The 128,334-nt window shown below is 46.0% G+C and overlaps 4 protein-coding genes and 1 long non-coding RNA gene across 15 annotated transcripts; 3 read left to right on the top strand and 2 right to left on the bottom strand.

The window, feature by feature from the left end:
• Window positions 1–12,234: 12,234 nt before the first annotated feature.
• Window positions 12,235–13,095, bottom strand: LOC308627006. Its single transcript, XR_014017337.1, has 3 exons — window positions 12,908–13,095; window positions 12,433–12,510; window positions 12,235–12,335 (listed from the first exon to the last, which is right to left on the bottom strand). It is a non-coding gene; the product is annotated as an uncharacterized lncRNA (long non-coding RNA).
• Window positions 13,096–13,220: 125 nt separating this feature from the next.
• SAR1A (secretion associated Ras related GTPase 1A) lies at window positions 13,221–28,203 on the top strand. Of its 7 annotated transcripts, none has more exons than XM_081252565.1 (9): window positions 13,221–13,331; window positions 13,729–13,789; window positions 16,785–16,927; window positions 17,168–17,237; window positions 17,372–17,491; window positions 18,127–18,192; window positions 21,229–21,332; window positions 24,442–24,573; window positions 25,785–28,203. In XM_081252565.1, the coding sequence occupies exons 4-9, from the start codon at window positions 17,180–17,182 to the stop codon at window positions 25,899–25,901; spliced, it is 597 nt and encodes a 198-aa protein (XP_081108691.1). In that variant the 5' UTR covers window positions 13,221–13,331; window positions 13,729–13,789; window positions 16,785–16,927; window positions 17,168–17,179; the 3' UTR covers window positions 25,902–28,203. The 7 variants fall into 7 exon arrangements, with proteins under 7 accessions (XP_081108691.1, XP_081108690.1, XP_081108693.1 ...); XM_081252568.1 differs by lacking the exon at window positions 13,729–13,789 and adding an exon at window positions 13,574–13,668 and having other exon boundaries at window positions 13,223–13,331; XM_081252564.1 differs by lacking the exon at window positions 16,785–16,927 and having other exon boundaries at window positions 17,164–17,237.
• A 2,641-nt stretch (window positions 28,204–30,844) lies between these two features.
• On the top strand, window positions 30,845–38,362 carry TYSND1 (trypsin like peroxisomal matrix peptidase 1). Of its 2 annotated transcripts, XM_081224271.1 has the most exons (4): window positions 30,845–32,112; window positions 33,840–33,970; window positions 35,010–35,192; window positions 37,436–38,362. In XM_081224271.1, exons 1-4 carry the CDS (start codon window positions 30,941–30,943, stop codon window positions 37,651–37,653), a joined length of 1,704 nt encoding a protein of 567 aa, XP_081080397.1. In that variant the 5' UTR covers window positions 30,845–30,940; the 3' UTR covers window positions 37,654–38,362. The 2 variants fall into 2 exon arrangements, with proteins under 2 accessions (XP_081080397.1, XP_081080398.1); XM_081224272.1 differs by lacking the exon at window positions 35,010–35,192.
• Window positions 38,363–43,414: 5,052 nt separating this feature from the next.
• Window positions 43,415–59,877, top strand: AIFM2 (AIF family member 2; the record flags this gene model as incomplete). Of its 4 annotated transcripts, none has more annotated exons than XM_081241547.1 (9): window positions 43,415–43,544; window positions 50,256–50,449; window positions 50,807–50,922; window positions 52,215–52,334; window positions 53,034–53,126; window positions 54,667–54,775; window positions 55,851–56,003; window positions 57,205–57,405; window positions 57,695–59,441. In XM_081241547.1, the coding sequence occupies exons 2-9, from the start codon at window positions 50,272–50,274 to the stop codon at window positions 57,844–57,846; spliced, it is 1,122 nt and encodes a 373-aa protein (XP_081097673.1). In that variant the 5' UTR covers window positions 43,415–43,544; window positions 50,256–50,271. The 4 variants fall into 4 exon arrangements, with proteins under 4 accessions (XP_081097673.1, XP_081097670.1, XP_081097671.1 ...); XM_081241544.1 differs by having other exon boundaries at window positions 43,459–43,544; window positions 50,259–50,449; XM_081241545.1 differs by lacking the exon at window positions 57,695–59,441 and adding an exon at window positions 59,786–59,877 and having other exon boundaries at window positions 43,460–43,544.
• Window positions 59,432–113,800, bottom strand: MACROH2A2 (macroH2A.2 histone). Its single transcript, XM_081241587.1, has 9 exons — window positions 113,492–113,800; window positions 94,150–94,381; window positions 83,319–83,425; window positions 81,626–81,823; window positions 80,463–80,573; window positions 78,947–79,051; window positions 69,712–69,796; window positions 62,225–62,399; window positions 59,432–60,235 (listed from the first exon to the last, which is right to left on the bottom strand). Exons 2-9 carry the CDS (start codon window positions 94,319–94,321, stop codon window positions 60,070–60,072), a joined length of 1,119 nt encoding a protein of 372 aa, XP_081097713.1. The 5' UTR covers window positions 94,322–94,381; window positions 113,492–113,800; the 3' UTR covers window positions 59,432–60,069.
• Window positions 113,801–128,334: the final 14,534 nt, after the last annotated feature.

Consider the following 128,334-nt stretch of genomic DNA (forward strand, 5'->3'; position numbering starts at 1 on the left):
ACCAGAGGGACCCCCATTCCCTATGGGAGAGGTGGAGGAATGAGCCTATCTGGACTGCCTTCTGTTGCTAGGTTAGGGTTTGGGAAGGACTCTTCTCCTCCTCCTGGTGGTGGTAGGATGCATGTGCCCTGTCACTGCTGTTCTCTGGTCCTGGGGGCCCAAACCAGCTTGCCTTCTTAGCACCTTTCAGAGTTCTTGGTTGTGTCTTGTCATCTCCAGGGTTCATAGCTGTGCTTAGCAGGAGAAGTAGAGAAAAACAGGTCTATGCCTTGTCTGGTCCAGGACCAGAAACATCAGCATTCAGATTTTAGTAATATTTCTCTTATTCCTTTTATAAATTCTGTTTTTAAATGCTGCCCCAGTCATTGTAATATATGATTTCTGAAGTGATTTGTTAGGATAAGAAATGTGTTTTCTAATGAAAGACTGTACAAAGTGGGGGACTTCACAAGTATTGGTCCAATAAATAGGAATCATCCGCCCAAATTTATGGAAAGCAAAGGGGATAGAACACTAGTCAGAAGAAATGTCAGCAATAGTTCTCCTGTATGAGATCCTCTGTAGAAAGCTTCCGCTCCTCTGTTCAGGTAAGAAATGTAAAATACTCTTGTATTCACTTGCTAGGCAACCATAACCAAGTACCACAAACTGGATGGGCTAAACAAGAGAAATGTATTGCCTCAGTGTTCTGGAAGCTAGAAGTCTGAGATCCAGGTATCAGCAGGCCCATCCCATGCTCCCTCTGAAGGCTATTGGGAAGGATCTGTTCCAGGCCTCTCCCTGCTTTTGATAGTTCCTGGCTTGTGGCAGCATAACCCTAATGTACACAAGGTGTTCTCCCTGTGTGCTTGTTTCCAAATTTCCCCTTATAAGGACATCAGGGGAAAGAATTCCCTGGGGTCCAGTGGTTAGGACTGTGCTTTCACTGCCATGGGCCTGGATTCAATCCCTAGTCTGGGAACCACAGGCTGTGTGGCACGGCCAAAAAGAAAAAAATATGAACATCAGTCAGGGCTTCCCTGGTAGTGCAGTGGTTAAGGATCCACCTGCCAATGCAGGGGACACGTGTTCGAGCCCTGGTCCGAGAAGATCCCACATGCCACGGAGCAACTGAGCCCGTGCACCACAACTACTGAGCCTGTGCTCTAGAGCCCACGAGCCACAACTACTGAGTGCACGTGCTGCAACTACTGAAGCCCGCGCACCTAGAGCCTGTGCTCCGCAACAAGAAGCCCACTCACTGCAACAGAGTAGCCCCCGCTCGCCACAGCTAGAGAAAGCCCGTGCACAGCAATGAAGACCCAACGCAGCCAAACATTTTAAAAAATAAAATAAATAAATAAATAAAGTATACGACACAATGGTTCTTCCCATAAAAAAAAAAGATACGTGCACCCCAGTGTTCACTGCAGCAGTATTTATAATAGCCAAGATATGGAAGCAACCTAAATGTCCATTGACAGAGAAATGGATAAAGAAGATGTGGTACATTTATACAATGGAATATTACTCAGCCATAAAAAAACAATGAAATAATGCCATTTGCTGCAACATGGATGGACCTACAGATTATCATACTAAGTGAAGTAAGTCAGACAGAAAGACAAACATCATATGTTATCACTTATATGTGGAATCTAAAAAAATGATACAAATGAACTTATTTACAAAACAGAAACAGACTCACAGACTTGGAAAACAAACTTATGGTTACCAAAGGGGAAAGGTGGAGGGGAGGGATAAATTAGGGGTTTGGGATTAACATATACACACTATTATATATAAAACAGATAATCAACAATGACCTACTGTACAGCACAGGAAACTCTACTCAGTATTCTGTAATAACCTATATGGGAAAATAATCTGGAAAAGAATGGATATATGTATAAGTGAATCACTTTGCTGTACACCTGAAAGTAACACAACATTGTAAATCAACTACACTCCAGTATAAAATAAAAATTAAATTAAAAAAATTTTTAAATGTAATCTCAGCAACACTGCACGATCAATACAATTTTTCAGGTAAGGGAATCTGAAGCATTGGCCCAGTTGTAGAAAGGGTCCGAATGAGAACTCCAATTAGAAATTCAAAATTCATTTTCACCATCCCTGAGCCCAGGCCTGCATGTGCTGCAACTGTAATGGCAATTATGTCCTATCTAATCAGCATATTTGGTACGCAAGGGCTTATATTGTGCTTTTGCACAGAATGTTCTTTACATTTAGAACAGCTGCCCTTACTGCTTTCTGGGAGTCTAGGCCAAAGGGAATTTGCCTTTACACTGACAAGAATGCTGTGCGAATTGCTTCATGATAGCAAGTATTTACTGAAGAGTTATTGAGTCGATTGCCACAGAGTTTATTGCTCCCTCTGTCTCTCTTTGGGATCTTTCCCTTAGTTATTACAAAATCTTTAACAGAAAATATTTGCCAGAAATAAGATTAAGCAATGAACACCACAAGGGTATGTGGCAATCTGAATTTTTTAAAAAGCCTGAGCAATTTGGCAATCTCTATCAAAATTTTAAATTTGTCTTTATACTTTGAGTCAGCAATTCTGCTCTAAGAATTCATTCTAGTTAACTAAGAATAGTCAACCGGGCACACAGCCTATGGCAGCTTTGTTAAGTATAGCAAAACCTGGAAAAATATCTAGCAGTCCAGTTGAGGAATGGCTAAATATTCGTACATGTAGCAGTCAATGAAGTCACTGCATGGGCTGATAAGGAAAAGATGTTCAAAATACCTAAGTGAAAAGAGAAAAAGTTGTAGTACTCTATAGCTGCCAGCTATGGCCTGTGGGCCAAATCCAGCCTGCCAGAGGTTTGGTAAAAACACTTTATTGGAACACAGTCACACCCGTTCATTTATGAATTGCTGTGACTGCCTTCCAGCTACAATGAAGAGAGAATTTAGTAGTTGGGATAGAGACCACATGACCTGCAAAGTCAAAAATATTTACTATTTGACCCTTTACCAAAACCATTTGCCAATCCCTGCTCTATCCTATGACCCTATTTGTGTTTTTACAAAGGGAGCACTGTGGGGAAAGAGACACATTAATGGATATGCTTGTATGGGTATAGACAATTTCTGGGGACAAACAAAAATAAACCACAGCCAACAATGGTTATCTCAGGGAGTGGGAATGAGTTACGTGCGGAAGAAGTCAGGCCCATGGGGTTTCCTTCCACTTTGTAAGCTTCTATGCTCTTTTTTTTTTTTTTTTTTTTTAATTTGTTTTTCTTTTTGGTTGTGTTGGGTCTTCGCTGCTGTGTGCGGGCTTTCTCTAGTTGAGGCGAGCGGGGGCTACTCTTTGCTGCAGTGCCCAGGCTTCTCATTGCGGTGGCTTCTCTTGTTGTGAAGCGTGGGCTCTAGGCGCGAGGGCTTCAGTAGTTGTGGCACACAGGCTCAGTGGTTGTGGCTCGCGGGCTGTAGAGTGCAGGCTCAGTAGTTGTGGCGCACGGGCTTAGTTGCTCCGTGGCATGTGGGATCTTCCCGGACCAGGGCCCGAACCCATGTCCCCTGCATTGGCAGGTGGATTCTTAACCACTGTGCCACCAGGGAAGCCTGTAAGTTTCTATGCTCTTTGAATTGTTTTTCTAAAATCATGTATAAAATTTTAAATTTTTTTTAAGAAAATCAAATGAAGTAGGAGAAGGACACCAGTGGACAGTGCTCAGCACAGCTAGTGGCAGGGGGCTTCTCTCTCTCTCTCTCTCTCTATATATATATATATATGTATACATATGTGTATATATGTTATATATATATCATATATATGTTATATATATATACATATATATGTAACATGATATATACAATATATATACTTATATATGGATATACACATGTGTATATATATTATATATACTTTAGACATACAGAATAAGGACTGGGAGGGACTGAGCCCTGGAATCTACTTTTTAACCAGTTCCCCAGGTGATTCTAACATCGCCTATGTTTGAAACCACTGCCCTAGTCGTAAATTTCAGAGATCAGGAAAAATTTCTCATGGGGTTGTAGTTATGATCAGCATGAGATAACCCAGCAGACATCTATCACAGCAACAGCAGCAAATGATAGTACCTCCCATTTGTGCACACTTCCTAAGTGTCAGGCCCTGTGCTATAGGCTCTGTGTGCTTCATCTCGTGGGCATCCTTGTCCTGTTCCTCATCTTAGAGGAAATGCTTTCAGCTTTTCACCATTGAGTTTAATGCTGGCTGTAAGTTTATCATATATGGCCTTTATTATGTTCAGATAAACCTACAGATGTTGGCCGTAGGTTTATCATATATGGCCTTTATTATCATATATGGCCTTTATTATGTTCACTGTATACCGACTTTGTTGAGAATTTTTATCATAAATGGATGTTGAATTTTGTCAAAAGCTTTTTCTGCATCTATTGAGACAATCATATGATTTTCATTCTGTAATTTGTTACTGTGATGCATCACACTGACTGATTTGTGGATGTTGAACCATCTTGCATCCCAGGGATAAATCCCACTTGATCATGGTGTATGATCCTTTTAATGTATTGTTGATTTAATGTATTTTATTTGCTTTTAAAATTACACAAAATTTTTAAAATTAATTTTTTTGGAGTATAATTGCTTTACAATGTTGTGTTAGTTTCTACCATACAGCAAAATGAATCAGCTATACATATATATATATATATATCCCCTCTTTTTTGGATTTCCTTCCCATTTAGGTCACCACAGTACATTAAGTAGAGTTCCCTGTGCTATACAGTATGGTCTCATTAGTTATCTATTTTATACATAGTATCAATAGTGTATATGTGTCAGCCCTAATCTCCCAATTCCTTCCATTCCCTCTTCCCCCTTGGTATCCATACATTTGTTCTCTACATCTCTGTCTCTATTTCTGCTTTGCAAATAAGATTATATATACCATTTTCTAGATTCCACATATATGCGTTATTATACGATATTTGTTTTTCTCTTTCTGACTTACTTCACTCTGTATGACACTCTCTAGATCCATCCACATCTCTGCAAATGACCCAATTTCGTTCCTTTTTATGGCTGACTAATATTCCATTGTTATATGTACCACATCTTTATTGATTCCTCTGTTGCTGGACATTTAGGTTGCCTCCATGTCCTGGTTATTGTAAATAATGCTGCTATGAACATTGGGGTGTGTGTGTCTTTTTGAATTATGGCTTTCTCTGGGTATATGCCCACTAGTGGGATTGCTGGGTCATATGGTAGTTCTATTTTTAGTTTTTTAAGGAACCTCTATACTGTTTTCCACAGTGGCTGTATCAATTTACATTCCCACCAACAGTGCATGAGGAGAAAATATTTGCAAACGAAGCAACTGACAAAGGATTAATCTCCAAAATATGCAAGCAGCTCAATATAAAAAAAAATAACCCAATGAAACAATGGGTGGAAGACTTAAATAGACATTTCTCCAAAGAAGATACACAAACTTTAATATGTTAAAAATTCAAAAATTACAGATAAAGTCCTCCTTGCTTGCTGTCAATCCTACTCCCTTCTTAGAGACTAACCACTATTAGTTCGGTATGAATCTTTCTTGATTTTTCTCTATGCTTTTACACACATTTATCTGAATATAAATATACAATTTAGTATTTTTTAAGTATGTATGGGATCATAGTTATATACATTTTGAAATTTCATGTTTTTATAGATGCTACCTAATTCTTTTAAACTGGTGTAAAGATAATACAGATGTATTGTTGAACACATATTCTTAATCCACTCCATGAGACATGTTCCTGAAATCTAATGTGTTGTAGGTAGCTGGGATGCTGATTACAAGTTGGAGAATAGAAGGGGGCCAGGCAAGAAAGGTAGGCAAGGATCAGATAATGAAAGGCCTTGCTAAGGAGACCCTGGACTTTAAGAGGCCCTCGAGAGGCACCAACAGTTTTTAAAACTGGAAAGAACTATTATCTTATTTCCGTAATGGGTACAGAAGTATTCAAGGAATCCTGGTGATCTGCAATGCTGTTTGATAATATCTACCCCTCCCCACCATACCCTTCTCATTAGGAAATATCCAAGCATATTTACTGAATGCATGACTCCTCTATAAATACTGGAATGGTCATGGTGTGATATGCCATTTGAACATGTTCCACAAGCATTTGCTGGGTGGCCCTATAGGAGGCAGTGGAGGGGAGTACAAAGGGGTGTAGTGGCTTCCAAAGCAGGGTCCAGGGCTCTCTGGATGTGCTAGAGCGCCCTCCAGTGGGGCCATTAAAAATCTAGGAGATGATTTCCAAGTACCACTGGACTGCAAGACTCATGAGGGCAGGGACCCTATCTCTTCTGTTCCCCTCTGTATTATAAGCACCTAGCATATGTCCTCACATATAGCATGTACTTCATAAATATTGAATGAATTAATCTAAAAAATACAAATTCTTTCATTGCTTCCTAAAGGGAAATAAATATGTAGCAAAATATCACTATAACTGGGTATTCACAAACTAAAATGTATATTTTTGGACTTCCCTGAGAACTCTAATTCAATATTCAAAATAGTCAAAAATTTTGTAAAGCTTCCACATTCAGGCTTCTTTTCTTTTCCTTTTTTGCACGTATGGAGGGGGTTGGAATTTCTGCAATGTAAGGAAAGAATCTTTATTTTGTTGCATCCTTAATGCTTCTTGGGGACCTAGACCAATGTTTTTAAATTAAGAACTATTATTAATTATTCTACTAATATTAAGGGAGTATGTTGTGGGTGCTGGGTTAACCCTGTAATATGAATAGATACAAGAGTAGCTGCTAAACCTGTGCCTCCAAAGCCAGAGCCCAAGCCTGAAAAGACCCCTGTAAAGAATGGAGAGTAGGGACCCAAAGAGAAAAGTGGAGGGACTTCCCTGGCGGCACAGTGGCTAAGACTCCATGCTCCCAATGCAGGGGGTCCGGGTTCAATCCCTGGTCAGGAAACTAGATCCCATATGCATGCTGCAACTGAAGATCCCGCGTGCCACAATGAAGATCCCACACGCGGCAATGAAGATCCTGCGTGCTGCAACTAAGACCTGGCGCACCCAAATAAATAAATAAATAAATAAATACTTTTTTTAAAAAGAGAGAGAGAAAGGGGGAAAAGTCGATGTTGGCAAGGATGAGAATAACCCTGCAGAAAATGGAAATGCCAAAACACACCAGGCATAGAAAGATGAAGGTGCTGGAGGTGCCAAGTGAAACCAAAAACTTTTGTTGTTTTTTAAAAAATTTTTTTAAATATTTATTTTTATTTATTTGGCTGCATCAGGTCTTAGTTGCAACACTCGGGATCTTTGTTGTGGCACACGGGCTCTTTTGTTGTGGTGTGCGGGCTCAGTAGTGGCGGCACGTGGGCTTAGTTGCCCCGCAGCATGTGGGATCTTAGTTCCCTGACCAGGGATGGAACCCGTGTCCCCTGCATTGGAAGGCAGATTCTTAACCACTGGACCGCCAGGGAAGTCCCCTGTTTTGTTTTGTTTTGTTTTGTTTTTTGCAGTACACGGTGGCCTCTCCCGTTGCGGAGCACAGGCTCCGGACACGCAGGCTCAGCGGCCATGGCTCATGGGCCCAGACGCTCCGCGGCATGTGGGATCTTCCCGGACCAGTCCTCTGCATCGGCAGGCGGACTCTCAACCACTGTGCCACCAGGGAAGCCCCCCTGTTTTTTTTTAATTGTCGTAAAATACACATAACATAAATTTACCATCTTAACCATTTTTAAGTGTACTGTATAGTTTAGTAGTGTTAAGTACATTCACAATGTTGTGCAACAGATCTCCAAAATTCTTTTCATCTTGCAGAACTGAAACTTTATAACCATTAAACAATTCCCCATTTCCGCCCCCTCCCAGGCCATGGCAAGCACCATTCTGCTTTCTGTCTCTAGGAAGTTGAGAACTCTAGGTACCTAGAATAAGTGGAATCATATAGTATTTGTCTTTTTCTGACTGGCTTATTTCACTTAGCATGTCCCCCAAGCTCATTCATGTTGTAGAATGTATCAGAATTTCCTTCCTTTTTAAGGCTGGATAATATCCATTGTATGTATATATCACATTTTGTTTATCCGTTTATCCATTGATGGACACATGGGTTGCTTCCACCTCTTGGCTGTTGTGAACATTGCTGCTGTGAACATCAGTATACAAATATCCCTTTGAGACCCTGTTTTCAATTCTGTGGGTTATATACCCAGAAGTAGAATTGCTGGATCATATGATAATTCTATTTCCTATTTTTGAGCAACCCCCGTATTGATTTCCGTAGAGGCTGCACCATTTTACATTCCCACCAACAGTGCACAAACTAGGAAACATACAATTAGTTTAAGAAGAATTAAGGTTTTTTCCTAATTGCACTCCAGATTACGTCAAAGGGAAAACACTTAGAAATCTTAAGACTTTTACCTCTTCAAATTTTAGATGGATTGCTTTTCAGAATGATTTTTCTAATCAACATTTTATGAAATCCTCTAGCTGATAAAAGGCTAGACATTTACATTCTTCTCAAGAATTGAATGAATTTTTATGTATTAACACAGATGGTATTCCAGTTTTTACCATGCTCAATGCAGCAAGGGATCATTAATTTTCAGCATCCATGCCCTTTCGGCTCCCTGGTCTCTCCTCTCCTTCACAGCCACATTTCTAATGGCACTGGCCAGGGTCACTGCCCCCTTTCCTCCTCTCACGGTCTCTCCTTAGGTCACTCCAGTCCAGCATCCATCCCCATTACTCCCCTGAAACTGCATGGGGGTCCCCATGGCCCCCATGTTGACAATTCCAATAGGTGGTTAATTTTATGGGTCAACTTGACAGGAATAAAAAACACCCAGATAGCTGGTGACACATTATTTCTGGGTGTGTCTTGTGTTTCTGGAAGAGGTTAGCATTTGCTTCAGTACATTGAGTAAAGAGATGTGCCCCTCACCAACGTCGACGGGCATCATCCAATCCATTGAAGGCCCAAATGGAACAAAAAAACACAAAGGAAGGGCAAATTCTCTCTCTTCTTGAGCTGGGACATCCACCTTCCTGCCTTTGGACATCAGAGTTCCTTGCTCTAGGAGCTTCAGACTCCAAGACTTACACCACCAGCCCCCTGATTCTCAGGCCTTCAGAGTCAGACTGAACTATTCCACCAACTTTTTTGGCTCTTTAGCTTGCAGATCGAAGCTTGTTGGACTTCTCGGCCTCCATCACTGAGTGAGCCAATTCCTTCATGTATCTCCTCTTATACAAATCTATGTATCCTATTGGTTCTCTTTCTCTGGAGAACCTAACACAGTTGCTTTTCAGTCTCCATTTCAGTTTCTGAGTGCCTGTCAACCTAATGTTGAGCATGCATAGGGGGAAAAGAATAGAGTGGGGAGAATAATTACATAAAACTCCTCTGCTTAAACCCTCCATCTCCAGATCACTCACAAGAAAGTCTAAAGTCCTCACAGTGGCCTACAAGGCTCTAAACATTTGCCCCTGTTGGGAGACAATTCTCTATGAATCTCTTATATTTCTGCACTTCTTGGAGCAGAGGTCCTGGAGGCCTTTATTTCAACTATCTTTTCAAGGATGTTTATATAAAGAACAGCTTTGGAAGAGACTCTCCATCTGAGGCAGGGGATAGTTTTGTCTGCTGTCCAGTGTAATACTGTCTCCATCTGGGTCAAAAGTCAGCCAGGTTTGCCTGCAGTCCATTATGAAAGACTGGGGTTCCCTAAGCTCTGGGTTCTTCAGCTGTGATGCAAATCCACTCTATGGGCAGCATCCGCCCAGGCTGCTCTGCATCACCCCAGAGGACTTGTCGGGGGGGCAAGTACAAAATACACAAACATTAAGCTCATGCTTTGCTTGAGGTAATAAAGTCCTCTGTCTCTGCCCCAGGAATCTCGTGTTTGCCAGTGTCCATGGAAGTGTGCCTGGCTAACTCATTAGGTAAAATCTCAGAACCTTCCCAATTCTTAACCACCTACCCCACACCTTTCTCACCTCACCTCCTGCTACTACTTCCCTTTTCACTCTGCCTGGCTATGCTGGCCTCCCAGCTGCTCCTGGAAGCTGCCATGAACACTCCTCCTTGAGGCCTCTGCACATGCTGTGCTGTCAGCCTGGAACATTTTACCCCCAGATGTCCTTCAGGTCCTGTCCAAATGGCACCTTGGTGGGGCCTTCCTTGACTACTCTCTACAACAGCCTCGCCACCAATAAACAGGTCGACTTTTGCCAACCTGATGGGTGAAAATGGTATCTCAGTGAGTTTTAAATTTATTAACTTTTGTTAGTTTCTGTATCTATTATATTTGTATTATGAGTTTATTATGATTAAGAGGCATGTGTATTTCCTTTCCTGATAAACGTCTGATTCCTTGTCTATTTTTTTAACAAGTCTTTTTCAATTTTTCACTTGCCTATGATGTGATTACACATATTTTTTCTCGTCATCTGTCTTGAGTTTATGGTGTCATCACTATTGCTGTTTTGCCATATAAAATATTTTTATTTTTCTGTGGTTAAATTTATCAATCTTTTCTTTTATGGCTTCTGGATTTTCAATCATAGCCAGAAAGGCCTTCTCTATTCCAGGATTATAAGGAATTCATCCATGCTTTTTTTCTATTTTTCTAGTACTTTTATGGTGTCATTTTTAAACATATATATCTTTGAATCATTTGGAACTTACTTGATGTGGCATGTGACTTATAAATTCAACTTTTAGGTTTTCTTGACAACCCAACTGTCCCAACCCTTTTATTATTTATTTATTTTAAGCACATAATTGAAACACTTCTTGAAAACGTACTCTGAAAAAATTGCTTACGTGCACGACAATGCCTCTTTCACCCATTTTAGAGGTGGGTACACTGTGGTTTGGGGCATTTGTCAACTTGACCGAGGCTGCCCAGCTGGTACGTGAAGTTTGCAGCTCTCCTGAGAATCTGCCTGTGTGCCCCCTCCTTCCTCCCGAGTCCCCCAAGTCATCCTTGTCGTTTGGAAGCCTCTTACCTTACAGCCAGGCTTCTAACAAGGCCCGGTAGTCCAACGCATTAACTTGAACCATTAACTTGCACCGGGGCCAACTTGTGCCTCCAGGTGTGCACACCGGGGTTCCAAGCCCTCTGGACATAGTTCCCCTGGTTTAGTCAAAGCTGGTGAGAGGCCTCAGAACATAGCCCAACCCCTTTCAAATGTGTCTGGGCGGGATTCACACTCAATGCTGAAGACCCACAGGATGAAAGGAGGGGGAAGGTGGTGAGCTCGCCTATCCAGCCCCCTCTGAGTATTGCTGGAGTTGCCAGGTGCCATTTTATCTTTTTAAAATTTTATTGTTTAAAATTAACTTTGGGGGACTTCCCCGATGGTCCAGTGGGTAAGACTCGTTGCTTCCGATGCAGGGGGCGCAGCTTCGATCCCTGGCTGGGGAACTAAGATCCCACATGCCACGCAGTGTGGGCAAAAAATAAAAAAATAGGGCTTCCCTGGTGGCGCAGTGGTAGAGAGTCCGCCTGCCGATGCAGGGGACACGGGTTCGTGCCCCGGTCCGGGAAGATCCCACGTGCCGCGGAGCAGCTGGGCCCGTGAGCCATGGCCACTGAGCCTGCGCGTCCGGAGCCTGTGCTCCGCAATGGGAGAGGCCACAACAGTGAGAGGCCCGCGTACCGCAAAAAAAATAATAATAAATAAATAAATAAATAAATAAATAAAATTAACTTCTATTGGAATATAGTTGATTTACAATGCTGTGTTAGTTTCTGCTGTACAGCAAAGTGAATCCGTTATAAATATACACGTATCCTCTCTTTTTTAGATTCTATTCCCATATAGGTCATTACAGAGTATTGAGTAGAGTTCCCTGTGCTATACAGTAGGTCCATATTAGTTATCTATTTTATATATAGTAGTGTGTATATGTCAATCCCAATCTCCCAGTTTATCCCTCCCCCTACCCAGGTGCCACTTAATTTTATTTCTGCATGTATTTGAGTTTATATCTGTACTTCGTTCCATTGGTTTGTATGCCTTTTCGTGCACTGGTACCAAACTGTTTTAATTACTGAGGATCTATAATGTTTTAATATCTGATAGTGCTAGATCCCTCTCATTGTTCTTCGTCAGTGCCTGTTTTCTGACTATTCTTGTTTATTTTTCCATTTGAATTTTAGGAACAAACAGGGTAGTTTAAAAAACACACACATAACACTCCCCTTTCACTTTGTCAACTGAACTTATGTCTTTATTGGTCATTCAAGTGGGGCAAAGGAAATACCCTTTTAAAACTCAAGTAAACGGGGTGTTTGTCTCGTAACCTGTCAGAGGAAACAAATTGTAATAAAAACACACACATAATAATTAATCCTATTAGTTCTCTTATAGGAATCATGTTAAATTTGTAATTTTACTTACAGAAAATTGAGATCTTTATGATAGAGTCTTCCCATCCAAAAGCATCATTCATCTTTCCATTTGACTCAGCTTTCTTATCTGTAAAATCGGAGTAATAATACCAATCTCATAGGGCTGTCCTCAGAATTAAATGAGAAAATGCAGGTGAAGGAACCAATGATTTGGTTTGGAAGTGAGTTGCCACTTCCTAGGATATGAACTCGGGCTTGGTTACCACAGTATTCTGAACTTCGGTTCTCATTTGTAAACTGGGGATAACAACAGTATCTGCTTCACAGGGCCGTAATGAAAGGGTCAAATGAAATGAGGCCTGCAAAGTACTCAGTGCACTGGAACATAAGTACTCAATGAATATTAGCTGTTCTTCTAGAAAACAGGCTATCCCAGGGAACTGCGATTTAACGCAGAAGCTCGCTGGGATCCATCTTAGGTCGAGGGCTCTGAGGTCAACTCTTCCTTCCGAGAACCTACCTACCTGCCGGTCGCCACTTCTGATTTTCCCCCAGCGTCTGGGAACGCACTCGGTCGGATTTGAAGCCGTCTAGGTCCCCCGCGAGACTCCAGGATGACGCCCCCACCCTCCGGGCCTTGGCGCTGCCACGTCTCGCGGGTCCCGCACTCCCTACGGGAGGAGGCGGGGCCAAATCGGGCCCGCCCCCGAGAGCCTTCGTCTCGCTTGAGGCCCGCCCCTCCGCGGTCCCCGTCGCTGGTAGGGTGGCACCGGGTGTCAGAGCGCCGTGACGCTGCGAAGGGGCGGGGGCGAGCACGCGCCCGGAAGTCCCGGGGGAGGGGGTGTTACGTATATCCGGCGAGTAGGTGGCGGTCCTGGGTGCTTCTGGGCTCTACGCTCTGAGGGAGGGTCTAAGCCGCCTGCCGCCGCCGGAGGAACCCCTTAGGCCGTGAGTCGGGGGCCGCGGCGAAGGAGGGAGCCGGGGCCGGAGGGGCGGGGGTGGCCGGCGGAGAGGGTCGGGGCGGAGGCCGGCGCAGGCGGGATTGTGGGGGGGAAGTGACACGCAGGCGGTTCTGTGGGGCCGCGGGACTCGTTCTGGGCGGGGACGGGCCGGCTTGGCCGGGTCTGCTCGGTCCCCTGCCGGCCTCTCAGGTATCGGGTCCATCAGCATTCCGCTCGGGGGTCTTGCAGCTGCTGAGCAGGATAACAGTTTTCCTGTCGGTACCGTGCACTCTGGTTTACGAATCGGCTTCACATCCCCTGTCTCGGATGAGCTTCAGCCCTCGGTGAGGTGGATTGAAGTCCTTGATGATTATCCTTTTTTTTTTTTTTTTTTTTTTTTACAGATTCGGGGACTAAGGCTCGTTGAGGCACAGTGAATTGCCCAAGGCCCCGCAGATAGCAAGTGTAAGCGTTCGAACCAGATCTCCTGGCTCCTAGTCCAGGGCTCTCCCCACCCCCCCCTTCAGCTGTGTGTTATCATCTGCTGCTGTCCTGGGTCGAACCCCGTGTTTTCTTCTTCCACTTCCCCCTTTTTCCCCTCTCTCTTCAGTGCATGGAAAAAAATCTCTTAGTATTCTCCCTTGTTCTCGTCTTTTCTCCTTTACCGCGATGCATCTGCTTAGGCTTTGACAGGGGGCTTTAGAGTTTTGAAATGGGGCTGACCTTTGGCGTTTACCCTGCAGCCAAGCAGAGTTTCTTAGCTAAAAGCCAGCGGCTTGCTACCCCCAGATCTGTCTGAAACAGTGTCTTCAAGTTGCTCTGAGCATGAATAAGAAGTAATGAATATGTATAAGAAGTGATGCATAGATTTTTTACTGGTTAATTGTCAGTCTAGTGCTCCTCCTTTTTATTTATTTGAGTCAGTCAGTCCTGAAATTTTCAAATGTTAGTTTTAGGTACGTTGGCAGTGCTTTTGTTGGTAGTTAGAGCACTTAGATTGTAGTCTAATTTGCCATAAGGTGCCATAAGGTGGTAAAGTGGATCAAGGATAGAAAAGGAATAAAATGCTAGTTATTAATATATAGTTCAGAAGCTGTGATGAGTTGTAAGGAAGAAAACAGCAGGTTGTCATCTGTGTAGTTGGTGGTTTAAGGAAGCTTTATGTTTTTTTAAAGCAGTTTTGTGATTTGCGTTGGAATTTTATGTGATATTAACAGGAAGAGCTTTGGCTTTGGCATTAAAAGAGGAGGGTTTAAGTCCTGGCATTGTTACTTTTTCAGCTGAGCAGTCTTGGTTAAGCTAGCTAATCTAGGACCATCAGCGTCCTCATCTTGTTAAATGAGGCTAAGGATTCCTACCTCATAGGGTTGGTGTGAGGCTGAAATGAGATATATGTGCAGGCACTGTATAAACTGAAAAACTACTCACGAGGGGGTACAAAGCCTAAGATCTCAAGGATGGAGGAGCCATCAGACACATTTCCTTAACTTTGGGTAACAATACAATGCAACTCTTTGGGTCCAGTAAGGGGTTTTATTATTTTTTAACATCACCTGAAGAGTTTCTTCAAGTACTTTCCGTAGATCATTTTGGAGGGAAGAATTATGGGGCTTTTAAAGCAGGGATGTCAAGGGAAAGTAAATTGGAAAGTCAAAGTAGTTCAGTTAACCATGAAAAGTTCCCTAAAATGGGCTTTTCCCCTTGTCACCTTGGGAGAATTTATCTAGTTGGGAATACTTCTAAAATGATGTAGTAAAACTTTACAAACTGTCGAGAAAGTAATGACTGCAAACCAGTGTAGTATAAATGAATATATAAGTGTTGGGTTTTAAAGCCGTAATCATTGGGAGTGACCTTAATGAGAGGTGCTCTCTAAAGGTGAGCCCTGCTTCTCCAAGTAGTAGACGGAGAAAATAGGGAAGGATGACTGGTTTGGTGGGATTGCAGAGGAGAGGCACATTGTTCTTTTACTTAACCTACAGTGGAAACTTAAGCACAGGAACTTTGTAAGTATATTTAAGTCATTGGACTTCTTAAAGCAGAGACAAAGTTTCCGGACAAAACTATTATTTAACATACTAAATTTGGGTTTTCTGCCAAAATATATTTTGATGTTACTGAAGAGGGGAAAAAAACCTTATTTAGTATCCTTTTTTTTTTGGCCACACTGCACGGCATGCAGAATTTCCCTGAACAGGGATTGAACCCGTGCCCCTGCAGTAGAAGTATGGAGTCTTAACCACTGGACCACCGGGAAAGTCCTAGGATCTTTCTATAAAAGCTTTTTCCTTCAGTCTCCACCCCACCCAAATTCCCAAGCTTCATTTGGCCCTTCTATGGTAAGAGCCATAGAATATAAGCACTACAGCAGTCCCTAAAGTTTACCTGTCAGGCCACAGGCCTGATTATTAAAAAAACGCAGTAATTGGATGAAAAAGAAAATTAACACATACTGTCTCCATTTTTCAATTTCTTCTTAATCTAGCATTCTTTGAATGAAGAATATAGGTGGGTTTTTGTGGCTAACCCTTATACAGTAGACTTCTGTTTACGTTTTTTGGGTTTTTTTTGCGTTACGCGGGCCTCTCACTGCTGTGGCCTCTCCCGTTGCGGAGCACAGGCTCCGAACGCGCAGGCTCAGCGGCTGTGGCTCACGGGCCCAGCCGCTCCGCGGCATGTGGGATCTTCCCGGACCGGGGCATGAACCCGTGTCCCCTGCATCGGCAGGCGGACTCTCAACCACTGCGCCACCAGGGAAGCCCTGTTTACTTTTTTTAAAAAACAAAACTTCAGCAAATTTGTTTGATAGCAGTTGGCCACCTTGTGTTCAGGTGTTCTTGCTGATGGAGAGGAGTGAAAATGGGGGATCATTCTTTTTTCTGCACCAAATCTGAGATACTGAGGCAGAAGTTCAGCGTGATCAGGACATGCTGACTCTGAGAAACCTTAACACCCACCATTGGCTCTAGATCCTACCCTCTTAACATTCAGAGGTCCTCTTGCTTATTCCCCAGTGTATGTAGACCTTTTAGGAGCTTCGGGTCATCTTCTGTTTTGTCTAGGCTTATGGGAAACAGTAGAAAAAGTGGTGTTAATATCAGTATTGAGGTATGTAGTTGGCTAGGAACCTACTTCTATGCCCTGAATGAGTATTCTTTTTTTAAGAAAGTCCATATTTGTAAAATGGGTTAGGTAGGTCTTGACTATTCACATTATGATCAGATTCTCTTATCTCTTCATGGTTCTCCATTATAGTGATATCATCTTTTTTTAAGTTGAGATACATATTATAAGAGGGGTTAAACAAATATTAAGAAGAGATAACATTGGTAAATGGAACAGTGCAAATTGTGCCAGCCAGTAGGATTTTGGTGACCTTGTTTTTTAGAGTTGTTTGCAAGGATGGGTTAATATGCTTTTCATTCAGGTTAATATGCCTTTATTCTTATTTTCTACTTAGTGCATCAGTGTGACATTTTGTTCCAGATTATTGATGGGGCTGATTTCCTAGAAGTTTTGCTAACTGGTAGACAGCAGTGGTGTATCTAGGGAATGCGAATGAGCAGCTGCCTGGAGGAGTGAATCACACAGCAAAAGAGGAAAGTATCTTTAACTCCTAGTCTTCTGAGTATCATAGATTGAAAACTTCGAAAACCAGAAGTTTGTGCAGATCTGAGGACCCCAGAGACTTCCCTCCAGAGTGCACAATCCTTTGTTTTCTTATGCCCCAAAACATGGGACTGTAAACATGCATCAGGGCCAGCGAATGAGAGTTAACTTCTCCAGAAATATACTAGCATTCAGAAAGCTAATGTTTGCTGCTTTCCTATTTTATACAGGTAGTAAGCATTAATAATGTCTTTCATCTTTGAGTGGCTCTACAATGGCTTCAGCAGTGTGCTCCAGTTCCTAGGTAAAGCCATTTCCTTGAAATATATCATAGGTTTCAAACTATGTGTATTTCCTGTAACCATTTAAATGTTGATACCAGTAGGCTTTGGTGTGTAGAGAGCAAATTATGTTAACTTTTTTTTTTTTTCTTTTTAGGACTCTACAAGAAATCTGGAAAACTTGTATTCTTGGGTTTGGACAATGCAGGCAAAACCACTCTTCTACACATGCTCAAAGATGACAGATTGGGCCAACATGTTCCAACATTGCATCCGAGTAGGTTTGAAAATACCCGGTGACCTTTTGATATTTGAGGGTCAGTGTCAGGGCTCTAGGATGAATCCCAAGTTGATACAGTTCTGTTATTAACTGAAGCCCCAAAAGACAGCTTACTTGAAAAAAACTCTATAGGACACACTCAGGTCAAATACCCATAAATGTAAACCTCTGGAACTTTGCCACTATCTGTTCTCACTAGTCCAGCAATGGGATACATCTCCCATATCTACTTCTAAGGAGCAGCAAACACCTTGGAGGAAAAGAGACTTGACTTTTTAGAATTATTTAAGAGTGTGTTCACCCTTGTATCCTTTTTTTTTTTTTTTGCGGTACACGGGCCTCTCACTGTTGTGGCCTCTCCCGTTGCGGAGCACAGGCTCTGGACACGCAGGCCCAGCGGCCATGGCTCATGGGCCCAACTGCTCTGCGGCATGTGGGATCTTCCCAGGCCGGGGCACGAACCCGTGTCCCCTGCATTGGCAGGCGGACTCTCAACCACTGCGCCACCAGGGAAGCCCTCCTTTTCTTTACATAGTGAAAGCTTCATTAGGTTTTGCATTTGTATTGGATTAGAGTACTGGTAGTTGGGCCTTGTTGGATGGAGAAGTTTATTTCCTTCCTTTATTTTTCAGCATCAGAAGAGCTGACAATTGCTGGAATGACTTTTACAACTTTTGATCTTGGTGGGCATGAGCAAGGTAAGAGATGATTCAGTGGAAGGGGTGGTTGACTTCTGGTTCATTTTGTTCTCCTTCTTTTTTAAAGCAGGGTGTCATATATACCTTTTAAATTGCTTGAGATCTTACTTAATGATATTGTATTATTCAATTATTTTTAAGTAATTTCAAATTTGCCAAAAGTTGCATAAATAGTACAGAGAACTCCCCTCCTTTATAACTTTTGCCCAAATTTATTAGTCTCCCTCTCTGTGTAATACATGTTAATATTTATTTTTCTTGACCCTTTTGTGAGTTCATCATCTTCTTTTACTCCTTAAATACTTTAATGCATGTTTCCTAATAACAAGAATATTCCCTTACATAATCATAATAATTATCAGACCCAGGAAGCTTTATTTGTCTACTCTATAGTGTATATTCCCTTTTTTTGTCATTTGTTCTAATAATCTCCTTTATACCATTTTTCCTTTTATGCAAGATCCATTACAATATCACATATTGAATTTAATCATGTCTTTCTTGTATCCATTATTCAATGGAGTTAAAGTATGTAGGAAATTAAGTTATTTGTAAGTAATTTTAAATTTGTCAAAAGTTGCAAAAATAATACAGTGACTGTTTGTGACCACCGTGATCTGAATTGATTTTTTTGTATACTCTCCCCATTTGGGACAGTTGGTGGAACATTTTCTTCTGCCTTCTTGCTCTCCATTTGGTTCCCAGTTCTTGTCAGGTGTTTTGGAGATATGCAGAATGGGGCATCTTTATCCGATCAATGCCCACTTTACATTTGGCAAGACTCTAGGCTTAGGAGTAAAACATTGAAGATGTGGGAATAAATATTCTGGGAAGGTAGACGAAAGAACCTATTGAGATTCTGTCAGGTTTACTCATTTGTTATTAAATTGAGTTGAGATGTTTCCTTTTGGAGCATTATGTTATTAGGTTGAATCTAATACAGTTTTTTTTAAAGTATAGTTTAAAAAAATAGAATATTGGTAATTGTAATTGTAAAGTCATATAATTTTAGCTAGAAGGCTGAGAAGAGATCCAAATAATTTTATAGTCAGTGATTTCATTAACATATAATTACATTTATTTTATTCATTTATTATTTACATCCTACAAAATCATTTATGTAGTATGAGCACCATCACATAAAATACCTATACAGAGGAAAGATTGAAAGAAAGTATGCAGAAACATTAGCAGTGGCTGTGTATTGATGGAGGATTATAGATTATCTTGTTTCCTTTTTTTCTGTAATGAGCTTGTATTATTTCCACTTGGGTAGGGATGGGTGTATGGTCTCTTTTCTGCTTCTTTCAAAAGTATTTGTAACTGCTTACAAATTTAACTTCAGAGATAACGCGGTTATAAGCTGAACTGAGACCATCTGGAGAATGCAGAAGGAGTAGGTGTTTTTAGACACCTGCACGGGGAATTGTGTATTATTTGGTGTGATAAATTTAGCTTTCAGGTTTTGATAGAGAAAGGAAATGCGTTTATGTACAGATGGTCCCCAACTTAATGATGGTTCAACTTAAGATTTTTTTACTTTATCGTGATGCAAAAGTGATACGTATTCAGTAGAAACTGTACTTCAGATTTTGAATTTTGATCTTTTCCCAGGCTAGCCACGTATGGTATTGTACCATACATAGTCTCTCATCATGCTGGGCAGCTCCCAGTCAGCCATGTGATCCTGAGGGTAAACAACTGATAAACTTACAACCATTCTGCACCAATGCAACCATTCTCTTTTCCACTTTCAGTACAATGTTCAATAAATTACATGAGAGATTCAACACATTATAAAATAGGTTTTGTGTTAGATGATTTTGCCCAACCATAGGCTGATATAAGTGTTCTGAGCACTTTTAAGGTAGGCTGGGCTAAGCTCTGTTCGGTAGGTGTATTAAATGCATTTTTGACTTATGAGATTTTCAATTTACAATCTATTTATCGGGACATAACCCCCATTGTTAGTCAAGAAAAATCTGTACATAGTTTTGTTTTGTTTGAGGAAAATTTACTTAACAGAAACACTTTTTCATGATAACCTAGCCACCATTTTACACAAATTACTAAAATTCTGTACATTTGGAGGTTTCCTTTTTTTTTTTTTTTTGGTATAACTTAAAAATTTTAACTTATGCAAGTAGTCCAGGCTCAATGTCACAAATTCAGTATACAATCAGTATCCAACTATGGGAGGTAAAAGTGAAATTCCCCGACCTCCCCTTCCCAGTCCCACTCTTCAGAGGTAACCATTGTTAAATGTTTGATGATTTTAGACACCTAGAGATGCTTCTTTAATCATCCCATTGAAAGGACCAGAAACGAATGGCTTAGAAATTATAATACAATTAAAGCATTACTTCCCAGACCATTATCACTTCATGTCATAAACAAAAAAACAAAATTTATAGGGCACACTGGGTTAAATAAGGAAACTGAGGTAATTGGCCTGGGAACTTCAACCACCTGTCAAGCCTAGTCTCCCTATGGGCTGTGTGGATGAATGTGTCAGTACGCTTACACATTGGTTACTTAGGAACACATTGGTTACTTGGGACGAAAGTTATATTGAAAAGTAATTTGCATCCTGATACTTTAACTCAGAGGTTGCAAACTAAAATGGCTCCAGGGGTGAGGTAGGTCATTTAAGTGAGTGAAATTGGGAGTAAGTAGGGAGTGGTGGTAACTTTTTCAGACTGAAGAACTGAGACCTCATCTAAAGGGGTAGCCACCACTCAGTTCCAGCTGATTATTTTCCATCCAGCATGTGGATAGATATGCCAGATGTTGCACTTTTTCAGAAAGTCAGGCAGAAAACCCTGATTTTCAGATTTTAAAAAATCAGATTCAGTTCATGGACCATCATTTTATATCCTCTGTTCTGACTTAATACTGGCTAGGACTTGGAGAATCTATACAGAGTCTAATGCTATTGAAACCTGGCCAGGATTTGTCTACTTTATAGACCATTAGGTTATTCATTTTCAGTATATATGTTTTTAAATTGATGCAGCTGCAAACTTTGTCTTTTAGCCCGTCGAGTTTGGAAAAATTATCTCCCCGCAATTAATGGGATTGTCTTTCTGGTGGACTGTGCAGATCATCCTCGACTCATGGAATCCAAAGTTGAGCTTAATGTATGTTTATATTTTTTTCCTTTCTTGGCCTCTGTTTAAGAAATACAGCTCAGTAGTGCTAATACTTAATCATTCCAGTTAACATTTGGTAAAAGTCCTAGTTACAGGAAGAAAGTGTTTTAAAATCTTAAGACATTGCTTTTTGATGTTCTGAGGAAACTTGGCTTGAACACGAGTAAATTAACTTTGCTTATATCTATCATAGGGTGACTCTGTGCAGTTTGCTCAGGACATTCCTCAGTTAATGCCTGTTTTCCCAGCATAATTAATGTCTTTACCTTTCACATACCACATATGTTCACTGTTTATGAAGTGCTGGCATAGTGAAACTTTAAAGGAGATATTAGTGTTCTTTGTGTTTTTGAATCTGTGTTCTCAGGTTGTGCCTGCCCACTCTTGCACTGAGTGACTTGTCAGACCTTAATAGTCTGTTCTGTCTTCAGTTTCAGTCACGTGCAGTGTTTGATACTAACTAGGACTCACCTCAAGTTTTTTCCTTTCTCAACATTGCATTTTCTTGGCTTGATAATTTCTGTAATGTTGCCTTAGTAATGCCTACTGTGTTACCCTGTGCCTCTTCTTTCTCTTTGATTTACAACTCTCTCTCTGCATTTTTGTTCCTGGCAATTTGAACCTCTCAGGTTTAAGTATGTTTGTTGAATCTGAAGCTCTAGTCTCATGGAGAATCACCTACAGGGCAGTCCTTCCCTTACTTTACCCCTTGGCACTGTCATTCTCTCTCTAAATTCCCCTTTACATTCTTGGTTTTGGTGCTTTCTCTCTGGCTGATACTTGTCAGACTCTTTCACAAGTATCTGTTACCCTGCTTAGCCCTTAAATCTTGGTGCTTTCCCAGGCTGGTCCAGGCTTCTCCCATTCCTTCATCTGCAACCCACATGCCAGCGACCCCCAAATGGATTTCTCTTGTTTAAACCTCTCTTGTGCTCCAGCCTCATACATAATGCTACTTATTAGAAACTCTGCCTACCATTTCTGTTCTCCCAGAATGGAACTGTTCATTTTCCCTCATCTACGTGGACATGCAGTGAATTACTGTAGATTCTACCACCACCCTGCCATATACTGTAATGCTGGAAGGAACTTACTCAGACTTGTCTTTGCCCTACTTAATATTCTTGAATAGATCTCTTACCACTTTGGGGATAAAATCCACAGATCTTTTGCTTAGCACATAAGATCTTTCATGATCTTTCCTCATTTATTTCTTCAGCTTTACTCTCTATTGCCTACCTTGAACTACATTCCAAACATAGATAACAACTTGTTCTCCCTTGCATATGCAGAAGTAACTGTCTCTGCCTGGTTTTCTCACCTGACCCTTACCCGCTTTTGCTGGTAAATTTCTAAATGTCCTTTTAAGAGATTTCAGAGTTCAGGTATGACTGCTTCTGGGAAGCCTTCTCTGACCTCTCAGACTGTTAAACTCTCCATCTTATCAGTGTCTGTTGTCTTTGCTGATTTTCTTTTAGGTCTCTCCCATCGGACTGTGAACTTAGATGGTAGGGACCTTGGCTTATTTCTTTGTGAAACCCCTGTACCTAGTAAAGCCTCGGGCACATAATACGCACTTTGTTAGTATTTAATGAATGAATGACATTTTTACTCTGATTTTGTATAACATTTCCTGGAACTTGAGATGTTCAAAGTAGGTTTCTCTTCAACTCTGCTCTTCTTTCCTAGCTTTTCCTGTCAGTGAAATAGATTCCCAGGCTTGAAATCTCTGCGAGCTTCGACTCCTGTGTTGTCTGTCTTATCATTTAGATATCAGTCTCTTCACTTCTTTCTCCAGAATGCCTGCTGCACTATTCATTACATGCTGCTAGCTTAGGCTAGATCATCCTCCCTTACCTGAGCACCACCAGGTAGATACTATTTGCAAATTCATTGTACTAAAAGTGTAGATTCTATCTAATAATTTCTGGATTTGGGGTCTTTGGGATCTATCGTAGCTGACTTCTCAAACTGGCACTATAATGCTCGTCATCCCTTCCCAACCCATTTACTCTGTCAACACCTGTCACCATAAATGCTTAATCCAGCCAGGTGATACTCCATGTGGCTTCCTGAATTCTTTTCCTGCCATAAAGCCATTGCTTATATTCTTCCTTTGGATTCTGCCTCTCCACACCCTGCCCCTCCTTCAGAGTTCAGTTTAGTTTCCACATCTTTGCTAAGACTTTCCTCAAGCCCACATTGCCATTTTATTTTCCTGAACGTCTTTTAGTATTTATATTCTCTTCCTATTCATTGAGACACTTAATCATCCACTTGCCTTGCTTGCTGACAGATGAATATAGAGTGAGGATTTCTTGAGCCAGGGATATGTCTTACCTTTCCTTTTTTTTTTTTTAATTTTATTTATTTATTTATGGTCGTGTTGGATCTTCGTTTCTGTGCAAGGGCTTTCTCTAGTTGCGGCAAGCGGGGGCCACTCTTCATCGCGGTGCGTGGGCCTCTCACTATCGCGGCCTCTCTTGTTGTGGAGCCCAGGCTCCAGACGCGCAGGCTCAGTAGTTGTGGCTCACAGACCCAGTTGCTCCGCGGCATGTGGCATCTTCCCAGACCAGGGCTCGAACCCGTGTCCCCTGCCTTGGCAGGCAGATTCTCAACCACTGCGCCACCAGGGAAGCCCCTTACCTTTCCTTTTGTCTTCCTCTCAGTGTCGGAGATAGTGCTTTGCACACATGGGACATCTAGTGGATATCTGGGGACTCCGGTAGTCATCTTTGAGGCTCTGTAGCCAGAGCTTTGTTCTTCTAGGACAGTGCTCAGGGGAGAGCTGAGGATGGCCTGTGGCTGAGTGATTTAGCTCAGAGTTAAGGTTGGGCAGTTTTGCTGCCTTGCAAGTAGACACAGCTTTACATTATAATTGTTTTGAAGCTGTTAGGGGATTTCTAACTAACGTCAAGGTAATTTTTAGGGGCTATAATGTCAAGATTAACTTTTAGTTAATCACTCAGGTATAAATATGGTCAGATTTTCACTTTACATTTGATACCTTATAGACAAGTGAAAGTCAAAGTTGTTTTCATTATTTGGTGGGCTTTTATAGATTCCTCTCTCAACTCATTTTTTATCTTGTCTTTAGGCTTTAATGACTGATGAAACAATATCCAACGTGCCAATCCTTATCTTGGGTAACAAAATTGACAGAACAGATGCAATCAGTGAAGAAAAACTCCGTGAGATATTTGGGCTTTATGGACAGACCACAGGAAAGGCAAGAGAAAAATCTTCAGGGGACATATTATAAAGGAAATTCACAGCTTGTGAAACATTCATGTTGTGCTATCTAGATTTTACTTGTCTTTCAAAAGTAACTGGGCTTAGTATTTGTTTAACTAGAGGTGATTTGTAGACTCTCTGAAGCCAGGAGCGTGTTCTTTTTTTAACTGTTTTCTAATGAGAGTTTCCTCGGGTATATAAGGATGAAGGAAATGGTAGAAAAAGCAAACTTGTCATTTTAAGAATTTTCTGACTGTCTTTCAAATCCAGTTCTGAGAAATCAATTTTGAAAGCCTCCTTAGCCAGAAATTTTTTTCCACTGGAAATTTCAGGTTATGAAGAGTGATCATTTATATCACTTTCCAAGCATTGAAATCAGAGCACTGGATTATCCTCAGTGCTCCTTGCTGAAAGAGGTAGGACTGTTACCCCTATTTTGAAGATGAGGAAACTCTTGAGAGTTATTGGCTCAGGTCTATACAGCAAGTCAGTGATGATATCAGGAATAGAACCCAAGTCTTCCAGGTCAGTAGGTTATGCTGTTTCCAGTAGGAAGCAGAACCTTGTGGCAGAAAAGTATGCTTCGGAGAGAAAAATCTAGATCAGCCATAATTACAGGAATCCTGGTCTTCTGAGCTTGGGGTTTTGGCATATTTAATTTTTAAAAATGTCCTTTTTTGGGATCTTTAACTTCCTGACTTTTTTGCATGGCTCCTTAGTCTTGCCTCTTCCTGGTTATCTAGTTCTTTCTAGAAATGCTTCCTTTAATTAATTAAGTTTTCCCTCTTACACGCACATGAATTTTTAATTTTCTTAATGTAACCTGTCATTAGTGTATATTTCTGAATGCTTGTGTTAATGAGAATGTCCTTATTTCTAAGAAGTCCTGGACTTCTTTTGTCCATGAAAGAGCCTCCTGGTTCTGTGGGTCCCAGTGGCCTTTTTCTTGGTTTGCTGCCATAGCTTTCCAGATGCATGTTGGTGTGTTCAAAGCAAAGGCTCTTCACAATGAGAGGGAGAACCTGGTAAGAGGACTGGGCTGCTTATCTGTCCTGAAAGCACGAACCCCAATGGCCTTGACCACATTTCTATAATTAATCCCTACTCAGATTTGCTTTTGAGGGACAGAGTGATTTTTGTTGTCACCCTTTCAAGCTTTTCCACATGGAGACGCTAATGGACCTTTCTTGATTTTGCCTCCCCTAGGGAAATGTGACCCTGAAGGAGCTGAATGCCCGCCCCATGGAAGTGTTCATGTGCAGTGTGCTCAAGAGGCAAGGCTATGGCGAGGGCTTCCGTTGGCTCTCCCAGTATATTGACTGATGTTTGGACAGTGAAAATAAAAGAGTTTTACTTCTCTGGACTGATCCTATTCACAGCTTCCTCATGAACTTTTCTAATAGAACAAGGAAAGCTCTCCGACCATGTCTGGCGTTGAGAAGCCAAGAGTCTCTGTCAGCTCTCTCATCGCCCAGTGGTGACATGTGCTCTTCTCCACACTGTTGGGAGGTAACGCTGCCCCACGTGCTGGTGCAGGTCAGCACCCCGGGACTTGGAAGCGGCAGGATTTGCCGGGTAGAGCTGTGTGCCATCATGGAGCACCTGGAAAGAAAAACACGTCTCACCACTGTGGTTGATTTCAAAAGAAAGTGATTCTATTTTTTAAAGAAAGTGTTATTAGTGTAATTGGTGACCCTCCTAATAATTTCTTGAGTTCACAATTTACTTGGTCCAGAGTTTGCTTTTTTTTTTTTTAACTAGTGAATGGCATTTAGATACTTCATAAAATTATGCACAGATACACGTTGGAGGCCAGAGCTCAGTCAAATGAACAGCAGGCTGGTGAGAGAGGCTCCCATCTCACTAACTGCCTTGTAGCAGGTGGCACCACCTTGTGCACAGAGTACTAGGAAAGGGCAGAACCCCGGCCTTGCAGTTGAGGCCAGTTCCCACAGTCTCGGGCTACCATCATTCCTCATCCCAGCATGCATAGCAGATTGTTCACTGTGGAGGAGTTAATTGTAGAGTGGGTTATTGTTATTATTTTTACTCATAAAGTTACAAATTTCAGCCAGTCTTTACTTTTATGTAGTTGTGAAACTTCATTTCCCTCTGTAGCACCTTTTTCATTTTCAGTTGTAAAAAGTGACTTTTGCCTCATGAAAGACTTGAGAACACATCCCTTGTTGTCACACACTGCAGGTGTGTCTCAGCCATTTTTTCAGATTCTAGGGGAAATTTTTCTGAATAGGAGAGTCACACAGGATGAAGTTAACAGCTTAAGGGCTCTTAATTCTGTGAGTTGAGAACTTGAAAATCTGGTATTGTAGCATTTGTTTGAATCTAGGAAAGATTCATTCATTGGGCTTTAAAATTTCCACTTGCAGAATTTGGTTTCTTTATTGGACTCTTCATGAGCTCTATTTTTTTTTATTGGTTATCAACTTATTTTTGACGTTAAAGGTTAACATCTGTAGCTTTTCCAGATTTTTTGGGGTGGGGTGGGGGGTGTTAGGAAATGGCCTTTCTCCAGTCCAGAAATAATCTGGGGAAACTCTAAGCCAAGAACTTTGTGTTGAGCTGTTCTTTTGGGCCAGCATCACTTGTCAGTAAGCACCTGGTATAAAAGCCTCAGTAGCCCCAGTAGTGTGATGAGGATTATTTTTATAGCATTCCATTTTCCTAATGCCACCTGTGAAATTGGATTTTCATGATCTTAACCAATATTTTACCCTTGTAGTAAAGGATGAAGGGATAGGAGATGGTCTTCATGTGGGAGGATATCTTCATTCATTTTTCCTTTAATGAAAGATAAGAGGTATTTTCCTCAAAACTGAAAATTGTAATTCCGAGGCGTATTTGCAGAGGCCTGAACTAAATTCAGTGGATTGTTGCTTCTAATGTGAGGGTGGGGAAGGTGTGGATAATGTATTCCTGGGGTGAGAGTATCGTTCTTTAGTTGGATTCCCCATTGTTAGTCTTCAGTACTCACCTGTTGGGAAAGCATACTTTTTCACTGCTAGGTACCAAATGCAGAGGCTCAGTGAAGTATAAAGCTGGGAAGAGCATGCCTTTCATTTATTAGCAAGCATAGCTGGTTTGGAAAGCGGCTAAAGCCTTAAGTGAACAAATCTAGCTAACAGTGAATGAACTAGGTAGTTAACTTGCATACTTTTAATTTTCTTTGGCTAAAGGTAACCCATACTTCTCTCTCCAGAGATACGAGAGGTATGATTGCTTCAGTGTTTTCTGGTTTTTGTTTTTGTTTTTTAATATTTGTCCCTAATCACTTTTTAGCAAGCTAGAAAACTGTGGATTCTACACAGGGCATCTCTTTGTGAAGGTGGTTTATTTTGGCCACTGGAGAAAGAGCCGGGATTGAAAAATCAAGTGGCAGCAGTCTATTTCTTGCCCCACAGAAATAATATACAGGAAAGAAGCCGCTGTGAGGAACTTGGCTCCTGACAGTTAGGTCAGAGCTTTGTACTCGAACTCCCATGAATTGAGACTTTTCATTCTGTTTTATCAGAGTGCATATATGTCCTATTTCAGGAAAAGTAAAACAGTCATTTACAAAAGAAAGTCAATCTGTATCCGAAGCGTTTTAATAAAAAGTTAAAACAAATTTGGTATCTTGCACCTTTTTTTGGCATTGGTTTGTTCTGTGTGTGAACACAGCATGACATTTGTTGTGGGGAGGTGCAAAAGTTCTTCCATACTTATGGGAAGAAATATTTACAACGGGTGTGAGAGACAAACTTTGCTACGGGGGGGCGTGGGGTATGGGTGGAAAGGCCAGGCCAATTTACACATTCCACTGGAAATAATAAATTTAGTACCATTTGAGAGCCTTGGAACATGCAGTGGTCCCAGGATTGGTGGTCATTTATGCAACAGGAAGGACATGGCAGACTTTTGAACAAAATCTCCTATTAACATGCTAGCAAGGACTGGGTCCAGTTTAGCTGTGTTTCATCATTTGATACAAAATTGGAGAGAATCTGGTTGAATGCTACATTTGACAAAATAGAAGTAATGAAACCTGTGCTTGTGCATTTACTAGGCTTGTAGGAAGCTTTGCTTTTAAAAAACCCAAATGAGGTTCTAAAACTAAAGTACTGGAATAAAATAGAATGGGAAGCAAAATGCACCAGGTTCTTTTTGACTGAGTATTAAATTACTGGAGGCATCGAGATTGAAACTAATACAGTGGAATGATGCCATGGGTTTTACGCTTATATGGGTTGGTTTTGTGTCATTTGAGTCAGAGCGGAATATGAAAATTAAAGGCTGAGTCAATGAGCCCAGCCCTAGGGTGTCTCACCTTGGCTGTTGACTGTGACTTGGGACTCCACTGTGATGTGCCATAAACAGAAAAACATGCAAACAGTTCATGCGGGAGGCTTTGGCGTCATTAAGGGAGAATCACTGGACTCCAGAGAGAAAGAAGCAATTGCCAGGAAGTTGGATAGTTAATAGGTTTTACTGCGATCAAGCCATCTTCTATGTCACAGAACCAAAAGAAGACAGTACCTGCTATAGGAAGACTGCTGATTTCAGTCCTGCCTCATGCTATAATGGATCATCATTTCCCTTTCTCAAACAGGTTTGTGTCACTGGGAGCACTGAGCATTACCCTGTGTTGTGCTTGGGATACACCAAGCAGTGTTAGTTTATTCAAAATTTTGAGGCAGAAAGGTTATGTAATTTAAGTAGTAATTGAATATTTTCATTAATGCTGACATAAATATGTATTAAAATAATCTTATTAAAATTACTTTAGTTGACATTGTGATAGACCTTCATAAAATGTCTAGCTTGTGGTGACTGCTTCAGGGATATCCTGCAGCCCCCCAAAACATACTTGTTCGTGTTCCTCTGTCCTCAGGGTGACTTCATTGGAAAAGTAAGGATGTTTTATGTCAGGGTAGAGCAGGGATGGCAAACTACAGCTCGTGGTCCAGATCTGGACTGCTGCCTGTTTCTGTATGGCCTGTGAGAAAAATTTTAAAAAAGAATGAAATTTTGTGACATGCCACAATTATATAAAATTCAAATTTCAGGGCCCATAAGTAAAATTTTATTGGAACACAGCCACCCCATTTCTTTAGCTTTTGCATGCTACAACAGCAGAGCTGAGTATTTAAGACAAAGAAGGTATGGCCCACAAAACCTCAGCTATTTATTTACACTCTGGCCCTTTACAGAAAAAGTGACCCCTGATCTAGATAAATCCTGGGTGATGGTTATAAATCATTTTATGAAATGTGCATAATGCAAACTATAGGGTTGTGTAATTTAAAACTTTGACTTCAGCTACTGTTTATCATAGTTTTAAAAGGCAATTTTTGGAACAAATCCAGTTTCCATGAGATATGTAGGGTGTGGCTTTGGCATCAGAAGACCGGAGGTGTAATCTTACAAGCTCCATTATCCCCCCCTAGTGGATTACTGTACGGTTTACTTACAAAGTTTCAAAATACTGAACAGCTTCTTTTTTATTATTAGTTAATTAATTAATTATTGGCTGTGTTGGGTCTTTGTTGCTGCACGCGGGCTTTCTTTAGTTGCTGCGAGCGGGGGCTACCCTTCGTTGCGGTGCGCGGGCTTCTCTTTGCGGTGGCTTCTCTTGTTGCACGGGCTCTAGGCGAGCGGGCTGAGTAGTTGTGGCACGTGGGCTGAGGAGTTGTGGCTCGCAGGCTCCAGAGCGCAGACTCCGTAGTTGTGGCGCACAGGCATAGTTGCTCCGCGGCATGTGGGATCTTCGCGGACCAGAGCTCGAACCCGTGTCCCCTGCATTGGCAGGCAGATTCTTAACCTCTGCGACACCAGGGAAGTCCCCTGAACGGCTTCTGTGCCCGTCTTATCCCAGGGATCAGAGGTCGGATGTCTCCTACACCTGGGCAGATACTGACAGGTCCTGTCAAGGCCTGGGCAAGTCTAGCCACCTCAGGGCGCATTTCTGTTCCCTTTCCTGCAGCTCAGCGAACAGAGACGAGACTAGGCTCCGAGGGACCAGCACGCCCCTATCTCCCAGTAAAGCCACATTCCTGTCACTCTCCCGGGGCTCGCCCTCCCGTCCCGCTTCGCCCTCAACGTCGCACAGGCGACCTGAACCATCTAGGGCGCGGAAAGGCGGGATCAGCCCCAGCAGCCAATCAGGGCTCGGCCCCTAGCCCAGCCAATCGGGCCGGGCCAGTTGGGGCTTAGCCAATCCGGCCGGAAGAGGAAGACCTGGGATAGTGCCTGCGCTTCTCGCTGCCAGCCTTGGGTGGCGCTACGTGGGGTCAGCTGGTGCCGGTCGCGGTCCTTGCTCGCTCGCTTGTTCCCCGGGAAGCCCCTGGTGTGCCGTCCCCGAGGCCATGGGGCGGCAGTGGGGGCCAGCCATGAGGGCGGCCGAGCAGGCGGGCTGCGTGGTGAGCGCCACCCGGGCCGGGCAGCCCGAGGCGGGCTCGTGGAGCTGCAGCGGGGTGATCCTGAGCCGCCGCCTGGGCCTGGTGCTGTGCCACGGGGGCATCTTCACCCCCTTCCTGAGGGCCGGCAGCGGGGCGCTAACCGCGGCCGGCGCCGCCTTCCTGACCGGCGACAGTTGCGGCGACGACCTGCGCCTGCACGTGCAGTGGGGCCCAACGGCCGCGAGTCCGGCAGGCCGCGCGGAGCGGGGCCGCCCGGCGCTGTGCACGCCCCAGTGCGCCGGCCTGGAGCCCGGCCCGCCCGCCCGGTTCTGCGGGCGGCCGCTGCAGCCCCCCCGCCCCGCCGAGCTGCTGCTGCTGTTGAGCTGCCCGGCCTTCCGGGGCCACTTTGCGCGCCTCTTCGGCGGCGAGGCGGCCAAGCAGTGGAGCTTCGCGAGCGCCGCACCGGACGACGAGGTGTCGGAGGAGGAGGAGGAAGACCAGCTGAGAGCGCTGGGCTGGTTCGCTCTGCTGCGCGTGCGGCCGGACCCGGAGAAGGAGGCGGAGGCGGAGGAGCGCGGGCCGGTATTGGCCGTGGCGCCTCTCGGGGCTGTGCCCAAGGGTGAGCCGCTGCTGGCCTGCGGCTCCCCGTTCGGGGCCTTCTGCCCCGACATCTTTCTCAACACGCTCAGCTGCGGCGTGCTCAGCAACTCGGCCGGCCCTCTGCTTCTCACCGACGCGCGCTGCCTGCCAGGCACCGAGGGCGGCGGCGTGTTCGAGGCGCGGCCCGCGGGGGCGCTGGTGGCGCTGGTGGCGGCGCCCCTCTGCTGGAAGGCCCGCGAGTGGGTGGGCCTCACGCTGCTTTGCGCCGCCGCCCCTCTCCTCTGCGCCGCCCGAGCTGCCCTCTGCCGCCTGCACCCCGGCGCCGCCGCCCTGGCCGCCTTCCTACCGCATGAGATCGGTGCCCCGGGGGGCCTGCCCCTCCGAGACCCCGGCCCCCCCTGGGCAGCTGCGGCCGTGCTGGTGGAGTGCGGTTCCGTTTGGGGCTCCGGAGTGGCCGTGGCACCCCGCCTCGTGGTGACCTGCCGGCATGTGGCCCCTCGGGAGGCGGCCAAGGTCCTGGTGCGCTCCACCACCCCCAAGTAAGGCCCACAGGGTTGCCCCCACTCCACTCCCTCACCAGCTGTCATATCTGGATCCCAGGTCTGAGATCATAATCCTGAGGATTATGGAGGCCTTCTGGTCTCACGCTCATGCTTGGTGGTGCAGTGTGGATAGAGACCTGGGACCCTCCCCTCATCCTTGGCACCCAGAACCCCAGAGTAGGGGGTTCTGGACCTCCTGGCAAGGGGTGAATGGGGCTTGGGCAAGATGACAAGCAACTCTGGGGAACTGTGGGGTGGTCCAGCATCCCTGGCTAGGTATCTTTGAGTTCCCCCTCCCAGTCTGAATTCCTTCTGGGCAACTTCTCTGTCTCAGCCTTGCACCCACACACCAGAGGCCCTTGAACAGAGTCTTCCTAACCCTGCCCACTTTCCCCTGAATGCCGTAGTGAAGCCCCAGGGGCCCAGGATGCTACCCTCCTGGGTTAGGAGAGGAGCCTGTTACTCTTACTTGATGTATCTCTTAGATCTTAACCAGAACTTCCCTTCTGGATCAAAATGAACAGATACGCGGTTCCACCTAATTACAGTGTGGGAGTGGGGGCCAGGCAAATATATTTTGAACAATCATTGAGTGCTCTTGGCAGCCAGGTTGGGACTTGAGACAGTCATTTGTTCCCTCTCAGCTGGGAGAGCACTCTTACCCTCCTTTACTTTCACTTGCTGTAACAGTGGAGACAGCAGCCTTGGCTTCCTGGCTTGGTTTTCTAATACACGTTCTGGTTCTTCTGTAGTCCCAGGTGCTTGACTTAGGCCAAAGCAAACACTATATAGCACCTTGGTGTTAATGCCTGTTGTTCTGTACCTGGCTCAGCCTCTCAGCCCAGACCTTTCCAAATGCCTCTGTTGAACTCCTGAGGTTAACCCAGCCCGGCTTTGCCATAGAGTCCCCTCTGGCAGCCACCTGGGCAGCCATGACTTCATAGGGAAGACTGATGATGAGAATTTTCCTCTGTGTGTGGTCCCCAATTCCTCACCCCTCCACCTACCCGCACATACTCTTGGTCCTAGGGAACCCAACAGGTCTGCTGGAAGCTACCCCAGCAGAGTGTGTAGTAGGAAGCCCCTGTGTAATCTTGGGCCATTTGCTGAATCTGTCTAAGCTGCCTTCCCATGATATGTAAGGTCTTGGAACAGCCTGCCACGTAGTAAGAGCTATAGAAGTGCTGGCATGTATGTAAACAGGTACCCAGAGGGATGAAATCGTATCATGTCTGCCCCCCCACCTGACAGGATTGTTGGTATCAAATGAGGCAGTAAAGGAAAATGCTGAGGATGTGTGCCCTGGCTCCTGCCGCTAACTGTGTGACCTTGAGAAATTACTCAACCTCTCTGGGCCTCAAATGCACCATCCAAAATGGAGATAATACCAGTGCCTAGTTCATAGGGCAGCTGTGAGGACTAAAGGAAATCATGTCCGTAAAACATTAACGCCCGGCCTGGCCCACAGTGCCCCCTAGGTGTCAGGTGTTTGTGATGACGGTGAGGCACAGGAAGCTTTACACAGAAGTACCCTGCAGTTGGTAGAGCATGTTTGGAAGTTCCACTGTGGATGTGCCCAGAGTTGCATGCTGGTATGTTTCAGGGCTGACAGCAAATCTTTTGAGTCCCAAGTTCATGACTTTTACTGTCACTCATTATTTTGCTTCCTCCCCATGCTGAATGTTCGGAAAGCTAGCCTGTCATTTTGTTTCCCTTGTTCCCAGGAGCGCTGTAATCTGGGGACATGTGGTATTTGCCACCCAGGAGACATCTCCCTATGATATAGCAGTGGTGAGCCTGGAGGAGGACCTAGATGGTGTCCCGGTACCTGTGCCCGCTGAGCATTTCCATGAAGGTAAAGGACAGAGGGGTTCTCTGGTCTGGGGTGGACCTCAGGAAGGAAAGTCAGTGTTGGGCGCTCTAACCCTGCAGATCAGGGGCCAGTCCCTCAGGTCAGCTCCCTTCCCCACCCCTGCTGGAGTAATGAGTCAGGCTGGCACCTTGTTACATTCCTGGTTACAGTGCTTTAGCCGGAGTTGCTCTTGGAGGCCTCCCTGCTCATGCCCAGCATGCCCAAGGTCCTGGGGGGCATGTGGAATTCCCAGCGAAGGGTAAGGCATGCCTTTTTCCTGAGGCCCCACAGCAGTGTAGTGTGTTGAGCCTTGGGGTCTCCTTATAACACTGCAGGCTGGTCTGAGAGGTGTGTACTTTTGAGGCTCCAATGGCATGATTTGAGTAAAAGGCTTTGTGACGCTGCCACAGAAGTACCAGAGGTCTCGCTTTGTGGATGTCATATGCTATAACGTAATAAGAAGGATTACAAGCTCTGCGTTGGCATCTTCTGCCACGTATTAGCCCCGTGTCCTTAGGCAACTTAGTGAACTCTGCCTCAGTTTCCACATCTGTAAAATGGGGATAATGCTCCCTACTCCTGGGCCTTGTGAGGAGTGGGTGAGATATTGTCTGTGAAGCACTTGGTGAAGGAAGGTGGTGCCCACTTTGTAGTCATCATCACCATTTTAGTTTTACCAAGAGACTTCTTAGTCTCAGGAGGTGGGTGTTAATTTCACAAACATTTATTAAGCCCCTGGCTAGGTGCTGGGAATCCTAAAAAGTGACTACCCAGTCCAGCAGGGGAACGAGGGCTGGAGAACAGCCTGATGCTGAAGAGGAGTGGTTGAGCAGAAACAGTGCTGGGAGCTCAGTGGAGGTCCTGGCCTGTTCCTGTGGGGTGCCTGGGGAAAGTTCTCATGGAGGCAAGAGTATCTGAGCAGAAACTCAAAGGGCAGAGAGCGTTTGGAAATTTGGAGAGTCCAGGGAGGGGGTTGGGGAGTGTGTGAGTCCTGCCAGACAGAGGAGGCTCCCCAGCTTAACCCTTCTTCCCTCCCTGGCAGGCGAGGCTGTCAGTGTGGTGGGCTTCGGTGTCTTTGGCCAGGCCTGCGGGCCCTCGGTGACCTCAGGCATCCTGTCAGCTGTGGTGCAGGTGGATGACACACCAGTGATGCTTCAGACCACGTGTGCTGTGCATGGTGGCTCCAGTGGGGGACCTCTCTTCACCTGCTCCGGGGACCTCCTGGGTAACCAGCTCCTTGGTCCTCTCCCAGCCTTCCCCTTGCCAGAGCCTCAGTCCCATCCTGGGAGTGCTTGGTTTCCGGCCCTGGGAGCCACCCTCTGTCTGGAAAGATGGTGGGCCTTATGCGCAGAGGTAGTTAGCCAAGGTTTTCAGGCTCTTGTGCTTCTGAGGGTGGAGAGGGACAGATGCTGAGCTTGGAGGGAAGAGATCTGAGTTCTGGTCGCTTCTCTGCCACTGAGCCACTGCACAACCTTGGGTAAGTAAGTCACTTAATGTCATTTGATCTGTGAGACTCAGGAGTTGGATTAATCCAAGGGTCACAAACTCAAAAGCCTACAGAGGCTGGGCTGGTAAAGTGAATGAATGAGTGAGTGAGTGAGTGAAGACAGCAGTGAGTGGAGAGCAAGGGGGAACTGGGGTGAACACCACTCAGCTCTAGCACATTGTTGCCTCATTACAAAGATATGCGGGCCTAACGCTGGCCGACGTTCCAATTTTTTACAAGAAGCTGTGAACCTTTTTTTTTTTCAGAATTCCTAACCAACCACACCCCCGTGAGAAACGAATTTACCAGCTAGAGAACAGTGTTTGAACATGTACAGTTCTCTTTATCTTTAGCCTTAAAGTGTCCAGTCAAAACACTCTTTTCCAAAGTTTCTTAGATTAGCTCCTTCCCCTTCCCCTTCAGTATAGTTATGCGATTCATTTGAAATACAGTTAGGTACATTTGTCCTAGTCTGCATTCCATTTTTCTCCCATATACTGGTTGACCTTTTAAAAGATATATACAGATAAGTGGACACATAAATAAATATAGATGTATGTATGCATGGCTTAGTGTGTGTGTGTGTATATATATATGTGACTCCTAGCTCAGTCTTCTGAGAGGGGCTAGAAGCAGTGGCATCCATTTGTAATCAGCACAGCTAGAGTTCAGATCTTGGTTTCTAAGAGTCATTCTCTAGGGCTGTCTTGTGGTGCTGGAAAGGAGGGAGGGGTAACAACAACAGCAGCAGCAAAATGATGGGCACGTCAAATGTTGAAAGAACCAGGAGCTGACGTGAAGGAGCTCCCACTGGAACAACTTGAGCAGCAAAACAAATAGTAGTAGTTTTGGTTTTCAGAAGAAATCCCATTAATGAATGTAGAAGAAATGAGGGAAATAGAAAATCACTATTAGGACACCCCAGTAGGAACTGCTGCCGACAGGATCCATCGATGGATGCCAAAATCAGTAGGCAAAAGTTTAAGTAGAAACAAGATAAATGCATAATCCTAAAATATTTCGTACTTACCAAGGGGGTAATAGTAAGTCTACAGCGGAGGAACCTGGCAGATACCACCCAAGTAATGAAGGTTAACATCGCAAACAGTGCTTATAGTCAGCACACATTTCCTGATAGCATGCACTGAAAAGGACACATTGCTTCTATGGTTTTCTCCTCAGTAATGTATAACCTCAATCTTCTCATGAGAAAACATCAGGTAAACCCACATTGAGGGACATTCTACAGAATAACTGACCTGTACTCTTCAAAGTGTCAAGGCCATGAAAGATAAGGAGAGACTGTGGAAGTGACCCAGATGGGAGGAGACCTAGGAGACATGACGACTAAATGCCATGTGGGATCCTGGATCAGAAAAAGAGCATTAGTGCAAACACTGGTACATCCAAGTGAGTTCTGTACTTTAGTTAATAGCATTTCACCCAGGTTAATTTCTTGGTGTTGATGAATGCTGTATGAATGCTGTAAGGAAAAGCTGGGTGAAGGGTATACAGGAATTCTGTACTATTTTGGCAAGACTTCTGTTAAGTCTAAAATTGTCTCCAGAAAATTCATACACATGCACTGAGCAGGCCAAACAAAAGTTTTGTGTGGGTCTGATTCATTTATTCAGTCACTCAGCTAGTATTTGTTGAGGTCGTCCTCTGCCAGGCACTGTTCCAGGTACTGGGGAGACTGCATGGACAGAACGCAGCAGTCCTGCCCTCATGGAGCTGAAAGATAACAGAAGTTGGAGAGAGGGATAACAAAATTGAAGTGAAACATGGGCTATTAGATACTGATAGTGCTGGGGAGAAAGTAAAGCCAGGAAGGAGGACTGAGGCATGAGGAGCCCGTGTCCATGAATGAAGCCTGGTGCCTGTCCCTACGAGGGGGCTTCAGGCAAGTCTAGGGCCTCCAGGTTGGAGGTGAGCCTCCCTCCCCTATCCCCTGGCTCACGCCCTCTTTGGCTCCTGAACAGGCATCGTCGCCAGCAACACCCGGGACAATAACACGGGGGCCACCTACCCCCACCTGAACTTCAGCATTCCCATCACGGTGCTCCAGCCGGCCCTGCAGCGGTACAGCCAGGCAGGCGACCTGGGCGGCCTCCGCCAGCTGGACCACGCCCCTGAGCCAGTGAGGGTGGTGTGGCGGCTGCAGCGACCCCTGGCAGAGGCCCCGCGGAGCAAGCTCTGAAGCTGTGGCACCCCTCTGGAGAGAAGAGCAACCATCTGATGCCATGGGGAGTGCTGAGGCTGGTGGCCTGAGGACCCTGACATGGCACACCCCAGCCAGGCTGCATCCCCATCACCACCCACCTTGCTCAGCTCTGGAGTCTGGACCAAACTTCTCTTTAGCCCCCACGGATCTCTTACCTGGCAGCCCGTTTTGGGGTGCTTTCTCGAGCCGCCACCTCTCTCTGCCCCCGACACTAGGCTCAGCTCTTTTCCCTTCTGGAGAGCTGAGCCTAGTGTCGCCACCTCTCCCTGCCCCCGACACTAGGCTCAGTTCTTTTCCCTTCTGGGGAGCCCAGTACAACCGTACAACAGACAGATCTGGTCCTGACAGACAGATGTTGGCTAGAAGGTAGGCCCAGCCACGGTCCCCTGTCTCCTGACGGTCACTGGCCGCCTGCAGCGGCGGCTTCCCTGGGGCCTGGGCTCCTCTCTGCTCTCGGTCAGAATGGGGTTGATAGCACTGGGGCTTCCTCAGAAAACCTCAGCAGAGAGGCCCTGCTCTGAAGACCAGAGGCGGAAGGGAAAGAGCATCTTCCTGTTCTGCTGGACCAGCGGTGGCGTCCCCGAAAGCCAGGACTCCCGGCTCTTCATATGTCGGGTGCCCTGACCTACAGGGGCACGCTGACACAGTGCCTTAATTTTCCGGCCCGTAAAGTGGCTCTCAGGGGTCGGGGGTGGGGACGTGGGGGGAGGGGTAGAATGTGTCTGGCTGGGGTTTGAGAATAAACAGGATCTACGAGGGACAGGACCTACTTCTATATATCAGCTTCTTTTTTTTCCTTCTTTGTTTTGAGAGTTGAACGGGGAATAGGAAAGCACCAGGCACAGAAATATACCTTTCCGTCCTGCTTTCTCAGGGGAGTTTGATCTCACGGGACACTCTTGCGCCAGACTAGTCCTGGTAGCTGGTCGCGGTGCCAGCTAGCACTGGGTGGGGCTTGCAGATCCCACATGGTGGCCTTGGCCTGGCAGCAACTGTTTACAGGCTGCCCGGATGGACCCAGGCCTGTGCCAGGTCCTGGGATGGATGGGAGTTGGGGAGTTCAAAGGTGAATGAGGCCAAGGCAGGCCCTAGGAGCTAAGACCAACCCTGGGAGTCGGGAACATGCACTGTGTGCCCAAGGCCCTGTCTGTGCAGGCCGTCAAGAAATGATTGTTAAATCACTGACAGGTTGAATGCCATTGGGGAATGACTGGGGCAGAGGGGGCTAATCTAAGCAGAGAGAATTGCTGTGAGTACTTTGTTTCTAACATCTGTTTGCTGAGCACCAACTCTGGGCAACCACAGAACACCCCTGAGACAGTTGTTCTCCTCTGTGTGGATTAGGAATGGGGCCGGAGGGCAAAGTTAACTTGAGAGAAATCCTATAGTAAATTTATGGAGGCGGGGAGGGAGAGCCGAGTTCTGACTTGGCTGCAAGTGGGAAGGGGAGGATTTATTCCAGCATGTGTGGGTACCAAGGAGCTCAGGCTATTCTGGGGAGACTGGTGTGTCACCCCATTAGTGGAATGAGCAGGGCGTGTCTGTCCTGTTCAGGTGGGAGACCATGTCCAGGGGCCCAGAGCAGGGAGGGTCAGGCAAGGATTCATGCAGCTGAACCCTGAGGGGAGAGTAGGTGTTTACCAGATGGAAACAGGAAACAGGGAGGGTGTCCAGATTGAGGGCAGTGGGAGCTGGGACAAGGAAGTGTGAAACTACATGTGTGTCTGGCCATGCTAAGTGGAGAAGAGATTGGAATGGAGGCTGGGGAACCAGTGACAATGGCCCTGGTGATGGGGAAGATGGCCAAAGCAGGCCTGGTGGGCATAGAGATCAAGCATGACACAGGAGGTGGACCTGACTGGATGTGGGGCAATGCAGAGAGAGAGAAGGGTCAAATGGTGCTGGGTCTCTAGCCAGGATAGTGATGAGTGTCTGACAAGTTTAGGGACGAGATGTTTCCTTGGGTGTCTGTGGGATCTCAAGTAGAGAGGCACAGCAGGCTGTTAAGTGGGTGAGTTAGGATAACGCAATAAAAGGTCTCCTCTCCCCCATCTCAGTGGCTTAGGACAATAGAAGTTTGTTTATTGCTCATGTAAAGTCCAAAGTCATGCACCTGACCAGGAAGGGGGGGGGAGGGTAGCTCCCATGCTGTTCTGGTTGAAGGACTGAGCTCCTTCCTTCTTGCGGCTCTATCACTGGGTCTGGGACCTCAGATCCTCTGCCAGGTCTTCTGTACCTGGATAGTGGATGGGGAAAGAGAGAGAGGAGAAGATAGTCCTGCTTCTTTTTTAAAAAAATGATTTTATTTTGAAGCAGTTTTAAACTTACAGAAAAGTAGCAAGAATCCCCACACACCCTTCCCCCAGACACCCCATAGCATTTGTGCCATATGCCCCAGAGATGTTCTTTGTAACAAAGAGACCTCATTTGGGATCATGAGTTCTACCCACTTGCCAAGGCTCTCTCCCCTTTGACTTGGAGCAGCTCCTAAGGCTTTCCTTGAGTTTGATGCCCTTGACCTTCCTGCAGAAAACAGGGCAGTCATTTTGCAGAATGTGCCTTAGCTTGGGTTTGTCCACACTTCCTCATGATTAGATTTGGGATACACATCTTTGGGATATAACATTAGTGATGTTGTCTTATCATCGTGTTCTACTGGGTGGCGCATGATCTTTATTTGTCCAATTATAGATGATAACCTTGATCATTTGAGTAAGACGGTGCCTGCTAGGTTTCTCCACTGTAAAGTTCCTTTTTTTCTTTGTAATTAATAAGTATTTGTGTGGCAATATTTGGAGACTATGTAACTATCCCTATCCCACTTTCGTCTACTATGCTTATCACCCACTGATGTCCCTTGGCTGAATAACTTTAATGTTTGCCCAATGGAAATTTTTATTTTCATTTTTCCTCCTACATTTATTCACTGGCTTTCTGTTGTAAGTAAAAGCTTTCCCTCCTCTCTGTTTAATTATATCTGTGTGGAATCATGGATTCATAGTTTATTCAATGGACTATAATCTATTGTTTCCATTATTTTGATGCTCCAATTGTCCATATTGGCCAGTGAGAGCTCCTTCATACTAGCTTCTGTGTTCTTTTGACATCTCCCCATCATTCTTTGAGCACTTCCTTCAAACCAAATGTTTTAGACTTACTTTGTACTTTCCCTGGAATCAGCTACTTCTCTAGTGTCCTCTTTACTAGAGAACGGTATTTAGAAGCAAAGATCTAGGTACTAGGTGTGCTTCTTACTCTGAGGTGTTGCTGCTCCCAGGCCCTCTCGGTAGACAGACCTTACATCTATATTTATTTCTATCTCTATATGTTGCAAGCCATGCCATGCGTTAACACTGATAGTTCCAATTTGATACCACAAGTTCAATACCACAAGTTTCATTCCAGCTCTCCCCTTTTCATATTGGCACCTCCCTCCTGTCAGTGAGAAACACGGCTACATTATCCTCAATATATTAACTTGTTTGCTCCATCCCTTGCATGTGGCTAGTCTTCTGACCCCATCAGGCTGCCCCTGCCACTCTGCTCTGATGCTGCTCTTATACGGATCACCATTACTGCTCCGCACAAGCCTGCCTCATGATTTTTTTGACTTCATTAGGAAGAGGGAAGAAAGCCACCCTTGCTTCTTAACTGCTTCAGCCCAGAAGTGACACATATAACTCCTGCTCATGTTCCTTCCGTGAGAATTTGGCCCTGGCCAGAAGCGAGGTGGGGTGGGGGGAGATGGGCAACATAGTCCCCGGCAGGGCAGATGCTCCTCAGCAGGACCCCTATGCCATAGAAGGGGAGAATGACCTTTGTGGAGAGCTGGCTGGCTGTGCCAAGCTGGGTCTTGTTTTAGTGCTGCTTTAAGAACAAAAACTCACTCGTATTACCAAAATCAAAGTAGGTTTAGTGTTCAGACCCTCCTGCACAGGTGCCAGAAAGCTCCTTGGCCTGGGGAAGCTCTGGGGGCCACTAGGTGTGAATGATGACTCAGCATCCCTCTCTGCTTTATTCCCTCTCTTCTGGCCTCCTGGGCGCTCAGAGTCTCTCCTTCCTCGTAAGTGCAGTTTGGCCTTTCTGGCCCTTCTCTCCATGACCTTTTATCTCTAGATCTCCTTGTCACATGCCCCATTATCAGATTTCTTCACTAAATGCTCAAAGAGAGCAAATACCTGCTTGAGCCTATCATCTTCTCATGCCGTGCAACATCTGGGGCCGCTGTGAGAGGAAGTGCAGTGAATGGCCTGGGGCCACTGGTGTTTAAGGGACAGAGGCAGAGCCGGAGCCTGCAAGGGGGCTGAGAAGAGACAAGCAGAGGCACAGGAAGAAAACCAGGGAGGCTAAGACCTAGGTGAGCAGGGCAGACACCAGAATCTGTTTTCCTCTCTTCTTTGTGGCCATACACTAGACTGCATCTCCTGGCCACCCTCACGGTCAGGTGTGTCCGTGAGTTCCAAAGGGCAGAAGGGAGGTGTGCCACTTCCAGGCCTGGCCTATAAGAACTCTACTTGGCCTTCTGTGCACCCTACCCCCTGCCCCTGGTGGGAGTGGAGGCATCCCTTAAAAGAGACCTTGGGGGCTTCCCTGGTGGCACAGTGGTTGAGAGTCTGCCTGCCGATGCAGGGGACACAGATTCGTGCCCCGGTCCGGGAAGATCCCACATGCTGCGGAGCGGCTAGGCCCGTGAGCCATGGCCACTGAGCCTGCGCGTCCGGAGCCTGTGCTCCGCAACGGGAGAGGCCACAACAGAGGCCCACGTACAGCTAAAAAAAAAAAAAAAAAAAGATCTCGTTGAATCTTTTCTACAGTGATTCGGGTAGGTGCTAATATTTGCATTAAATAGGTGAAGATGGATTATCTGTCACCAAATTGGCTTGATCCTACCTCCAGGTTGTAGCTTGCATCAGTACATTTCTTGACAGATCCGAGTGCTTTCTTCTTCTCCCTGGACTCCCTCCTGCCCAGTTTACCCAATTTCAGGCAGCCCTCCCATTCCCCTGTCTTTTCACCCTCCAACATAACTCAGACCTCACTCTTCAGCTTAAAACCCATCAGTGGCATCCCGTTGCCCTTGGGATCACACGGGCAGTCTTTACCAGGACCTGGAGGCTTGTGCCACCCTGCCACGCTGAGGCACTCTGTCCCCGACCACTTCTGCAATGCCCCTGCTCTCAGCTATTTATCCTGCCTTGGTCTTTGCACACCCAGAGCATACTTATTTTCCCTCTGCCCAGGACTAACTTCTCATCCTTGGAGAGAGGCCTTGGCACCCTTCTTTTGCCCCCCGGTCTTTCTTACTGCAATTAGTGATACATATGTTTTATTGTTGTTTAGTATTTTTCCCTAGACTGTTACCTGGAGGAAAGCAGAAACCATGCCTGCATTGTTCTACATTTTACAACCCCTCACTCCCACCCGGCGCGCCCAGCACAATGCCAGGCGTGGAGTAGGTGCTCAACTGGGTTTGCATTTTTGTTTATATGTGTGAAGGCAGGAGGCTAGTGATCCGTCCGAGATCTCACAGTCAGTGCCGGGGCCCGCGCTCTAAAGGCTGGAAAGGCGTCCGGACCGAACTTTGAGCAGAGTCCGAGGGGCCGGGGCAGCGCGGGCGGCCTCGACAGTAGCGGTCGAGTGCTCACGATTGGGGCGATTGGCTTCCCGGGCCGGCGGCGCGGGCGGGCCGGAGGCTGCAGTTCTGGGGGGGGCCGCCGGGGGCATAGCCGAGGCTGGAGGGCAGACGCGCCGAGGCTGGAGGGCAGACGCGCCGAGTCACGCCGGCAAGGGAGGGGCCTCGGCCCCGGCGGCGACCACGGGAGCTGCTGGCCGGAGCGGGAGCCGGAACGGCGGGAGGCCGCCCGCAGGTGAGGGGCGCGTCGGGCGAGCTCTGCGGGACTTCTGCGCCTGCAGGGCCCCATGAAGCCCGAACAGCGTCCGGGGCCGGGGAGGAGAGGGCGGTCGTCTAGGACAGTCAGTAGTCCCGAACCTTTTTGGCACGAGGGACCGGTTTCGTGGAAAACAACTTTTCCACGGACGCCGTGGGGGTGTGTGTGGGTGGGAGGAGAACGGTTCAGGCGGTAATGCGAGAGATAGGGGGGAGGCAGAGCGGCAGATGAAGCTTCGCTCGCTCGCTCGCCCGCCGCTCACCTCCTGCTGTGCGGCCCGGTTCCTAACAGGCCGAGGACTGGTATCGGTCCGCGCCCCGGGGGTTGGGAACCCCCGGTCTAGGATGAGGAGCTCAGGCCTGCAGCAACCCAGGCCCCCCAAAATTCAACGGGGAGCTTTGCTCCCAGTGAGGACGGAGCAAACTCGCCTCCTCCGCGTCCGCTCCCCCCGCCCCCGCAAATCCCTGCTAAGTCTTCCCAAGTAAGACAGGCACCGCCCCCCGTCACCACCCCCTCCCCCAATCCCGGGAGGGCTCCGAGGGTCGCCGCTGGGCGGTGGAAGCTGCTGCGGGGCGGACGGAAGCCCGTGTCATAGGCAGGAGGAAAGCCTCAGTGTCCAGGAGGAAAATGCCCGGGGTTACCCAGTGCCCATAGGCTCCAGGATGAACTGGGAGGTCCTGCTTCTCCACGGAGCCCCAGCTTCCGCGGGGGCACTAAGGCCAGAGGTGACCCAACTAACTATGATGGGGCGGGAGGTTGGGGGGAAGCCCAGGACTCCTGATCCACCGGGAGCTGCTTTTAGTGCCTGATGTTGGGTGCTTTTCTTTCAACAGCACCCACTAAACACACCCTGCCTTTCCCCTCTGATTAGACTCCCTTTGACCCTTGGTTGTACCGTGAGGGTGGGGAGGGGAGAGGTGCTTAGGAGCTGATGGTCCCATCGGAGGACAGGCACAGGGCAGAGAGTCAGACATAGTTTGTGAAGGGGCTTCCAGGTGTCCCGGCTCTGCACCTTGTGTTCAAATGCCAACATGCAAAATATGTAAATATATAAATTATCAAGGAGTCCTGCTTGGGTGTGTGTATGTGCCCCAAGCTTTCACAGCCCTCCAAGGGAGACCGTGTGTAACCCTGCATCTGGAGGGTCCATTTCACAGGAGAAGACTGAGGCCCAGCTGGGCGGGGCCTTGCTCAGGACTACCCAACAGTTAAGGAGGAGCTGGGTAGAGGGGGTGTGCTCCAGGGCCAGCCTGATCTTTGTGTCTAGTGGTGAAAGAGGAAGCCAGGGTCCAGGCACAGATCATGGGGATGTTAAGGGAACCACAAAGTGACTGGCTCCCAGGAGGCTGTACAAGTTGCGTGGCCTAGGCTTCAGCACTGGAGCCTGTATGACACCTGCATGAACCTGTCTGCCCAGAAGTGCCCTCTCCTGAGGGCATGAAGGGACAGCCCTCTTCAGACTTTGAGCCTCTTTCAGAAATTGGTCTTTTTGGGTTTTGTTCACCATGTGTTCCCTGGGGGGCTGGCCATGGAGTGCCCACTCTCAGCCTGATCCCTGGGGTCCAGTGAGGGAGGCTGCCCACCCCTCTGCCTTCGCCGGGTTGGAGAGATATATTCATGGTGCTTCAAGTCACACTGTAGGCCCTCTCATCCAGGATGGCCACTCTGGAAACAGCTGTGGAAATCTACCTTGGGGGTAACTGGTGAGCACTCAAAAGCTGGGTGTTTTATTTGTAATCTCTATGAAACAATTCTGGGACGACATCTTTGCTTTGATCAGAGCCCACACGGTTCCACTGTGTGTCTTCAGAGGCATGACCTCCCCACAGCTTTGGCCTAAATATAACTTCCTTGTTTTTCAGTAGGTTCCTAAAAGCCCTTTGTCTGTATTATTAGAGAAGAATCCACCTGGGATCAGGCTGTGTGTCCTTGGCAGAAAAAACAGGATTTACTGAGAAAATTTGAGTGTAGACCATATTGTGTGTGTTGGGGGAGGGGCAAAGGCAAAATTACTTAGGAGTTGCTGCACAGTTAGGAATTGTTTTCTTGGACCTGCTTTTTTTTTTTTTTAAATAAATTTATTTATTTTATTTATTTATTTTTGGCTGCATTGTATCTTTGTTGCTGCGTGCAGGCTTCCTCTAGTTGTGGCAAGTGGGGGCTACTCTTCGCAGCAGTGCGCAGGCTTCTCACTGCGGTGGCTTCTCTTGTTGTGGAGCACGGGCTCTAGGCGCACGGGCTTCAGTAGTTGTGGTACGCCGGCTCAGTAGTTGTGGCTCGTGGGCTGTAGAGCACAGGCTCAGTACTTGTGGCACACGGGCTTAGTTGATCCGTGGCATGGGGGATCTTCTGGGACCAGGGCTCAAACCCGTGTCCCCTGCATTGGCAGGCGGATTCTTAACCACTGCACCACCAGGGAAGTCCCCTTGGACCTGCTTTTATGCTAACGTTCCTGCATCTGGGAAGATTCAGTTAAGATTCTCTGTGATCATTCTCTTGCCTTGATGGTCAGTAAAATCAGATGGTAGGTTTGCAGTTCCTCAAAAAGTAAAATCTAGAGTTACCATAGGACCCAGCAATTTCACTCCCAGGTACAAACTTAAGAGAATTTTTTGTTCACACAAAAAGTTATACACAGATATTCATAGCAGCCTTATTCATATTAGCCAAAAGGTGGAAACAACCCAAATGTCCATCAGCTGACAAATGGATAAACAAAATGTGGTATCTCCATACAATGGAATATTACTCAGCCATAAAAAGGAATGAAATACCGTTACAAGTTACAGCTTGAATGAATCTTGAAAATACTGCGCTAAGTGAAAGAAGCCAGACACAAAAGGTATGGAATAGGCAAATCTATAGCGACAGAAAGATTAGTGGTTGTCAGGGCCTGGAGGGGGGAGGGAATGAGGAGTGAATGCTAATGGATGTGGAGTCTTTTTGGGGAGGGGGCGATGAAAATGTTCTGGTGTTAGGTTGTGGTGATGGTTGCACAACTTTATGAATGTGCTAGAAATCACTGAGTTGTACACTCTGAGATAGAGAATTTTATAATATATGAAAAAATATCTCAATTAAAAGCATTAGATTGTAGGAAGCCAGGTCTGTCTTTAAAGCTTTATTATTTCACTTAAAAACATTCAAACAGTAAAAAAAAAAGGGGGGGGAAAAATCTCAAAGAAGAAAGTAAAAACATCATCTGGCAACCACTCTTAGCATTTTGGTTTAGAGTGCAGATCTGGTCAGACTGTTGAGGATTGAACTGGGACAAGTTACTGAAATTCTTTCCAAAATGAGGAGGAAACCCCACCTATTCAATGCAAAGACATTGATAAAAGTGCAGTGGATGCTCACTGCTGTCATCATTACTTGTATGTGTGTATATGTAGCTAGGTGCCTGGGTCTGATGGCCCACAATGGAGATTAGGCTCTACATGACTTTCTATTATCTGACTTTTTGATGGACAAGCTTTTTTTTTTTTCCTAAGACTTTATGTTTTTAGAGTAGTCTTAGGTTCACAGCAGAATTGAGTGGAAGGCACAGAAATTTCCTATATGCCTCCTGCCCTGACACATGCATAGCCTCTTCCATTATCGACATCACTCACCAGAGTGGTCTGTTTGTTACTGAACCTACATTGACATAATCACCCACAGACCATAGCTTACATTACGTTTCACTCTTGGTCTTGTACAGTCTGTGGGTGTGGATGGATCGTGGACAAACTTTTCATGTAAAAAATCTTCCACTGTAAAATTGAATGTCTCCAGAATATTCCATTGTATGGGTGTGTAATAGTGTATCTTCTAATCTCCCATTGGTGGAGGTTTCCATTGATTGATGGAGTCGCCCACTGATTGAGGCTGTTTGCCCAGCACTGCTGCTACATTAGAACATATAATTCAGCATCATCAGTTGCACGCTTGCTTTTTGAGCACCTGCTGGGTGTGTGGCTAGGAGTGCTGGTCCATGGCTTAAGCCAATGATTTAGGTGTGTGGTGAAGTAGGTCATGGCCGAGCAGAGGGGAGTCTAGCTGTCCTCGGGTCCAGGTGAGAATTGGCATTGGAAGAGCCAAGGGAGAGGCGGGTGACCAAGAGTGTTGGGCAAGGGAGGCTGCCGAGGAGAAAGGGTGGAATGGGCTGGAGCGCCACCAGGCCCCCGTTCCCCAAGTGGGTGTATCAGAGGTCAGTGGAGGAGAGAGAAGAACAGATTCCAGGAGAGGCCTCAGGCGGCTTGTGGTGTAAAAGCGCCTCCCCTCCCTGGCCCAGCTGTGGCAGCCCCTCTTGGGCCTGGGTGTGCCCTCAGGCCCCAGACTCTGCACCGGAACTCTAAAGAATCAATTCACCTTTACTGAGGGCTGTGCCTACTTGGGTGAGGCCAGGGTTTGTCCTTTGGGGAAGCCAGTTAATGATCCTGGGGGGCTGAGGGAGCAAGGGTTCAACTCCTTTGGCTAACCCACTGCCCATCAGGCCTGTGCCGAGCTCACTGGGCTTTCTTCCCTGCAAGGGCCCCAGGGCAGCATGTAGGCCCAGACACTGCCCTAGCATGACAGGCCCTCTGTGTGTGCTGTCCCCTGTCCCCTGCCCTCCTGGCTGCCCCACCTTGTTCCCTGAACCCCTCCCACCCCCTCCCTTCCTGCCACTGGACTTCTTGGCCTAAGCTGTTCCCTCTGTGAAGAAGGCCCCTGGCCCCAGCTTTTTTTCAAGGCTCCACCTTGAGCTTCCCTGGGTGGTCCACGGTGGACCCCTCTCCCCAACAAGCTGGGTAGCCTCTCTCAGGCCTGTGCCCCGCCAGCTTGGAAGCAGAGCTCTCTGGGTGTGTCTCTGACCTCTTCGCTGGCTGCTGGCCCCAAGGGCAGGCTGGCACAGAGGGGGCCATGTTGAAGGGGCAGGTGAAATGCACCCCTTCCATAGCTTGCCTGACTGCCTGCCACATGCCCAGGCCCTGCTCAGCTCCTGGTGTCCGCTCCTGTCCCTGGCTGGTCCCCGGGGCCCTTTTGGGTCCTGGCCTAGGTGGCAGATTCAGCCTGATGAACACTCACGGGGCCAGCTCTGGACCACTTACTGAGGGCCTGGAGCAGTGAAGGTGACACTGCCTGCTGGGGGACTTGTTTTGGTTCCAGCCCTAGAATGCACAAGCCTCAATGCATTGGGGACCATTTAGCCAATGAGAAACAAAGTTAAATCCCCTCCAATCTCCTATGCCAGATCTACCCTCCCTCACCCAGGTTTTCACTTCCCCAGAGGAGAAATTAGACAGTGTGTATTTGAATACAACAACAGTGTCTGGAGGTCCAACTGTAAGCTGCCCCCGTAAGTGTGGAAAGATCTGGGGACCATCTTGGGGGTCACCATGTCTTGGAAACCTATTGTGCAAGGGCATTTTAGGCTGTCTCCTCCCATTACAGGGGGTAAATGGAGGCCCAGAGAGGGGAGGGGTTGTGCCCCAGACTACACACCTGATGGAGGACAGAGTGGTGACCTTCCAGCTGCCTGCATTGCTGTCCGAGAGGTGGGCTGGAATGTTCTTCCCCATTGAGCTTTTCGACAGCTTGCTGTCTGTCCACTTCCTCCCTCCTTGCCGTGCTCACATGTGAGTGTGAGCCTGGTGCACATTTGGCCTGCAGACGTGGCCCTCCATCCTCTGCAGATACTCTCTTCGATTGCAGGTTCCCTTTCCTCGACATCAAGCAGGACCTTGCACCCCCTGCCCCTCTCACTGGAGCCCACGTGATGAGCGCTTCTCCATCCTCTTTCTCACCAGCAGACTTCCTTTTTGGTCCTTGACCAGCACTGTTTCTTCTCCCAGCAGAGATTTCTCCCTGCCCCCTTCCTCCTGGGGGGTGTCACCCACCAGTCGCAATGTACATCCTCTGTTCCAGGAATGCTCAGGGGACCACCTGCCCACAGCAGGCCCCTCCTCCCCACCCCACTGTCATGGCCTTAATCACATTGCATCCTGTTTTGCAGGCTGATTGTCATAACTTGCTAATTGATCTCCTCAGACCCGGGGCTGAAGCTGGTGACATGTGAGCTGCGTGGAATCTGGTCGCAGTGTTTGCTTATTAGTGTGGTGCTTAAATAATTTTGTTTAGTTCTTTTAATGTGGCCTGTGCTTACCAATTCCCCAGAGGTGTACCCACCATTTTTGGTTACTGTGCACCTGCCCAGTTTCCCACAGCTACATCATCCACCTGGCCCTTTGAGTTTGAAACCCTGCCTTTACAAGGGCTGAGACCATATCTGTCTGTCTGTCTCTCTGACTACAGCATCCACAGCACAGAACATGTCAAAGAGCAGGAGGTCTATTAATTTATACTGTTGAGTGAATGAATATATTTACGAGTGAAAAAAAGTGCAAAAACAGTTGTTTAACGTGTGCAAAAACAATAATCATGATTGTAGGTGCACAGAATATCTCTGGAAGGACTCACGTAAACTTGGTAACAGTAGATGCCTTGGAGAAGGGAACTGGGTGGTTGAGGGGATGAGATGGAATTAGGATACTCCTTGTTCCTTTGGAATTTAATTCAAATTTTACAAAAATTGGAATTTCATAAAAGATGATTATATACTTTTAAAGGATCAAGTCTTGGCATTTGAGGCCATTCTTGATATGGACCCACCTCTGCCCACCCAGCCCTCGAGCCCCCCTGAATCGGATGTGGTCTCTCCTCCTACCCCAGCAGCACCTGGTCCGAGATGGGGTCCCAGGTCTCGATGGACGTGGGAGCCGTGCATGTGGTGATCGTGGGCGGGGGCTTTGGCGGCATCACAGCCGCCAGCCAACTGCAGGCGCAGAACATCCCCTTCGTGCTGGTGGACATGAAGGACTCCTTCCACCACAACGTGGCAGCCCTCCGGGCCTCCGTGGAGAGTGGTAATGGGCTCTTCTCTGGGGCTTTCTTCGTGACCGTGGTCTTGTCACCACTGTGGACCACAGGGTGGTTTTCTCCCGTTAGGGCAAGGTGCCTAAATTCCACCATTAGACAAATTCTGGGGAATCTTAAGGTCCCTGGCCTTAAGCAGCTACCATACCAAGGCCCCAGAAGTCACAGCGAGAGCTTCTCCGAGGACCTGGGGCCCAGACTGGCGCTTTAGGGGGTAGTGGGTACCCAGGGGCTGTTTAACCAAGGGGCCCCTGTTGGCATGCAGCTCTGGAAATGTTCTGAGTTATTCTGGCCTCCTGTGGGCAGCCCAGTTTTACACCGTGACCTCCTCTCTGTCCGTTCCCCAGGGTTTGCCAAAAAGACATTCATTTCCTACTCGGTGACCTTCAAGGAAAACTTCCGGCAGGGCCTGGTGGTTGACATAGACCTGAAGAATCAGACGGTGCTGCTGGAGGACGGCGAGGTGAACCCAGCGGGGGCTGGCCATGCTCAGCTGGCTTCAGGGGGCCCCTGGGATGTGGCTGCTGGTGGGAGGACACCTGGGCCCGTCTCCTCAGGGGCAAGGACCCCCCATGCCCGCCTGGTGCCTGGCAGATAGCAGATGCCTCCTGAGCAAAGGCTGGGCCCCAGCAGCCACAGGAGAGCAGTGCAGAGCCTTCCCTGTGTGCCGGGCACTGTTTTAAGCCTCACGTGATCTCCTTTAATGCCCACTGTGACCCTGTGAGGGAGGTGGAGTAGCCTCGGTTCACCCAGAGGTTAAGAGGCTTGCCCAGGACCCCACAGCTGGAGAGAATCAGCCAGGATTTGGACCCAGGCTGCTTTGCCCCAGAGCCCTCACTCTGAAAGCCAGGGTCCCAGCCCAGGGGCCCCCTCACTGTCTGGAATCAAAGGGTAGGCACCACAATCCCACATCGCCCGGGAGGGCAGAGGTTTTCTTCCCGAAGTTTGTGTCCCTCAGCCCTGGGGTAAGCATGGTGCCTGGTGTATCCTTGTGGGACCAGAGCTCCGTCAGCAAGCTGCCGGCAGCCCACCCGCCATGCTGAGGGTACCCTCCAGCCTGTCCCTCTACTCTAGTCAAAGCTATGGGGGGACTGTACAAAGGGGCTCCAATTCCTGTCCTCAATGAGTGTGGTTTAGTGTGAATGAATCAATCTTCCTTGAATCAATTTTGAGGCTGTAGAATCTCCAGTTGGCAAGATTACTGAGGACGTCCTTATCCTGTGGTTTTGGGTCCATGAGGGCATCTCAGGCCTCCACAGGGGTAGTGGGGTCTGAGTGGGATACAGACCCTCCAGTCCCCCTTCCATCAGAGCAGCTCTGGGTTTGTCAGTTTTATATATTTAGGCTCCAAACAGGAATTCCACCACCCCCACTTTGTTTTTGTTGGCCAGGATAAGGGGAAATTTTTTCTAAAATAATGGTAATAATAGGGAGATTCTAAACTAACTCCACACTGGAAGCTGGAATCCTGCTTATTCCCCACGAGCCGTTTCCTGTTGCCGGCTCACCTGCCCCGCTGCCCCTGTGGGGAGCTCTCCCCGCCCGTGCTGTTTCACGGTGGGCGGTCCAGCAGGAGGTAAGCTCTGCCTCCTTGGGTATTTCCTGGGTTCTAGCACCATCCCTTGGTCTAACCCGGGATGGTTTTGCTCCCCAGCAGGAGGCCTGTCCCCCTTGGTGCTCCTTGCCTGGTGGAGCCTGGGGTTGGATGCAGGAGCCCAGGCCTGCCCTCACCGTTTTTTCCCTTGCCCCTCCCAGGCCCTGTCCTTCACATATCTCATCCTGGCCACGGGCAGCACTGGTCTCTTCCCAGGCAAGTTTAACCAGGTGTCCAGCCAGCAGATGGCCATCCAGGCCTATGAGAACATGGTGACGCAGGTGAGCTGCCTGCTGCCCGGCGGCAGGACAGTGAGGGCAGAGCCAGGGGTGGGGGGCCCTGGGAGAGTGGAACAGCGGTGGGGATGCCCAGGGCTGCAGCAAGGAGCCCCCGGGGCTGCAGTGGCGCTGTGGAGATGGAGAGTTACCAGGAAGAGGCTCCTGGGAGGAGACCTTTGGACCTATCATGAGGTCTGGACGTGAGTACCCAGACCTGCTCATGTAGCGACTGGCTCATGTTTGCACGGGGCTTGTGTTTTATAAAGCGGGCTTGGATCCATGCTCTCAGTCACTTCTCACGGAGATCTGGAGAGGTGGGTGGGATGGGTCTGTCCCCACTGAACAGATGAGGTGTGGTGACCCAGAGAAGGTCGTACAGCTGTGTGACCAAGGCCAGGTCTTTCCCTCTCTGCACAGCTGCTGAGAGGCCTGGGGAACCTCTGGCACAGTCATGAGCAGACGTTAGAGTGGAGGTTAGGAACCCGGCCTGGAACTCAGGCAGATCCGGGTCACCTGCAAGGTGGGCAGGTAGTGAGAAATGCAGGGAGACACCCAGCAAGAGCTGGCCCCGAGGCAGCACATTTGGACCCTGAACTTGGAAAGGGTTCTCTATGCTTCTTTGGCCAAGGAACCCACTCCCTAGGCTGGACCCCGAGGCAGGGCAGATTTGAGGGGGCACCTTAACGTTTCCTCCTTCTTCAGGTCCAGTGCTCACAGTCCATCGTGGTGGTCGGAGGAGGCTCTGCGGGAGTGGAGATGGCAGCAGAGATTAAAACAGAATACCCCGAGAAAGAGGTGGGCCGGTGGCCTTGTCCTTGAACTCTCAGAGGCGGGATTCTTTTTTGTCTGATGAACATCAGAATTTGCTCAGGGCCTGGGAGGGGAGCCCCGTTACCATAAAGTGGGAGCATGTGTTTCCTGTCTCCTGCTCTCTGCACTGGGGGATCCCCTAAAGTCCCATTCTGCTGGGAATTTTACCTGGAGAGCCAGGGTGCATCCTAGTTCAGTGAGGGGTTCTGCCCTCTGGGCCAACCCGGAGGACCACGCCCCGGGGGGATACATTATGAAAGGTTAACTCCCGTGTCCCCCTGCAGTAATGTGGCCTTTGCGATATAAACGTAGACTTTTGATTGCCTCTTTTTGCCAACAACCAGCTTGATCAAAGACACCCTCATGGGTGTCTTGTCTGGAGCAAGCACAGCCTTTTGGTGTTTAAGGGACAGTAGCCCTTGCCCTAGACAGCATGTAGGGGGACCCTGAAGTGTACACCTCACAGCCCATGCTGGGGAAGGACTGGCCAGCACTGCCTCTTTTTAGTGATAGAGGGATGGAGACCCCGCCAGCATCCTGGAGAGAAAGGGAGCAGGCTGTAAAGGCTCAGCCTAGGGCTGAGTGACGATCAGCAGTTATGGGTCCTTGAGGCAAGAGCTTGCCCAGCTGATGCCAGATCATCTTCTGGGAGCCACGCGGAGCCTGTGTCTGTTCTTTTTCCCTAGGGAAAGGCAGGTTGGTTTTGAAAAGTAAGATCAATATGGGCTAATTTAATTATATGGCTATTCTCTGACAAATTATTGGAAATTATTATGGGTGGTTCATGTAGAAGTTTATTAATTTTGATTTATGGGGTAAAGACTGGTCTGAAGTAGTAAATAACTCAGTATAATTCCCAAATGCTTATAACTAGTAGACACATAAGAGTAATAGTAGCCACCCTTTATTAAAGAGTCACTATGTGCTGAGTTACGTGCTTTATACTTACTTTCTCGTTTCATCATTACAAAATTCCTATGAGTAGGACTGTGATCCATCTTACTGGGTCTTCAGGAGGTGTGTGAGTGGGTATCTGAGATGGGATTTCAACCCAGGCAGTCTGATTTCAAAGCTCAAGCTTTGAACATCACTTCAGGCTCCCTCTCACTTCACTGTGCTGACCCAGACAGCAAGTAGACGTGCCTGGAAGCACCAGTTTTAGAACCAGCCTTAATGTAAATGTCAGCCTGATTTACAGTTAGAATGTCGATGGCTCATATATAGACTGTATAAGTGCCCAAGGATGCTTGAAAATAAGTTTCCACGTGGCCCTCTGTGAGGTGTGTGTTGTGAAGCATTGGCACATCTGAAAAAATCCTACCCTGGGAGATGTGGGCTCCAGCCCAGCTCACCATTAACTGGTTCTAGCAGTGGGCAAAGTACTTCTCTGGGGCCTCAGTTTCCTCACTTGTAAACTGGAAGTTGGGGAGGAGGTGGGAGAGACAGGCTGATATGTTTTTAAGCCTCTTTGTGTGAGCAGGAGACTCAGTGGCTCCTTCTCTGCCCTGTGGTTGTTTGTCCTCAGGTCACTCTCATTCACTCCCAAATGGCCCTCGCAGACAAGGAGCTCCTGCCCTGTGTCCGGCAGGAAGTGAAGGAGATCCTGCTCCGGAAAGGCGTGCAGCTGCTGCTGAGTATGTGCCAGGCCCCTCCTGCCCTGCCCCTCTCCCTGGCCTGGTGAGACTTGGCTGAGGCTTGGTCCCTGCTCACAGCCTGAGCGTGGCCGCGCTCAACCCCAGGCTCTGTGTCCTGAGGTGGGGCTGCAGAGCCTGTTTAGCCTTGTCGTCCAGCTGGAGGTGTGTCTGTCCCCAGGCAGGGCAGAGGCCCCTGTACTTACAGGATTTTCCTGTCATGCAGGCAGCACTGTCCTGGCTGTTGCTTTGGATACAGTACAGGTGGTACCCATTTGTTGAATGGTTTAAAAAGTCATATAAAAGGGACTTCCCTGGTGGTCCAGTGGTTAAGACTCTGTGCTTCCAACGCGGGGGGCGTGGGTTCGATCCCTGGTCAGGGAACTAAGATTCCACATGCTGTGTGGTGAGGCCAAAAAAAAAAAAAAAATCATATAAAAGATTTGACCTGAATTATGATATCTCTTGGTGGAGAGAATAGGTGTTTTGGGTTTGTATTTTGAGGGTGGTGGAGAGTGTGGCTTCTGTCCAGAGCAGAAGGGAAGAGACCTACCCAGCATGTTAGAGTGGGGCTCTCGCCCGTGAGTGTGACCCCCCCCCGCCCCAGTTCACGGGCCCGACCCTCTCACCTTTTGCAGGGCGGGCGAGGTGTCTGCTCTCTGAGAGCCCTCCCGGCTCCTGGGCTCTGCAGAAGTGGCTGTGCAGCCCTCTGCCCGCCTGCGCTTCCAGGCAGTGAGGAGAGTGGGCTGGCCCTGGACTTCCCTTGCTTACCCCTGTCGGTGGTGAGCCCAGAGGGCTCATCTTGCCTGGTTAGGAGTGGACATTCAGGGAGGCGTGGTTGAGGTCTTCCTCAAATAGCTTTTCCCAGAACCTCTTGGGAAACTCGGCCTTACTTCCCCAAATTGCTTCTTGGAACTTGCTTTCCATCGGATCCCTTGGGGCCAAATGTCCAGATTGTGCTTCTTGGGGTGGCAGAGCGGACCGGTCTCCGGCCCCCAGGCCAGCCCTGGCTTGGGCCCCCGCCTCGGTGGCGTGCCTGCCCTCTGCCAGCCTCCTGGTCACGGGCCTCCGCTGACAGGTGAGCGGGTGAGCAACCTGGAGGCGCTGCCTCTCAACGAACATCGCGAGCGCATCACGGTGCAGACGGACAAAGGCGCGGAGGTGGCCGCCAACCTGGTGATCGCCTGCAGCGGTATCAAGATCAACAGTTTGGCCTACCGCAGCGCATTTGGTAAGTGGGAGGCCGGGCCGTGACCCCCTCCCCAGGCTGCCTCCTCCCCCTCCAACCCCCGAGAAGGCCCTGCAGGCCTCTCCCCGAGGAACTGGCACTCCACCCTCCCACCCCCACCCCCAGTCTCAACAGCTCATTTGGTCTCTTCAAACTTTAAATTTAGGTTCGGGGCCACTCTTGCTGGGCTTTCCTCAGATGTGTTGATGGTGATTTAGCCCAAGGTGGCCAAAGTGACCAGAATCTTCCAAAATCGGATCCCACCCCCTAGTGGTGAGAGATGGGAACAGGTTTCAGAAGGAAGAAAAAAGATCTATTTTTCTGTTACTTTCCTTGGAACACCGATGAAGAGGAAATTCCAGGGTCAGGCCTTTCTCTGTTCACAGGTGTGCTGCTCTCCCCAAACCCTGACCCAGACGTTTGCCACTTGAGCTTGGAAACGATCATGGGGAGAGGCGGGTAATGAGGCCTCTGTTTGTAAAGCTGAATATTGACCTATTGAGCTAACTGGAGGTGGGGGGAGCTGGACCCATGGCTCCATCTGTGAGCTGGAGGCTCAGTGGCTCCTTCTCAGGCCCCGAGGTGGCCATGTCCCCAGGTCCCCATCATTTACTCCCAGATACCTTTCCTGGACAAGAAGCTCCTGCTGTGTGTCTGGCAGGAAAGAATTATCCAATCCCAGAAGGAAGCTAGTCCAGGCCATGTGTGGGGCTGGGATCGAGGGCTTATAATATACAGAGATCCCAGGACTTAACACCTAATGGTCCTAATGGTATGTTTTCAAAGGTAAATTCTTTTAAGTCCCTTAAAAAGAAAAGTTTATCATCTATTAAAGCCCTGCATTTATTTTAAAAAATCTGATGCACATTCAAAAGGAAATCCAAGATTTGGCTAGGTTATAACTTAATCATCATAAGTGAATCATTGTTAATCGTGGTAACTTACAAAGAGTCACGCGCGTTATATGAAATGACACTTGCTGGTCTTTCTGACCAGTTTCCACCCCAAAATGGTAACCTCGCCTTTGCAGGAAGAGTTCTGAGGGGGGGACTTCAGGCAGAAATAAACCAGACAGGAGGTTTGCCTCTTGAGGATGTGCCTTTGGAGGGTAGCTGGACCAGCACCACAGCCCATCCTCACTGTGTTCTGGTGACCACTTCTTGAGGCAGCTCAGGATCTTGGTTTCGGGCTGGTTTTCTGGCAGGTGATCAGCTGGCCAGCGATGGCGCTCTGAGAGTGAACGAGTACCTCCAGGTGGAGGGCTACAGCCACATCTACGCCATCGGTGACTGCGCCGATGTGAGGGAGCCCAAGATGGCCTATCACGCCAGCCTCCATGCCAATGTCGCCGTGAGCAACATCGTCAACTCGGTGAAACAGAGGCCCCTCAAAGCCTACAAGCCAGGTCAGGAAGCTCCCCATGTGGCACAGTTTTAAGAGAGTCGGGGTTAGAAACGGTGAAGCCTTTGTGGGCTTTACGATGCCTGACCGCTAGAACACACTCTCAAAGCTGGGGACAGAAACCTCCCCCAGAGCTCTAGGAAAGTATGTCAGGGACTTGCCCACGTCCCTGAAGGCCTTACGCATTTCCCTGCCCTGACACTGAAGGCCCCGGGAAGGGTTTGTGCCCTGGGAGTTGCAGGCCCATGGATGGTGAGCAGGATTCTAGTTTGGCGCGCGGCTCTGCTTCACAGGTTCGCTGACGTTCCTTCTGGCCATGGGGAGAAATGACGGCGTGGGCCAGATCAGTGGCTTCTACGTGGGGCGGCTCATGGTTCGGTTGGCCAAGAGCCGGGACCTGTTGGTCTCCACGAGCTGGAAAACCATGCGGCAGTCTCCACCCTGATGGGGAGGCCGGGCGGGAGATAGGTACTGCCACCGCCCGGTGATCAGATTTCTTGACAAATGGTACCCACTTGACAAATGCCAAAGGGCAAAAGCTCTTTTCCTGGAGTAAGATGTCAGTGATGTACTGACCAGAAACACAACTTAGACAAAACCAAAAACTGGGAGAGAGAGAGAGGGATATTGGTGTTAAAAAAAAAGACACCCTTAAAGGAGTCTGGGTTTCAAAGGTCTACTTGCTCTTGTGCTGGATGAATGGTTCACTTGGTCCTGGGGAGGGCACAGCCCACCTTCTCTACCCCAGCCTCCTCTTGGGTGTGTGCACGTGCACATGGTGTGTGGCATCCAGAGCTCTCAGAGTAGGGGCGAGAGCTCAGTATCCTGGTGGCAGGAAGGGTCTCCCTCTCTGTAAGGGCAGGGAGGAGGGCCTGCCCAAGGAGACCAGCTAAGGGGGACTGGGGTGGAGAGATGGCCTACATCCCAGCCTCTCCCATCACATTAGGAGGTGGGGAAGCCTCTAACATCCTGCAACACTCAGGTTGTTAAAAGGAGGTTAATTTTAAACTGTTAGTCCCTACCGTCTTTAATCTTCATGAATCTTTCTATATTTCTATTTTTAGATCCTGATTATATGCCATGGGTTGTATTTAAGAAGCGTTAGATAAAATTTCCCTCCTGGTGAGTCCATCCTAATGGAGAGTGAGTTTTTTACAAAGCTGACGGGTTAAGACAGAAACCTGGCCTGCCAGCTGCTGGGGGTGTTTAAAGAAAGATAGCCAAGCTAGCGTGACCGTCGGGTGGGTCGTCATCCTGCTAACGTTCAGGGAGCAGAGGGGGTTTCAGTAGGTGAACCCCTGCATGCTTCCAGGTTACTGTCTTAGGCCAATTTGTAAGTGACAAAACTCCAGCCAATGCTGGGGTACCCTGTGGGAACCTTTGTAGTTTTGTGCTTCTGGTTTCTTGGTCAACCCCAATGTCACTTATCTGGAGGCGTAGCCATGTGGCAGTAATGCCTGCCACCAATTATGTTAAGGTATAAAAATGACTTCTCTGTTTGGGAGAGGACTTCTAATCAGGATAAACCTATTTTGGACCACATAGGCGAGATCTCTAAGGCAAAAGTTGTTGATGAGTTCATCTGAATAAATTCAGGCCCTGCCCAGGCCTACTCTACCCCTCCCTGCCCACTTTTAATGGTAACCTCTGGGTAGTTGGCCAGAATTCTTAGGATACCAGCCTCACAAGGGTTCTTGGTCTGTCCTGTCTGGGCTGTGGCCCAGGTCTGTTCCATTTTGTTGCCCAGGCCTAAGTGAGACTGTGCCTTTGTCCCAAAGGATGGCCACCCCAGGGAGGCTTCACCCAGTCCTCCATTCCCGTGGACCACAGCCAACCAGGCTCCCCTTCTGGAAGTGGGACCTGTTGCCTGAGAAACACAAGCCATTCCGTGCCGTCTGACCTGGGGCCTAGCATGGTGGGAGTCTCAGCTCCATAGTGATAGGCCTTGTTCTATTTATAACATTCTTAAGTTTCTACCCATAGGGACACAGTTCTCCAAACTGAGCAAGATGTTACAATAAAAGAGTATGTTGTAAGAAAGACACTGGATCTTTTATTTTTTTCCTTTCATTTTCTTTTTCTTTAAAAAAAAACAAAACAAAAAAAGCCTGAAGCAAAATCTTTCTAGGAGTAGTTACAGATATTATAGGGGTAAGGGTAGGGGCACTAAAACAGAAAGAAAAGCACCAGTAAGATGCCTTCCTAATTTTCTTCTCTCCATCACTGAATACAGACAGCCAACAAAGCCCAAGTCACTTCTTTGCCCTCTTCCCTTGCAAAAAGGAGAAACAGAAGATTTTAAGAATTCTGAAAGGATTTTGTGTATGTGAGTGTGTAAAAGTCAATGCTATAAATCTAAAACGAAGTCTGTTTTTTTAAAAAAGTTCTAAAACAACAGGAAGAAAACACATGGAAAGAAACCCCTGGTGGAGACCTGGTTAATTACAGACTGAGGCTCTTTTTAACGAGAATATAAAATGCAGAGGGCTCTTCCCGTGGGCAGGACCTGCTCCCGCAGCCTCTGCTACCCGCTTCCCTTTCAGCTGCCCTCCGCTCCCCTGCCGTCACCCTTCCTCTCTCCTTTTAAAAGACAAAACCCCGCTCCTGTGACTTTGATCCTCCTGATTCCGGATGGTGAGCGCGGCGGCCACCAGTGGGCGCGGGGCGGCTACTTGGCATCAAGCTTGGCCATCTCCTGCACATAGATGCCGATGCTCTCGCTGTCGAAGAGCAGGAAGTAGACGTTCTTCAGCGAGGATGCGCTTGAGTCGTCGAAGTGGGCAGAGATGGCTTTGAGGGTCACCTGGGCTGCCGTCTGTTTGGGGAAGCAGTTTCTGTGCCAAAGGAAGAGAAGAGCTGATGTCACTTTGGTCCTGGGACCCATGGAGTAACTCTGCCCTCAGCCCGGGGTAGGGGCAATATGGTGGTTCCTTCTTATCTTGGCACCAGGTCCTTGTTCCTGTCACTCGGGGTCTCACCACGTGCAGGCTGGTCCACGCACGATCCCCTTTCACCTCAGAAGAGGGACAGCCCAGGAGGGGGACAGACAGGGCACATTGTCCCCACTTCACATATGCCACACTGGCTCAGAGAGGCACACTGGTTTTAGGGCTGGCTGGTGAGCGGTGGCCTGTGTTTGAATCTATGTGACCTGACTCAAGTCCAGCTGAGCTTTAAAAACTACCAACTCAGCTGACACAACATTGTTAATCAACTATATTCCAATATAAAATAAAAATTAAAAACAAACAAACAAAAAAACCCTACCAACTCAGCATTTAAAAAAGCCAATATAGGGAATTCCCTGGCATTCCAGTGGTTAGGACTCCATGCTTTCACTGCTGAGGGCGTGGGTTCAATCCCTGGTCAGGCAACTAAGATCCCATAAGCCTCACAGCACGGCAAAAAAAAAAAAAAAAAAAAGCCAATATAGGTTTTATTAGTTCCCTCAAAACTGGTTTACATGCTGAACAGATTGTTTATTAAAGGGCAATAATGTATGCTCAAAAGTACATCTTCATTAATTCCTGTTTCATGTATTTCATGTTCCTCTCGCTAACCTGTGTGGACGTGCCAATGTAATTTGAGCAGTGACGATTCTGGGCAGGGCCCCAAGCCCCAGGATGCCATGGTGGAGCTGTGCGCCAGGGACGCAGCCATTGTGACACCCCTGGTCATTTGGGGTCAGCCACCAAGCCCTTTGGGCGGGTCCAGGATTGGCCCGCCTAATAAGAATTCTTACTAGCCCAGAACATCTCCGCACGTGGGCCCAGCTATGCAAAGAATTCAACCCGCAGCGCCTCCGGGCCAGGCTGTGGAGACCCAGCACTGCCTGCTCAGGTTGAGATAGGATTACGGCAGGAAGCTAGGCCTCATTCCTTCCTTCTTCGCCTTCCTGTGACTCGGCTGTAACAGAATGTCTTCAGAGTGTAAATCACATCTGCACTACAGAGGGGCTTCTCAGGAGAAAGGGTGTTCAAAATTAAAGCAATAACTCACATTGGCTGTGAGCGTGAGGGGAGAGGCCCTGCTACACGTGAGGACAGACAGCCTCATTATTTACCTGAAATACTGCTCCCATGCCCAGTCGGGCTCTGTGGCAATTAGAGCAATCATTTCTCCTAAAAGCAAGCCCTTGCCGAGAGCCTTTCACTTCTCCAGCCTCAGCCTCGAGGCTCTCCCAGCCCTAGAGCAGCACCGGAATCCCCTGGGGACTGTGCGATCGGCATCCTAACCCCGTGGGCTCTCTGCTGCTGGTCTGTGGACTACACCTGGAGGAGCAAGTGCCTTTGAGCCTGGTGTTTCGGATCCAGTGCTCTAGATTGGAATAGCTGGTGGGAACGTGGGCTTTCAACACGGCAGGCTCTCAAAAGAGAACTCTGCCTCCTGCTCCTCCCAGAACGGCTTTCTCCCTGCATTTTTTTTTGGCGGTGCGCGGGCCTCTCACGGTCGCGGCCTCTCCCGTTGCGGAGCACAGGCTCCGGACGCGCAGGCTCAGCGGCCATGGCTCACGGGCCCAGCCGCTCCGCGGCCTGTGGGATCTTCCCGGACCGGGGCACGAACCCGTGTCCCCTGCATCGGCAGGCGGACTCTCAACCACTGCGCCACCAGGGAAGCCCTCTCCCTGCATTTTGAAGGATGGAAACTGTGTCTCTTGCTCTATTGCCTGGTCAACGTGCTTGGCTGTGCTGGCGGCCCTTGATCACGTCCTCTGGGATGGCCAGACTGGATGTGACCAAGTGGGGGAGCAGCTGGTCCCCAGCGAGAAGGCTGGACAAGCGGACCCAGCACCCTTGCCACCCCCCTGGAGGAGAACATCTTACCTGCCGCTGGGGAAGGGCGGGAATGCCACCGACTTCAGCTTCTTGTCCTCTGCTGCCGACAGGCAGTTCTTGATGGTCTCTTCAAGCTGTTCTTCACATTTGTCGGATCCCCACTGAGGGATGTGACAGTGGATGACGAATTTGGCTGCAAGTCCGCTGGACTGGCTGACGGCGGCTGGGACACGAGAGAAATGCCTCCGGTTATTTCCTACATCTTCACCTTAAGCCAGGGGGTTAGGCTGAATCACCTGGGTCCCTCTTAGGAGAGTAGGAGCTGTATCAGAGTTGCTTTTGACAGTTGGCACAAGCTTTGGGTAAACACACTGAAAGCTGATGTGGCATGTCACAGGCTCTCACATGCTCTGCCTTCTCTGGCCACGGGTTAGGTGACTCCTAGTCAGAGGTACACAGTGGACTCGTCTCTGATCCCTGGAAATGGTGAATGTTTCCTTACATGGCAAAAGGGTCTTTGCTGGGGTGATTAAGTGAAGGACTGTGAGATGAGAAGTTTACCCTGGACTCTCCAGTTGAGCCCTAAGTGTAATCACACAGGTCCTAATAAGAGGGAGGCAGGGAAGTCAAAGGTAGGAGAAGGCGCTGTGATGAAGGAACCGGGCTTGGAGTGATGCGTCCAGGAGCCAAGGAATGCAGGAGCCTAGAAGCCGGAACAGGCAAGGGACAGCTGCTCTGAGAACGAACCAGCCCTGCCAGCACCTTGATTTTGGCTTCTTAAGACTCATTGTGGGGAATTCCCTAGCAGTCCAGTGGTTAGGACTGCGCCAAGGACGTGGGTTCAATCCCTGGTTGGGGAACTAAGGTCCTGCAAGCTGCGCAGCGTGGCCAAAACAAACAGACAAGGAAACTGCCTAAAAAAACAAAGGTTATAAAAAAAAAAAAAAGACTCATTGCGGACTTCTGCCTCCAGAACGCTAACACAATACACTTGTGTTGTTTGTTGCTACCAAGTTTGTGCTAATTTGTTAGAGCAGCGATTGGAAACCAATGCAACGGCTTTTTAAAAACGGACAAGCCCTCCCCTCGTGCCCCGTCTGAGATCCTGACTTGGTAGGTCTGATGCAGGCCTTGCGCTTGGTGATTTGAGGACCCTGCATAAATTTAGAACCCATCTACTGGGTTGTACACATCCTCAGACAGGGATTGTCCTTTCGATCATCTCTACATACCTGAGGAGCCTACAGGGAGCAAGTGTTCACAGCGAGTTGTGAAATTGGATTATGCCTGCCTTGTCTCATAATTTCAGTTCATACTCCCTACTTTTATTTTTCACCCCCCGCCGAACCCATTTCCCATCAGTGACAGAGCTGATGACGAGGAACACCAGGTAAGTCCCTGTGGCCGTTGATCCCTGGAGAAGGGGCTGGGCCTGATCCACTGGCCACTCTGACCCCACATGCTGCTTGCCCCTAAGCTGCCCACCTTGTGGAGCTGGGGCTCTGTGCCACTCAAGGAGCCGGGTGTAGCAAAGGTCCCCAACCCTCCCGCAGTGGCCAGGCTCTGGGAGCCTGGGGGAGTTCGGGCAGGCTGTGGCTGCTACGGGCTGTGTTTGTAACAAATGTGTGTGTGTCTGTTTTAGGGCAGTGTGTGGGGTTGGTTTGAAAGACTTATTTGAAATATAATGGCCACCCAGCATGTGAGCCGTGTTTCCTAGTGACGCCCACAGTGCTGGAGAGGCTGTGACTGTACATGCCAGGGCGCCCACAGTGCTGAAGAGGCTGTGACTGCACATGCCAGGGCTGGTGGAGACAAATGCAAGGAGCGTCCCCTGCCTGTCAGCTACGGCTGTGAATGCCTCGCCTCCCCAGTGCCCAGCTGGTGCCAACCATCTGATTAGTGAATGAGTGGGTGAAGGAATCAGTCAATATAAATACTGAGGAGGCAGTGGGCATGACTGGTTGACTCTATGACCTTGTACATTTGTACACCAGAAATGGAACGTCCCTGTCGGCCTTGTAGTCCAAGGGAACCCAGTACCCTGGGGATGGGCCCTTCCTGCTTGGGGCAAATTCCCTGAGGCCCTTACTGCTCTCATGTGCTGGAGAGACTCCAGCTCTTTACACACCGCGTAATGATCATGTTACCAGCTGAATGGTATATATATATATATATATATATATATATATATATATATATTTATTATTTATTCGTTTATTTGGCTGTGCCGGGTCTTAGTTGCGGCACATAGGATCTAGTTCCCTGACCAGGGATCGAACCCAGACCCCATGCATTGGGAGCGTGGAGTCCTACCCATTGGACCACCAGGGAAGCCCTTGAATGGTATTCTTTTTAATGTTAAAGTCATTTTATTTTTTTTTAATAAATTTATTTATTTTATTTTTGGCTGCATTGGGTCTTCGTTGCTGCGCGTGGGCTTTCTCTAGTTGCGGCGAGCAGGGGCTACTCTTCCTTGCCGTGCACAGGCTTCTCATTGCAGTAGCTTCTCTTGTTGCGGAGCACGGGCTCTAGGTGCACAGGCTTCAGGAGTTGTGGCATGCGGGCTCAGTAGCTGTGGCTCACGGGCTTAGTTGCTTCGTGGCATGTGGGATCTTCCTGGACCATGGCTTGAACCCATGTCCCCTGCATTGGCAGGCGGATTCTTAACCACTGCGCCACCAGGGAAGCCCTAAAGTCATTTTAAATAAGAGGAATATACCACTAACGGTAATGTTAAGTCAAACATTTAATCAGGAAAAAAATGGCACGCCTTCTCATCCTTCTGACGCCCGCTATTTACGCTAGATTTTTTTTTTTTTTTTTTTTTTTTTTCTTTTTGCGGTATGCGGGCCTCTCACTGTTGTGGCCTCTCCCATTGTGGAGCACAGGCTCCGGATGCGCAGGCCCAGCGGCCATGGCTCACGGGCCCAGCCGCTCCGCGGCATATGGGATCCTCCCAGACCGGGGCACGAACCCGTATCCCCTGCATCGGCAGGCGGACTCTCAACCACTGCGCCACCAGGGAGGCCCCCATACGCTAGATTTTGAAGGTAGTCCATGATAGCACATCAGCCTAAAACAAAGTATTTCCATGGCAACTGGAAATGGAAACCTTAGCTTGTAGTTGTAACAATTTATAGTGTCGTTACAGGTGCCAAGGTCAAGGTCAAGTGATCTCGGGGCTTGGGACACTGATATTTGGTAGAAGCATCTGCTAATACTCTTTATGTGATGTGATGTCACCTGGTGAAGACCATGCTCTGAGGATGGCAGTGCAGCTGCAAAGGGCCTCCAGAACCTTTCCTCAGGCGAGCGCACCTTCTCAGGGTCACCGCAGCGAAGGGGACTGCAGGGTGGCTCCTTGTCCGGCTGGGAAGCTGCTGCTGCTAATCCTTGGTCTCCATGACACTGTGCTTTCCCTCCTGTCTCAGGCTCCTGCAACAGCCCCTCTTCTCCCTGCCCGCCCAGGCCCGGTGCTCTTCTCTCTGCTGCCCGAGGTGCTTGGCCCTGGCTTTTAAACAGCCATCTGCAAACCATTTTCGTCCTCAGTTTTCACCAACTGCCTACCAGTGACATTGCTGGTGCCCCAGGTCCAACATGTGCCCAACAAAATCATCCTTCACTCCCGAAGCCTGATTCCCCTTTCTCCATCTCTGTCGCCGGCACCACCTGTCGGTTTCCTCTGACTTGTCTCATTCCAGGCCCATCTGCTTCATTTCTACCGCCACCTCCCACCCCTGTCCCATCCACCTTCCTGGCTGGAATCAGGATGCATTTTACAATGGCGGTGGGCTTGGATTGAGATGAGTTCTTCCAGAGGGAAGTTGCATTTACTTCTGTGTCACCTGGGGACCCTACCATACCCAGGTCATGTCCCACTAACTTTCCTGATTGAGGTTTTTGGGCCGCAGTGGATTCGGCTGCAAATCCACAGGAGTACCAGCTTGTGGTTCAAGTTCCCTAGTGAGGTTTTTTGTCCCCCTCGGTCCACCCAATGCCAAGGTCAAGACAGGTACTTGGGGCTTCCCTGGTGGCACAGTGGTTAAGAATCCACCTGCCAATGCAGGGGACATGGGTTCGAGCCCTGGTCCAGGAAGATCCCACATGCCGCGGAGCAACTAAGCCCGTGCGTCACAGCTACTGAGCCTGCGCTCTAGAGCACGCGAGCCACAACTACTGAAGCCCGCGTGCCTAGAGCCCATGCTCTGCAACAAGAGAAGCACTGCAATGAGAAGCCTGCGCACAGCAAGGAAGAGTAGCCCCTGCTTGCCGCAACTAGAGAAAGCCTGCGCCCAGCAATGAAGACCTAACACAGCTAAAAATAAATAAATAAATTTATTAAAAAAAAAAAAAAAGTACTTGCTGCCCTTTCTGCATGGTAGTTCATGTCTTGCTAGCTCTTAAACTGAATGTGTCCTGGCTTTGTGTGGGGTCTCCTACTGGACACTCCATCTTGGAAATTTATTCTTTCTTACAATAAGGGCATATCTTACAACTGCATGGTAGTTCATGTCTTGCTAGCTCTTAAACTGAATGTGTCCTGGCTTTGTGTGGGGTCTCCTACTGGACACTCCATCTTGGAAATTTATTCTTTCTTACAATAAGGGCATATCTTACAACTGATGGTGTTTTGAAACTAAATGAAATATGGTGTTAGACCCTGATGAACTGTCTCCCATTTTCCAGATTCACCCTCACCAATGCCTTCTTCCCAGGGAGCTACCACTGTTTGGTCCCAGGGCCATGGATACTTAGACCTGACAGATATGCCCCGATTTCTTAGCTCATGCTTGTTTCCTGCAGCCCTCTCCTTCCTTCTGGATTCACTTCTGTTTTCCCAGTGAGGCCTCTGTGGTCCTTTCAGCAAGAGTCTGAGGGCTTCTGACTCTCAATTTTTGCATGTCTGTAATTCTGCATCTTTCACCCTCCCTGTTGAATAATAACAGAGTAATACATGGACTTCTTAGTTGACAGTTTTTCCCCTCAGTGCTTTGAAGATACTTCTTTTCTGTCTCCAAGCATGCGTCGTTACTGATGAGAAGTCGGCTGTCAGGAGAACCATTTTTACAGACACTCTGCCTTTCGTTGGGTTGCTTTTCAGGTTTCTCCTGATTTTTCAACTTTAGAGATGTCAGCACGATGGGCCAGGTTTTGTTTGGTTTTTTTTGGTTTTATTTTTGGCTTAGCCACACTGCATGGCTTTCAGGATCTTGCTCAGGGATTGAGCTTGAGCCCTCGGCAGTGAAAGCATGGAGTCCTAACCACTGGATTGCCAGGGAATTCCTGATGGGCCAGGTTTTGGATTTATTTTGATTTAATATACTCAGTGTTTTCAACCTGAGGACTCGTGGGTTTCATTCCGGAAAATTCTCAGCCATGATCTTTTTTTTTTTTTTTTTTTTTTTTTTAATTGAGGGATAGTTGATTTACAACATATTAGTTTCTGGTGTGCAACATAGTGCTTCAAAATTTTTATAGATTATACTTCATTTAAAGTTATTATAAAATATTGGCTGTATTCCCTGTGTTGTACAATATATCCTTGTAGCTTATTTATTTTACTCATAGTAGTTTATATCTCTTCATCTTTTCACATACTGCCTGTCTACCTCCTATTTTCTGCTTCTGGAACTGTTTAGAAGCGCGTTGGAGGCTCTCACTCTATGTAGAGAAGCTATTTTTCTCTCCTTCCCACCCCATCAGGCAGTTTGCAAGACCCCCGCAGTTAGGATCCTGTCTTACAAGGATGATTCAGGGCTCTGTCTCGTGGTCATATAGGGGAGGCGGTAGATCCAGACGCTGAGCCAGTGGGCCACGTGGCCCTGGGCCTGGGCGAGGGCCTCTCTGCTCCCTTCTGCTACTCTAGAAAACAGATCTAACACGAGCCATAGCCCTGGGTGGCGGTCAGAGCTTTGGCTTCCTGTAAGAGCTTGGGAGTTGCATCCAGCCCTTGCTTTGAGCAGCGAGCCTGGCTCTGGTCCCCTCCAAGCATGAGGTGACTCTGGTCCCATGAGCAGGTAAGAGTTGACCTCCTGATGGCTCTGCATGTTACCAGACCTAGAGCCCAGCCCGCGGCTTCCACGTCCCCCTGCTGCTGCTGCCTGCAGCTCTTCTCTGTCCACATGGATGTTTATTTATTTATTTATTTTGCCACGCCATGTGGCACGTGGGATTTTAGTTCCCTGACCAGGGACCGAACCTGTGCCCCCTGCATTGGGAGTGCAGAATCTTAACCACTGGACCGCCAGGGAAGTCCTGGATATTTATTTTATATTTCAGTGTGGCTCTGTCTTAAAATTTTAAAAAGGAAATTCTATCTATCATCGTATGGGGAGTGGTATGTGCAGACTGTAAAGTGTGGACTCATGTTCTTTCTTGACCGGAAGCCCCATTACTTTTCTAGCTATCAAATCTGATCATCACAGCCCCCGGCTCCTACTCCCATCTGTATAGGGTCAAATCCAGACCCTTAGCACAGCCCAAGGGCAAGGCTCATCTCTGGCTGCTATTCCTCTCTTTTTCCCTGCTGCTCCTGACTGAGCCTTCTCACACACAGGTCTTATATCCTCCCTGGCGCCTCCCCAAATCCCCCAAGCAGAGAGCATGGCTCCCTCTCTGTGCCCCACTTGTGTGTCTGTCTCTCCTCCTCGACTGTCCAGTGCTTGAGAGCAGGAGTGGGTTTTATTTGTCTTTGGAGCCCCAGCACCAGGATAGCACTTGGCACTGACTAGATGGTCCCTGGAGGTGGGCGGGGACACGGATCTGAAGTTGGGCCTACCTGTCAAAAAGTTACCCAATATTCTTGAAAATAAGTGTTCAAACAAAAACCTGTGCACAAATGTTCAGAGCAGCTCTATTCACAATAGCCAAAGGTGGACGCAACCCAAGTGATGAATGGATAAACAAATGGAATAGTATTCAGTTGTAGAAAGGAATGAAGTGCTGATACATGGTACAACATGGATGAACCTCGAAAACATTTTAAGTGAAAGAAGCTAGACACAGAAGATCACATATTATACAATTCCACTTACATGAAATATCCAGAAGAGGCAAATCCATCAAAAGAGAAGGCAGACTGGTGGTTGCCAGGGGTTGGGGGAGGGACGATGTGACTACTTGATGGGTGTGGGGTTTCCACAGAAGGTGATAAAAAGTTCTGGGACTAGATATTGTTGATGGAGGAAAAGCACTGAGTGTACTTAATGCCACCACATTGTACAATGTTTAAAGGTTACAATGGTAAATTTTGTCATGTGTATTTTCCACACACACACAAAGTTACCCAATCGCTCTGGACCATTTTGGGGTGAGCTGGGATGCAAATTGGCTTGAACTATCCAGACACTTTATAGTCCCCAGAGTGTAAGAAATGATCTAAGCAGGCCTGCTCAAATTATCTGAGAGATGCTAAAATAGCTTCCTGATTGGTTATGGCCTCTTTTGCTCTGCAAACTGAATGTGCGTGAAGCATGTCATGCTGGAAGGGAAGGTGGTGAGGCTGTGCAGAGAACATGGCCTGATTCCACACTTACCTTCAGCTACTTCCAAAGGGCCCTGGGACTTGCGAAGCTCCTTTACTGTTTCCAAGAACTCTTTCCCCCCAGCCTTTTCCAAGGCCTTACCTGCGAAGGAAACAATGGAAATCCATTGTGGTTGCTCTTTTCAGTCATTAATTACACTGACAGAGTTTTACTAGGTCTTAAAAAAATTGCTTAGAAAGTAAGAATCAAACTTTGCAATTGAAATCCTGTTTGCCAGTGGTCACTGGTGACAGGGGTCCCTGGGCTTCTGTCCAGCAGGACTTAGATTTTAGCAAACTCTTTTCTTTAAAGAATTATTTAATATTTTATTTTATGTAATATTGCTTCTAATGTATCATAGGAGTTACTTCCCCAAAATGTTAATCACAGCTGGATTGAAAGAGTATTTGGGAAACGTGGCAATGTTGTTTCTGTAAGTATATCACATTATAAGTCATCTACTGGAGATCCGAAGGGGTTTGCTTTTGTGGAATGTGAAACAAAGCACAAGCAGCAAAAGTTATTAAGGCAGGTCCAGGACCTTTTGTCAGAACAGGGGAGAGGAAAAGAAGTAGCTCTGAAGATAAAGAATGTCTCACTCCCAAATCAGAGATTTTAAAAATGACTCAAGGAGGGGGAGTCAAGATGGTGGTTAGGGAAGATGCGGAGTTAGCATCTCCCCACAGCTAGCGCACTTGCCGGCCACTGGTGGCGGATTCTGACGCCCAAGGAGACGGGAGGAACCCCAAAGTGAACCAGTAGGACGCAGGGGGACTAAGGGGGAGGAGAAGTGGAGACCAGACAGGATCGGCGCCCCTGAGGCCAGGGAGATCAGGAGAGGCAGGCAGGAGGGACTCTCTGGGAAGAGCTGGAGAGGAGCAGAGGGTGATTGCCTGGCCCATTCGGGCCAGGGAGCCTGCTGAGCTCCCAAGCCGGCTCCCCCACTCCACAAAGCCCCATCCAGGCTGCGTGGGTCCTGGGGGCATAGGAGGGAGGCCAGGGAGATCAGGAGAGGCAGGTGGGAGGGGCCCTCCCAGACCTCAAGAGCAGGAGAGGAGAGGAGGGCTTTGCCCCACCCACTCGAGCCCAGGAATCCTGCTGGGCTCCCAGGTGAGGTCCTCCAGCCTCTGAGACCAGGGGTGGGGTGCACGCTTGGGCCCCTTCCGTTCCTTGAGCCTAAGCCCCACCCTCCACAGACCCCAGGGCCTTTTCCAGCCCTGTGGGTCCTAAGCATAGGCCCCGGCCACCACTCAAATCTTGCTTAGGCCCCGCCCTCCACAGCAAATCAATAAAATTAGAAATGAAAAGGAGAAATCACAACTGACACTGCAGAAATACAAAGGATTATAAGAGACTACTGCAAACAACTAGATGCCAATAAAATGGACAACCACAAAGAAATGGATAAATTCTTGGAAAGGTACAATTTTCCAAGACTGAACCAGGAAGAATTAGAAAATATAAACAGACCTATCACAAGTAACGAAATTGAAACCGTAATTAAAAATCTTCCAACAAACAAAAGTCCAGGGCCTCCCTGGTGGCGCAGTGGTTGAGAGTCCGCCTGTCGATGCAGGGGATACGGGTTCGTGCCCCGGTCTGGGAGGATCCCATATGCCGCGGAGCGGCTGGGCCCGTGAGCCGTGGCCGCTGGGCCTGCGCGTCCGGAGCCTGTGCTCCGCAACGGGAGAGGCCACAACAGTGAGAGGCCCGCATACCACAAAAAGAAAAAAAAAAAAAAAAAAAAGAAAAAAAAAAAAAACAAAAGTCCAGGACCAGATGGCTTCACAAGCGAATTCTATCAAACATTTAGAGAAGAGCTAATACTGATCCTTCTCACACTCTACCAAAAAATTGCAGAGGGAGAAACACTCCCAACTTCATTCTATGAAGCCACAATCACCCTGATACCAAAACCAGAAAAAGATATCACAAAAAACGAAAATTATAGACCAATATCACTGATGAACATAGATGCAAAAATCCTGAACAAAATACTAGCAAACAGAATCCAACAGCACATTAAAAGGATCATACACCATTATCAAATACGATTTATCCCAGGGATGCAAGGATTCTTCAATATACGCAAGTCAATCAATTTGATACACCACAATAACAGATTAAGGAATAAAAACCATATGATCATCTCAATAGATGCAGGAAAAGCTTTTGACAAAATCCAACAGCCATTTATGATAAAAACTTTCCAGAAAATGGGCATAGAGGGAACCTAACTCAACGTGTAAACGTATATGACAAACCCAACAGCAAGCATCATACTCAAGGGTGAAAAACTGAAAGCTTTTCCGCTAAGATCAGGAACAAGACAAGGATGTCCACTCTTGCACTCTTATTCAACATAGTCTGGAAGTGCTAGCCACAGCAATCAGAGAAGAAGAAAAAGAAATAAAAGGAATACAAATTGGAAAAGAAGAAGTAAAACTGTCACTGTTTGCCGATGACATGACACTATATATAGAAAATCCTAAAGATGACACCAGAAAACTACTAGAACTAATCAAGGAATTTGGTAAGGTTGCAGGATATAAAATTAATGCACAGAAATCTCTGGCATTCCTATACACCACCAACGAAAAATCAGAAAGAGAAATTAAGGAAACACTCACATTTACCATTGCAACAAAAAGAATACAATACCTAGGAATAAACCTGCCTAAGGAGGCGAAAGACTTGTACTCAGAAAACTGTAAAACACTGATGAAAGAAATCAAAGATGACATAAACAGATGGAGAAATATACCATGTTCTTGGATTGGAAGAATCAACATTGTGAAAATGACTATACTACCCAAAGCAATCTACAGATTCAATGCAATCCCTATCAAACTACCAATGAATTCTTTACAGAATCAGAACAAAGAATTTTACAATTCTTATGGAAACACAAAAGACTCCGAATAGCCAGAGCAATCTTGAGAAAGAAAAACGGAGCTGGAGGAATCAGGCTCTCCAACTTCAAACTATACCACAAAGCTACAGTGATCAAGACAATATGGTACTGGCACAAAAACAGAAATAGAGATCAATGGTACAGGATAGAATGCCCAGAGATAAACTCATGCACGTATGGGCACCTAATTTACAACAAAGGAGGCAAGGACATACAATGAAGAAAAGACAGCCTCTTCAATAAGTGGTGGTGGGAAAACTGGACAGCTACATGTAAAAGAATGAAATTAGAACACTACCTAACATCACAAAAATAAACTACAAGTGGATTAAAGATTTAAATGTAAGACCAGACACTATAAAACACTTAGAGAAAAACAGGAAAAACACTCTTTGACATAAACCACAGCAAGATCTTTTTTGACCCACCCCCTAGAGTAATGGAAATAAAAATGAAAATAAACAAATGGGACTTAATTAAACTTAAAAGCTTTTGCACAGCAAAGGACACCATAAACAAGACAAAAAGACAACCCTCAGAATGGGAGAAAATATTTGCAAATGAAACAACAAAGGATTAATCTCCAAAATATATAAACAGCTCATGGAGATCAATATCAAAAAAAATAAATAATCCAGTTAAAAAATGGGTGGAAGACCTAAATAAACATTTCACCAAGGAGGACATACAAATGGCCAAGAGGCATGTGAAAAGATGCTCAACATCACTAATTATTAGAGAAATGCAAATCAAAACCACAATGAGGTATCACCTCACACCGGTCAGAATGGCCATCATCAAAAAATCTACAAACAATAAATACTGGAGAGGGAGTGGTGAAAAGGGAACCCTCCTGCACTGTTGGTGGGAATGGAAATTGATACAGCCACTATGGAAAACAGTATGGACGTTCCTTAAAAACTAAAAATAGAACTACCATACGACCCAGCAATCCCACTACTGGGCATATACCCTGAGAAAACCATAATTGAAAAAGAGACATGTACCACAGGTTCATTGCAGCGCTATTTACAATAGCAAGGACACGGAACCAACCTAAATGTCCATCGACAGAAGAATGGATATAGAAGATGTGGCACATATATACAATGGAATATTACTGAGCCACAAAAGGAAACGAAATTGAGTTACTTGTAGTGAGGTGGATGGACCTAGAGTTTGTCATACAGAGTGAAGTAAGTGAGAAAGAGAAAAACAAATACTAATGTATATATATAGAATCTAAAAACAAAATGGTACTGATGAACCTAGTTGCAGGGCAGGAATAAAGAGGTAGACATACAGAATGGACTTGAGGACTTGGGGTGGGAGGGGGAAGCTGGGGTGAAGTGAGAGGAGCATCGACATATATACACTACTGAATGCAAAATAGTTGGCCGGTGGGAAGCAGCAGCATAGCATAGGGAGATCCGCCCGGTGCTTTGTGACCACCTAGAGGGGTGGGATAGGGAGGATGGGAGGGAGACGCAAGAGGGAGGGGATATGGGGACATGTGTATGCATATGGCTGATTCGCTTTGTTGTGCAACAGAAACTAACACAGTGTTGTGAAGCAATTATACTCCAATAAAGATCTATTTAGGAAAAAATGATCCAAAAAGACAACAATAAAAAAGAAGCTTCAGAAGTTTGCAGAGAGGGAATTCCCTGGCAGTCCGGTGGTTAGGACTTGGCGCTTTCACTGCCAGGGCCCGGGTTCAATCCCAGGTCAGGGAACTAAGATCCTACAAGCTGCACAGCATGGCCAAAAAAAAAAAAAAAAAAAAGTTTGCAAAGAAAGCAAAGGTATTTATAACTTTAAGGTTAGGGTTAGATAAATAAGATTTTCATTTTCCTTAACTTATGTCTTTATTTCTTAACTTGATATTTAATTTAGAATTAGAAGTCTCTACTGAAGAGGAAAATGATACTGGAGATATAAAAGATGGATCCCTCTTGAGAGCAAAAAGGAAGCATAAGAAAAAACATAAGGAGAGGCATAAAATGGGAGAAGAGCTTATACCATTGTGAGTACTATCAAAGTCCATCAGCAGTGCTAGTTATAGTGTTGGCAATTGACATATTCCATGGAAACTCGTTAACTTTTAGGGGGTGATTTGGCCATAAAGCAGTCTCATGACATCAACCCTAAAGTGATCTTTTCAAAAAATTGAGGCTCCGGTGTTCTGATCTCTGGGTTTGGTACCCGTGTAGTACTGATTAAATTCAGTGTCTTGATTTGACGGCAGCACTCCACACTGGGGGGGATCTCACAGACCCTGCAGCCTGCCTCTTGTCACCAGCTCCTAAGCCGGGTCCCAGAGCCACCCTTGGGGATGCAGCCACCACCTTGTTGCTGGGGGGTGGGGAGCAGGCCCCAGGTGACAGATGGCTTAGCAGGAACCTCTGAGTGGAGAGCTCTGGGGTCCTGTTCCCATCTCACCACCACCTATGTGTTGTAAGTCCCTGGGGCCAAAGGACAGACACAGGCCCAGGGCAGCCTGGAATGTTGTTCCCCCAACTTGGGCCTTGGTTTCCAATGGAAAATGCAGAGCTTTGCAAGGCTAATCTCTAAGGACATTTCTGCTGGGAAATCCCTCGAGTTTTTGACGGTAGGACAATTCTCTATGCCATATTTCAGGGTTGTGCTTCTAGAGAGGCCAAGTGGAACCCCCAGGAGATGGCAGGACTCCACCTCCAGCACAGCAGGAGCCTCACCTATGTGCACCAGGGGATCCTCATGCCCCTGAGATGACATGTGGGTGTCTTGTCCAGACCAGGATGACTGCTGCTCTTGGGTGGGAGATGAGGTATTTCCCCTCATGCATTTTCATCTTCAAATGAATCTGGTGAACTGGATGTCTGGGGCAAGTCTCAGCTCTCTCTCTCTTTGTGGTTATTATTATTAGTTGTTATAATTATTCAGATGATGATTATTATTGTTATTATTATTATTCAGTTCAGAGGCTTCCCTAGAGGCTGAGTGAGGGAGCTTCCCCACTCCACACTCAGACACTCAAGTATATTTGGAAGGGCACAGTATGATGTGCAGATCACTTAGGAAAAATATTGATTGCAGCAATCACTCTCCACTGAGGCGGGGGTGGAGGCGTTTCTCCATTAATGTGCTTGGGTTTCAATGACGCAATTTGGTTATGGTGATCGCAGGCTATAGCAAGTGCCTCTAAGTCTCTTTTCTGCCCCTCAGACCCCTGGCCAGTTTCGATCTGCTGGGTCACAGAAGCCTGGAGAAGGCCAAGTAGCTGAAGCTGGTAGCCAAGTTCACTGTGAGACGCAGGGGAAACAGGTCTAGGCTGCTGTGCTCTGCTTTCAGAGGTCAAATGGGACCATGTAAAAGTCAAGGTGAGCCCACCCTCTTCCCTGAAGACATTTAGGAATAAAGTAGCCTGTAGAGTTGATGAGGGGACTTCCCCTGTGTGGAAGCCTCCAGTGAGGAAGTGAAGAAGGAATTAGAATATCTAGGATTAGAATATCTCCCCTTTGCGACCCCTAACAAATGGACAAAACTAGAGAAGGAGCATCGTGAGAGAGTGGGGCTCCTCCTGATGGGAGAACGTTCCATCACTGCCCAAGTAGTCTTGCTAAAAGTTTTTGAACCTGAATCTAATTAAGCCTCTGGGTCCAACTACCAACTTATAAGAAAAGCAGAGAAGAAACATGTTTAATGACACTAGGAGGATGGAATCAACAAAATCCAGACTGTGGGAAACCCTACAGGACAAACAGCCCAGCTTCTTCAACAAATAAATTGCTAAGAAAAAAAGAGAGAGACAAAGGGGAATCCAATGAGTTATAAGTGACTTATCAACCAATTGTAACGTGTGAAATTAATGGAGCCTGAATCAAATAAACAAATTTTTAAAAATTGACATTTATGATGCAGTTGGAATTTGAACACTGGATATTTGAAGATAGTAATTCAATTTTTTTTAGTTGTGATAGTGGTCTTGTGATAATGGTATGTTGGAAAAAAATAGCCCTTGTCATTCTGAAATATTCACAGATAATATGTGTGGGGGGAATGTGGGCGGGGGTAGAGCTGAAACGAGCTTGGTCATGGGTAGATGATGATTGCAATGGGGTGTGTAGGGTTTCATTACACTCTTCTGCTATTTTTGTGTAGGCTTGAACTTTTCTGTAATAACTTATAAAGTCTTAAGAAGAATAAATCAGGGCCTTATCTGCATGGGGAGATTGGTTTGGGCGACAGCAGTGGAGAATGGAATCATGATGGGAGGGACCCCTTCTAACAACTCTGCAACCATGAAGGAGACTATCATTTATCAAAAGCCTATGAGCCCGGCACTGTGCTAAGCTCCCTCTTTGTATTATCTTATTTAATCTTCATAGCACCTCTATGAGACACGTACTATTGTTATCCTCACACATGAGGAAACTGAGGTTCAGAGAGGTTAAGAAAACTGCCTATAGTCACACAGCTAAATCCAGGACATAGACCCACGCTGGCTCCAGAACCTCCACTGAGGCTGGGATCTGACCTCGAGTTTTTGCTTCAATACCAGTGTTTTTTCTATCCTACCATCACCCACCCCTTAAAAAATAGAAATATCTTTATAGTTTTCCTGATATAAAAATGCAAATACTATAGAAATCACAAAGAAGGTAAAACTTTAAAAGATAAACTTGTTTTGTTTGAGAGAAGCTAGAACACACTTCAAAACAGAGCTCAAGGGCTTCCCTGGTGGCGCAGTGGTTGAGAGTCCGCCTCCCGATGCAGGGGACACGGGTTCGTGCCCCGGTCCGGGAAGATCCCACATGCCGCGGAGCGGCTGGGCCCGTGAGCCATGGCTGCTGAGCCTGAGCGTCCGGAGCCTGTGCTCCACAACGGGAGAGGCCACAGCAGTGAGAGGCCCGCGTACCGCAAAAAACAACAACAACAACAACAAAAACCAAAACCAGAGCTCAAGATTAAGGCCACGAGGGGGAGTCTTTCCACACAGAGGGAGTTGAGGGCAGTTGGTAGGGCCTGGGCTACGTTTGAAGAGTAGAGGAATTTTCACCATCTCTGTGTGCCAGAGAAATCCTCTTTCTCTGTAATACTGTTTTTTGTTTGTTTTTTGTTTTTGTTACCCCCCACCCGGTGCTATCTTATTTCCTTTTCAGCAAAGCAAGTGGCCTCCTTTGCCAAGGGGGAAACACAGGTGAGCCTGGCAGCTACCACCCAGGGCTGAGCTACTAGCATTGGCCCCAAATCACCTACCTCAGAAGCAAGCCCTGTATCCCAAGGACAAAACCCTTTCTTTGCCCATTTCTGTCTTGTAAAAATCGGTGAGATGGTGACTAAATGGTCTTATTATTTCTAGTGCCTGGAAGCTTAGCCTCTAGGTTCCTCCACCTAGCCTAGTAACAGATGCCTCCACCACTCGCGGGACAGGTGGCAATCCACTGGTGAAAGAACTCAGTGTATAGCCTTACAGACCACCTAACTTTTTCCAGATGTCCATTTCCTTTTTACCAATGGTGTTCTCAGTATTTCAGCTTAAAATATATGTAGAGGTTTACCCAAAACATGTACAACAATATTTAGAGTAACACCACTCATTACAGCCCAAATTGGAAACTGCCCCAGTGCCATCAATGGTACAATGGATCAACAAACTGTGTTATATACCTACAGTGGAATACTGTACAGTAAAGAAAATGAACTACAACCACACTCAACAACATGGGTTGATTTCACAAAGTTAAGCAAAAGGAGACAGACACAGAAGGAGACATACTGCATGATTTCATTTATATAAAATCAGAAACAGATGACACCCCTCTATGCTGTTAGAAGACAGGATAGTGGTGGGGACTTCCCTGGTGGTCCAGTGGTTAAGACTCGGCGCTTCCACTGCAGGGGGGCACGGGCTCGATCCCTGGTCAGGGAACTAAGATCCCACATGCCTCGAGGCGCAGCCAAAAATTAAAAAAAACAGAAGACAGGATAGTGGTTACCCTCGGAGAGAATGGTGACCGGGACGAGGGATGAGAGGCCTTGTGGGGTGCTGGCAAGGTTCTGTTTCATGATCAAGGTGCTGGTCCCAGTTTTGTTCGCTTGGAGAAAAATTCATCAAGCTGTGCATTAATGATCTGTTTTTGTATAATACTTCAATAAAAATTTCAAAAATATCTGCAGACCTAAAACAAAATTAGTTTTTCTCTAGTAATGCTGTTCAATTACACACGATGGCAGAGCTTGATTGACACAGTCCGCCAAGCAGGGGCTATCCAGCTGACAATGACCGACTTCACGAGAACTTGCCAGAACAGTAGCTATTCTATGGCACCTCTCCCGAAATCTCAGAACCTTACCTATATCTTCCTTGAGGTCAATTTCAGCTGTGGTTGGGTGGACGATGCCCTCCACTCTCATGGAGCCAATATGGCTGATGTCACTCTGGGTCAAGGACAGCTGCATTGGGAAGAGAAGATGCAGAGTGTGGGTGAGATCAAGGCCTATGGAAAATCTTCATGTTTTACTCACATCTGTTCATTCTCTCAATTGCTTGTGTCAACAGAAAGGGCTGTGCGTGGAGCGACCTTCTGACGTTTCCAAGGTGTGTGGTTTTCAACGGGCTCTTTTGAGCTCAGTGGATTTGATGTTCACCCTGAAGCTAGCAGCAAATCTGCCTCCCCTTTTGGGGGCAGGACCGGGACCTCCCCTCCTTTTCTTTTCCCTACAGCTTATGCCTTCGTTTCCCATCTGGGTGGCCTTGGTGTTCAATATCGTAATTCTCTGAGTAGCTCCTGCAAGAAGCTACTCGGTTCCCTGCATTCTCTCCAGAGCAGCACAGACCTGCGGGGGCAGGGATGTAAAGCCAACCACTTTTCTGGAGAGAAGTGAGGGGCTCTGGGATTCTGACCTCTACGTCTGGCCGCCTTGACTTTTGGGACCACCCTCTTGGGGCTACGCTTGTGAAATGCTGCCCCATGTGCCCATAGCTGAGCAGAATGGAAGCCATTTTCCATTGTCTCCCCATGTGAGCTAGAACTTCTTGCTCCCCTAGGTAAGGGAGAGAAAGCTAATCATCACGTAACCACAGATAGCCCCTAGAGTGGACATAAATTCCACCTCTTTGCTTCCCTGCTTTCATCAGTGATGAATTAGGAACCCGCCACGTTTATGCTCTTCTCAAAACGTGCTCTTCCCAATTGCTTCAACAGAGGTTCATACTACTGTCAGGCTGCAAACATTTGCTACCCGATATGATTGACTGACTGTTTCCGCGGGTATCATATTGCAGCCCCAGTTGACTTGGTAGATACATTGTCTGTTATGCTTATGGGAATGAATTATTTGCATGTCTGGCTGGGCTGCTGTTGTGCTGCTGAAGACTTTTCAAATGTATAACCCTGTTTGTTTTCTTTCTGCAGCCTAGAAAGGCAAGCAGACTGAATTATTAGCAAATAATTCATTTCTAACACCAGGGATATTCAGGGAACATATCTTTCTATTTTCCTTCTTTGATAAATTACATCACACCATGTAAAGCAGGCCTCCCAAAGCCTGGTTGAGAAAGTTAGCTATGGATTTTTTTTGGTGAGCAAGAGATATCTGGGGCATGGAGACCAGAAAGATCCACTGTGGGTACCTCTGGCTGACCAGTGTCAGCATGAACAATTCTCAGCACTAAAGAGCTTGTTTATCCTCACAATGCAGACATTGCCATAGCTCTTTAGTTTAAAAATGAATAATTCAAGACCAGAGTGAAAGTCATATTAGGGAAGGAAGGGATGAAGGAGGAGGCTTCATTGCTTGTAAACAGTAGGTTATAAAAATGCAATAGTGTTTTATGACAGTACATTACAATTCTCTTTATTACCTTCTGCCCTAGAACAAGGCTTTTAGAAGACAGGATGGTGAATCCATCCCCAGGCCCATCTTCAGAGGTGGAATTTGAAGTTCCTTCTTTATCGCTGTCCTTTGGTTTGGACTGTTGGTAGAAATCAGAAGGACAGATCAGAAATAATCCAGAAAAAGCCCAAAGTGGCTTTGAAGTCTTTCCCATGGTTACCACCAAGTTGGATATGAACGGAAGTGGTCAGAGGTTAGGTTCTGTTGTTTTCAACAGAGGGAAGCAAGGGACAGCAATATGGGGAAAACAGAAGGATACTGCAAAAATCAAGTGTATTAAGGGGTTCGCGTGTACCCATAGTCTTTGCTCAAACCTGGACACAGATATGTTATTCTTGTTCTTTTCAACGCCTACAGCTTCTGATAATAAGCCAAGTGGGGTCATTCATAGTGCACTGCTCAACTTCCCTTCTCTCCAGGATTCCCCTGGGGCACAGCGGCCGAGAAATGAACTCTTATACCATCTTTTTTGCCATCATGGAGGTCTGGGGAATGAAAAGTTGACAACCCCCAAAGCAGCACTGTCCAACAGAACTTCATTCCCTCATTCCCTTTGTGCTGCTCCGTGTTGTTGAGCGCGTGAAATGTGGCTGGTGCAACCAAGGCACTGAATTTGATTTCATTTTCAGTAATTTAAATTCAAATTTAAATAGCCACATGTGGCTAGCAGTTGCCGTACTGGGCAGCATATGAAAGTATTACTCCACAAATGGCACCTCTGAGCTATAGCTACTTATCCAAAACACCTGAAATGCCATTGGCTGAACTCAGGCGACTCTCTGTGGGAAGCTAAAGGTGTGTCAGTATGTCACATGGGGAGAGGTGGAAAGTAGAGTTCCAGATCAGCTCTCTCACTTGAGATTTTGGTGAGGTCAGTGGAGGGGATCTGGAAACATGAAAACCACCCATGTGTGGGGTTTGGAAAACTCTAGTAGACCCTGCATGATGATCTGAGCTCGTCTCAAAGGCCCTTTATTCTTTTTCACACACATTCCTATCATTTTCTCCCAGCACCAAGCTGAGGTGGGTCCCCAGTCCTTCGGGGATGCTGGCCACGCCCTTCTCTTTGGATGGTTCAACTTTCCTCCCGTTCTGTGAGAGTCCGGAGCTCACAGACACCACTGGGCTCACCTTTTTGGACGTCCGTGGTTTGGCAGCCTTCGATTTCTTGCCCCCTTTCTTGCCCGACGTGGCCTTCCTTCCTCTTTTCTCTGGGGGAGGGGAGAGGATAGTTTCTGACTTGCCTTTGGTCCCTCGTTTTTTGGCCAGCAGTTCAGGGTGAATTCTGGGCAGGACGCCTCCGCTGGCGATGGTCACTCCTTTGAGCAGCTGAAGAGAGAGAGAGAAGGCGTGAGCTCAGACAGCAAAGAGCTCGTTGGTTCTGGATTTAATACGGTTCTAACTGTTGGCAAAACAAGTGTTAAATCTGGTCTCTGCTTTCCAAAGAAACTGCATAATACACAATTTAACTGGTTGTCCCTGCCTCATGGGTACGGCTTATCTCTGTAGGTAACAAGGCATCCCGAGATCTTGTACAGAAAGCAAAACAAGCAAAGCAAAATGAAAGCGTATAGAGGTTGAAATCAGGGAGGTTGCCCAGAGCTTGGAGATTCCAGACATAACCGAGGATAAAGAGCTTCAGACGTGGGAGCACAGCTTGACAAAATGAGGTTCAAAGGTTAATGCAAGGGCTAGACCCAGTTAACAACAGACCTCACTCCTTTTGTGTGTGTGTGTGTGTTACGCGGGCCTCTCACTGTTGTGGCCTCTCCCGTTGCGGAGCACAGGCTCCGGACGCGCAGGCTCAGCGGCCATGACTCACGGGCCTAGCCACTCCGCGGCATTGTGGGATCTTCCCGGACCGGGGCACGAACCCGCGTTCCCTGCATCGGCAGGCGGACTCTCAACCACTGTGCCACCAGGGAAGCCCGACCCCACTCCTTTGATCATGCATTCCATCAGTAAAATATGTTTGACCACACACCTCCCAACTGATATGTGTTTACTTTAACTAATCAACATGAACTACCACACTAATACATTCCGCACATTTTATAGCAGCGCTACTCCAAATGTGGTCTGCAACCAAGGCTGGTCCACAAGCTATTAGTTACCTGTCTGTGACAAAGAGAGTACAGAAATCATGAGGAAGAGTCTAGTAAGTTGACAGAATTTTTGTATACCTATTGGATCTAGTAACAAAAAATTGTAGCTGGTAGTTTGTTTTTTAATTTTTCTAGTAATTATTTTTTATTGTATTTTTGGAAATTATCAGCCCGTGTTGGATTGGAAATAAGAACTGATTCTTAACCACAGACAGTTAACATTATAAAATACACATAAATTAAAATTCTCATACTGTTTACCTGCTACCTTGCACATCTTTGGCGGGGGACATGGGGGTGGGAATTCACTCGATTTTGGAGTCAGCTCTAAAATATAAAGCGTTAGTTTTGATATATGAAGAAGGACGCTTCTGCCCTCATCAGAATAAATCGTCAACAAAGTTTGGGGGAAGAAACTGTACAGAGAATAACATATGTGCACTGCACTTCCCTCGGCAACACACAGAGCTTGCTTTTAAAGAGGAAAAGAAATTCTGGCAAGTCTCATAATATATAATGGGATCTATTCCAGAGATAATTTTATTTTGAATCTAAATAATATGGCTAGCAGAATTTGTTCTTCTCCCGTATGATCTGACTCTTTTAGTGTAAATGTGACTGGGTACTGTAGCAGAAAGGATTTCTAGCCAGCCAGGTCCACATGCAGTAGTGCGTTTGGCAAACCCAAGCCGTGGCTGGTGTCAATGCTTCAGACGTACCTGATTGAGTTCCTCGTCATTGGCAACTGCCAGCAGGATGTGTCTTGGGGCTATCCGGGCCTTCTTGTTGTCCCTCGCTGCATTCCCAGCCAATTCTAGAATTTCCGCTGAAATTTCAAGCGAGGGTTAATAGGCAATCATAGAATGGGGTCTGAGTTTTCCAAAGCGTTCCTTTGGAAATGGCCTTGGAGTTAGATCACTTTTATTTATTTGTGATTTTTATGTCTGGGCCTGGAAAGAAATCCAGAAAACTGAAAAGAACTCAAGTCACAGACAAGTAAGATATTTTAGCAAGACCTGATATACGATCCTGTGGACAAAGCCTTCTAGTTGTCCCTTGACATTAATTCTCCCCCATCTTCCTTAGTAGATGGACCTCTGATTTTTTGCAGAGCCCCAAATCACAGGAATGAAGACAGTATTTCCCAACCACCCTTTTTGTTAGGTGTGATAGTGTGACTAAGTTCTGACCGATGAAAAGCAAGCAGTTGTGTTGTATGGTACTTCTGGGAAGTACCCATTAATAAAGGGACAGTGCCTTTCTTCCCTTTTTACTGGCAGACTGAGGACATGATGGCTGGAATTTGAGCAGCCATCTTTGACCAAGGGTAAGAAGTTGTGGATGATAGAGCAATAAGATAAGAACCAGAATCTCTTAGGACTGTGGAGCCTCCTTACCAACCTGGACTGTCTTCTATAGACGTCTTTTGTATGAGAGAAAAAGAAACTCTTGTTTAAGCCACTGTCGGCAGAAGTTAATCCTGACCAAAACAGAACCCTAACATTGAAGCCGAGTTTCTTTCAGTGTGCAGCCATCTCTGAGGAGAGCTGAGACCCCTTTCAGAATCTCCTTTTCCTCTTCACTTGATGCCCCTTGTCCCTCTCGTCCTAAAGGAAAGTGGATAGGAAGAACTGATTTATACTAAGGGGTGAGGTACCACTTAACCTGAAAAGTGAATTCTATTTCACATACTATCAGTTTTTGAGTCAAAAAAACAAAACAAAACTATGGAGTTGGTTTATATCCCTGAATGCTTTCCCTTTCCTCCTTTATTTTTTCTTTCTTTCTCAATTTTGGAAGGATGCTCTGCTAAATCAAATTTGTCTGCCTTCAAGAGCATGAATGAGCCTTTAAAGAAAAATTCTTCCCCTAGAAAGAGTTCTTTCCCTAAAGAAAGAGGCAACGTGCCAGTGTGTTATATGTGGGTGGAAAATTGTATGTGCATGTGTGCATGAATGTGTTGTGTGTATGTATGTGCATACGTGTGTGTGTTGGGGGGATTTGCTGGTACAATGGCATAGATACTAAACCCTAAAATTAATAGGCAATTCTGCATGAATTTTTGCAGTCAACCTAATTTCAAATAAAACACCACATGCAATTGCCATCGTTCGTAAAATCTATGGCAATAAAATAAAAACTTGGCATAAGTATGCCATATTAACTAAGCAAATGTGATTAACAAAAAATTAGAATAAAATAAGCATTAGAGTTAAATATTTATATGGCATTTCCATAATGAAAAGCACTAAATCACTGCAAATTCATTCTCACAACATCTTTTTTGGGTTATTAAGCAAGGAATATTGTGTTTACCAACAATTCATTTACACGGCACTGCATTTTCTGAATCAAAGATTGGGGCACTGCAGTTTGAGAAATATGAGCAGGCTTCTTGGGACTGGAGGACACAGTATTTGAAATTAATGCCATATTAGATGCCTGGTTTGCTGCCTTCAGATTTCTGCCCAGCTTTTCTTTCGTTTAAAAAGGGTACCCCGGCTTCCCTGGTGGCGCAGTGGTTGAGAGTCCGCCTGCCGATGCAGGGGACACGGGTTCGTGCCCCGCTCCGGGAGGATCCCACATGCCGCGGAGCGGCTGGGCCCGTGAGCCATGGCCGCTGAGCCTGCGCGTCCGGAGCCTGTGCTCCGCAACGGGAGGGGCCACAACAGTGAGAGGCCCGCGTTAAAAAAAAAAAAAAAAAAGGGTACCCATCAAAAAGGGGTGTATTTATAGTCTTCACAAACAGGCTTGCTTTATGGCTCTAGGTTAAAATGTACAGCACCCCACTGAGCACAATAAAAGGACTTTCCTGCACCTGCTGCTCCTAGGGGCCCACACCTGGGAGGAAGGAGCACTCTGCTCAGCCCTTTTTCCAGATGGGTGGAAAGGGGGTCAAGGAGCCTCCGAGTTTTAAGCTTCTGAGAAGTTGAATTTCATTTAGCATCTTGGACCATCACTGTCCTCCCTCTGTCTCCTGCATTTAGAGGAAGCAGTTAAGCATCCTCTTGGGGTTCATCAAATTAACTGTCAGCAAGGCTAACAGGAAGCCCTACACGTTCCCAGCCTTCAGGAAGCCCCTGAAGGTCAGGTTATTTTCAGCTTGACAGCCAGATGCACAGACACTGGATTCTCAGACGGAGAATCTGTCATCGAATGCCGCCACGGGAAGAGGCTAAAGGCAGCGATTCGTCAGGCAGCACAATGCAGGCACACAGGTGAGGCTCTGCCCGAGTGCAGCTGGGCTCTCGTACTAACTCTTCCGAAATAATTTATAAGAAAGAAAACCTTGATCGTGTGCTCAAGTGCAAAAACAGAGGTAGAACTTTTTTTATTTAAAGAGAAAAAAACTTAAGAATACATAGCAGGAAATCTAGACCAAGGAGTTCTTTTCTCTGTTGGATGTTTAGTCTGAACATTCCTTGGGCCAGACTCCACCATTTAAATGTTTGAAATAACATTAATCATTATTAATATTTTCAAATGTTATGACAAATATATTCACACGAACTATAAAAGTTTGCTACATTCTTGAGTGATTTTATTGATTTTGGGAACACAAGTATCCTTGTGTGTCAACTGGCAATCAATAGGAAAACTGAATTTAATGTCACACATTTGTTTCACTGCAAATTTTGTTGGAAGACCATAATTTGTTAAGTGGTGGAGATTTCCACGGAGGTCTGGAGACTTCTACAGCAAACCTCTCACTTCTCGCAAGTCACACTTCCAGCAATAGTAACCATCTGGGATACAGCTGAGTATCTGATAGTAAAAGGAATGATTTCTGTAGCCAAAAAGGAGGTTGGAAAGCTCATCATGCACATTATTTTGGAAGAGCTCGTGTCCGCTCATTTTGGATACAATCTAAACCAACACTGGATAGCCCAGCCCACAGGAGATGGGAAATACCACAGCAAGTGTAGGCTTGGGACAGAACACATGCATGACTGTCTCCTTCCCTGGCCTCTGCTCGCTTGTCCACCTGCCCACTAGGTGGCGGTGTCTCTGGGCTTCGACTGGGCGCTCTGCTCTGCATCAGGCCGTGCAGTCTTCTGGGGAAACGCCATCCACTCACAGCTCCTGCTTCCACCTTCCTTCCCATGTCACCACATCTGCACTTCCAGCCCTGCCATGATGCCACCTGCGCGTGCCACAGGTAAATCAAGCTCACCACATCCCCAAATCCAAATCATTCCTCGAAACAGGCTCCTCCCATCACCCTTGGGACTGGCAGCTCCATCCACAGACAGACCTGGGAGTCATTCCCTCTCCCTCCCCCCTCCCTCTCCTTCTCCCTCTCTTTTCCCAGCCTCATGAATCTTACATAACTTCGCCCCTCTTCTCCAAGCTTATTGCCATTACCCGAGCTAAGGCTGTCTTCTTTTCTTTCTTTTTTTTTTTTTTTTTTGGTAAGCGGGCCTCTCACTGTTGTGGCCTCTCCCGTTGCGGAGCACAGGCTCCGGACAGCGCAGGCTCAGCGGCCACGGCTCACGGGCCCAGCCGCTCCGCGGCATGTGGGATCTTCCCGGACCGGGGAACGAACCCTCGTCCCCTGCATCGGCAGGCGGACTCTCAACCACTGCACCACCAGGGAAGCCCTGGCTGTCTTCTTTTCCAGCCCAGATAATCGTAGTGGTTTTCCTGCCCCCAGTTTTGTCTTCCTCCAGATCCATGCCAACAAGGCCACCACTGGCCCAGGGCACCTTTGTGCAAATTAGAAAAAGATGCCCCTTCCTCAAGACACCTGACTTCCCTAATTTTGTTAGAACAAGAACCTTTACTGCCATCTGCTGGAAATGCTCATAATTAGTCACAGTTCTTTGAGGTCTATGATGTGAATGATACTCCCTTCAATGTATGTCCTTGTGCAGTGTACAACCTGCACAACCACACATGTAGTCCTGGCTGCCAAAGTGATCTTTTCAAAACACAAATGTAAAAACTGAAAAATCATTATATTAAAAAAATGCTTGGTGTTAAATGGATAGACCCAATTGTCTGGAAATGATAGGTTTCTTTGTTACATAATGATTTCATGAAGTGCCCTGAAATTAATGCTGTTTTAAGGCCTATTTGTCCTATCAATTAAAAATATATTACAGAACATTTTCTCACCATAAAACGATTATAAATTACTCATTCTCAATATCTTACATTTATATTATATCTATTGCTAATGAATACAAAATTCTTTTCCAGGGCTTCCCTGGTGGCACAAGTGGTTGAGAGTCCGCCTGCCGATGCAGGGGACACGGGTTCATGCCCCAGTCCGGGAAGATCCCACATGCCGCGGAGCGGCTAGGCCCGTGAGCCGTGGCCACTGAGCCTGTGCGTCCGGAGCCTGTGCTCCGCAATGGGAGAGGCCACAACAGTGAGAGGCCCGCATACCACCAAAAAAAAAAAAAAAAAAAAATTCTTTTCCAGAGTCTGGGGCTTGCTTTTTCAGTCCATTTTTTCCTCACTTACATTGGAGATGTAAACTGGGCCAGCATTTACAGATTGATAAACTGAAGTATGAATGTGATGTCCATTCTGGGAGGCTGGTGGATGTCTCAGGTGGAAGGGACCTTCTAGATGAGCAGTCCAGCATGCATTCGTTGCCGGAGTGTGCAATCTCCCCCAACAGGTTGGGGCCAGAAATGCCATATGGCTATAACATCATGAGATGTGTGAACCTAGGGTTGGTCAGGCAGCCAGGCCAGAGAAATCAGGTAAGGCTGACTGCTATTTCTCCCCAAGTTCCTGAAAATTCGTGCAACTTTCTTTTTGGCTAAGTAGCACCCAACCTTTTCTTTCTTCCTTCCTTCCTTCCTTCTTCCCTCCCTCCCTTCCTTCCTTTCTTTCTGCATTTCATGTAGATTTTATTTTTGTATTTATAAAATCTTTACATTTTTAATAGATTTTATTAAATTTGGGGATCTGCTCTAGGAAGAATTAAAATGGGCTTTAAAATATGGATAATTTCTTCGTATAGTTTTACTTAATAGAAAGTAAGAATGGTTCATGAATTTCAAACATTTGTAAAATATGACTTTGCATTTTTACATGCTATTTTTAAAACTCTTTCTTTTTTTTTAGAAATTTTATATTGAAGTATAGTTGATTTACAATGTTGTGTTAATTACTGTTGTACAGCAAAGTGACTCAGTTATATATGTGTGTGTGTGTGTGTGTGTGTGTGTGTGTGTGTGTGTGTGTGTGTGTGTATATATATACATTCTTTTTATATTCTTTTCCATTATGGCTTTTCACAGGATATTGAATATAGTTCCCTGTGCTGTACAGTAGGACCTTGTTGTTTATGCATTCTATATATACCAGTTTGCATCTGCTAATCCCAACCTCCCGCTCCATCCCTCTCCTACCCCCATCCCCCTTGGCAACCACCAGTCTATTCTATATGTCCCTGATTGTGTTTCTGTTTCATAGATAGGTTCATTTGTGTCATATTTTAGATTCCACATATTAGCAATATCATATGATATTTGTCTTTCTCTGTCTGACTTACTTCACTTAGTATGATAATCTCTAGTTTCATCCATGTTACTGCAGATGGCATTATCTTGTTCTTTTTTATGGCTGAGTAACATTCCATTGTATATATGTACCACATCTTCTTTATCCATTCATCTGTCAATGGATATTTAGGTTGTTTCTATGTGTTGGCACCCAGCTTTTTCTTACTTGGCTATTCCTGTGACCCCAGGTCCCCTCTCGGAGGCAGTGAGTGGGAGAGGGGAACTTCAGAGACCATAGACATGAATCTGAGAGGAGAAGTAAATTGGTCTCCCCCCTTATCCCACCCATTACTGAGCAGAGCTGATTCTCCCCTCCAGACAGCTCCCACATGTGCCCATTTCTTCTCATCGTCTCCACTGAGAACCCCTAGTCCTGGCCCCTGTCAATTCTCCAAAGTGACTTTAAAACAGCCCCCACTGGTTTCCTGGACTCTGATCTTGCTTCCCACCAACTGTTCTCCACCTAAAGCCCACGTGAGGCCCCCAGAATGCCACCTCCTCCCTTCGATGCCTCCCCTGGCGTGTGTGTGCAAAATGTGCACACTCTCATGTGGCCCTCAAGGACCTGTCCCCCTGCTCCCCTTCTCGTCTCGCACCCTTCCCATTTCCCAGCTCTGTTCCAGGTACACAGAAATACCTCCAGTTTCTGGAAGGGGCCACACACTTCCTCTAAACTTTAGATCTTCACCCTTGTTTCTCCCCAAACTGATAATCAACCCATCTGAATCTAGCCAACTCCTACCAATTGCCCACCCTGGCTGCCCATCAGAATCTTTTGGGGAAGCTTTAAAAAAATCCTGATACCCGGAAGTATCCCAGAATCTCTGGGGTAAGACCCAGGTATCAGGATTTTAAATCAATCAATATATTAAAAAGCAGGATTGAGAACCTGGTTAGGTCTTTTTGTCTTTTTTTAAAATTTATTTTATTTTTATTTACTATTTTTGGCTGTGTTGGGTCTTTGTTGCTGCGCGTGGGCTTTCTCTACTTGCGGTGAGCGGGGGCTACTCTTCATTGTGGTGTGTGGGCTTCTCATTGCGGTGGCTTCTCTTGTTGTGGAGCATGGGCTCTAGAGCACAGGCTTCAGTAGATGCAGTGCGTGGGCTCAGTAGTTGTGGCTCATGGGCTCTACCGGGCAGACTCAGTAGTTGTGGCACATGGGCTTAGTTGCTCCACGGCATGTGGAATCTTCCTGGACCAGGGCTTCAACCCGTGTCCCCTGCATTGGCAGGTGGATTCTTAACCACTGCGCCACCAGGGAAGCCCTGGTTAGGTCTTTTGTTTTTAAACTTTGGTTTCCAAGTTTTCTTTTTTTTTTTTTTCGGTATGTGGGCCTCTCACTGTGTGGCCTCTCCCGTTGCGGAGCACAGGCTCCGGACGCGCAGGCTCAGCGGCCATGGCTCACGGGCCCAGCCACTCCGCGGCATGTGGGATCTCCCCGGACCAGGGCACGAACCCGCGTCCCCTGCATCGGCAAGCAGACTCTCAACCACTGCGCCACCAGGGAAGCCTCAGTTTCCAATTTTTAAAATTATTTATTTTTGGCCATGTCGGGTCTTAGTTGTGGCACCCGGGATGTTTCGATACAGCGTGCGGGCTCTTCGTTTTGGTGCGTGGGCTTCAGAGCGCGTGGGTTCTGTAGTTGCGGCATGCAGGCTCTCTAGTTGTGGCCCATGGGCTTAGTTGCCCCATGGCATGTGGGATCTTAGTTCCCTGACCAGGGATCGAACCTGAGTCCCCTGCATTGGAAGGCAGATTCTTAGCCACTGGACCACCAGGGAAGTCCTCCTGGCTAGGTCTTTTTTATTTTTATTTTTATTATTTATTTATTTATTTTTAACATCTTTATTGGAGTATAATTGCTTTACACCCCTGGTTAGGTCTTAACAGCCCTTGCTTTATATTAGGCAGCCTCCCTCTGCTTCCCAAAGCTCCTCTGGCTTCCCTGTCCACATGAATGTCATCTTATTGTGTTGTTTTTAATGCTAGTCAACTCTGCTAGAATGTAAACCCACGGAAGGCAGGACCACATCTGTCTGTTTTCCATTGTATCTTTAAGGCCTGATGCAAAGGAGAAACTCAGTCAATATTGTTGTCGTGAATGTTAAAGGTCATTTCAAGGGTGACAGGAGACTTTCACACTTTGAACTCTCTTCCCTAAACAAAATCAATTCATGCCCCCTTCCAAAACAAAACAAAACAACTAACAAAAATCCCCTTTTTACTTACTCAGCAATGGCCTGCAATAACGATTCATTCCTTTGGCTTAAACTCCTTGTCTCATTAAAATGCAATACAGCCCCCAAATATACCACCTTGGCAGAGTTACTCATTACACTTTGCCCTGAATGATTTCATCAGCTCTTAATAGAAGAGAGAGGAGAAGAATTACCATTTACTGAGTGCATCCTATGCACTAGACATTTTGCATACATTGGCTCATTAATGGAATTAAATGAGATTAGCTCTGGAAACACCCAAAGCTCAGAGAGGTTAAGGAAATTAGCCCAAGGTAACAGAGCTGGTAAACTGATAAATCAGATTTAAGCTGACATCGAAGCCCCTACTGTCAACTCCAGCCTGACTTTGGAGGGGAGAAAAAAGCACAAAAGGAAGGGAAGGAAAGGACACTGGGAAGACAGTTCTGGGCCTCAGAACACCCGCTTCATCTTCTCCATTTGACCCAGGACGGTGCTGGAGGCTGGGACTGGCCCTGGGGAAGGAGTGTTATTGGCAACAGCATCCTTCCAGGTGCTCCTCCTCTCTTGTCTCACACTTCATGTCCAACCGTCAGCAGATCCTGTTGACTTAGCCTTCAAGATATCTCAGTACTCTGACCACTCCTCGGACGCTCCACTGCCTCCTCCCCAACCTCACGTCTCTCACCTGGATCTCTGCAACCGCCTTCCTGCTGCTTTCCCTGACCCTGCCTTGTACCCCTCTCCCCACAGGCAGGGTCTTGCACATCTGCTCAAAACCCTCCAGAGCTCCCGTGACAAGCTCTGCTGCGCCCACCAGCCACTCTCCCTCAGGCCTCATTTACAGTCCAAGTTCCCTCCCTCAGCCCCAGCCCTCTGTCCCCATTGCTGCTCCTTGGACACCCCCAGCACCTGCTTCCCTCTGTCCCGAGGGCCCCCCCAGACACCCACATGCCCACTCACTGGCCTCCTTCAAATACCAGCCCCTCAGTGGGGGCCTCCCCTCAGCTCCCCACTTCCTGGAGTTAGCCCAAGCCTAACTTCTTTCCTGCTTTATTCATCCCCGAGCACTTAACACCATCTGCTGGACCACATACACTTCACTCATTTGTTTGCTGTTTCTCCCTTCAGAATGCATTCTGCTTGAAGGCAGGGACTCCTGTCTGTCTTGGTCTCTGCTGTATCCTCAGCACCTAGAACAACACCTGGCACATAGTAGGTGTTCAATAAATGTTTGTTGAGTGAATGAAAGACTATGAGAAAATGGGTGACATTCTACTTTGAGAGACACTATCGATCTTTACGGATGTGCTGGCTCGAAGTCCAGAGTGTGACATTCAGGCTATAGTATGCATTGCTATGAGGTCTGGTGGCTCTAATTGAAGATAAATGAAAAATCATATAAATGGCCCAATGCTATTAGCAGGGAAGAGTCTAAGGACTTACTGTGTGCACTGACAGGTAGATGCTCGACAAATATTTGTTGAATGAATGAAAAGGAAAACATACGCTTTTTCATCAAACACTCTGAACCAAAGAACAGAGTCACCAGTGAACAAAATTTGAAAAGGCTAAATTTTGTTGTATTGTATTATGCACAGTTTAGACTTTTGCCAAGTGGAGGCACAGGAACTACTAACTTATTTTGATTATACAAACATTATAATGGGGCAGTGTAGTGAAGCAGAAAGTGTACAGCTTAGGGTTGAAGGACATCAGGGTATCCTGGCTCCCCACTTGGAGGCTGTGGAATCTCTGGGTTACTCAGGGTCTTCCAGTATCAGTAGGTGGTATAGATCTAAAGGTTGTTTTAAAGCTTCAGTCACTGTTTTCAAAGTCCCTCCTCTCCCTCCAAGCCAGGAGACTTTTTTCCATCAGATTCCTGGGTTTAAAATGCAGCCAGGAATCTGCATTTTAAAAAAGCATTCCCCAGGCCTTTAGACCTGCTGCTAAAAGACTGGCTAAAATGCTCCTCTGAGTGGTCTCTGGACCAGCAGCATAGCATCACATCACAGCAATGTGTTAGAAATGCAGAGTCTCAGGTCCTACCCTTGACCTTGTCAACAAGATCCCTGGAGTGATCCCCACTTTGAAAAGCACTGCTCTATCACACTTGATTGGTTTGACTTTCAGAGCCCTCCAGTCCTTCTCTCCAACCTCCAGAGCAACAAAAAAAAGCTAAATGTAAAGTTACTCAAATAGGTAAAGAACACACACAACAAAAATGTCATCTTTCAGTAGAAAAAATAATTTTAACAACCAACATGGGAAACTCTTTCCTATGTATTTGTAGACAGAGAACCACCTCTGTAAAGGAGAGTAAAATTAAAACGTTGTCGGCTTCATGGAACCAACTGAAGATGCTTTCAATGCTGGGCTCAACATTATTTATGGACATTGAGTCCTAGGTTCAATACAGTAGGACAGCTGAGGTTTAGTGAGGACCATCAAGTAAAAGTGAAGACTCACGTTACAAAATGAATAGCAAGACCCTATCTTCCCCATAGTTTGTCTTTTGTGGGAACCTAGAAATTTACGTATTACATTTGTCTACAGCAAGACACACCTTTCTTGAGGCTGGTCTAGCAAAGACACTTTATTGTGGATTCTCTTCCTTCCATGCTGATCCTCTGCCCTTATGTGCTCTTCCCTCCCCTAAAGCCTGCAGGAGTTGGTTTTAGCCAAGCAGGCAAACTGAAACCCCATTACCGCGTACAGCGACCTTGAGACAGCCACAGGCGAATCAAGGCTTCCCTGCCCAGCCTGTGTGCAGGGGCCGAGGGGAAGGTGGGATCTGGGAATGGGTTACCTGCCCTGCGTGTTCTCGTTACCTGCCAGGTATTCGATGACCGCGGCCATGTAGACGGGAGCACCCACGCTGATCCGGTACTTGAACGTCCCTTTCTTCAGGTACCGCATCAGCCTCCCCACCGGGAAGATGACCCCGGCCCTGGCTGAACGCGACAGCTTGGACATTTTCTTCTTCCCGCTCCGGCCCGACATCTTGCCTTAGTTTTGCTCTCAGCTTGCTTGACACGGTGGCCTCCCGGCACTAACTCAATGCTGGAAAGGAAAGGTGGCAGGGTAAGGAAGGGTGACTGGCCTACAGCTTGGGAACCGTGCTGTGGCCACAGAGCTCGTGTGACATGCCTGATAGCCCCGGGGAGGCAGCTCAGACCTGGCTGCCACCGCAGGGTGCTGCAGATGGGGAGCTGGGGGTCGGCAGGCCAACCCATGAACAGCTCCCCACCCCACCCATCCAGCCCAGCCTCTGTAGGAGAGGCCAGAGAGAGAGGCCATGGTCCTGTGGTCAGCCTCCAAAGAGGTCCACTTCAACATCCCCAGAACCTGTGAATATGCTACTTACATGGCAGAAGAGACTTTGGAGATGTGATTAAGCTAAGGATGCTCCGGTGGGGAAGATTATCCTGGATTATCTGGGTGGGCCTAATGTAATTGCAAGGGTCCTTATAAGATGGAGGGAGGAGATGAGAGTAAGTGACAGGATGACAGCAGGAAATGGATTCTCCCCTCTTAGCCTCCGGAAGGAACCAGCCCTGCTGACACCTTCACTTTAGCCCATTGAAAATGATTTTGGACTTCTGACCTCCAGAACTGTAAGAGAATAAATGTGTATTGTTTTCAGCCACTTAATTTGGGGGATAACTTGTTACAGCAGCAACAAGGAAACTAATATGGTTCCTCTTTGCCCTGATTTGCTTCTGCCTCTTTTAATAAATAGTACAAAGTTAATACGGCCATGGCTATCATAATGGTTACCTTTGACCCACAACTCAGAGCTGATGTACACTTCTCTGATGGAAGCACTTTTCTAAATTCCCTAATAACGTAGTATTCTTGTTTTTCTTTAAATTTTTATTGGAGTAGAGTTGATTTACAATGTTGTGTTACTTTCAGGTGTACAGCAAAGTGAATCAGTTATACATATACATATATCCACTCGTTTTTTGATTTTTTTCCCATATAGGCCATTGCAGAGTATTGAGTAGAGTTCCCTGTGCTATACAGTAGGTCCTTATTAGTTATCTATTATATATATAGTAGTGCATATATGTCAATCCCAATCTTTCAATTTATCCCTTCCCCCTGTAGCATTCTTAAAAACAGAAACATGCCAGAAGAGGCAGTTTTATTGACTATGCTAATGTAGAGTAACACAGAAAATTAAAAGCCATAATGCAACCCAAGCTTTTGCTCCTTAGAATGGGGAATCCAGGTTGATTTTGGGGAGAAACTTCAGAATCAGCACGAAGAGGTGACTTCAGTACAGTGCACCAAGAGACACGTATATGATTCTGTGTTATTTTAGGAAGCTATCTTTTGTGCAAAGATAAAATAATTATATACTTCTGAAAAAGCCTTTGTAAGGCTAAAACTAATTCAGAGAATTGTAATAGAGCTAAACCTGTTGGTGGAGGGAGTACTGTAACCAAAAAAGGAACATAAGCCAGAATAAGTAAAAGCAAATTACAAACAAGCAGAACCAAAGAAAAGGAAACAAAAATTTTCTAGGAAAAAATGTTAATGAATCAAAGCTCTCTGGCCCAAGGGCAACATCATTCTCAGTGGCCATTTTCTTTGGGGATGGAAAATGAGAAGGTCAAAAATAAATTGAAATTGGTTCTATCTGTTGAGGCAGCCATCTCAAATTTTGGCTTGGTTAGTTTACTAACAACAAAGATGGCAATGAAAAGGCCTAAGAAAGTGGGTAAGAATATGATGGAAGAAAGTGCTAAATAAATGCATGGCTAATATGAAAGATACAAACCTGGGATTTCTTTAATCTGGATGGAAGATTGAACATAGAGTTCAATTTTCTAAAGTATCTGATAACTCTGTATGACTGAGGAGTTTTATATAAGAACTATGGAATTTAGCAACAAATCCCATTCTCAACACCCTCTTATCTCTGAGGTAAATGAGTTTGAGGCATTTTACTATATACTTCACATACATTCTTTTTGTATGCTCATATGTACTTACTACACTCCTATTTTATGTGTCGTTTTGCCACCAAGAGATGTAGGTATTCACCAAAGTTAAGTACAAGCAAAGATGAGCAAATAGCCTGAGAACATTATCTCTTTCCCAGTAAGGCACAGGGATAAAACAGCATCCCTTTTTTTAGAACTTCCACATTTCTCTGCTTCTGCTGCAAACTCTCATAAATCCACTTACAGCTGTCCTCTCTGTGACGAAGCAGGTAGCTGCATATTAGGATTATAACCATCAATTCATGTTGAAGAAACTTAGGTCAGGCATCGATGAGTGTAGAGTACCTGCTGGTAGTTGGTGCTCTCTCAGTGGACAGGGGACACGAAAGCATGTTCAACAGTCCCTGTTCTCAGGGACAGTTACATGGCACATGCTGGCTACCCGCTGGTGGCGTTCAGAATGGGGGTGGCCCCTGGTGTAGTGGAAAGAGCCTGGGACCAGGCAGGAATCCCTGGGTGTGGCCCCACTTCTACATGACTGGCTGTGGGAGCTGTGTGTGTCGTTCGAGTGCGCCTCATCTGTAAAGCAGGGAGGTGACTGACTGATCCTGAAGGTCCCTCTGGTCTTAAACACTCCAGTCTTCGGAACTGCACTTTCAAATGGTTCTGGAAAAGAAGCTCAGTCTCTTTAAGAAATGAGTTCTGAGCCTGTGCAGGTGCATAAAGATGTGTTAGTATTGGTGACTCCACTAAACCGATTATTAGTTACTGATAAGTGGGGGGAGGGGGAGGATTAGTAGGTCTGGTTGCCGAGGAAACCACCTGAAAAGCCCATCACAGGATGGACATGCTCTGTGGATACCATACGATGTGCGGGATGGTCATAATCTCTCCAACAGAGAGAAAAATGCACGGAGCACAAACACCACGAAGCAGGACCCCTTCATTCCCCCACCCCCCAATACATTTTTCTCAAATGAAAACAGACAGGGAATGACTAGGTGTGCAGGATAAAGCCACCCAGGGACTTTCCCAGTATCAGTCAAGTGGAGTCACAAATTGCCCTAAAACTTGGAAATAAGGACTGGCAGTAGAAGAAAAACAGGGGAATGTAGGGGATTGATGCCTGACACATTCATGAAGATAAAACAGGAAAGGAAAGGAAAGTCAGGGTTAGATCAAATAGAAACATGAGCTATTATAAAATGTCGGGATCACCCCAAACACAGCACTTTGTAATGAGACTTTCCTTCTTTGGCTTCCAGACTTTCTTCTAGGTTAGGGCCTTAGAGCTGGGGATGCAGTGCCATTTGAATCTAAGTGTGAGATTGACCGTTGCATGCATGTGCTTCAATAGGACTAGAGAGTTCTTTGTGGGGACCCATCTTTTTGATAGGGAACCAGTGAGCCAAACCACTCACCCTGGCCAGGCACGATAATAACTGCTTGCATAAGTTGTCTCATAACAGAAGGTCCTGATTAGGAGCACGATATGTCCTGCCAACCTCCCAGGAACCCTAAAGCTGGAATCCATCTTCACTGGGAGATGCAAGTGCCACCAGGGAGGACCCTGAGTCAGATCAAGTATGGGCACAAGCAAGATTGGCCAGAGACAACCCAGAAAACTAACTCCACCACCATCATAAACCCTGAGACGGCGAGCCACGTGGCAGAACAGTTCTCCTGGGTTCCCTTACCCTGCTGCTCTCTGCCCAGGCGCCCCTTTCCAATAAAGCCTTTTGTTCTGTCAGTAGGTGTGTCTCCTCGGACAATTCATTTCTGAGGGTTAGACAAGAGCCCACTTTAGGGCCCTGGAAGGGGTCCCCCTCTGGTAACATTCTCAGACATCACGCTGGGTTTAAGCAGCCAGGTGCCTAATTCCTGGCCCCAAGGGCTGGGAGGCCCCTGCACATTTTAAGAATCAGACTACCTCCAGGAATCCTTAGAGGAAGTAGAGAGGAGCTGACAGGTCATACCTGCCGGAACCCACAGATGGAAGGAAGTGTTGAGCCTCCTTGGCCCACTAGAGAGAAGACCCTACTTTCTATATCCCCCAGGCCCCCAGCCTGCGCTGGACTCTGCCTGCAGTGGTGAGAAGTGATAACCTCTAACTTCCTTCTTTTCTAGGCCTCCCCTGACTCTATGCAGTCTTGGGAAGTCAGGAGTTTAAAAACTCCTGAATGCGTTTTTATCTACTTCCCGTGAATCTGAATCTCTGTGGAGGGCCACTCATTGAAAGAGAACTTTTGCAATGTGAAATGTTTCCATCAGACTAATACTTAAATGTTTACATTTATTTACCTTCTGCTCGAAAACAAGTTCTGTTCTAATTAGGCAGAGCTTAAGGACTGTAGTACATGACATGATGTTTGTTTATAGGTTCGAAGAAAGAATATGGCTGGATGCAGCTCTCCCAAGTGGTCATACACACTACGTGGAGGATGTGAGAGGAACTGGGAAGCAGACCAGATACAACCTAGATCCGCATCATACCTGTCCTTCCACATCTGAAAGACCAAGGTATGACCACAGTATAAAGTCTCATAATTACTCTCAAAGTGAACAGAAGAGTTTTAAGCATGTTAAGTTGGGGGGCGGGGCAGGAAAATAAAACTCAGGGAAGAAGCAAGGAGAATGTAGTGTTGCCTGCTTACTCCTTTCACCTCCAGGAGCACGGCAGTTGGTAGAACACCACTGGTTTTGTGTGTGCTGGGGAAGTATGGGACTCTGTTGTTTTAGGATTTGTTTTTATGTTTGGGTTTTAAGCCCGTAAGAACACCAATGAGTTAGATTTTACAGGTATCACAAGGGTAAATATTAAATTGCGGCACTGACTCAGACATGGACAATAAACTCACACTAGCCTATTTAAATAACTATTGTATTTCATTGATTTTATGATATGCCTTTTAAAAAAATTTTACTATCTCTAGAAATCAGTATGCATCTTGCAATCTGTGACATCAGAGATTCAGTGAAAGACAGTATTTATGGAGCATTTATTATTGAACAAGAAATGACATTAGATGTTGTAGAATATACATGGCCTCTGTCCTCAAATATTTTCCAATGAACTTGCATGACAGCTCACAATAAAGTTTTAAACAGATGCTAGAGCCATGGTTTCCAAACTGTGTGCCAAGGGACCTGGGGACACAACAGCTGATTTTTGTTTGTTTGTTTGTTTTTAAATTTTATTTATTTATTTTTGGCTGCGTTGGGTCTTCGTTGCTGTGCGCGGGCTTTCTCTAGTTGCAGCAAGCGGGGGCTACTCTTCATTGCGGTGCGCGAGCTTCTCATTGCGGTGGCTTCTCTTGTTGTAGAGCATGGGCTCTAGGCACGCAGGCTCAGTAGTTGTGGCACGTGGGCTTCAGCAGTTGTGGCTCACAGGCTCTAGAGCGCAGGCTCAGTAATTGTGGCGCACGGGCTTAGTTGCTCCGCGGCATGTGGGATCTTCCCAGACCAGGGCTCAAACCTGTGTCCCCTGCATTGGCAGGCAGATTCTTAACCACTGCGCCACCAGGGAAGTCCCACAACAGCTAATGTTTAAGCTTTCAAGTGAAATACAGTGATAGTCAACCTCTGTTGGCCTCCACAACTACTAGTTCATTGTGGTTCCACCAGAGGTTCAGGGTAGATTGTACTATCTTGTGTGTGTGTGTGTGTGTGTGTGTGTGTGCTATTTTCTTTTTGGTGATGCCATATCTTTTGCAAAGCTGAATTTTTGGCTTTTGTGATTAAAAGCAAGTGCTGGGTGAAAATCAGTGTGGAACAGAAAATGAGAGTGGCAGTGTCAAATCTGATTCCAAGGTGTGAGAAGTCGTGTAATGTCCAACAGGTGTACACACCCTCTTTGTAATTCATCGTGGTTATTTAAGAACAGGATGCAAATGTTCTTTGTTCTTCTAATTCATGTGTTATTATTTTTTCAAAGAGCTACTAAATTGTCAGGACAGAAATACTTATTAGGTTGTTGAGACCAAACCACTTAATAAATGGAATGCAAGGCATTTCTTCTGGCGTAAGGGCTCTGTGAAAAAATGGCTGAGACCCTAAGTTCTCTGTGAATCTGTACAAGCTGAAACATAATTATGACTTGCTCAGGGCCACCCTAAAGCAAGGAAAACAAGAAAGTTAAAGAAGTTATTTAAAATTTTGAATTTATCTTTAAATCTAACACTTGCACACAGTAAAACAAAGCAAAAAGGTAAAGAACTTTATTATTTTACTTCCTCCATTGATTGCCTTGAAAACTGTATTTTTATTCATTTATTTATCTATACATTTTTGGCCGTGCCACATGGCTTGCAAATCTTAGTTCCCTGACCGGGGATTGAACCCGGGCCCCAGCAGTGAAAGCACAGAGTCCTAACCACTGTACCGCCAGGGAATTCCCGAAAACTTTAAATAATACACCTCAATCTCCATTTCCAATTCCACCAACTTTAGGGACTGTCTCCTAAGCCACTGTCATGTAAAATGAGGATGTATGGGCCCAAATCTTTCCCTGGTCCTCTCCTCCCAACTTTACCTCCATACATGCACCTGTCTTCTGTACTTTCCACTATCCCGATTTATCACATTTCTATTTTGCTCTGTAATCACATAATGAAATCTCCTGCGTTTTCTCCCTAGGTATAATTTTGAAAGTTAAATGCCAAAGAACAGCATTTATATGATGAAGACTCTGTAACTCTTGTTCCCTTCAGAATCAAGTGGGATGTTAGCTTCACATTTCTGTGGTCCAACACTAGGACCCTTGTGTCTTAGTATCAAGAAGTGGAGTCTCTTGGTTCTGAAAACATGTTGTTCAACGTCATTCCACATTTTACTTGGCTTCACATTTGGATCATGTCTTTCTTGTAAAGCCTCCCCCACGCGCCCAAGTTACTACGGGCGTACCTCAGAGATACTGTGGGTGCAGCTCTAGAACACCTCAATAAAGTGAGTCACATCAATTTTTTGTTTCCCGGCACATATAAAAGTTATGTTTTCACTATACTGTGGTCTATTAAGCATGCAATAGCAGTGTGTCTAAAAAAACAACGTATATACCTTAATTAAAAAATACTTTATTGCTAAAAAAAAAGCCAAAACTAAAATAGTAACATCAAAGACCAACTGATCACAGATCACTATAACAAATATAATAATGAAAAAGTCTGAAATATTGTGAGAATTACCAAAATGTGACACAGAGACATGAAGTGAGCAAATTCTGTTGGGAAAATAGCGCCGGTAGACTTGCTGAAGGCAGGGGTGCCACAAATCTTCAATTTGTAAAAAAAAGCAGTATCTGTGAAGTGCAGTAAAATGAGGTATGCATGTAACTACAACTGATCCTTGTTATGTGCAGTAGTTCTGTTCTATAAAGTAGGCAGGACACTAAATTAGTGAGTAGTGAACAATTGTTCCTGGGGAAACAGGGTTAGGTTGCTGTCAGCCTCTGATCACAACTTCTTCATCAATGGATCAGTACAAAACCTTGTTTGATGTATGTTTCTTTTAAAGACACCTTATTTAATATGAATTGTTGATTCATTAACATTGAACTCACAGCCAGCAGCAAAATAACTCTTGCTTGAATACAGCTTATCTAACACACATATTTTCTACATGAGGCACAGCTCAGCCTCCTTGTGCTTAGGAACACTAGACAGCACTTCAAGACTACACTTGGGGGCCTTTTTTTTTTTTTGCAGTACGCGGGCCTCTCCCGCTGCGGAGCACAGGCTCTAGACGCGCAGGCTCTGCGGCCATGGCTCACGGGCCCAGCCGCTCCCCGGCATGTGGGATCTTCCCGGACCGGGGCACGAACCTGTGTCCCCTGCATCGGCAGGCGAACTCTCAACCACTGCGCCACCAGGGAAGCCCGAGGAGGGGGGCATTTTGTACAGTGAAATCACTAACAGAAAGCACAAAAATGTGAAAAACGTGGCACTAAATAGACCATGAAAAAGACCCTCGTATGCAGGGTGGGAGATGAAACAGGAAGGTAGAGTGTGGCCTTGTTTGACCTCAGCGGGTAAGGTGTGCAGTGGATGAGTCAGTTTTTTCTGCCCTGTGCCTGTCTTTGAAAGACCACAAAAGCGCCACGAGTATTGATTTTGGGTTACAAATAAATTTCAGTGAGTAGGCAAGTTCGCAAATATGGAATCTGTGAATAATGAGGGTTGACTGTACTTTTTCTCTGTTCTTGTTGACGAAAGAGAAATGTGCCTTTACCATATTCTAAAAATCACCCAGCTTCTCAGTCACACTGCTCTTTGCAGGGGGCACTTTTTTCCCCAGAGACTTTGCTCCTGAAGCCCTCTGAGCTGGGCTTCAGTTTGGAGTGGTTCTTTTACCCAGTGGTCATCTTTCCCAGCTCATCCCTGATGCCTTGGCTTCTTCTTTCTTGGCTTTCTCCCTTGTTTTCCTTTTATCTGCCTCATGTATCTCTTTAGAGACAGTACTGAGAAGTAAATTTTGTTTTCTTACACAAATGGAATTGTCTTTATTGAATGATCTTTGGATTATTATTTGGTAGAGTTTCTAGCATCAAAATTGCTAGCATCAAAATCATTTTGCTTTAACGTTTTGAAGCCATTGATCCATCATTTTTGGCATCCGGTGTTAGAGAAGTTTGGTAGCCCCCATCCCCCAAGCTTTAAAATTTTCTTTGTATGTTCTAAAATTTCACAAGGATGTATCTAGGTGTCAGCACTTGATGATAAGCCTGTTCAATTTGAAGACTATTCATAACTCCTGGAATTTTTTTCCTGTCATGTATTTGATTATTTCCTCCCATCTCTTTATTTCTCCCACTTCTCCCTTTACTTGTCTCTTAGTGGGATGCCTGTAAACCAGGTCTTGAATCTCCTAGATTGCTCCCCCAAGTCTCTTAACCCTTTTTTTAAGGATTTTTTTTATATGGACCATTTTTAAAGTCTTTATTGCATCTGTTACAATATTGCTTCTGGGTTTTGTTTTTTTTTTTTAATGTTTTGGTTTTTTTGGCACAAGGCATGTGGGATCTTAGCTCCCTGACCAGGGATCGAACCCGCACCCCCTGCACTGGAAGGCGAAGTCTCAACCACTGGACCGCCAGGGAAGTCACAAGTCCCTTAATCTTTTCCTTCCGTTTCTCAGTCTTTTTAATTTTTATTTTGGTAATCATATTGTTAATTTCTGAACGTTCTTCTTGTTCTCTGATGGTTTTTTTTTCATAGCATCCTGTTCTTTTATGAGTGCGCCATGTCTTCCAATCTCTCTGAAACTAGTTGGGATGTGTTTACATCATCTTCTTTCTCTAAATTTTTTTATCCAGTCAGTTGTCCTATTTATTTATTTTCATCTTTTTCATGTTGGCTTTCCTTACATGTCTGGTGATCTTTGGTCATGCATTCATATTTAAGAATGAAAGACAAGTTTGCTTATTACAGGCAGATGGGATAGAAAAGCTTTCCTCAGATACTGTTTGGTAGGCATAGTTCCTGTTTGGGACCTCTGGGTACATGTGCAGAGCATGCCAATTAGCAGGCATCACCTTAGGGTCCCTGGTTAGGAACTGAGAGCCCCCAAATGCCAGAATGAGGGAGTTTTACTTGGTAGAGCCATACCCATCCTCCAAATTCTAGACCTGCCATGTAGTTGTTCAATTTCTTTAGAGAAGAAACCTCAGATCATTAGTTTGGAGGATAAATGCCAGATTTGCAGAAGCTCTACTAGGAGTAGGGGAGAGAGAGAGGCCAATTCACCTGGCTGTTCTGGAGACAGACCTTCAATGACTCCCCATTTTTCATCTGCCCACCTTCAGGGCAGCTCCCTCCTGCTTTTATTCTTAGCTGTGGCTCCTCCTGTGATGCCATCCACATATTCCTATGTACTTTCAGTCATAGAAAGAAATTTGCTGAAATTTGTTGAAATCTCCCATTTGCTGATGACCATCACCAGCCCCTGCCCCTTTGTTGTGAAGTGTTTATTTTCTTTGTAAGTTTTGTTTTTTTGGTTTTTTTTTTTGGCGGTATGCGGGCCTCTCGCTGCTGTGGCCTCTCCCGTTGCGGAGCACAGGCTCTGGACGCGCAGGCCCAGCGGCCATGGCTCACGGGCCCAGCCGCTCCGCGGCATGTGGGATCCTCCCAGACAGGGGCACAAACCCGTGTCCCTAGCATCGGCAGGCGGACTCTCAACCACTGCGCCACCAGGGAAGCCCCCTCTTTGTAAGTTTTTACCATTATTTCTGTGGGCTCTAGAGAAGGAAAGCTCATGTGCTCAGAGTCCATCATTTAGAACTGGAAACCAAAAGTGTGACTTTAATTTAACATCTTAACAAACATCATTTGGGAATTAGCCTCGTAAGTACACTAGTAAAAGGAAAAGTTAAGGTGTTTTGTAATTGAGTAAGAATGTCATACTGAAAAATTTAGATTACTTTCATCACCAGGTGAGTCACTGGAAACTAACTGGTCCTGAGATAATTGAGAAATATAAAATTTCATATCAAGAGACTGTATAAGACTCACTAATAGAATCAGACCCTCAGTGTGTCTGTATTTGCATAATTATAGCATATGGGATTCCTATAAACAATATTTAAAACTACACTGTAATCCCAGATGGGAGGAGAAGAAAGAAAGGAAACATCCTAAGCATTTGCCCTTATTCAATGAATTGCTCTGGGTGAGAAACAGCAAACTTAATACACTGATTGCCTTCATGAAAAGACAAAATAATCTGGTTTCTTTAGACCACTATCTTCCTTTAATTTAAATAAGTTCTTACTCAAGCATAAACAGCTGATAAAGAGTAAACTAATTTTTATGCCTCAAACAACTTCTTGAAGTTTTTATTATACGCAAACTGAAGAGGAACAAGGCAAAGTAGCCAACTGGCAAGACGGTCCATTAGCAGCCGCCAGCAATTCTGATTTAAATGACCATTTTTTCTGCCGCCAAGCTTTTGCAAAGTGTCTTTTAAAAAGAGAGAGCAGTCAACATTTGAGATTTAATTATAGGCCAGTGTGTCACAGGTGAAGTCTGGTTGGGCTGATGAACCACCGTGACAAAGGATCTAGAATTTCAAAACAGCTTATTTTATTTATTTTTTAATTGGAATATAATTGCTTTACATAGTTGTGTTAGTTTCTGCTGTACAACAAAGAGAATCAGCTGTATGTATACATACACTCTTTTGAGATCATTGCCTTCAGAAGTATATAAATCAAAATGCTTTCATATATACATTATTTTAAATCTAAAACTAAGAGGTCTTATAGCTTTTTAATGATGGAAATGAACTAAAAAAACTTTAAATGTTTTCTGTAAGGTTCATAAACATGAAATTCATAGTGTCACCCCTTAATGGATTCGTTTTAAAATTGCTGAAATTTATTCAATTTATTCATTTTTAGTTCCCATGATACTTCCTTAATCTGTAGTATTGTGCTTCAGAATATTTTATATTGTAAATATTTATGAAAAAACAAAGTAGTTCTGCAATGAAGCATCTTTACTTTGTCAGTTCACTATCCTTTGGGAGAATAAAATGAGATGAAATAAAACTAGGTAGGACATAAGGGAATTCAATATAATTATATTAACTATATGCAGAAATATATTTTTAAAGGGTTTGAAAAAAGTCTCTTAACCTCATACCTGATAAAATTTTAACATATTTTGGTGTGTTACCCTTAATACTGTATTAAAATAAAAGAAGTTTATTAGTATTATTTTGTAGCTGTGAAAACCATTTTCAGTAGTCCCAGCTAAATCACTTGCTCTATTACACTTCCATTTATGAACTCCAAGGGCAAATCATTATTGCACAAGTAATACTTTCCAAATCATTTTCTTCCATGGCCACCTTTAAGTGAATGAGAAGAGTCAATAATCTTATTGTCATATATGTTAAAGCACATTAACAATTTATAACGTAAGAGCTGTATCAAATGCAATTTCATTGAAATGACACTCGGATCAAATTAATCAAGTTAACCAACCATGAACGTTAGAACCAAGCGTTAACTCAATTTATTTAAATTATACTATTGGATTACAAATCATTCCCTTTTAAAAAAGCATTTCAAGTCCTGTCCTGGAATAATTTGGCGGGAAACTCAACTGCCAGCACATTCTTTATAATTCAGTCAGAGGATATGTGGCCATCTGGGGCACTCTAGAAGGGGTGGGGAGCCGAGCGCGGGATGGAGCAGACGTGGGGTAGATTTAGGATATCTGCTGCTACTGCAGTACACGCTGACTTTTTAAGACGTTTTGTCTTTGTTGAACCAGAGCTAAGTTTTGTTTTGCTTTGTTTTTGTTTTTGCTCCTTTGTTATTAGCCTTATGTTATTTTCTAATATAAATATATTTGGCCACCTGTGGTACTAGTTGGATGGGAAATGAATATAAATGAATGAATAGAAATGCTTTGAGCTCTCTTTGATTCTGAGTTAGCAACGCACCCCAGAAGAAAATGAACCGGTTTGCCTTCCTGAATCTATTTATTCACAGAAAACATAATAAAAACAAAACTGTTCACTGGGTCCAGCCGGCTTTCGTCTTTTTGCACTTTCGAGAATTAACAAATCGGAACAGTGGACAAGCTATCCTGTTTCCTTAAAATCTAATAGTTTCAAATTAATAGTGAGGTGTATTGTTTTACAGTGATCTGTCTTGCTGCCCTGAGCAGGGGACTAGCTTTGAACCAAGATGAGCTGCTCAGGGAGAGCGAGGGGATGTGGCAGCTCCCTTTGGCAGTGGGTGAGTGGACCAGCACCAGTCGGTGGGTGGGCTGCAGCCCCTGGTGCTGCCTGACCCACCAGGGGCTCCCAGAGACATCCATGACTGCTGGGCCAGTTGTGGGCTCTCAAAGCTAGAGCAGACGGTGTGCTGATCAGAGGCAGCTGCCCCGAACGGCTCTTCCTTCATCCCTCCCCCTGCCTGCCCCTCCCCACCCTGTTTTCCTTACTGTCAGGGCTAAGGCAGTGGCTGCACTGCGGGGACCAGTGGCTGGGGGTCTGTTGCTTCAGTTGCAGTGTTCTGTGCTGGTGACAGGCAGTGTTGCTCCCTGGTCAGAGCTGAGAGGGTGCATCTTGTATCACCTGCACCAGGTAAGGGCGACGGCCAGCCTCTGTAGGGCACATCATGGTGGGAGAATGGAAGGTGTAGTGGATGGAGGAGGTGGGGGATACAGTTCTGCATCAACCAGCTGCGGCCCTTAGTCAAATCAGCTGACTTTTCAAAACCTTCCTTTTGCTCAAACAAAGCCTTTCAGAAGCTCTAATATGTATAACACACAGAAGGAGGGGGAGTTATGCTGGTTGGAGTGGGGAAGGCCTGGGAAGCTTGATGGCTTGGTCCCCACCCTTTCCTGCTTTGGGCCTCTGGGCCCTGTGGCGCTCCACTGGAGAACCATGGCACCAGCTGACCTCTGAGGTCCTTTCTGACCTAAAAGTTGCTGCTACTCTAGGAAGATGCTCAAAATGTCACTCCTTCTGAGCCCCGACCCTCCATCTGTTACTTCGTTCATAGAGACGGAACAATCAGGTAGAATTAAATCACATGCCGGTGATCTTTCCTTCAAAGTCACTATTTCATCACCCATGATAACAACAGAAAAGAAAAAGTGGGCTTGAAAAACTGCTTTACTTTGTTTATGGCCTGCCTCTTCTCCACCCCAAGACAATGATCGAAATTGTTTACTAAAGAACAGCAGAGGTGAAAATCCAGTTTAGAAGCAAGGGGGCAATGATGACCACCTCATTGAAATTCTGGAAAACTGGTCAATTTGGAAGTTTAGCATTCTGGTGGGGAACCCAGTGAATTATTGTCTGATCTAAAAGTGTACGGTATGAGCTATTGAAATTTACCTTTTCATAGTCTACCACCACTATTTACTGTAATGGCTTTATTGAGCAGTGAAGGCAGCAAAAATACAAGTTACACAGTTCTGTGTATGAACCATTACTGCTGCCAGGCCAGTGAACACAGGGCCTGGGATTTCCTGGAAAAGTTTGACTTCATTTTGTTATTTTTTTGTCCTGTTGTCATGGAAATAACCCACATTTAGGCATCGAAACTATATCATCAGGACTATCTCTCATATCCAGAAACGATCTCCAAACCTTTGGTCAGACCATGTATTGCAATTCTGACCTAAACAGTACGGTCACTGTAGCTTATTCTTGTGGCATCACAGAATCAGCTGAAATAAACGTCCCTGTACGAGGCTGGTGGTCGTACGCCTGTTTCCACACATGTTCTTAAAGCATGGGAATTTTGACTTGAATGACTTACTCCATTCCAAGTCCAAATTGGCAATGCCAGTCAAAATAAATTGGGCAAAGTATGATGGATGGTGAGGTGGATAAATGAACAATAAAAGCTTCAGAGAAACCACCAAATTTATCTTATTTAATACTTTGTGACAAGACAGTTTAAAGTACAGTGTGATGTGGCTCAATCTGATGCTCTTTATCTTTTATTGACATAGGTAAAATAGTGATGCAAACAGGAGTTTAAAAAGAAAATCTGCATACACTAATGTTAAAATGAACATAATCTGAGAATCACTGGAACGCCAGCACCTCCTGTTCCGCCACATGCACATGAGGATGTGGGGCTGTGGAGTGAGGCTGCCTGGGCAGGAGTCCTAAATCTACCACCCACCAGTTGTGTGGTGACCTTGGGCACATTTTAACCTCTCTCTTCACTTCTGTAAGATGGGTATAACAACCGTGCCTACCTATAGGGCTGTCGTAAGAATGATAAGCGTTGATACCTTTGAAGGGCTTGGAACCGTACCTGGCAAGCAGTAAGGCATTTAGTAAACATTAGCTACTATGACTTATTTCCACAAAAGAAAGTTTTAGAGACTATTTTCACAGAATGCAGGCTAACATTTTATTTCAAAAGTGACTATTCTAATACTATATTGCTGGATTTGTGTATAACGTGAGGCTTATAACTCAGTGATGTCTTTCTGCTTCTCTCATTGGTCTTAGGAGGCAGTGTAAAGGGGTGGAAAAGAAATAGTCCTGGGAAAACACTAAGAGCCACATACTCTACAGCAAATACTTTTGTTTTTCCCAAGGCTGGGCACTTTGGGCCCCTCTTGTTCTAATCCCATATTCCTCACCTTCCGTCTGCCTGGGAACCCACAATTATCGCAATGTTAGACCCATAGGATTTCACAAAATCATAATCTAAGACTGAAAAGGACCTGAGTGATCAGTCATTTAGACCACTCCTGCGCAATTTTAGCCACAATAAAAGTGAGGGGTTGTGGTCATTGAACGACTTGTCCATGGCTACACGGGGACTGGGTGAGACCAGACCCAGTTCCCTCACCCCCACTTCTGGGACCTGAGTCTGGGGCTGTTTCTCTTATACTTTGTTGTATGTTTCATCTCCACTGGCACCTAGCATAGTATTATGTACACATTTGACATTCAAAGAATATTCCTTAAATGAGTAAATGAATAAGTGAAACCAACCTTAAATATTTGTTTTGAAAGTACTTTGGAGTTCCTTTTGTAGTATTTGTGGGGGGCGGAATGAATTATTTTCTCAAACACTTTTTTCTCCAACCTAATTCCCAATATGCATACCATTGTGCATCTAGGGGAAAACCAATCCCCCGTCCTCATGTTTCCACTACATTCTTTTTTAAAATACCACCTTCCAATACCATTGTTAGAACTCATGTCCTCATTTTTTTCCTTCTAAATCTAACTTAAGATATTCATAGAATCATAGTGATGAACAATTGTGACCTGTTCATTTAGTTCACTCCCCAGCCTGAACCTGGGCAGGGCAGGCCAGGATTTGAGGGAATGCACATCATCGTGCCGAGCAAAGAGGAGGTGCTAGCTAGAGCCTGGTGTCTGCATCAGGCTTCCTTCTGCCTGCCTTGTCTCCTCCTCCCCTTTCCCTCCAAATCCTGCTACATTCCCTGTGAAGCCTTGCTCAAGCCTTCCCACCCAGCTTACAAGTCTCTTCTTCCTTTAAAAACTGTCATACCATTTTCATTATGGCTTTTAGTACACATTATTAATCACTTTGAAATTAATTGTGTTTAGTTATCCAAGCAACAGATAAATTAATCCAAGTTGTAAAAGTTCAAATATTATAACAACGGTTATGCATGGGTAGGATTACTATGATTAAAATCCTCCACGATGCATCTAATTCTTGTTTCTTTTAGTGGGTGTCTTGTTCTACACCTCTCCTATCCCTTTTTACTTATAGAAATTCATAGTTTTATTTTGTTTTTACAAAAATGGTACCATTCAATATATATTATTCGGTAATTTGCTTTTTTTCGTTAATAATGCATCTCGATGACCTTTCTGTCTTAGTAATATATAGACTTACTTCATTCTTTTTAACTGCTTCCTAATTTTCCAGAAGATGTACCAGAGTTTATTTAGCCATTCTCTCTTGATGGCCATTAGGGTTGTTTTCAATTTCAGAATTACCAAAACTCTGCCATGGAAGGGAATCACATAATCTGTGTACACGCCTGCCTGCTTCTCTAGGGTACATACCAAGAAATGGAATTGCTGGGTCACACAGAATGTACACATTATTAATTTTAACAGTGCCAAACTGCCCTCCAGTTTGGCTATATTAATTTACACACCTGTCAGCAGTATATAAAAGTACCCGTTTTCCCACTAGCTTGCCAATCTTAATCACTTTTCCCCTTCTTTTACCTTCCTAGATATTTTATTTCCTAGGTTTGGGGGTGTAAGCTCTCTGAGAGCAGGGCCCATGATCTCCTCATATTTGCATTTCTTCCCCCATCCAGAGGGGTTTAAAAATTGGTGCTCCATAAACACCTGTTGAATGATCTCTAACCATACGTTTTTCGTTCATCTCTGGGCAGTACACACTTTTCAGAAGCATTTACCAAGACAGCATCTAACTTTGAGAATGAAAAACATTCTAAGAAAGTTGGCTGATTTTTTTGCACATTCCTCCTGCTGAACAAGTTACAGATATCTTTCATTTAAAGTTGCCTAAGACAGGATTCTCTTCTGCCTTGCTGGCAGGGGGCAGTGAAAACAGACCTGGTTATCTCAGACAATAGCTAGCAGCGTGTCCCACCCACTGGGAAACAGCAGACCAAAGGCGCCTCAGAATCCCTGGGAACTAGACAGAAGATGGAATGGTGAAGGAGAAGGGTCACAATCTTGGAACATTCTGGATCTAAGAAAGTAAATTCTTTTATAGAGTTTTGAAATAGAGGAAACCATTAATAATGTCTAAGGCATGGCAATAAATGGATCCAGGTGAGGAGGAACTGTGACAGGGTAGGAAAAACTGGAGTGAAGAACTGGGCATAAGGAAATCTGGATAGAGGAAATAGGGGTTTTAAAGGTGTGAATTACGTGATTCAAGAGAAACACTTCCTCCAGGCCTATATTTATTTATATGATAATCTTGGGCTAAAGCAATTCTAAAAATGCACGAGTGTAGCTCCAAATCTTGGTGCTCTGAACATTTATTTGAAAATAAGAAGAGTTTTCCAAAGGGGTAAGAGATAACTTTCAGCTAAATATGAAAGAATTGAGAATTACGTGTAGCTTGGTTTGTGTTTCACAAAAGAACTGCTCCTGAATAAGAAACATAAAGGAAGACACATGTTCGCTATTAATAATGTTTCTTTTTCTCTCACCTACTGGACCGTTTCAATAGCAACTGCGCAGCCCAGTGAGGGTACAATCGCATTTCGACACAAACAAATGAGAAGTGAGGAAACCATGTGCCGTTCTGGACCGATTGGGGAATGGCCCCCTGAGGCTGGACCGATACACCTCAGTTCATTAGCGCTGTTGGAAAACCCAAACTGCCCTTACTTTACCATCAGGGCCTCGGGGCTGTGGTCCCCGCTGCACTCCCTTAACCAGACACGAACCCGCGGTTTGGTTTCTCGGCTCATCTCTTTTCGCCCCTTTCATCCCTTCTCCTACCCTGGGGCCGTTGCCAATAAACCCATCAGTGACCGGGCCTAAATCAAGCCCGCTGTGGCCCATTTTTGGCCAGGAACAATCAGCGCCTGGAAACTACTGGAGGAGGAGGCGCATTTGGCCCTTTGGGGGCTCAGTGCCCTTCTGGCCACTGTTGTGTGGAACAAAGAGGGCAGGAGCGGAGGGCGCCCCCAGGAGGAATGGCGGGAAAAGACACCCGTGGGCGCGATTCAGGAGGCGGGCGAGACTGGAACTAGGGTGCTCCCGGAGAGCGGGCTAGGCGCCCGGGGAAGCATGGCTGGTCCCCGTCCGCTGCGCCCCGCATCTGGCGGCCGGCGCAGCCCTTTCCTGCGTCGCAGCCTCTTTACTTTTATTCCTCCCCCCTCCTATTATTATTACTATTCTTTCCCGCGCAAAGCGGGAACCCGGGACTGGCCAAGCGAGCGGCGGAGGGGCCGCCATTTCCCTGGGAAAGCTCAGCGCGCGTCGGCACCGGGCGCCCCGGAAAGGGAACCAGAGGGGAGTGCCCGGCCCCGAACCCTCCTCCGCGCCGGCCGGGGACTCACAGCCGCCCGCGGCGCCCCGCTCACCGCGCAGCAACCCCCGACCCACGCCTCCGCCGCCCGCGTCCCCGGCCTGACCTTCTCCGGCGCGGCCCACCCCCGGACCCCGGTCCCTTCCCTCCTCCCGGCGCCTCCGCGCCCCTTCCATTGTCAGCCCGGAGCAACCGGCACCCGACCTGGGCACCCTCTGAGGCCCCCAGAGCGGCCCTGCCCGGGCTCTCTCGGCCCCTGCGCAGACCACCGCCCCGGACCAGTCCCCCTCGGCGGCCGGGCGCCTCCCTTCTCCCCCTCTGCGCCCCCAACGCCGCATCTCCAGGAGCCCTCCGCTCCCTCGGGACAGCCTCGCCCGGGGCTCGCGGCTGGACCCCGCATCCCTCCTCCCTCCCTCAACGCCCAAGATGCCCCCGGCTCCTCGCCGGCCACAGGAATTTTACCGCTTCTTTAGCAAACGGCCCCCCCCTTTATTTCCTGAGGAGGCAAGTTGGGCAGCTTGATTTATTAATTTGTCTTTCTTTTCTTTCTTTCTTTCTTTTTTTTTTTTTTTTTGCGGGGAGGGTCGGCTCTCTGGGGAGCGCCCGCAGGGGCTGGGCGGTGAGGAGGGGCAGGGGTTCTCTCCAGCCCCTGCACTGCCCCCGCGGCGCGTTTTGTTTCCAGACCCCGAAGCCCCCTGAACAATAATGCCACCGCCATGGCGGGCTCACCTGGTGCTGTGCCGCCTGCTCCGGGCGCCCGGTGCCCTCCGCGCGCCGCTCCCAGGGCGCAGGTTCGGCCCGCGCGGCGCCGGTGCCGGGCAGGACTCTTTGCCTTTCTTTGGGTTCTATCTGTGCGTGTCAATGGCGGCAAGCGGCAGTTCTCCGGGCCGCGGATAGTAGCGGGGGGAGGAGGAGGAGGGAGAAGGGATTGCTCCTTCTCCACATAACCACCTCTAGGAGGAGTCGCTCAGCCTCATCCCCCGCCAGCCCAGGCTCCGCGACGGGTCCTGGGCTTTCGGTGGGGCTTGATGAGCTATTGTCCTTCAGGAGCATTAATGATGAAACCGCGCGGCCTCCGCGTCGCTGGCGGATCCGCTGGGTGCGCTGAGGGCCACTTGCTAAGATGAGGCTTTCCCTAGGGCTGGGGACAGAGGCGCTATGGTCACGATCCAGAGTCTCCTGTTAGCAGGATCCACCTTTGGTGGAAGAAGGCGGCGTGGGCGTACATCCGGCAGTTCTAGGGAGAGCCTTAGAAGGTGAAAGGGAAAAAATGCCACCTTCGATGGTCTCGTGTCCTTAAATAATAATAAATACATTAACGATTGTGTCCATCACTGGGACGATAGCATAGCATAGGGTGGCCATAGCCACGACAACTGAGAATTTATATCCATGCCTGCATCTTAGCTTTTTATAAATTAAGACAGAATCCAGCGTTGCATATTCTTTGGAGTAGCAGATGTTTGTTTTCATGGGTAAGACTGTGTGCATGGACATAATTTTTAATTCAGTTGCTTTACAGTGTGTTAGTTTGTAATCTCAGCGGGTATTAAGACTAGAACGAAGCTATTGTTTTAAGGATTTCTATTAGTTTCTGGAAAAATATTTTTATAGGGGTGTGGTGGACAATATCAGGTGTGAAAATGGGGTTAGTAGTTGCTCTGTTCTACTGGAAGCCAGTGCTGTCCTTTGTAACTCTAGATGTTGGCCAGGGCTTCATGGCTGGGGCGGTGAGTCAAAGGAATTTGTTTATTTCAGCGGGAAATGCTAACTTGCTATGGGCCATCCATGCTTCCTCTGGTCTGCTGCTCAGTCAAAGGACTAACAAAAGGAGAGGCACATTTTTGATGTCTTCACAAAAGAGAAACCCACAGGAAAACACAGTTCTCCAGCATTGGCCAAATAGATGCATTTCAAAACCTCTTCCATTTGGCAATATTATGTGTACTTACGCCTATAAACTTATAAATGTTTAGGCAATGGGGAAACTTGGGGTGACTAAAAGCCTCCAATAGACTAAGTCCACTCCCCTCTGGATTTATACTAGTTAATCAGGGCTGTTGGTGGAATTAGGAGATGGTGCATTAGACTGGGTTCATGTCAAAGTGTTTTCTGAGCAATCAGTTGACTTCCCAAAAGATTATGGATAAAGGTACAAACAAACCTCTCTGTTTAAATCTCATATGGCTTCTCAAAGTCTCCTGGGCCCAAAGGTCTCCATTCATTGGGACTTCCTTCACTCGCCTTCCTACTCTTTTTACCCTCTCTGTGTATGACCTCACTGTTCTTTGTCTTTTTTTGTTTTTTTGGCCTTACTGCGCAGGCATGTGGGATCTTAGTTCCCCAACCAGGGATTAAACCCGCGTCCCCTGCATTGGAAGCGTTGCGTCTTAACCAATGGACTGCCAGGGAAGTCCTGTCCTTTGTCTTTGCAGGCACTTTCCAGGTCAGCAATCTAGTCAGGATGAAGTCCTCTCTTCCCAAGACATATATTTATATGGTTTTAAATGATCCCCTGGGGCATCTCATAATGGTTTCGATTTCCCCTTCTTAGAGGAAGCGCCTATCTCCCTTCTTATATAGATTTCTGATGCCCATTCTAGATCAGAAATAACCTCCAGCCAACATTCAAGAGGGCTCAGGAGCCTTCTGGGAGTGCTTGAAAAATCCTCCTACCCTGTGACCCAATCAGCCAGGCTGACTGAGATAGAGTTGAATAATTCATCAATATATATTAGATTCACATTCTCCCTGTAACTTCCCAATAAAAATGGTACTCATGGTCATTTTTATGTGGATTTTATGTAACTCGTTTCATCCTAGCATTTTGTTATGTGCTCTTCCTGAGAAAGGCTGGGTCTAAGAAATTTACTAGTCAGAATTTTTCCCCTTTCATACTGGTTGGTTCCTTCAAATAGATGATGTAGTTGAAATTCAGAGAATCAAGGGAATGTCAGCTTCATAATACTCTGGTTCTTGGAATAGAAGAGATCACAGAGTTCACTTGGTCAAACCCTTTATGTGGTAGGAAAAAAACTGGTATTCAGGAGATATAAGGGACAAATATGCAACCTGATACGCAGATCTAGTTAAATTATCTATATTTAATATTGAACACTTAGCACATGAACAGAAATTTAACACTGAGATAATATTGTATAGTTAAAATACATTTGAAGTAGTCAACATGATTACAAGTTCATCAGGAATCTTGAGTTCTGTGGTGGCCTCCAGCTCAGGGAGCCTCTGACAAGCTGAATAATAAATACTGATAATAAGAGCTTACACTTATTGAATGCTTACTGTGTGTATTGTGCTTTACCATTACTAACTCATTTAATCCTGACAACAACTCTATGGGGTGGGCACTATTTTCTCCTTTTTACAGGTGTAGAAACTGAGGCAGCGAGTGGGTGAGAAAGTTGCCCATAGCTACAGTTAGGAAGTGGCAGCCTCTTATTCTTAATTCACTGTTACTGTGGTCGGGGTGTGCATTTGCTTTAAGCAAAGGAATTCTGTGATTGGTCACAAGGTGGAAAGTCTCTTGGACCATTCCCAATACATATCCTCAAGGAGTCAGTGGAAAGCTGATGACAGTAGGTTTGGTTGATTACCATTGCAATGAAAATATTTTCTTAACTCTTGACCTGTATGTGTGCATGATAGTATGAATAAACGTATTGATTGTGAGTTGACTCCATTAGCAACAAGGATGTCTCATAAACATTTTACTGAGATGCAGGATGAACTGCTTCTTAGAGGCAGGCATGTAGCATGATATAGAGATGAAAAAATATGAATTAGCCATGCAACCAGATTCATATTCTGTTGGATCTACTAGTAATTCATCCACAAACTCATCTATTTTAAAAATAGCTTTGATTTTGACCCCCAAAACCTTTTTACTTTTTCATAATCCAAATTTATGATGTTGTGTGAATTGAGTGGGTTTTTATTTTCCATGATTAGTTCTAATCTGGTTTATGACACTTATTATAATTCGTGATCATTTTACCCTTCTGAGATCTTGCTTTGCAATTGCCCTATTAATTTCCTGACCTCATCCTCTTCTAGAAGATATGTCATGTAGGTATATATTTATATCTGACATATATAAGTATATGAATATAAGATTTAGATGTCCAGATTAATTTCATTTGAGAATTCTGATCTCCTTTGAAGTAACCTGAGATTCCCTGGGAGTGTCATAAAAACAGATGGAAATCATTGGTTTAAGCTCTTCTTTGAATGTAAGTTAAGCAATTCTAGACGGTGTATTAATTCCATCAAGGCACCAACTGGCATAACTCTAAATAGCAACTTGGGAGCCTGAGGTTATGAATGCCCACAAAGCACCAAGCTAAACAGTACCCCACTATTCTAAGAAATAAACACAGCTTCTAAATGTACTTTATAGCCTGGAAAATATTAGGCAATCTGACTTTAAAATATTTTATTAGCTAGAAAAATGCTTAGTCTTTCCTGTTATATTTTGAATAGTGCACATGATTAATGTTAAACATTTATTTCCTTGATCTGAACTGGTGGCTTTCAGATCTTAGTAATTTATGGAAGTGAATAAATATCCTTAAAGAAAGGGCACGTAGGCAATCGTTGTGCCAACAAAGCCCATTCTTGGTATCTCTGGCTAAAATGAACATCTTCGTCCCCTAACAAGAAACATTTTACTGGTTCTGATTCTTAAAAACAACAACAAAATATGTCCTTTATTTTTGTTTTTGCCTGTGCTGTCCGGCTTGTGGGATCTCAGTTCCCTGCCCGGGCCACAGCAGTGAAAGTGCCGAGTCCCAACCACTGGACTGCCAGGGAATTCCCCAAATATGTCCTTTTTGACACTATGTCCTGACCCTTTGATTCTGGGAAAGGGGATTTACGTGAGTGTGTGTGTGTGTGTGTGTGTGTGTGTGTATAGAGGCATATCTATGTATATACATCTACATATGAACGAATAAATATTTGGTGTGTGTGTTACACGTGTGTACATTGTAAGATGTGTAGTCACTGAGATTGCTGTAGGCTCAGAGTTAAGCCTGACTTGGATTTTTTTTTTTTCCTTTTTTTTTTTTTTTTTTTTTTTGTGGTACGGGCCTCTCACTGTTGTGGCCTCTCCCGTTGCGGAGCACAGGCTCCGTACGTGCAGGCTCAGCGGCCATGGCTCACGGGCCCAGCCACTCCGCAGCATGTGGGATCTTCCCGGACCAGGGCACGAACCCGTGTCCCCTGCATCGGCAGGCGGACTCTCAACCACTGCGCCACCAGGGAAGCCCCTGACTTGGATTTTAAAGGAAACTACCAAATGTTTAGCATTTAACTGATGAACTATATTGTAAAGGAAAATGAAATATTTCAGGTTTTTAAGGGAAATACATTGTCAGCCCCAATTATGCAGAGTTGTAGTTAGGAAAATAAGGCACGTAATGTCATTAAGTTGAATGGAAACAGAACCCGGAGCTAAGGGGAGTGTGCCAGTTGGTATCTTGCTCTGTTCAGTGCCGGAGCTCTCTGGAAGATCATCCCAATACTTCCAGGCAGAGCTCTTTACGACAATTGTGATGGGAAGTGGCAACATGCATCTAGAGACTTTAGACCTTAGCATCTGTGTTGGGAGATCTGTGCAATGTGGCCTCACACCTAAATGAAATTGCTCTTTACAATTTAAACCCATTCTAGAGAATGGGGGCACTGATTTTACAAATGCACAAAAGCAGAATACCATAGTAAAACTATAATTTATTTATACAAATGGTGTGTTTTTACAAAGGCCATCTGTCAGTTGACTCTCTGATCTAAAACAAATCTGTTTGTTCCCCAGAAGAAATAACATGTCTGTTGAAAAAGGATTTATGGACGACAGGCTGCCCAATCCACCAGCCATTGGTATAATAGTAACTATTTATGATATATTTACTTCTAAGGGAGTGCTGTGAGTGGAAACTATTACTTGTGAAGTATGGTAATTAATTTTTCATTACCTCAAAGCCAAGAAATGGAGCCCAGTTGCATTTATTAAGATTGCTGCATGAGAAACATGTTTCTTCTGGAAAAAAGAATATAAAATAAAAGCATGATAGGACCATGGGCTTGAACTCAAGCCCTGGATTTGGTTTTGGAGGACAAGAAGACAAAGCGCTATTGAATGACCCTGGCCACTTGATCTCTAGGCACCACTGGTAGCCCTTATTGAAAATTAGATCCTACCCTTAATACCAAAAGAAAAGAGGACTCTAGGCTGGGAGAAACAGAAATGGAAGAGAAGGGAAGACCCCTGTCTCCATCCTCCTATACAAAAGAGATACTCCAGTGAATATTTATTCATATTTTAATAATTATTTTGGAATGGAATCTAATATTTCTTAATAAGTACCCTTTTAAAGAAACTGGGCTAGGTCACATGAGAGGTACAAAAAGGCATGTTTTCTTCTCTCAGGAAACTTGCCATCTTCCTGATAACTCAGGGCATGGTGATAGACACAGAAATCACCTTGACATTATCAATGAAAAGTGGTTAACCAGAGTCAGTGGTTATCTTATCTCTGAACCCCTTTCTTAAGTTAATACCAATTATATTTTGGTTTTCCAGAGTATTCATAAAATTAGCTAAACCAAGTTCTTGCCCCAAATATTTCATTTTATTTACTTTTATTTATTCTTATTTTTCAGACATTTAAAAAAATATATAATACTTGAATATGACACACAAAAAAGTACAAAGGTAGATGGTCCAAGGGGTCCTTACTCCTTGTCCCCCAGGCAACCAGCTGCACTTCCCAAGGTAACCAAAGTTAAGTTACTTTTGTGTCCTTCCAAGCACCACTTTTCTCCTGGGTTTCTTTTTGTGGACAGAGGTCTTATTTGTCTTTTAAGGGACTCTGGAGAAGTCTTAATATTCAAACCCCAAAGGGGACAGAACAGCACATTAACTCCTCTCTGTTAAGATCTTGGGCAGAAGAGTGGACACAGAGGTTCAGAGGCAAGATGTTGGTGAACGTAACTACGAGGATTTTCTGCTGGTGCAACAAAGTGCAAGTCCCTCTCCCCTTTGGATCTAGGAAAATCCTCACGTGATGTAAGTCAAAACCCAGAGACAAGTCTGGCACTTAAATACATTGTGTCTCTCAGGCTGACAGTCCAGGATCCCAGCTCTGAAGATAGGCGGACCCTCCCTTACATCTTGATTAATCCTTGAAGATGCCTGAATGCCATTCCACTTTATTTCCCATGAATACCTCCCAGTAGTGGGGCTAGAGAGGAAGTGGGCCCTGCCACAGAACCCCCATTATGTAGACAAGTCTCCCAGGACAGTTGGATTGAGCCCGTCTGCCCCCAAGTTCCACACTTCAAAAGGCATCAGAAACGATGAGGTGATTGGATCAGATCACATCCAAGGTCATGTCTGCTTGGGATCTCTCCAGCCTGGGGCTCATGAGCAGGGCTGACTTCATCTGGGGCTGCTGCTCTCTGGTTTGGGCTGCCAACCTTCCCATTGGGAGGCTGGGTCTCAGCTCAGCCCTTGGGGGATCTGAGGGTAGTGGACCAGGGCACAGCATGTCCCTGGAGCCTGCATAGGCAGGAGGTTGATTCAGCCAAGGCACTCTAGAAGCATGAGCTTCAGGGACAGTGGGGATGGGGCAGCTCATGGCTTCCTGCAGCCATTTAGCTATGGCCTTCTGAGGTCTGGGTCTCAGCAGCCCTCATGTTGTCCCTCCCCCATCCTTATAGAGGAATTCCACTCTTGGGCCTCAACACAACACTTCCTGCCTCACTTAAGTATTCCTTCCATTTCCTTTGGGTTGCAGAAGAGTATCAGAGTGAAAAGGAAGAGGGTTCATGCCAAAGGAGACTCAGCCACTCACACCTTCGCTACCCATAGAAATTTCAACCTCTGTTTCTTTCCCTCCCTCCCCCCCTCCTTCCTTCCTTCCTTCCTTCCTTCCTTCGTTTCCTCCTTCTGTTTTCCTCCTTGAAAATTCTTATCTTAGCTTGGGTTCTTGAACACATAAAAGTCCACGGAGAGCTGCTGAGCTCTTGGAAGATACTGAGGCTGTGGGATGTTTTGTGTGTGTGTGTTTCTGTTGAGAAGATCCTTCGTATTTTTTGGCAGCTTCTCACAGGGATTTCTGCGACAAAAGATAGCTGCCCACTACTGAGTCTTCTCTCACCCCAGACTCCTACCCTCCCCAGCCAGTTCTGGTTCCTCTGCTATGTGCTCTCAGAAAACTTCACTCCTCCCTTTACAGCATACAGTGACACATTTTTCTGTAAAGGGACAGATAGTAAATGTTTTAGGCTTGTGGAGTATATTATGTAGGTACTTATATAGCAAGAGAGAAAACAAATTTCCACAACTTTTTATTAATACAATTCTAAATATAATAATGGAATATGGTTGTTTGTAATACACGTTTACTAATGAGAAGAATGGAATTCTTTTTTCTGTTTTAGGGGTGATAACATTTCTCCCCTTCCTTCCCCTCCCCCCTCACCCTCCCCCCTCCCCCTTCTTCTTCTTCCTCTTCCCTTTCTCCTCCCCCTTCTTCTCTTAGACATTCCTCTTGGATCTCTCTCTTTGCATTCTCCAGGCTACAGGTTGCTTTCTAGGAATGCTACCTATTTATAGGAGGGATTTACCTCTTCCACCCCCTTGACTCTTCTTTTTTTTTTTTTTTTTTAATTTTAATTAATTAATTAATTTTTGGCTGCGTTGGGTCTTTGTTGCTGCGCGCAGGCTTTCTCTAGTTGAGAGCAGGGGGTTACTCTTCGTTGCCGTGTGCGGGCTCCTCATGGCCGTGGCTTCTCTTGTTGCAGAGCACGGGCTCTAGGCACGCGGGCTTCAGTAGTTGTGGCTCGCGGGCTGTAGAGCGCAGGCTCAGTAGTTTTGGTGCACGGGCTTAGTTGCTCCGCGGCATGTGGGATCTTCCTGGACCAGGGCTCGAACCTGTGTCCCCTGCATTGGCAGGTGGATTCTTAACCACTGTGCCACCAGGGAAGTCCCACCCCCTTGACTCTTTCTTTCACCCCTTTTGTGTGTTGTATCCACTGTCTTACTCTTTCTTGGTAGACTTCCTTGTTTTGGTGGGGAACATTTTCCAGGAACTTCCTGAGAAAGGGTGCATAGAGGTAAAAATATTTGCATATCTGAAAATGTCTTTATTCTACTATTACATTTGGTATCTTTCATCTGTGGTCATTTATCTTACTCTTTTTGTCCTTGAGGGTTTATGCCTGTAAATTCCTTTACTATTATTTCAGTGGAGTTTTGGGAGGGAGTGGAAATAAACATAGATAACAGAGTTAAAATTTCACCTGCTTTTCAATGTCTTTTTCCTTTATTAATCACCCCCCCAAAAAAACCCCCCAATTTTAGTTAGACTGCATTTCCTAGCTTCCCTTGGAGCTAGACGTGGCTGAGTCATTAAGTTCTGGCCAGTTCTGCGTACATTATCTGTGTAACTTCCAAGTCAAGCTCTAAAGGAAAGAGGCAGGTCTTCTCCTTCTCCACCCTTTTGCCTGGAACATGGTTATGGTGGTGAACCATCCTCAACCTTGCAGCAGAGGGTGACACACGGGGAAGGCTGAGCAATAGGAGAGAAGGAATATGGGTCCCCAACATAGTGGGGCACCTTATCAGCCCTGGCCTTCTAATGATCCCTGGTATGTGGGAGAGAATTACATCTCTATCTTGTTTAAGTCATTGTTAGTAGAACCTGCATCCTGACTAATCCACTGGATGTTCAATCTGCCATGTTTAACTGGAGGAGATCCTTCATTACATGTAAAATAAATTTCTTCTCTTTTTCACATAAAGGAATTAAAAGGCTCAGAAATGGTAAGCAGTGGAGGAAGAAACACATCTCTCAGTTGGGTGGATAGGAGAACTGTTGTCACATGACCACACTCCTGACTTCTTTTCTTTTCTTTTTTTTTGTTTTTGCGGTACGCGGGCCTCTCACTGTTGTGGCCTCTCCCGTTGCGGAGCACAGGCTCCGGACAGCGCAGGCTCAGCGGTCATGGCTCACGGGCCCAGCCGCTCTGCGGCATGTGGGATCTTCCCAGACCGGGGCACGAACCCGTGTCCCCTGCATCAGCAGGCAGACTCTCAACCACTGTGCCACCAGGGAAGCCTCTTTAACTTATTTTCTTTTTATTTACATGGTTCATGGAAGGAAGACTGAGCTTAGAAATGAAAGATATGGTTCTTTTTTGTTTTGTTTTCTTTGGCCACGTGGCTTGTGGGATCGGGCACTCGGCAGTGAAAGCACAGAGTCCTAACCAATGGACCGCCAGGGAATTCCTGAAAGATTTGGTTTTGGTCCTAGCTCCTCCACTGTGTAACTTTGGAGGTTATAGAATCTCTTTGAGTCTTAGTTTCCTCATCTATAAAATGATAATAATGGTTAAGAATGGGGTGGGGGATTTATGAAATTCTGCTTTTGTAATTATGTCCTTCTATATTTGCTCTAAAGTGAATCTAAAATGAATCTTTAAAATCAATGATAGGGAATTTCCTGGCGGTCCAGCAGTTAGGACTTGGCACTATCACTGCCAGAGGCCTGGGTTCCATCCTTGGTTGGAGAACTAAGATGTCACAAGCCGCATGGCGTGGCCAAATCAAATCAAATCAAATCAAATGACAGTTATTTAACATATAAGCTTAATGTATTATAATATCAATATTATTTATTGAACATTTTCCATGTGTGTGGGACTACAAAGCATTTTTATAATGGTAATGATGTTAATAATAATAACCCCTTATTGCATGCTTACAATGTGCTGTGTATTATGCTAACTGCTTTATACGTATTAACTAATATGCTCCTTAAAATAACCATGTATGAATAGTTCCATTATCAACTCACTTTGCGGATGGGGAGAGTAAGACTTACAGAGGTTATGTAACTTGTCTAAGACAAGGATTCACATCTATGTCTAAACCAACTCCCAAGTCTTTTCTTTTTTCTTTATTCCTTTCCACCTTTTCATAAAGTGTTTTATGTGATTTTTTAAAATTAGTTTTTATTGGAGTACAGTTGATTTACAACATTGTGTTAGTTTCAGGTGTACAGCATGGTGAATCAGTTATACATGCACATATATCCACTCTTTTTTACATTGTTTTCCCTTATAAGTCACTACAGAGTATTGAGTAGTGTTCCCTGTGCTATACAGTAGGTTCTTATTAGTTATCTATTTTATATATTATATGATTTTTTTAAATGAAAAATTAGAACAGGTAGGTAAGATTAGAGAACCACAACTGCACCTTAAGCAAAATTTGCCTCTAACCACGGTCACCCATGGCCATGACCGACTTAGAATCGCGGAAGGGGACGTGGGGTCACCCAATCCAACCTCTCCCCCAGCATGGAAATCCCGCTGTGACAGCCTGGACAGATGGTCACCCAGCCTCTGTTTTATTTAATACCTCAGTGGATGAACTTTTACTGCTTTATTAGGCTGCCCGTGCCAGTGTTAGGGAACCTCAACAAATCTGGTTTTCAGACTCCAGCCCCTGTGTGTGCCTGCCTTTGCAGTACGTATGTACGCCATCTTTGCAACGCCAAAGCTAGCAGGTGGTGGCAAATCTGTCTCTCATCTTCCCGCTTCCCCTCTCCTGCAGCCCCATTTGGTAGAGAATTTCACGTAGAAGATTGTATTTGAGCGGAATGTGGAGGACTGCATGGGATTTCTGCAGATGGAGGGGAGAGGAGGCAGAGGCTGCAGGTGGGGCAGGGGGAGGGGGCGGGGGCGTGGCCAGTGTCCCAGCCTGGTGGGTCAGCAGGCGCCCAGAGAGCAGCTTAACAGGAAAGTATCTTTGGGATGGCAATGAGGCCCTACTAAGGGGAGCCTTGAACACAAGGGTGAGGGCTGGTACTTACTATGGTAAGCAGTGAGATCTTGGAGCTTCTGATGCATAGGGGAGTAGACAGTCTGAGGGGCCTGCTTTTGGGAGATTCCCCTGACATTTGTGTGTGCGTGCTCAAGGGGTGGCTTGGCGGGGAGACTCTGGATCAGAGAGAACAGCCCTTCCCAACCTGCTGGAGCAGGTGCCCCCGGCTCCTCTCATCAACACGATCACTTTTCTCTTTACACAGCCGCATTTTTATTTCCCCTACTGTGTAACAGGATGGCTTATTATACTTATTAAACTAAAGATGTACATTAAAACAAGCATTTTGAATAAGATAAGAAGAAGAACAGCCTTTTGCAACAGATCATTGAAATGTACCTAGGGCACGTTTTCCTTTACTCTTCCAGCCTTCTCTGGTGAGAGGCACCCTTACTTCACAGCCTCAGAGAGAATTTGTCCTGTGGGCCCAAAGTCACATGGCTAGTGGCCCAGCAGGCATCAGAACTGGGTTTTTTTTTTTTTTTGCGGTACGCAGGCCTCTCACTGTTGTGGCCTCTCCCGTTGTGGAGCACAGGCTCCAGACGCACAGGCTCAGTGGCCGTGGCTCACGGGCCCAGCCGCTCCGCGGCATGTGTGATCTTCCTGGACCGGGGCACGAACCCCTGTCCCCTGCATCGGCAGGCGGACTCTCAACCACTGCGCCACCCGGGAAGCCCAGAACTGGGGCTTTTTGATGGAGATTCCAAGGTTCTTTCCATTCCACCCTAAATGCCTCAGTTAATCTCATTAACCATCATTTTGTGTGTGTGTGTGTATCATATAAAAAGGTTAGAATAGGCTCCAAAATAATTCAACATAGGAATTTTTGCAGTTGGGTTTTATGTGGACAAATGAAAATGCCCCAATCTCTTTATTGACACATGCTTATTTTCATAAAAAGATACTTTTCAAAGAAGCTTGTTAAGTAGATCTACCCAGAATCTTATGGTATATTCATAGATTCATGACTGAAGGACTGTGTAGTCACCATTTACTGATGTAGTTATTTTTCTTACCTGTACAAGGTCACAGCCGCCTGTCCTCTGAGTCCGGTTTTGTCAAGAGGCCCAGTTCTTTCTAGTACCCTGTGCTGGCTCTCTCTCTGGTTGCTGCTTTCATCCAGCTCATTAGATGAAGGTATTCTCCACTTTGTTCTGTGTTGATGATCATGAAATTGAGTGCTCCCAAATAATATGACAAGTGAGCAAGAAGAACCTTCCTTAGAGCCAGAGGGGATGGTGACAATTAAGATCTTTAAGAACTTTCAAAAAGATGTCCCTGCAGAGTGGCTGTGACAGCTGCTGCTCATTGAGATGAGAAACCATTGGCTCAGAACCAGCCAGTTCTGAATAGCAGGGCTTCATGTGCTACTCCAAAGTGTTCGTTTCTTTCCATGGCGCCTGCTGAGATGCAGTCCCTGGAATTCCTGTTTTAAATGTGCTGCTGGAGACTCTGGGCTATTAAGGGTTATTGCTAGTGGTCCTCCGTCTAGGAAACGATTCCAGTTCTATATTATCCATCTTTCAGTTGGCTTAAAGGACTGCATGTATTATTGCAGAGCGTTGCAGTGATTTTTATGTTTGCTTTGGTAACCCGCATAGTCAACTGTAACATAAATTATGTTGTGGACGTTATAGTACATAACCCAAAGAAGCAAATGTTCACCCATCAGATGCTCTCAATTATTTTTTAGAATAAATTCTGTAAACTAACCCTCACATGAACATGTTTTTATTTTCCAAGCAGAATGAGTGTTCAGATTACCTTAGCTCATACTTATATATCCTTAAAATGGTTATATGTATTAATGATTCAGTTGAATTAATAGACCCTAATGCCTCTCTTGGAACTATTTACAATTGTCTTATATATTGCTCCAAGATTAGATAAAATCCCAAATTTTGAATCCCGCTGTCCTGAAGAAACCCCGCATTATACTTAGTGAGAGCTCATGACGTCCCATGTGCCGCCACACTCATTTTCACATTTTTAAAAAAAATCAATAATCAAATTGGGCATTCCTTTTTTTGTTGTTGTTGTTGTTGTTGTTTTTTGCGGTATGTGGGCCTCTCACTGTCGCGGCCTCTCCCCTTGCGGAGCACAGGCTCCGGACGCGCAGGCTCAGCGGCCATGGCTCACGGGCCCAGCCGCTCCGCGGCATGTGGGATCTTCCCAGACCGGGGCATGAACCCGTGTCCCCTGCATCGGCAGGCGGACTCCCAACCACTGCGCCACCAGGGAAGCCCTTCCTTTTTTTTTTTTTGAACTACATTGTAATTCCTTCACTAATCTTTTGAGTGTGTGAGGTGTTTTCTCGAAAGCACTATAGGGCTGATATTCTATGTGGTTAATCTTCCTTGACCCAACCCTAGTCATTCACAAACAACAGATGTTCCTGGGATATTTTTCACTTTCCTGCTTGCTCTGTGAGCAATTACGTTTGTAGTAGGCTATGTCTTTGTCAAGTCCTCAGATTTCCAGTCAAACCTGGTATTTTCCTTGTGCTGATTTTTCCTCCCTTGGGACATGGTCTTTTGGTGCGGTTAGAGGTTTGTGGCAGGCTTCATTTACGTTTGTTCTGGTTTTGGGTACAGCTAATTCAGGCATAAGGTTTCTGTCAGATGATATTTAGAGACACTGTATATTTCTGTTTGGAATACTGGAAATACAGGGATTTTTCTACAGAATTTGTGAGTGGAATGCCTCAATCTCCTTGTTTACAAAACAATCACAAGATCTTTTAGACAATTCCAGAGCCTCCTAGAGAAATCCCCAGGGTCTCTCACTGTCAATTCTAGCTTCGTGATAACTATTCCTCATTCCCCATCTCTCAGTGAAATATTATTATTAATTAGAAAAACAGATTGATAAAAATGGGTTTTTATCTGCCTTTAATTCAGTTCTGTACAAAAAAGTTTTGGAATATCTACTGTTTACTATGGCTGTTAGCACACACCACAAAGCAACTTGGATAGGAATGCGTAGGACTGATGTAATCAAAGCAAAGACACAAAGACATGAGAATGATTTTTTTCCCCTGAGGACCATATATCCAATTTGTGGATAAAATATTTCAGTTCAAAGTATTTATTGGTTTTATTTATTTTTTCCTGATTACAAAAGCAATAATATTCATAATAGGCATTTTGGGAAAAATAAGAAAGTAGTTCTCATCCACAATCTCAACATCCATAAGTTAACCATTGTTAACACTTTATTTAATCTCCTTCCTTTTTTCTAAGCATGTCTATATAGTTCTCAAAAAATTTCACTTCGTATTGTTTTTAAGAACTTTATAAGATAAAACCTATATCTAGAAAATGACACAAATGTATGGCTTAATATAAATTATCACAAGGTGAATACTCGTAATAATAGCCAAATAAAGAAATAGAAAAACAATAAATAAATAAATAAAAGAAATGGAACTTTGCCGACACCAGAAGCCCCTCAGTCATCCTGATCACCATCTCAACCCTTCACTTCTCACAAAAGTAACCACTATTCTGGCTTTTACCATGCGTAACATTTTATCATTTATAACTTCTACGTATGTTACAAACCTCATAATATATTATTTTCATTAAACTGTCAATGATCTTTTCAAGAGATTTTTAACAAATAAGAAAAACACTTTATATTAACCCCAATATTTCCATTT

The sequence above is a fragment of the Mesoplodon bidens genome (genome assembly GCF_964165515.1).
Source record: "Mesoplodon bidens genome assembly, chromosome: 1".
Classification (NCBI taxonomy): Eukaryota; Metazoa; Chordata; class Mammalia; order Artiodactyla; family Ziphiidae; genus Mesoplodon; species Mesoplodon bidens.

What these genes read in the sequence shown, in the direction of transcription:
- SAR1A (XM_081252565.1), top strand. Translation starts at nt 17,180, where the DNA reads ATGTCTTTCATCTTTGAGTGGCTCTACAATGGCTTCAGCAGTGTGCTC. An exon ending in TGTTCCAACATTGCATCCGA is followed by an intron (nt 17,492 to 18,126) that starts GTAGGTTTGAAA and finishes TTTATTTTTCAG; the next exon opens with CATCAGAAGAGCTGACAATT. An exon ending in TCTTGGTGGGCATGAGCAAG is followed by an intron (nt 18,193 to 21,228) that starts GTAAGAGATGAT and finishes TTTGTCTTTTAG; the next exon opens with CCCGTCGAGTTTGGAAAAAT.
- MACROH2A2 (XM_081241587.1), bottom strand. Translation starts at nt 94,321, where the DNA reads ATGTCGGGCCGGAGCGGGAAGAAGAAAATGTCCAAGCTGTCGCGTTCA. An exon ending in GGTCATCGAATACCTGGCAG is followed by an intron (nt 83,426 to 94,149) that starts GTAACGAGAACA and finishes TTGAAATTTCAG; the next exon opens with CGGAAATTCTAGAATTGGCT. An exon ending in ATGACGAGGAACTCAATCAG is followed by an intron (nt 81,824 to 83,318) that starts GTACGTCTGAAG and finishes CTCTCTCTTCAG; the next exon opens with CTGCTCAAAGGAGTGACCAT.
- TYSND1 (XM_081224271.1), top strand. Translation starts at nt 30,941, where the DNA reads ATGGGGCGGCAGTGGGGGCCAGCCATGAGGGCGGCCGAGCAGGCGGGC. An exon ending in GTGCGCTCCACCACCCCCAA is followed by an intron (nt 32,113 to 33,839) that starts GTAAGGCCCACA and finishes CCTTGTTCCCAG; the next exon opens with GAGCGCTGTAATCTGGGGAC. An exon ending in CGCTGAGCATTTCCATGAAG is followed by an intron (nt 33,971 to 35,009) that starts GTAAAGGACAGA and finishes CCTCCCTGGCAG; the next exon opens with GCGAGGCTGTCAGTGTGGTG.